Here is a 144,179-nt window from a genome sequence, read left to right as displayed (position 1 = left end):
ATAAGCATTGCTTATATTCACACCCCACATTTGAGTGAAATACAGATTAGTTACAAATGTCAAACTTAAAACACATTTCAGCAATGTCCAAATAAAACCAACTTCACATAGTCCCCCAGAAGAAAGGCACACGGACACCCACACTTCAGGTTGACTCGGTTTTTATCTGCAGTAAAATACATCAAACAGTGATGACAGGCATTGACAGGACGGTCACAGCCACACGTTCACTGCTCTCAGAATATCTCTCTCAGACTCAAACTACAAAGTGATTGTATAGTATACATGCGTTGTGTTTCGAAAATAACAAAAATACAGAAAAGCATACCTGCAGTAAAAGATATCAAACAGTGATGACAGGCATTGACAGGACAGTCACAGCCACACGTTCACTGGTTAGGTAGGACACAAGATATCTTTTGTTGAGATGGTAAGCAAGGCTGCTGGCAAACGTGTGGCAGGCTGGCATATGCCCCAACACTTTTGATTCAGTTTAAAAATAAATATTGACACAAAAGCTATTGTTTAGACTGATTTGCCTCATGGTTTGTTCACTCGTGCACAATTAATCTGTGCTTCAGTCTGATCAACTGTAGCCTACTGATAACAACCACAACTGCAGAAAGCCTAGAGAAGCCTATGCGCTCCAGCCAGGGGGGAGTAAAATGTGCAAGCAAATTTCAATTCTGCACGAATTTACGGGGAAAACTTGAAATGTCTTGTTCTTAACTCCTGTGGCTGGAAGCCGCTCGGGCCTGATGGATGTTTCCCCGCCTTGTCATCTGTCCCCATCCAAAAGGCCTGTGCTACCTGGAACTTGCGTGCCGAGGAAGTTGTCTCCATCTGCTGTCTTAGGTGTCTCACAGTACGGACATTACAGTACACACATTATTGGATTATGACTCTAACACATTTCATACAATTATATGGTTTCAGGGTGGAATACTTTAGTCATTATCTTAAACATACAAATTATTCTATCACTTAGGCGTCTCACAGTATGGATATTGCAATTTATTGCCCTGGTGACATCTGCAGTCCTCACGCTGCACTTGACACGTTTATGAAATTGCTTTTTCCAGTTGCTAATAAGCGTGCATCCATTAAGAAAATGACTGTAAAAACGGTTAAATCCCCTTGGATTGATGAAGAATTGAAAAATGTTATGGTTGAGAGGGATGAGGCAAAAGGAATGGCACATAAGTCTGGCTTCACAACCGACTGGCAAACGTATTGCATATTGAGAAATCATGTGACCAAACTTAATTAAAAGAATAAGAAACTACACTATGAAACAAAGATAAATTACATAAAGAATGATTTCAAGAATTATAGTAAAAAGCTTTGGAGCACCTTAAATGAAATTTTGGGCAAAAAGGCAAACTCAGTTCCATCATTCATTGAATCAGATGGCTCATTCATCACATAACCCACTGATATTGCCAATTACTTTAATTATATTTTAATTGGCAAGATTAGAAAACTTAGGCATGACATGCCAGTGTGAAAAAGTGAAAATGTAGAGTTTCCATCAACCTCGTGTGCAATGTAGATATCAAAGAATGCCGCAGTTCGCGGGTAGAGTAGTGGGTGAAACCATTCACTTCAGGAAAAGGGGTGATATAAATAAAGTTTCCTTTCATTATGTGTTGTTGAATTCACAAGAATATTTGCTGCCATTGTAGTAAGGTTGGCAATACGAGAGGTATTCAGACTATGTCCAGTTTCTGTGTTCTTTTGCCCATCTTAATCTTTTATTTTTTATTGGCCAGTCTGAGATATGGCTTTTTCTTTGCAACTCTGCCTAGAAGGTCAGCATCCCGGAGTCGCCTCTTCACTGTTGACATTGAGACTGGTGTTTTGTGGGTACTATTTAATGAAGCTGCCAGTTGAGGGCTTGTGAGGAGTCTGTTTCTCAAACTAGACACTAACGTACTTGTCCTCTTGTTCAGTTGTGCACCGGGGCCTCCCACTCTTCTGGAATGTATGCATTTTTTATAAATCAATAACATCAGTCAAAACATTCTGTCATCACCCTGAGCGAAACATATCCCTGTTTCTAATTACGTTAAAACATCAACAGATGTTGAACAAAATACAGGCACTACTGTTATTTAATTTCCTAAACTTTTAATTCAAATCAAACTTTATTTACACAAAACATTTTACTAAAGTAAATCCATCATGTATCTATTTATCTGAAATCCAGAGCAGGAATGATCCAGAGTAGCTTTGCTTTTCTAAGAATGTTGTTCACATCCTCCATTTTTATTCCCATCTCCTGACAGGAGATCTTTGTCCTAACGGTCTTTCTTCTTTGTATTTTCATCCTATTTTCTTTCTTTGTGGATACATCTCAAAGGGGTAAGCATGTTTACCTTCTGAATGAATCTTTTACCTCAGACTGAGCAGCCATATGATTACTCTCTTGTGTGAGTCAGTTTGTGAATGGTTAGGTTCTGCTTGAGACTAAAGCTTTTCCAGCAGTCACCACAGATAAATGATTACTCTCCTGTGTGAGTCCGTTTATGTGCAGTTAGGTGCTCTTTGCGAATGAAGCCTTTTCCGCAGTCACCACAGCTAAATGGTTTTTCTCCTGTGTGAGTCAGTATGTGCCTCCTTAGGTCCCCCTTCTGAATAAAGCTCTTCCCACAGTCACCACAGGTAAATGGTTTCTCTCCTGTGTGAATATTCATGTGCCTGGACAGATGTCCTTTTTGTTTGAAGGCCTTGCCACAAAAGGGGCAGGTGCAGGGTTTCCCATCGTGACAGAGTCGGACATGGGCCTTCAGTTTACAGGTGGAGTTGTACTGTTTTTTGCATAAGTGGCATTCGCTGAGTCTCTTCTTGGCAAAAGTCACATGTCTCTGCAGGTCAGCTTTCAGAGGAAACGTTTCACCACAGTCACGGCAGTGGTGAATTTTTATAGATGTGGTGCTGGGTTTGGAACAGTGTTCCTCCATTGGTGGGTTTGGATCCAATGTTGTGCTGATGTCAAATGGTGGGCTGCAGTCAGGTCCAACTGTGTCACTGCTTACAGCTGAACTGTGGCTGGAGGCATTGTTTTGATTATCTGGAGGGTCACAGGGAATGTAAAGACCCTTAATGTGGGTCACAGTGCCAAAAGGTGTGAAATCCACTCGTTTACAGTCACTCTCTCTGTTCTCCACAGTCTGGGTTTGGGGAAGAGTCAAGGACCAAACTGGGTCCTCCTGATCACATTCACTTTTCACAGAGGAAGGAGTGAATTTGAATTCTATGATATCAGGCTCCAGCCCTTGAAGCTGCTCTTCCTCCTGACTGCTCCTCAGTTCCTCCTGTTTCTCTTTAACCTGTATGGGCTCTGGGTCCTTCTGTCCCAGACTGGGGCTCCAAACCTGCTCACAGTGCTGCTGCTCAGGGGGAACCTCCTCTTCAGAGACAGAGAGCTGCAGGGAGTCTGGAAGGAAGGAGAGGATGAGCAGAGGTTACCTATACAGACTTTAGACAAGCCAACTAATCCAGACGAGCTTCAATGCCATACAACTCTCCTTCCGTGGCCTCCAACTGCTCTTAAATTGAAGTAAAACTAAATGCATGCTATTCAATCGATCACTGCCCGCACCTGCCCGCCCGTCCAGCATCACTACTCTGGACGGCTCTGACTTAGAATACGTGGACAACTACAAATACCTAGGTGTCTGGTTAGACTGTAAACTCTCCTTCTAGACTCACATTAAGCATCTCCAATCCAAAATTAAATCTAGAATCGGCTTCCTATTTCGCAACAAAGCATCCTTCACTCATGCTGCCAAACATACCCTTGTAAACTGACTATCCTACCAATCCTCGACTTTGGCGATGTCATCTATAAAATAGCCTCCAACACTCTACTCAACAAATTGGAAGCAGTCTATCACAGTGCCATCCGTTTTGTCACCAAAGCCCCATACACTACCCACCACTGCGACCTGTACGCTCTCGTTGGTTGGCCCTCGCTTCATACTCATCGCCAAACCCACTGGCTACAGGTTTTCTACAAGTCTCTGCTAGGTAAAGCCCCGCCTTATCTCAGCTCACTGGTCACCATAGCAGCACCCACTCGTAGCATGCGCTCCAGCAGGTATATCTCACTGGTCACCCCCAAAGCCAATTCCTCCTTTGGTCGCCTTTCCTTACAGTTCTCTGCTGGAACGAATTGCAAAAATCACTGAAGCTGGAGACTCATATCTCCCTCACCAGCTGTCAGAGCAGCTCACAGATCACTGCACCTTCGCATAGCCCATCTGTAAACAGCCCATCTATCTACCTCATCCCCATACTGTATTTATTTATTTATCTTGCTCCTTTGCACCCCAGTATCTCTACATGCATATTCCTCTACCATTCCAGTGTTTAATTGCTATATTGTAATTACTTCGACACCATGGCCTATTTATTGCCTTATCTCCCTTATCTTACCTCATTTGCACTCACTGTATATAGACGTTTTGTTTTCTTTTGTTCTACTGTATTATTGACTGTATGTTTTGTTTATTCCATGTGTAACTCTGTGTTGTTGTCTGTGTCGAATTGCTATGCTTTATTTTGGCCAGGTCGCAGTTCGTAAATGAGAACTTGTTCTCAACTAGCCTACCTGGTTAAATAAAGGTGAAATAAAAATAAAAAATAAAAAAGCTGAGAAAACTCAACTCCACCATATATACATCTCAATGGAGTTGTGATGAGAGCCGGCGGAGTGTACCTCTGGTTGCATCGAGTCCCTATCTGTCCAAACTGTAAAAATGTCCATTCTTTAATGCCTACCTTGTACCTGTGTTTGACCTGTGTAACTGTGTTATTTTCTTTGGGTGTTGCAATACGTCGTTTTTGATTTAAAAACAAACTTAATTCTATGTGAAGTCTGTCAAATTTGTAATTTAACAGACAATCTTATCCAGAGTGACTTACAGTGAGTGCACACTTTCTTACTGGTCCCCTGTGGGACCATGCTCTACCAACAGAACCACACGACTTTAAACATGCACTACACAACCAAATGTAGAAAAAGGGTGTGAATACTTTATGAAGCTAGCTACAGGGCCTTCAGAAAGTATCCACACCCTCTTATCCTTTTTTTTCCCCTCCACATTTTGTTGTGTTAGAGACTGAATTTAAAATGGATTAAATTTAGATTCACTGGCCTACACACAATACCCCATAATGTCAAGGTGGAATTATTCAACTCCTTTGCTGTGGCAAGCCTAAATAATTTCAGGAGTAAAAATGTGCTTAACTAGTCACATAATAAGTTGCATTCTGTCACCAACAATAATAGGAAAGGGAGATACCTTGTCAGTTGTACAACTGAATGCATTCAACTGAAATGTGTCCTCCGCATTTAACCCAACCCCTCTGAATCAGAGAGGTGCGGAGGGCTGCCTTAATCGACATTCACATCATTGGCGCGCGGGGAACAGTAGGTTAAAACCTCTTTGGGCTAGGCGGCAGTATTTTCACGTCTGGATGAAATGCATGCCCAAAGCAAACTGCCTGTCACTCAGGCCCAGAAGCTAGGATATGCATGGTAGTATTGGATAGAAAACTCTAACATTTCTAAAACTGTTAAAATAATGTCTGTGAGTATAACAGAACTGATTTGCCAGGCGAAACCCCGAGCACAATCCATCCAGGGAATTTTTTGTTGTTGAGGTCATTGTGTTTTCCAATGCTTTTCTATGGGAAACCTGATTGCAGTTCCTATGGCTTCCAATAGATGTCAACAGTCTTTAGAAATTGGTTGATGTTGTTCTTTTGAGAAATGAAGAAGTAGTCCTATTCTTTCCATGTGTCACTCAGATGGACTCAAGTCTTTTGGTGCGCGTGAACAGGAGCGCTCTCCTCGTTATTTTTCTCCGGTATTGGAAACAGTTTATTCCGTCTTAAATTGTATCGATTATTTACATTTTAGGGTACCGGAGGTTGGATTAGAAACGTTGTTTGAAAAGTTTGGACCAAGTTTACAGGTAACTTATTAGATACTTTGTAGTCATGTTGGAACAGGTGTATTTCTGAATCAAACGCGCCAAATAAATTGACATTTTGGGGAAATAAAGAAGGAATTTATCGAACAAACCGACCATTCATTGTGTCACTGAGACATTTGGGATTGCAAAAAGATGAAGATCTTTAAAGGTAAGGCATTTATTATATCGCTATTTCTGACTTTCGTGTCGCACCTGCCTGGTTGAAAAATGTTTTTCATGTTTTTGAATGCGGGGCGCTGTCCTCAGATAATCGCATGGTGTGCTTTCGCCGTAAAGCCTTTTTGAAATCTGACACAGCGGCTGGATTAACAAGAAGTTAAGTTTTATTTTGATGTATTTATATGAATGTTAAATATTTATATTTCTGTAGTTTGAATTTGGCGCTCTGCAATTTCACCGGATGTTGTCAAATCTATCCCGCTAACGGGATTCGAGCGTTAAGGGATCCCTAAGAGGGTTAAACCTCCTTGCTCTGGGGCAGAATGACAGATGTTTAACTTGTCAGCTCGGGGATTAGATCCAGCAACATTTCGGTTACTGATAACGCTCCTACCCACCAGGCTACCTGCCGCCCTCCTGTGCTTAACATGATTTTTGAACGACTTTCTCATCTCTGTATCACACAATTATCTATAAGGTCCCTCAGTCAAGCAGTGAATTTCAAACAGATTCAACCACAAAGACAAGGGAGGTTTTCCAATGCCTCGCAAAGAATTGCACCTATTGGTAGATGGGTAACAAAATAAAAAAGCAGACATGGAATATCTCTTTGAGCATGGTGCAGTTATTAATTACACTTTGGACGGTGTATCAATACACCCAGTCAATACAAAGATACAGGTTTCCTTCCTAACTCAGTTGCCGGAGGGGAAGGAAACCACTCAGGGATTTCACCATGAGGCCAATGGTGACTTTAAAACAGCTACAGAGATTAATGGCTGTGATAGGAGAAAACTGAGGCTGGATCAACAACCTTGTAGTTACTCACAATACTAACCTAAATTACAGAGTGAAAAGAAAGAAGCCTGTGCAGAATACAAATATTCCAAAACATGCATGCTCTTTACAATAAGGAACTAACTTAAAACTGCAACAACAAAAAATGTGTCAAAGAAATGAACTTCATGTCCTGAATACAAAGCATTATGTTTGGGGCAACTCCAACACAGCACATCTCCGAGTACCACTCTTCATATTTTCAAGCATGGTTGTGGCTGCATCATGTTATGGGTATGCTTGTCATTGGCAAAGGACTAGGGAGTTTTTTAGGATAAAAAGAAACGGAATAGAGCTAAGCACAGGCAAAATCCTAGAGGAAAACCTGTTTCAGTCTGCTTTCCAACAGATATTGGGAGACAAATTCACCATTCAGTAGAACAATAACCTAAAACAGAAGGCCAAATATACACTGGAGTTTCTTACCAATAAGACATTGAATGTTCCTGAGTTAGTTACAGTTTTGACTTAAATCTAGGGATGCACGATATGTCTAGTTTAACGCCGATGTTTAAAACCGATGTCAAAAACCGATGTCAAAGCTACCGTGCATACCTACATAACGTAGGCATACCTATATGACGCCACGTAAAATTTTGCTCTAAACGTGCAACACAGCATTCCTAACCTAGCCCACAATGTCTGCTGTGTGGATCGAGCAGTCAACAAGTGGAGCAGTCATTTGAAAGAGTAAGAACATTTTAGCGACACAACTCAAAGGCGAAATCCATGAAAGCCAAAATAATGGAATTCATTGCCCTTGACAATCAACCATTCTCTGTCGTGGGTGATGTTGGCTTTCGCCGACTGGTCGAGCACCGGTACACACTACCAAGTACGCAATTTTTCCGATGTTGCGCTACCGGAGTTACACAGTAATTGCATCACTGCTATTAGCTTCACGACATACATACTATGGAACGCTGATTGGGTCTTTGCGTGTCAAAAAAGATACAGTAGCTCTGTCAAAGCTGTACAAAAAAGTCTGCAAACAAGCAAACACTGGCCACGAACGATGTGTTTACAATACCGCGTTGGTAATAAAGCAAGTTCGACCGCAACTTCTGGGCTGGCTAGCTGTAGCTTGGTACCTAGCTAACACCAAAACAACCAGCCTGAAAACAATGACCAGTAGAAACTGCAGTCATTTTCATTATTCTTAGCAATGATTTAGGAATCCTAGTGAGTAAGTATTAGCTAGGTAGCCACTTGTTGTTCGCCTATTGAAATTGAACTTCAGTTTATTAAAATAAATAGCTAGCCAGCTACATAAACCTGTTGCCCAAATTATAAGCAGCCAGCTAGCTTCATCAAGTGGAATTTGAGGTTTGCCTTCAAAATAAAAGTATGTCATTGACAGTGATGCAAATAGTAGAATTATGCCATACTTTTATTTGAAGGCTAACCGCAAAGTCCACTATTGTGGCTAATCCTTATTGTAGCTAGCTTCACATAGATGGGTCCGACCACCATTAATCAAATAATAACTGTCTTATAAATAAGAGTTACACCTAGCTATATAGTTAGCTAGCTAGCTAACTATATAGCTACTGAAACAGATTGTCGTTTTGCTATGTTTTTGGGGAAGAACATTAATTGCATCCATGAGCTAGCTAGCTTTTTGTTGTTGTTGATGACCAGTATTGTAGGAGCGCGAGACAACTTTACCAGCATCATAGCATACGTATCGATGAATCGTGGTGACATATGAAAGACGAGTGATAGTTATTACACATGGATTACACTAAGTTAAAAAATTTATGAACGCATTCAATTATTATGTGACGTGCAGTCATATTCAGGTCCTGATTGGTCAAACAGTGTTATTTGACGTGTATCTTTTTTGATATGCAAAGACCCAAACGGCGTTCCATATAAATCCTGTCGTGGAAATATTCGGTCAATCATATTTCACAAATACCGGAGCCTGTGAGTTCAAATAGACTTTTATTACAACATAATAAAAGCCGAGCTGATTCATGAAAAACAACTAACTTCCAGTCTTGGCACAGACTACTTATTCATTTGTCCTCCTTACGTCATACTCATAGTAACTCCTCTTAATGGCTCATCCCTTCTAGCATTTAGCCACCGTTATCATATTTCCTTCATATTAAGGACATGCAACCTGTAGAGCCACAGAACTAGTTTCATGTATGTGGGACCATAGTAACAGACCATGGAACCCTACAGAAATAACCAATACATGTCATCTTGCTAACTCCGCTGAAAGGGACACCCCTGTTCTGGAAAATACCAAAGAGGTGTAACCATAGCAACAGTACATAGTTGGCCATAACACAGTTACAGGCGCAGTGGTCTAAGGCGCTGCATCGCAGTGCTAGCTGTGCCACCAGAGATTCTGAGTTCGAGTCCAGGCTCTGTCGCAGCCGGTCGCGAAAGGGAGGCCCATGGGGCGGCGCACAATTGGCCCAGCGTCATCTGGGTTAGGGGAGGGTTTGGCCGGCAGGGATATCCTTGTCTCATCGCGCACTAGCGACTCCTGTGGCGGACCGGGCGCAGTGCACGCTGACCAGGTCGCCAGGTGTACGGTGTTTCCTCCGACACATTGGTGCGGCTGGCTTCCGGGTTGGATGTGCATTGTGTCAAAAAGCAGTGCGGCTTGGTTGGGTTGTGTTTCGGAGGACGCATGGCTCTCGACCTTCGCCTCTCCAGAGTCCGTACGGGAGTTGCAGCGATGAGACCAGACTGTAACTACGAATTGGATAGCACGAAATTGGGGAGAATAAATGGTGTGGGAAAAAAAGACGAACATTCTTATTTACAATGATGGCCCGGACAACGCTGGGCCAATTGTGCACTATGGGACTCCCAATCACGTGATACAGCCTGGATTCGAACCAGGGCCTCTTGCACTGAGATGCAGTGCCTTAGACTGCTGCGTGTTAACTATTTAAATGTACTAGAATGCTTAAAATGCCGCTAAAATTTTAAGTATAGGGGTTTTTAGGCAAGGAAAATATTGGATATCAGTATCGGTGCATCACTAATTAAATCGTCTTGGAAATCTATGGCAACACTTGAAAATGTCTGTTTAGTAATGATCAACAACCAACTTGACAGAGCTTGAAGAATTTTTTAAATAATAATGTGCAAATATTGTACAATCCAGGTGTGCAAATCTCATAGAGATTTATGCAGAAAGCCTCACAGCTGTAATCGCTGCCAAAGGTGATTCTAACATTTATTGACTCAGGGGTGTTAATACTTACGAAAATGAGACCTGTATTTCACTTTCAATAAATTTGGAAACATTTCTAAAAACACATTTTCACTTTGTCATTATGGGGTATTGTGTGTTGATGGGAGGGACAAAAATAGATTTATAATTCCGGCTGTAACAACAAAATGTAGAATTAGTCAAGGTTAGTCAAAGTGTATGAATACTTTCTGAAGGCACAGTAGTTAAGTACCTATTTTACGTTGTGGTATCTCTGGTGTGATCCGCAGCAGTCTCCGTAGCCGATCATTCTCCTCCTGGTATTCTACTACCGTTTTCTCAAATGCACCGAAAATCTCCACAGCAGCCGCCGTTAAACGATCATTTAAAAACACACGCAACAACTGTAGTTTAGACATTTTCAGTCGAATGAGAGTTGGGTAGTCTATTTAGTAGAGTCAGTATGTATTTCTTTACCCCACACAAGGAATGCAAAATCAAAACAGAGTCGTTTCCAATCCTACTTCCGTGTTCTGGTCAAGGAATTTTAGAAAACTCCTTGATTTTAGTGGGTGGCAAACCCAGAAACGCACAGCAGCGCCGCTAACTGGATGGGAGTTTAACTACTGTGCAAGAAAGTTTACAGACCAGTAGTAAAGGGAAACCATAAATACATGTACACAAACAGTGGTTATCATAAGTATAGGATAATCTGGCATAATCAATTCTTCATCAGGAGTCGACTGTATATCAGTGTTAACTTTGGCAGCTATTTTAGATTTAGTTTTAGTCAGGGGTGAATGCAAGGCGGTATGGTCTGGTACGGCGTTCCAGACAAATAAATAGTGGGGGTAGCCCGTACTGGTAAAACATAAGCCTATCACAATAATTAAAACAAAATGTCAAGAAAACTGTAGGCTATTACACACGTATTTATCATTACGCATGTCAGAGGAATTAATAATTTGCTAATGGACTTGTGGTATTGCCTACAATCCAAAATTCGATGTGGTTCTATGATGACACTGAAATTTTGCCAAGGTAGAGATGAATGGCCGACACCGAGATGCGCGCGGGGACAATCGCCCAATGTCATTACACTTTTTGCTGTTTTGTGTAAAAGATGTCTCTTTCCATTCATCACTGTTTGGAGGCTGGAAATACAGTAGGGGAGAGCGAGGTATGTTGTTACACTTTTCACACTGTCTAACATTTACTAGGCACAATACATCACAATGGTATAAATGTCATACCAAATGAAAGAAGGAAGTCTTGGGCACATATGTATTATTCATTACATCTTCATATCTTATTTTTTATTTTTTGCCTGGCAGGGATGAAATGGTTCTGGGGCCTGGCAGGTTGGTGCTGGGAACTGGCAGGGCTGAAATGGTGCTGGGTCCTGGCAGGGCTGAAATGGTGCTGGGTCCTGGCAGGGCTGAAATGGTGCTGGGTCCTGGCAGGGCTGGAATGGAATGGTGCTGGGTCCTGGCAGGGCTGGAATGGTGCTGGGTCCTGGCAGGGCTGGAATGGTGCTGGGTCCTGGCAGGGCTGGAATGGTGCTGGGTCCTGGCAGGGCTGGAATGTTGATGGGGCCTTGCAGGGCTGAAATGGTGCAAACTCGGTTTCCAGAAATATATCCCTGTTGTAAGGTTGTACCCCAGCCACCCTAAAGCCAGCCTGAATGTTCAAGGGGGTTGCAGCCAAAGGATAGGCGACAATCCACAATCCCAGGAATGTCATATATTGACATTGTCTTCCAGGGATTGTTCCTCATCCAGGCATCACATGCGGTGTTGATGTGCCTCTTTAGCGGCCCGTAGACAAACCTGTCTAAGGGTTGAAGCCGATGAGAGCAATGGGGTGGGAATGACAGCATAATTATGCCATTTTCTTTGGCATAATTGAGTCCATCAATGGACAGATGAGACTTGTGGATTTGTCCAAAAGGAGTAAACTGAACTTCTCCTTTGAGCACTTGTATGCTCAACGAAATGTTTCAGGAAGTCAACAAAGTGCACATCTTTCATCCACCCAGAGGGATTTGCCCCTCCTTTGCTGCCAGGTGGCCCTTTGATCAGGAAATGATCGCAGAAGTTGACACAGGGGGAATATAAACTATGGAGGTTTACTATTCCCTGTGTCTGAGACAGCACAGGCCAGTGTGACGAGGGCTTACCCTTTCAGCGGAGGTCAGTGACCCTACTTGTTTGAATCCACGTCTGCCCACCACTTTGTCAGGTTTATGTACATTCCATATGTCTCCTGGTCCAAATTGATATCTCTGTAGCACTTCTGCTACACTGTCGTAGAAAGCATGAACTCTTTAATGTTTACATTTACATTTACGTCATTTAGCAGACGCTCTTATCCAGAGCGACTTACACATTTTAAGAACCCTGTAAACAACTCCAAGCTGGCCTTTTTCTTTTTCTGCCCCTATTTGCGTAAACTTCAGCTGGTGTGTCACAGCAAACTGGTAGGCAAGTCTTCTGACCCCACTTGGCGACAGACCAAAATAAATATCGACTGACCTGGTAATATACTGAACAGGCTGCATCTCCAAATCAGGTGAAAAAACCTGCCGTGGCTTTGTATAGACAACCACTGTTGTTGGCGTGGCTGTCTGACTTTCAACTTCTTCTCTGGTAACCTTTTGACAATACCGAGTCAGAGTACGGTAATTTATGTCAAAATACTTCGCTGTTCTCCTGATTGATTTGTTCTGCAACTTCACCTGCCTCACTGCCTTTAACATTATGCCAGGTGGTGTGCTGTCATTCTCTGTCTTTCTTTTATCATTTCTAACCATCTTTCGTTCCTTCCTTTCTTCCTTCCTTTCTTCCTTCCTTTCTTCTTTGCTTCAAAAACACATTTCCTCATTGCAATTAAACATTCATTACAGGCTTATTACGCCCACCTCCCTGTCTACTATCCTCGTTGCCACAATGCAATTCATAACACCACACTAAATTCACGACACTGTATGAAGTAATGTGTGTGTAGATATACTGTCGCATACAGTAGGCATGCAGTGTGTTAGTAGACACACACACACACACCAGAGCCTGTCCTGTGTAGTCCAGGGATATGTCTGCTGCTCTAAACTATACGTATATATAATAATCCATTTACAGTAACATTTAATACTATTATCAGAGCTGATTCTATGTGTCTATGTATACTGGGGCAAGTTGTCACTAGGTGAAGACTTGCCCCAAAGTCATTGAGACAACTTGCCCCAAACTGACATGTGTGCTAATGTTGGCTAAATCTCAAGGTCAGCTCATCATAGAACTGCAGCTAAAGTATCAAAGAGACACGTTATTGTCTCCTTTACTCAGTGCAAAATTATAATTTTTGAACATTCATACGTCACATAGATTTATTGCATAAAATGTAAAGTGGCACATTTTTTACTTTTGAAGGGGAAAAATAATACATTTGTGCTCCCCCTCAGATTAGAGGGACCTTGACCACATGTGAACAGGAAGTTGACCATAGAACATGTAGTCACACAGAGGAGCTGTTTGATTTTTGAGATAGCGCCTCTAGTGTTGGAGGTATGAACAGTTTGACAACTTACCCGTGTGACAACTTACCTCGCTCTCCCCTACGTTGCGAGTGGATGAACTTGCAAGGGTAGCCTAGTAAAGTAGGTCTTTGAAGTGATTGTTTGACAAATCAGATGAAAACATCATGACTGGTTGTGTTTGTGTGTTTATGCCACAATAAAAGGTAAAACATTTTAAAAGTGAAATGACAAATCTTTACGACTAGGCCCACAGAGATCCTATTGAATTAATAGGGGTTCTATATGGAATTCTATGACTAGAGTCATCATTTTTTTTTTATGTGACCTCAACCGTGGGCACACATACTGCTTTTATCCCTAGTTTTAATCTTAAAATATATATATAATATAATGCAGATTTTTTTGGGTTGCCCGCTCTGAAAACGTCTATATCAGTGCGCTAATACAGGACTAGTAAAGGCCAAGTGCACAACATTTGTGAGTAAAACATATACATCTTTTTTTTTTATTCAGATTTTTCAGGGGGTGCAGCACCCTCAGCACAACTACTTCCCACAGCTATGCCTCCTTCTCAACACTCATTGGAGGAGAATGTCAGAGAGGCTGGACCTCTGGCTTGCTCATCCGATAGGTTTTAAGGAGGATGGCGAAAAGAGACGTGAGAGGACGCAAGGAGTACGCAATTCAGATTCTCCCGGACAATGAAATAATATATATATTTTTTTAATACAATTAGATTTGCTAAACTCTTGCGTCCTCTCTCTTCAGTCCTCTCTCGCCTCCTTTTGAAAAAGGTCCAAGTTAATCGAGGAGAGTAAAAGTGGATGGAAATGCGCTTTCTTGAAATGAGACGGTCCTTCACTCTTGCATCATTAGGCAAATTACGTTTAGTAAATACTTTAACACTTTTTTTTCTTCTTAAAACTGCATTGTTGGTTAATTAAAGGCTTGTAAGTAAGAATTTCACTGTATGGTCTACACCTGTTGTATCCGTGCATGTGACAAATACAATTTGATTTGGATCCCAAACTAAATGTGTAAAGTGCTCAAAACAAATTAAGTTCGTTGTGTAAGCCATTTTATAGATAAAAACAATATGCTACTTATCGTTTTAAAAGTGTGCATGGTTTTCTACTCCGACAATACAACTGCTGATTTAAAGGGGGTGTGGAAGATAGCAAAACTCTTCCGTGTACTTCTTCGCCAAAAAAATAGGCTACCTAGGAGTGGAGGACACTCGACTGTACATCAATACTCCATAAAATATTAAATTAACATCATGAACGAGCAGCGGTAGGTCAACATTTCTGAGAAATACTCTTGGGACAAATTGGGGGAGATATTTCCCAGAAAGTAAACATGTTTTAATGTATCAATGACATCAGTCAGACCATTCTCTCATCACCTGAGAGATGTAACAGATGTTAATCGTACTCTCCTTGTGTTGTGTTTTGTTCAAATAAAATCGCCCCAGCAAGTGGTCCCAGTTGAGCATTATTTATTATCTGTTGTTAAAAAGGAAACAGCAACGTTAGTTGTGCTTAACGATGTTGATGGTTGTCGATGGTAAAATCTGTAGCATGAAAACTGTGTCCGTAGTGGGCATCAGTGCATGCTAGCTAACACACTTATATACAGTAATCATGTAGTAACCACAAAAAAAGTGTTAAAAACAAATCAAAATATATTTGAGATTCTTCAAAGTAGCCTCCCTTTGCCTTGATGACAGCTTTGCACACTCTTACAATGTAGAAAACAAAGATAAACCCTTGAATGAGTAGGTGTGTCCAAACTGTTGACTGATACTGTAGATGTTGCCACCTTAGGGTCACGCACTACTCATGAAGCGAAAGTAGAATTTTAACTATTCAAAAACATAAAATACCTTCAAGTACCATCCACAAAAAAAATATAGATATATACCAGCCCTACTTAAAAGTGTTGTCCACATCCTGCCTGTTATTCCCATCTTCTGACTGAACATCTTTGTCCTCATTTTCTTTCTTTCAGTTTTTGTCCTGCTTTCCTCATTTGTGGATGTTTTTGACATGCGTCAGCAGGTTAGTCTTTTGAGTAAAGCTTTTCCCGCAGTCACCACAGCTAAATGGTTTCTCTCCTGTGTGAGTAAGTTTATGCCTGGTTAAGTTCATATTGAGACTGAAGCTTCTCCCACAGTCTCCACAGCAAAATGGTTTCTCTCCTGTGTGAGTCAGTTTATGCTTTCTTAGGTTCCCCTTCAAATTGAAGCTTTTCCCACAGTCACCACAGCTAAATGGTTTCTCTCCTGTGTGAGTCCGTATATGATCTGTAAGGTGTCCCTTCTGATAGAAGCTTTTCCCACAGACACCACAGTTAAATGGTTTCTCTCCTGTGTGAATACCCATGTGCCTGGACAGATCTCCCTTGTGTTTGATGGTCTTGCCACAAACAGGGCATGTGCAGGATTTCTCCATCTGACAGAGTTGAGCCTTCAGTTTACAGGTGGAGTTGTACTGTTTATTGGAGAAGTGACATTCGCTGAGTCTCTTCTTGGTGAGAGTCACGTGCCTCTTCAGGTCAGCTTTCAGAGGAAACATTTCACCACAGTGGTGAGTTTTTCTAGACGTGGTGTTGGGTTTGGAACCGTGTTCCCCCATTGACGTGTTTGGATCTAATGGTGGGCTGATGTCAAGTCCTACTGGGTCGCTGCTTATGGCTGAACTGCGGCTGGAGGCATTGCTTTGATTATATGGTGATAAACAGGGAATGTGAATATCCTTAATATGGGTCACAGTGCCAAAAGGTTTGAGATCCACTGGTTTAGAGTCACTCTCTCTGTTCTCCACAGTCTTGGTTTGAGGAAGAGTCAAGGACCAAAGTGGGTCCTCCAGATCACATTCACTTTTCACACCTGAAGGAGTGAAAATGAACTCTATGATATCAGCCTCCAGCCCTGGAAGCTGGTCTTCCTCCTGATTGGTCCTAAATTCCTCTTGTTTCCCTTTAATCTGTGTGGGCTCTGGGTCCTCCTGCCCCAGACTGGGGCTCCAAACCTGCTCACAGTGCTGCTGCTTAGAAGGAACTTCCTCCTCAGAAACAGAGAGCTGCAGAGAGTCTGGAGGGAAGGAGAGGAGGAGCAGAGGTTACCTAGTCTTTAGATATCAGGGTTGGGGTCAATTTTAATTAGGTCAACTGTACTTCCAACTCAATAACTGGAGAACTAGAATCTATTTTCGACTATTTCTCAATAAATAAAGAGAATAATATTGATTTCTAAAGTTTTTCCTTTTTTTATTATACATCCAAATCACTTCCTGGTTTTTAATGGCACACCGTTTTTACCCATGCAAATTTAAAAACAACGTCTTAAAATTGATGTAATGATGATCACTGTTAGCCCAAACAGTTTATCAATAAGGTAGAAATAACTATAGCTAGCTATCAGTATAAACATACGAACCTATTCTACATAGAGGTATCTCTGGTGTGATCCGCAACAGTCTCCGTAGCCGATCATTCTCTTCCTGGTACTCTACTACCGTTTTCTCAACTGCCCCGAAAATCTCCACAGCAGCCGCCGTTAAACGCTCGTTTAGAAACACATGCAACAACTGTAGCTTAGACATTTTCAGTCGAATGAGAGTCGGGTATCCTATTCAGTTCAGTTAGTGGATATTTTGTTACTCCACGCAATGAATGCAAAATCCAATCCTACTTCCGTGTTCTAGTCAAGGAAATTTCAGAAAATACCTTTGTTCTAACTAGTTGGTGGCAAACCCGGAAACACAACAGCGCCGCCAGCTGGATGGGGGTTTAATACTGGGCACTGCAGCCTACATGCCAGTAGGAATGGGAAACGATAACTACATGTAGACAAACAGTGGTTATCATCAGTATAGGATGATCTGGGATGAACAACTATTAAGCAGGAGTCGATTGTATTGCATTACTTTATACAAGATTAATTCAATATCATGAGTGAGAAGCATTAGGTGAGAATTTGTATTTAACCTTTATTTTAACAGGGAGTCATACTGAGACTAAGCCCTGTAATTACAAAAATATAAATATATATTTTTCAATATGAAAAAGCAAAGCAGAGATACAAAACACAGACATAGAAAACGAACACATACTACAAAATGTCCTCAATCAGCGTCCGAAATGCCCTAGAGGTACCAAATCATCACCTTTGAGAGTTTGAGATTATTCCACAAGTAAGTTTCAAATAAAACTCAAAGCTGATTTACCAAACTGTAGAGAACGAAGGAATTTCCAGAGTTAGCCATCCGTGGTAACTTGTACGTCTTAAAAGTTATTCATGATGTTAGGTATAGCGGGAGTTTCTGTAAAAAAAAAAAAGCAATGCATCGATCTACGAGACTGCAAAGAGGGCCAACCTACTTTCTGATACAGAATGCAGTGATGTGAACTGAACCTGTCGCCCTTAATAAAGCATAAATTCACCTGTGATGAACTGCATCCAATGGTTTCAGTGTATTTGGGAGCTGCATTAATATTGATAATAGTCTATGACCGGTAGGAGCAGCGGTGATGATAAATACTGTTGGACAAATGCAAGGAGATGTTTTCTTGAAACCATATTTTAAATGTATCAATAACTTTCCATTTTATTACAGAGCAGGGATAATGGAAATGGATAAATACATGTGGGGAAACAGTTACAATACATTTTTTCTAAATTTAAGGACACAAAATTGTTGCGTTTCCCTGATTTGTTAGCCTGACTACCCCTGCGGCTAAATATGGAAGTCAGGTTCACAACAAATTCCTCTCTTCCAGCTATGCTTTTCTCCAAAGCAGATTGCCCAAAAATTCTTTCAGAATTCTAAACCAGATTAAACATGTTTATGAGGTGACAGATACCTCTGTATACACTCCCATATGTTTCAATCGTCATTTTGTTCCACCTCAGTCTGATAAGGTGTTTGTTGAATGGAGGGAGAAGGGGCTGGCCACAACTGAAAACCTATACATTGAGAAGCAGTTTGCATCATTTAACCAGTTAAAGAACACATTTGAACTCTCTAATTCCAAATGATTCTGTAATTTACAAGTCAGACACTATATCAAAGGGAAAACATTTAAAAAACGTTGAAACCCTCCCTGTGCAACATTCATTTTAATGACCTGTTACAGCGCCCTCCCAACTCAAAACACTTAGGGCTCTATTCAATCAGATCCGACATCCGCATAGGTGTTGTTTTGGCGGTGGTTGAGGTGCAACTGCTTTTAGCTTAAGGTGTTCGCATACTAGGTTCGGTTTGCTCCTAGCAGAACTCGACTAGGCGAAGCGAACATCTGTGTCTTGCATACTCCCTTAACACCTTCAGTTGAAAAACAAAAAGTAAAGCAGCACTATTACAATTTGTCCCTCTTGAGATGCCGTAGCAACAAATAGCCAATAGACTTCCTCAAAATAGATAAATCAAGAAATTTTCGCCAAGGTCTTAGTCGCGCAATTTTTACATCTTACTAAGATGTTTGGTTCTGTATTTCTCAGGTGAACAATTTGCATGACAACTTGTCTTTTCTCGTTGAATGACAAACACTTCATTCAAGAATCCCTACTGTTGACCAATCACTGACGAAGGGGCGTAGACTTCAGCTGCCAGACTATCAACTAACCTCAAGAAAAAAAAATTGTCCTCAAAACAGCCGAACACTAAAATGTCACAAAAACACAATATATGTGCAAACTGTTGACTGGGAAGCATACGGTAAGCTTTAACGGATATCGCTTCATTACAAATTATCAAGAGAAGATGATCCCTGCCCCAACGCAGTTACACCTTCGACACCACCAAAACTTCAGCTTTGCAGGTTTTACCTATCGCTGGTTAAAGCTTGATCTGATTGAATCTAGGCCTTAGTCTTTCAGTTTGCATCCTTTTTCTTTGTCCATACTAGTCTTCTCAAGGAGACCTAGGGTGAAGAGTTGAATAATGCGATCTTGGATTATATCTGGGGAGAAGCCCTGTCAGAATTCACTTTTGTGTGACAGGTGTAAACTATATAGAATCTACCTCCATGTTTCTCCAATGTGTGACAGGTGTAAACTATATAGAATCTACCTCCATGTTTCCCCAATGTGTGACAGGTATAAACTATATAGAATCTACCTCCATGTTTCTCCAATGTGTGACAGGTGTAAACTATATAGAATCTACCTCCATGTTTCTCCAATGTGTGACAGGTGTAAACTATATAGAATCTAGCTCCATGTTTCTCCAATGTGTGACAGGTGTAAACTATATAGAATCTAGCTCCATGTTTCTCCAATGTGTGACAGGTGTAAACTATATAGAATCTAGCTCCATGTTTCTCCAATGTGTGACAGGTGTAAACTACATGGAGGTAGATTCTATGTAGTTACACCTGTCACACATTGGAGAAACATGGAGGTAGATTCTATGTTTCTCCAATGTGTGACAGGTGTAAACTATATAGAATCTACCTCCATGTTTCCCCAATGTGTGACAGGTGTAAACTACATAGAATCTACCTCCAGGTTGAGAGGTGTAAATCTTCATCTTCTTTCTTTTTTTTCCCTTCTATGGTTTAATGGTGGTCTGCAAACAAACGTTCAAGGTGCATGCCACCATCTACTGTTCTGGAGTGTGTGATCAATCATGTTTGGCCTAATTCTGTACCACTGAAATAAATAAACAAATAAATCCCTACTAACAAACCCCATCCAACTCTATCATGCTGAGACAATCCATCTTTAGGATCATTCAACATTTCAAAAATCATGTTTGCCATATCCACAATAATCTTCGACCTGGCATTTCTGCTTTCCACAATCCGATTTGTGTTAATAACCTATCCAATGAAAGCTATGATAGTAGCTCCCGAGTGGCACAGCGCTCTAAGGCATTGCAGTGCTAGTTGTGTCACTACAGATCCTGGTTCGATTCCAGGCTGTGTCGCAGCCGGCTGCGACCGGGAGACCCATGAGGCGGCGCACAATTGGCCCAACGTCGTCCAGGTTAGACGAGGGTTTGGACCGCTGGGATGTCCTTGTACCATCGCGCTCTAGCAACTCCTGTGGCGGGCCGGGCGCATGCACGCTGACACGGTTGCCAGGTGTGCAGTGTTTCCTCTGACGCATTGGTGCGGCTGGCGGGGTCGTGTTTCAGAGGACGCACGACTTTCGATCCTTTCCAGGATGCTCAATTGAGACGGGACGCACCTGCACTCAAACTTTGAGTCTCATAGCAAAGGGTCTGAATAAATAAATAAGGTATTTCATATTTAAACAAAAACATTTTTTTTATAGATTTGCAAAAATTTCAAATAAACTGTTTTCGCTTTGTCATTATTGGGTATTGTGTGTAGATTGTTGAGGAAAGGCTGCATAGTAACAAAATGTGGATAAAGTCAAGCGGTCTGAATACTTTCCAAAGGCATTGTATATATCCTAACTGCACTCCAGTAGGGAGGCTCCATATCTGTCATGTATACTCCGGCGCTCGAGGTCGCCCGGCCGCTTATTTTTTACGCACACCTGTCACCATCGTTACGCTGTGGTGGAAATTCTACCTTTATTAATTAATAATGAGGAGAGGCAAAGTCAATAATCAATCAAGGTATTACTTTTATTAAAAAAAACATATTGCAATAAGGAAGCTGGTTGTACCACAAACAAAGTGAATGGAGTGAGAGCCCCCGCAAAAAGAGTACGAAAGTCTTATATAGACAAGCCATCTCGTACAAGCATCTGCAAAACACGTGACCTTATGTATATATGTGTGTGTGTGTGTGAGAGAGAGAGCGACACGAAACTCAGTTACAGGGTACAGACTATAATGGAGAGGTTGTCTCAGTCTGTCACAACTGAACGAGGACAATAGGTGCCCAAAGTGACAGGAAGTCCCTCCAGACATACTTCCTCTAACAGTAGCTCAACGGTTCCCCCAAGTTGGGCGAGCAAGCGCCTTTGACTGTCGGCCCAGATGATGTATGGTCCTATTGGTCACACACACACAAAACATGAATCTTTCGCCCGGAAACAGGCTCCAAACAGAACAACAGCTTTATCACTGGTGCACAAGATATAACCTTTACTATAACCTTTACTCTGTCTCCAGTTAAGCTAAGAGGAACCAGTCAGTTTCCCCAGACATCATGGGGTCATTCTACACACCCACAGAACAGTTAGAACAGGCCTCTGCTTATGCACACACACACACACACTTTACTATCTTATATCAGTTAGTTCCTTTAACAATCTCAAGCCCAATGCCTAGTCTTAAAGAACAATATTTTAGTACACAAGCATTAGTAAGGTTAAACAGAAAATGCCCTCACAGCCTACAGCATAAATAACTTGTAACATAGGTACTAACCATTTGGATGTCAGCGTGATACAGGTCATGGGACCAATATTAGCATTTTTCACACGTTTTCTAACATCTATAAGTGACTTTGTTGAGCTTCAAAATCAATTTTAGATACTTTCGGACGATTTGGACACGATGTGCAAAAAAAAAATGCCAATATCGGTCCCATGAATCGAATTGGGATTTGTGCCAAAAATGCTAAAACATTAGCATGTGGAAACGGTCCCAGGGAAAATAAACCAAAGCATGGATTGTTGTCAGACCCTTGTCCACAGACTAGTTACAGGGTAAGGAAACCAATTTCTTATTTTGTAATTTGGGTGAACTCTCCCTTCAACCACACTGCTAACCTTATGCCTAACCCTAAATTAAGACCAAAAAAGCTCATTTTGACTTTATACCTATAGAAGCTAGTGGAAAGAAAAACTAAGGTCGTCACTCATTAGTTACCCACAGCCACAAAGTCAAACCACACCTATTTCTACAATTTATCTTCTTAAAATCAGATTTTTAAACATAACCCTAGCCAGGGGATTTGAACTAGCAACCTTTCGGTTACCGGCCCAATGCTCTAACCACTAGGATATCTGCTCCCCCGTGAATCAAATCAAATTGTATTGGTCACATACACGTTTAGCAGGTGTTTTTGCGGGTGCAGCGAAATGCTTGCGTTTCTAGCTCCAACAGTGCAGTAATATCTAACAATTTCACAACAAAACACACATTTAAAAGGAATTAAGAATATATACAGTTGAAGTCAGAAGTTTACATACACAGGTTGGAGTCATTAAAACTCATTTTCAACCACTCCACAAATTTCTTGTTAAACTATAGTTTTGGCAAGTCGGTGAGGACATCTACCTTGTGCATGACACAAGTAATTTTTCCAACAATTGTTTACAGACAGATTATTTAATTTATAATTCACTGTATCACAATTCCAGTGGGTCAGAAGTTTACATACACTAAGTTGACTGTGCCTTTAAGCAGCTTGGAAAGTTCCAGAAAATGATGTCATGGCTTTAGAAGCTTCTGATAAATTATGTCAATTAGCCTAAGTCAATTGGAGGTGTACTTGTGGATGTATTTCAAGGCCTACCTTCAAACTCAGTGCCTCTTTGCTTGACATCATGGGAAAAATCAAAAGAAATCAGCCAAGACCTCAGAAAAAAAATTGTAGACCGCCACAAGTCTGGTTCATCCTTGGGAGCAATTTCCAAACGCCTGAAGGTACCACGTTCATCTGTACAAACGATAGTACGCAAGTGTAAACACCATGGGACCACGCAGCCGTCATACCGCTCAGGAAGCAGACACGTTCTGTCTCCTAGAGATGAACGTACTTTGGTGAGAAAAGTGCAAATCAATCCCAGAACAGCAAAGGACCTTGTGAAGATGCTGGAGGAAACAGGTACAAGCGTATCTATATCCACAGTAAAACGAGTCCTATATCGACATAACATGAAAGGCTGCTCAGCAAGGAAGAAGCCACTGCTCCAAAACCGCCATAAAAAAACCCAGACTATGGTTTGCCACTGCACATGGGGACAAAGATCATACTTTTTGGAGAAATGTCCTCTGGTCTGATGAAACAAAAATAGAACTGTTTGGCCATAATGACCATCGTTATGTTTGGAGGAAAAAGGGGGATGCTTACAAGCCAAAGAACACCATCCCAACCGTGAAGCACGGGGGTGGCAGCATCATGTTGTGGGGGTGCTTTGCTGCAGGAGGGACTGGTGCACTTCACAAAATAGATGGCATCATGAGGTAGGAAAATGTGGATATATTGAAGCAACATCTCAAGACATCAGTCAGGAAGTTAAAGCTTGGTTGCAAATGGGTCTTCCAAATGGACAATGACCCCAAGCATACTTCCAAAGTTGTGGCAAAATGGCTTAAGGACAACAAAGTCAAGGTATTGGAGTGGCCATCACAAAGCCCTGACCTCAATCCTATAGAAAATGTGTGGGCTGAACTGAAAAAGCGTGTACGAGCAAGGAGGCCTACAAACCTGACTCAGTTACACCAGCTCTGTCAGGAGGAATGGGCCAAAATTCACCCAACTTATTGTGGGAAGCTTGTGGAAGGCTACCCGAAATGTTTGACACAAGTTAAACAATTTAAAGGCAATGCTACCAAATACTAATTGAGTGTATGTAAACTTCTGACTCACTGGGAATGTGATGAAAGAAATAAAAGCTGAAATAAATCACTCGCTCTACTATTATTCTGACATTTCACATTCTTAAAATAAAGTGGTGATCCTAACTGACCTAAGACAGGGAATTTTTACTTGGATTAAATGTCAGGAATTGTGAAAACCTGAGTTTAAATGTATTTGCCTAAGGTGTATGTAAACATCCGACTTCAACTGTATATATTTGGATGAGCAATGATGGAGCCGCATAGAATATAATACAGTACATACAGCACCAGTCAAAGATTTTTCATTTATTTGTACTATTTTCTACATTGTAGAATAATAGTGAAGACAAACTATGAAATAACTCATATGGAATCATGTCGTAACCTAAAAAGTGTTAAATAAAATCAAAATATGTTTAATATTTGAGATTCTTCAAAGTAGCCACCCTTTCCTTTGATGAGAGCTTTGCACACTCACTCAGGCATTCACCTGTCATCACCCTGGGAGACATTCCAAAAACAAACGATCAGTAATTCCTGTTATAATGACGTGAAAATATCAACACTGAACAGCAGAGCTGTGACTTTCCTACAAAACTATGTAGTGTTTGATCATTACCTCATCATTCAAATCAAACTTAATTTCATAAAAATGTTTACATAACTTTCTCACATCCAATTATCTGAGACCAACAGGAAGTTGCTCTGCTCACATCCTGCTTTTTTATTCCCATCTTCTGACAGAAGATCTTAGTTGTAATGTAATTGTTTTCTTTCAGTTTTCATCCTGTTTTCTTCCTTTGTGGATGTTTTTCACATGCGTCAGCAGGTTAATCTTCTGAGTGAAGCTCTTCCCACAGACACCACAGATAAAAGGTTTCTCTCTTGTGTGAGTCAGTTTATGCATGGTTAGATGTTCCTTGCGATTGAAGCTCTTCCCACAGTCACCACAGCTAAATGGTTTCTCTCCTGTGTGAGTCAGTTTATGCCTGGTTAGATGCTCCTTGCGATTGAAGCTCTTCCCACAGTCACCACAAGGAAATGATTTCTCTCCTGTGTGAGTCAGTTTATGCATGGTTAGATGCTCCTTGCGATTGAAGCTCTTCCCACAGTGCACACATTTAAAGGATTTCTCTCCTGTGTGAATCCTCATGTGCTTGGACAGACCTCCTTTGAGTTTGAAGGTCTTGCCACAAACAGGGCAGGTGCAGGGTTTCCCACTGTGACAGAGTCGGACATGGGCCTTCAGTTTACAGGTGGAGTTGTAGCGTTTTTTGCAGAATCTACATTCACTGGGTCTCTTCTTGGTAAGAGTCACATGCCTCTGCAGGTCAGCTTTCAGAGCAAACGTTTCACCACAATCACGGCAGTGGTGAGTTCTTCTAGCTGTGGTGCTGGGTTTGGAACAGTGTTTCTCCAATAGCGGGCTGGGATCCAATGGTGGACTGATATCAAGTCCTACTGTGTCACTGCTTAAGGCTGAGCTGTGGCTGGAGGCATTGTTTTGATTATCTGGAGGGTCACAGGGAATGTAGAGACCCTTAATGTGGGCCACAGTGCCAAAATGTTTCAGATCCCAAAGTGGGTCCTCCAGATCACATTCACTTTTCACACAGGAAGGAGTTAATATGAAATCTATGATATCAGGCTCCACCCCTTGAAGCTGCTCTTTCTTCTGACTGGTCCTGAGTTCCTCCTGTTTCTCTTTACTCTGCGTGGGCTCTGGGTCCTCCTGCCCCAGACTGGGGCTCCACTCCTGCTCACAGTGCTGCTGCTCAGGGGGAACTTCCTCCCCAGAGCCAGAGAGCTGCATGGAGTCTGGAGGGAATGAGAGAAGGAAAAGAGGTTACCTATATAGAGACTTTAGATATCAGGGTTGTGGTCAACTTGAATTCATAAACCAGTAACTTCAAGACTAGGTAAACTATAATTCCAAATCAATACCTGAAAAATATAATATAGTTTCAATTACTTCTCAATAAATTGTAGAGAAGAAGCAATTTATTAATAACGTTTTTTATTTTTATTAAAACGTAACTTTCTTTTTTATTAAACAAATAACAAAAGACGAATAGTCATGCAAACAAGCATACATACAAACTATTTACATTGCCAGGAATCCTAAACAAACAATTCATATTCATTAACACAAGTTTTAAATGCATTTTTGTTTTTCATTTTAGTTAACCTCTCTTGGGCAGGTGGGACGCTACCGTCCCACTCGCCAACAGCCAGTGAAATAGCAGGGCGCCAAGTTCAAAACAACAAAAATCTCCTAATTCAAATTTCTCAAATATACAACTATTTTACACCATTTTAAAGATAAACTTCTTGTTAATCCAACCACATTGTCCGATTTCAAAAAGGCTTTACAGCGAAAGCATAGCATTAGATTATGTCAGGACAGCACCTAGACAAGAAAAACAACACAGCCATTTTCCAAGCAAGGAGAGGCGTCACAAAAACAAGAAATACAGCTAAAATTAATCACTAACCTTTGATGATCTTCATCAGATGGCACTCATAGGACTTCATGTTACACAATACATGTACGTTTTGCTCGATAAAGTTCATATTTATATTTTAAAAAAACATTTTACATTGGCATGTAATGTCCAGAAATGTTTTGCCTCCCAAAACTTCTGGTGAATGAGCACATCAATTTACAGAAATACTCATAAACGTTGATAAAATATACAACTGTTATTCAAAGAATTATAGATACACTTCTCCTTAATGCAACCGCTGTGTCAGATTTCAAAAAAGCTTTACAGCGAAAGCAAACTTTGCAATAATCTGAGTACAGCGCTCAGTCACGAAACCAAACCCGCCATTTTGTGGAGTCAACAAAACTCAGAAATAGCATTATAAATATTCACTTACCTTTGATGATCTTCATCGGAATGCACTCCCAGGAAACCCAGTTCCACAATAAATGTTCATTTGTTTCGATAAAGTCCATATATATGTCCAAATACCTCCTTTTTGTTTGCGCGTTCAGTTGAGTAATGCAAATGCACTGTGCTCACGCAGTAAGTTCAGACGAAAAGTCAAAAAAGTTATATTACAGTTCGTAGAAACATGTCAAACGATGTATAGAATCAATCTTTAGGATGTTATCATAAATCTTCCAACTGGATGATTTCTTTGTCTTCAAAAAAGAAAAGAAACACAGCTAACTCTCACGGGAGCGCGCGCCACTGAGCTCATGTCATTTTCTCAGTCATCTGATTCCAAGACCTCTTATTCTCTCCCCATTCACAGTAGAAGCATGAAACAACATTCTAAAGACTGTTGATAACTAGTGGAAGCCTTAGGAAGTGCAAAATGACCTCAAATACACTGTATACTGGATAGGCAATCACTTGAAAAACTACAAACCTCAGATTTCCACACTTCCTGGTTGGATTTCTCTCAGGTTTTTGCCTGCCATATGAGTTCTGTTATACTCACAGACATCATTCAAACAGTTTTAGAAACTTCAGAGTGTTTTCTATCTACTAATAATATGCATATCCTACCTTCTGGCCCCGAGTAGCAGGCAGTTTAATTTGGGCACGCTTTTCATCCAAAATTCCAAATGCTGCCCCCTACCCTAGTGAAGTTAAACTAGTGCCATATTGTTTAAATTTATAAAGTGAAAAAAGTTAGTTTTTGAATTAGACCATTTGCGAATATGAAATGTACCTAGTATTATTAGCAGTTGAATTAAATATACTACATCTTTATCTATGTCAGAATTTCAGAAATAAATCAGTATATCAAAACCATTAAATAGTACAACCGGTCCGATTCTTTTTGTAACAAAATTCTGTATGTCAATCCCAAAACATTCTACTATAAATACAGGCAAAAAACAAATGCAAAATGGTCTCCTTCTCCATTCCACAGAAATCACATTTATAGTCAATATTCAGCTTGAATCTTTCCAAAATATGTTTCACAGGATAAATTCTATTTAACATTTTAAATGAAACTTCCTTTACCTTGTTACTGATACAATATTTGTTAGCAATTTTCCATGCTTTCCCCCATTGTATATCACCATAGATATTTGACCAAAAGAATCTTGCTGAGGGAATTGTAGTATCACAAACAATATTCCTAATCTGTTTATTACTACATTTATCTTTGATGTTAATATTGCCAATGAATATATTTTCATGTAAATCTATGTTACTTACATCAACCACAGAGAAATTTAAAAGACATACAACCCACTTCGGAATCGCATCAAAAACAATTTCATATTCTTTCGGGAGTTATGGGAATTTTAAACTTATCAAGAAATTCCCCATATGAGAGTAGATATCCATCCTCATTCAGTAACTGACCAACCAAAATAATTTTATTCTCAAACCAGTTATGAAAAAAAAGACATGCGATTTAAAAAATATATTTTTTGTTCGATATAGCGTACCTGTGAGGGGAAAAAATTGTGTTTATACGCTAACATCCAAGCTAAAATTGCCTGCTTATGGAATTTGGCCAACTTTACTGGGATTTTATCAACATCAAAATTGCATCGAAGCAAAAATTCTAAACCGCCAACAGAGTCAAATAAATACGTAGGGAAGACATTCCAAACACTGTTCTGGTTCTTAACCTGTTTAGGATAGGGGGCAGTATTTTCACGTCCGGATAAAAAAACGTACCCGATTTAATCTGGTTATTACTCCTGCCCAGAAACTAGAATATGCATATAATTAGTAGATTTGGATAGAAAACACCCTAATGTTTCTAAAACTGTTTGAATGGTGTCTGTGAGTATAACAGAACTCATATGGCAGGCCAAAACCTGAGAAGATTCCATACAGGAAGTGCCCTGTCTGACCATTTCTTGTCCTTCTATAGCCTCGTTATGGAAAATAGAGGATCTCTGCTGTAACGTGACATTTTCTAAGGCTCCCATAGGCTCTCAGAAGGCGCCAGAACGGGGAATGATGACTCTGCAGTCCCTGGGCGAAAAACAGTAGGGCTTTTGGAAAGTGGTCGTTCTGAGAACAATGACACGGGTGCGCGCGTGCATATGAAGACTCCATTTTCTATTTTCAGTGTTTGAACGAAAACAAGGTTTCCCGGTCGGAATATTATCGCTATTTTACGAGAAAAAAATACCCCCAAAAAATAATAATAATAATAAAAAATAAAAAAAACGCACAAAAATGTATTTTAAACAGCGTTTGACATGCTTCAAAGTACGGTAATGGAATATTTAGAATTTTTTTGTCACGATACGCACCGGCGCGTCACCCTTCGGACAGTGTCTTGAACGCAAGAACAAAATGCAGCTATTTGGATATAACTATGGATTATTTGGAACCAAAACAACATTGGGTGTTGAAGTAGAAGTCCTGGGAGTGCATTCTGACGAAGAACAGCAAAGGTAATCCAATTTTTCTTATAGTAAATCTGACTTTGGTGAGGGCTAAACTTGGTGGGTGTCTAAATAGCTAGCCCTGTGATGCCGGGCTATCTACTTAGAATATTGCAAAATGTGCTTTCACCGAAAAGCTATTTTAAAATCGGAAACCGCGATTGCATAAAGGAGTTCTGTATCTATAATTTTTTTGTGAACGTTTATTGTGAGTAATTTAGTAAATTCACCGGAAGTGTTCGGTGGGTATGCTAGTTCTGAACGTCACATGCTAATGTAAAAAACTGTTTTTTTATATAAATATGAACTTGATTGAACAAAACATGCATGTATTGTATAACAATGTCCTGGGAGTGTCATCTGATGAAGATCAAAGGTTAGTGCTGCATTTAGCTGTGGTTTTGGTTTTTGTGACATTATATGCTAGCTTGAAAAATGGGTGTGTGATTATTTCTGGCTGGGTACTCTCCTGACATAATCTAATGTTTTGCTTTCGTTGTAAAGACTTTTTGAAATCGGACAATGTGGTTAGATAAAGGAGAGTCTTGTCTTTAAAATGCTGTAAAATAGTCATATGTTTGAAAAATTGAAGTTTTTGGATTTGAGGAGTTTGTAATTCGCGCCACGCTCTATCATTGGATATTGGCGACTAGATGTAAGAGGTTTTAACATACGTCAGAATCCAATTTATTTTAAAAGTATTATTTAGAGTATTGAAATCTAAAACCTCAAGACCTCCTTGTTCTTGGGCATTAGAGAGAATATCTTTCGTAAATAGTGAGGCTTGTTCCTCCTTGCATATAACAATTTCAAGATAAGGTTACTTATCTTTAATTGGGATACCATATACTTCCTGTAAAAAACACAACCCTTGATATTAATTTTCATTCTCGAAACTAAGGAAAAGTCTTCAATACAGGAAACTGCTTTAGAAACCTCATTCCTTTTTCAAAAAAATATGGTGTTATCAGCCAGTTGACATAGTTTAAATTCATTGCCAAGTGCTGAAACACCTTGAAAATTACCTTTCTTGATATGAAGAGCCATAATTTGAGTAACCAATAAAAATGGACTAGATGGGCAGCCCTGCCTAATGCCACGGCCAATATTACATCTTTGGGATGTCCCGTGAGCTAATTTTACAGAGCTAGTACAACCAATATATAAAGTTTGGACTGCAAAAAAAAAAAAAGTCACCAAACCAACCCCACAAAATCCCCACCCCATATTACGTTGGCCAATGGAAATTTAGACATTTTACTTATTTTCCTCTCAATGTCTCTAAATAAAAAAAATCAGTTACTTGACTTGTTATTGGAAGCATAAGTTTTTACAACAATGAATTGAATGAGGTTGACATCTACCAATAGCATAATTAATCTCCCTGTATTATCTGCTTCATGACTCAATACATGACCCTTAAAGTTGCCTATTAAAATAGCGACACCAGCTGACCGATTAGTACCAAATGAAAACCAAATATCATTCCCCCACTGACACTTCCAAAACGCAGTATCTGTGGAACAGGCATGAGTTTCTTGAATGAAATAAAAAAGTCGGCACTCTTACCCTTACAATACAAAAATAAAGATTTCCTTTTCAAAATATTACAGATTCCGCTGGCATTAATAGAAAAAAAAGAAATTGACATTTACCATCACAGTGACTATATGAAGAATATTAAACTTGTATACGTTCACATGAATCGGGTTCTCACAAAAAGAAAAGTTCTTACTAGTTGCAAATAAAAACAGTCCTTTGCACCACGCAAGTGGTTGACTTAAATTATATATTTTTATACAATTGCAAATAACATTGTACCATAGATTGGTAAAACAAATAGCCATCAAGCTAACATTAAGTGTCGGTGCGAATTTCCCTGCCATAAAAAAATGTATATAAAAAAAGTTTGGTTCACACAAACAATGCTCTTTCCTCAAGAAATATAAAGTTTTATCAGATGCAAATAATACTCAGTCCTGCACATCTCACTTGATAAATCAAGCAGTCAACAAGCTAGGCGTCAGCGTGAATTTCCCTTCCATTAACAAAAGCCTTTGCTCCCGCAAAGCATGCACTTTTCCCTTCCTTCCTTCCTTCCTTGCTCTCTCAATCATTGGCCACAGACGATTCCGAGCTTCCCTGTCAAACGCTGTCAGATCCTTCTTGTTCTTCTTGAACTAGTCATTGTGCTGTGCTGGAGATGAATCTCATGATCACTGGTCGTGGTGGCTGGTCGTTTTCCCCATCTCTCAGCCTACCCAGGCGGCGCACTACATCCAGAGAACCAACATTTCACTCCTCCTATTGCCCTGCAAATGTCCTTCACTTTTGCTTTGATGTTCTTGTCAGATTTTTCTGCTATTCCATAAATTCGAAGATTCCATCTCCGACTATACCGGTCATTCTCGTTTACCTTTGACTCCATTTCAGTGAGTTTCTTTCTCCTGCTTTGCAATCTGAACTTTCGCTGTTGCGTTCTACTGTTTGAGTTTTTACTTCCTCAGCATTGAAATCAATCAATTTCTTCAGGTTAAAGATACTGATAGTGTTCTTTTTCACTAAATCCATGATGTCATCTGCGCTCTCTTTGATGTTAGCCGTAAGGATGCAGGCGATGTTGTCCTGTAGTTGGCTCATTGATGGTTCACTTCTCAGCTTCTTTGGAAGTTGCTCCTTGGTTAGGGTATTCGGGTAGGAATCACATTCACCACCCCCCCCCCTTTTTTTTTTTTTTTACACTGCAAGCATATGAGTGAGTTTCAACAATGCCTCTCTTCTCCTTGGAAGTTTCAACATCCATTATCTCAGCAACAGTTTGGTCATGTCCTGATTCCATGCTACTAGCTATGAAGACGTTAGCAGGCTAAAATAACTACACACGTTGAAACTTTTCGATAGCTAGCTTGTTCGTTGGAAATCGTGAAAATATTTCAATGGTTTGATTAATTACAAAATTATTGAAAATAGCTACATTGTATGGTTAGATATTATTTTTGGTGAGAAAAAAAAAACACAAATTGCAACTGCAGTCTAAAACTATAAACTTTGTGAGAAAAGCCTAAAATTGTTCCTTAGCTAGAAATATTACACCGGCTCATGCCGCCATCTTGAGCCCTTTAAAAAGTTACAATCAAATAACTTCCTGGTTTTTATGACGCAAAGTTTTTATCCATGCGCGGTAAATATAAAAACAACTTCTTCAAATGGATCAAATGGTGATCAGTTAAATATATCAATAAGGTAGAACTATAGCTAGCTATCAGTAGCGCTACATACTAACCTATTCTACATAGTTGATTCTCCGGTGTCCTCCGCAGCAGTCTCCGTAGCCGATCATTCTCCTCCTGGTATTCTACTACCGTTTTCTCAACTGCCCCGAAAATCTCCACAGCAGCCGCCGTTAAACGGTCATTTAAAAACACACGCAACAACTGTAGTTTAGACATTTTCAGTCGAATGAAAGTTGGGTAGTCTGTTCCGTTCAGTCGGTATGTCTTTCTTTACTCCACGCAATGAATGCAAACTCTTTCCCAATCCTACTTCCGTGTATTAGTCAAGGAATATCTTAATTTTTATCCGTCGTTCTAGTTGTTGACGAACCCAGAAACACACAACAGCGCCACCAGCTGGATGGGGGTTTACTACTGTGCAAGGCAGCATACAGGCCAGTAGTGAAGGGAAACGATAACTACATGTTGACAAACAAAGGTTATCATAAGTAAAGGATGATCTGGGACAATCAACTGATTATCATTACTCTATACGAGATGAAAGCAATATCATGAATGAGCAGCATTAGGTCAGAATTGATGAGAAATACTCTTGGACAAATGAAAGGAGTCCTTTTCTGGATTTATATTTAATATAATGTATCAATAACATCAGCCCGACCATTATGTCATCACCTTAGAGACCATTACGTCATCACCTTAGAGACCATTACGTCATCACCTTAGAGACCATTACGTCTTCACCTTAGAGACCATTACGTCATCACCTTAGAGACCATTACGTCATCACCTTAGAGACCATTACGTCATCACCTTAGAGACCATTACGTCATCACCTTAGAGACCATTATGTCATCACCTTAGAGACCATTATGTCATCACCTTAGAGACCATTACGTCATCACCTTAGAGACCATTATGTCATCACCTTAAAGACCATTACGTCATCACCTTAGAGACCATTACGTCATCACCTTAGAGACCATTACGTCATCACCTTAAAGACCATTATGTCATCACCTTAAAGACCATTACATCATCACCTTAGAGACCATTATGTCATCACCTTAAAAGACCATTACGTCATCACCTTAAAGACCATTATGTCATCACCTTAAAGACAGTCCAAATCAAACGTCCAGATTTGACTGTTTCTAATGAAAATTGAGCAGACGTTGTACAGCAGACATGTGAATGTCCTACAATACTCTATACTGCTTAATCATTACCTCATCATTCAAATCAAACTTTATTTACATACAATGTTTTACGACATTAAATTCATTAAAGATCTATTTATCTGAGACCCACAGTATGAATGGTCTGGAGTTGCTTTCCTTTCCTAAGAGTGTTGTCCACATCCTGCCTTTTTATTCCCATCTTCTGAAAGAAGATTTTCTTTCTTTGTGGATATTATCCATATGCTTCAGCAGATTAGTCTTCCGAGCTAATATTTTACCACAGACTGAGCAGGTTCAGTTAGGTGCTCCTTGCGATTGAAGCTCTTCCCACAGTCACCACAGCTAAATGATGTGAAACCTCATGTGCATGGACAGATTTCCTTTTTGTTTGTAGAGAAGGTCTTGCCACAAAAGGGGCAGGTGCAGGTTCCCCGATTTGAGCATTCAAATCCAATGGTGGGTTGGGATCCAATGATTGGCTGCTGTCAAGTCCTTCTGGGTCGCTCCTTATGGCTGAGCTCTGGCTGTAGGCATTGTATTGATTATCTGGAAGGTCACAGGCAATGTCAAAACCCTTTAGGTTGGTCACAGTGCCAAAAGGATTAGGATTCACCGGTTTAGAGTAACTCTCCCAGTTCTCTACATTTTGGGTTTGGGGATGAGTGAAGGACTGAAGTGGGTCCTCCAGATCAAATTCACTTTTTACACAGGGAGGAGTGAATAGGAACTCTATATCAGGCTCCACCCCTTGAAGCTGCTCTTCCTCCTGACTGGTTCCTGAGTTCCTCCTCTTCCTCTTTAATCTGTGTGGGCTCTGAGTCCTCCTGCCCCAGATTGGGGCTCCACTCCTGCTCACAGTGCTGCTGCTCAGGGGGAACCTCCTCTTCAGAGACGGCGAGGGAGAGCTGCAAGGAGTCTGAAGGGAAGGAGAGGAGTTTAGAGGTTATACGGACTTTAGACTAGCTGAGAAAACTGAACTCCACCGTCTAGACAGTACCAGTCAAAAGTTTAGACACACCAACTCATTCAGGGGTTTTTGTTTATTTTTTACATTGTAGAATAATAGTGAAGATATCAAAACTATGAAATAATACATGGAATAACTACATGGAATCATGTAGTCACCAAAAAAGTGTTAAATAAATCAAAATATATTTTATATTCTTCAAAGTAGCCACCCTTTGCCTTGAGGACAGCTTTGCACACTCTTGGCATTCTCTCAAGCAGCTTCACCTGGAATGCTTTTCCAACAGTCTTGAAGGAATTCCCACATATGTTGAGCACGTGTTGGCTGCTTTTCCTTCACCCTGCGGTCCAACTTATCCCAAACCATCTCAATTTGATTGAGGTTGGGTGATTGTGGAGGCCAGGTCATCTGAAGCAACACTCCATCACTCTCCTTCTTGGTCAAATAGCCCCTACACAGCCTGGAGGTGTGTTGGGTCATTGTCCTGTTGAAAAATATAGGATAATCCCACTAAGTGCAAACCAGATGAGATGGCGTATTGCTGCAGAATGCTGTGGTAGCCATGCTGGTTAAGTGTGCCTTGAATTCTAAATAAATCACTGACAGTGTCACCAGCAAAGCACCCCCCACACTATCACACCTCCTCCTCCATGCTTCACGGTGGAAACCACACATGTGCAGATCATCCGTTCACCTACTCTGCGTCTCACAAAGACACAGCGATTGGAACCAAATTTGGACTCATCAGACCAAAGGACAGATTTTTACCAGTCTAATGTCCATTGCTTGTATTTCTTGGCCCAAGCAAGTATCTTCTTCTTCTTGGTATCCTTTAGTAGTGGTTTCTTTGCAGCAATTCGACCATGAAGGCCTGATTCACGCAGTCTCCTCTGAACAGTTGATGTTGAGATGTGTCTGCTACTTGAACTCTGTAAAGCATTTATTTGGGCTACAATTTCTGAGGCTGGTAACTCTAATTAACTTATACTCTGCAGCAGAGGTGACTCTGGGTCTTCCTTTCCTGTGGCGGTCCAAACGGGAGCCAGTTTCATCATAGTGCTTGATGGTTTTTAGGAGGACCCAGAGACCACACAGATTAAAGAGGAAGAGGAGGAAGTCAGGACCAGTCAGGAGGAAGAGCAGCTTCCAGGGCTGGAGGCTGATATCAGAGAGCTTATATTCACTCCTTCCTGTGTGAAAAGTGAATGTGATCTGGAGGACCCACTTTGGTCCTTGACTCTTCCCCAAAACCAGACTGTGGAGAACAGAGAGAGTGACTCTAAACCAGTGGATCTCAAACCTTTTGGCACTGTGACCCACCTAAGGGGTGTTGCAATTCCCTCTGACCCTCCAGACAATCAAAACAATGCCTACAGCCACAGCTCAGCCGTATAAGTAGTAACACAGTTGGACTTGACAGCTGCCCACCATTGGATTCAAACACACCAATGGGGGAACCCTGCACTTGCCCATTTTGTGACAAACAAAAAGGAAATCTGTCCATGCACATGAGGATTCACACAGGCGGGAACCTATTTAAATGTGGTGAATGTGAGAAACGCTTCAATCTCAAGGAACAACTAACCAGACATACTGCATATGCATTCACAGAGGACAGAAAACATTCAGCTGTAATTTTTGCTTTTAAAAGCTTCAAATCAGAAGGGGGACTTAAGGAGGTACATACTGACTCACACATGAGAGAAACCATTTAGCTGTGGTGACTGCGGTAAAGGCTTCATTTGCAAGGAGCACCTAATTGCACATATAAAGACTGACACAGGATAAGTTTCAGTCTCAAGCAGAATCTTACCATGCATAAACTGGTAAATAGATCTATGATGAATTTACTGTTTTAAAACATTGTATGTAAATAAAGTTTGATTTGAATGATGAGGTAATGATTAAGCAGTATAGAGTATTGTTGGAAATTCACAGGTAGGCTGTACAAAGTCTGTAGAATGTTCTATTAGAAACAGGAATATCTGGTCGTTTGATTTGGACTGTCTCTAAGGTGATGACGTAATGGTCTCTCGAGGTGATGACATAATGGTCAGGATGTTGTAATTTATACATTATATTAAATACAATTACAGAAAAGGACTCCTTTCATTTGTCAAAGAGCATTTCTCAACAATTCTGACATAATGCTGCTCATTCATGATTATTGATTTGATATTGTATAGAGTAATGATATACTGTCGACTCCTGATTAATAATTTATGATAACCACTGTTTGTCAACATGTAGTTATCGTTTCCCTTCACTACTGGCCTGTAGGCTGCCTTGCACAGTAGTAAACCCCCATCCAGCTGGTGGCGCTGTTGTGTGTTTCTGGGCTCGTCACCAACTTGAACAAAGGACTTTATCAAATTCCTTGACTAGAACATGGAAGTTGGATTAGATACGTGTTTGTTTTGATTTTGCATTCCTTATGTGGAGTTAACAAATACACACTAACTAATCTAAATAGGCTACCAAACTCTCATTCGACTGAAAATGTCTAAACAACAGTTGTTGCGTGAGTTTTTAAATGATCGTTTAATGGCGGCTGCTGTGGAGATTTTCGGGGAAGTTGAGAAAACGGTAGTAGAATACCAGGAGGAGAATGATCGGCTACGGAGACTGCTGCGGAGGACACCGGGGAATCAACTATGTAGAATAGGTTCGTATGTAGCGCTACTGATAGCTAGCTATAGCTATGTTTTATCAGTTGTGGAAAAAGTAGACAATTGTCATACTTGAGTAAAAGTAAAGATACCTAATAGAAAATGACTCAAATAAAAGTCACCCAGTAAAATACTACTTGAGTAAAAGTCTAAAAGTATTTGGTTTTAAATACACTTGTCTTAAGTATCACAAGGAAATGTAATTGCTAAAATATACTTACGTATCAAAAGTTTACGGATAGCCTGGGCCACACTCCCAACATAATTTACAAACAAAGCATTTGTGTTTAGTGAGTCCGCCAGATCAGATGCTGTTGTAATGACCAGGGATTTTCTCTTCTAGTGCATTGCACCATTTCCTGTAATTTTGGGTGTCAGGGAAAATGTTTGCAGTAGAAAGTACATTATTTTCTTTAGGGATGTAAAAAGTAAAAGTTGTCATAAATACTTAAGTAGTATTTTACAGTATTTTACTTAAGTACTTTACACCACTGTATTTTATTGATAAACTGTTACCTGATCACCATTTAATTAATTAAGTTGTTTTTAATCTTGAGAAAAACATTGTCATGAAAACCAAGAAGTGATTTCAATTTGTAATTCAAAAAAGGATTCTAAAAAAAATAAGTAGCTTATTCTCTAAAATGTATTGAGACATTTAAAAATAGATTCTAGTTTTCAAATATTGAATTAGAATTATAGTTCACGTAGTCCTGATTTAACTGGCTTAAAGGTTCAAATTGACTCTAAAGTCTGTATAGGCAGAGATATAGAGAATGGTGCAATTTGGGGCATTGCTGCATGTGGGCATTATATAGTGGTACATTTTTATTTTTTTTAAACTAAGACAGGCGGGGGCGCTCCAGTACAGTAGGAGGCGATAATGCATAAATAACGTTGTATGCAGATAAACCCCACAGAAGAAGAGGTGGGGCTGACACTGGTAGCTAGCTAGTACACCGGTAGACCTTCGCCCCGACTGTCGGACACTGTTTTCCCGTAGTCCTGTTAACGATGTCGAGGGAAGGTGTTCGGGAAGCGCGAGTGAAGGACACTGTGTGCTGGTAAGGAGGACTCCAGTAGGCGGGGCGACACTAACTAGAAAGCACACGGTGTCGCTAACTAACTAGCAAGCACACGGTGTCGCTAACTAACTAGCAAGCACACGGTGTCGCTAACTAACTAGCAAGCACACGGTGTCGCTAGCTAACTAGCAAGCACACGGTGTCGCTAACTAACTAGCAAGCACACGGTGTCGCTAGCTAACTAGCAAGCACACGGTGTCGCTAACTAACTAGCAAGCACACGGTGTCGCTAACTAACTAGCAAGCACACGGTGTCGCTAACTAGCAAGCACACGGTGTCGCTAACTAACTAGAAAGCACACGGTGTCGCTAACTAACTAGCAAGCACACGGTGTCGCTAACTAACTAGCAAGCACACGGTGTCGCTAACTAACTAGCAAGCTAACTAACCATCTTTTGGGCACTGTTTTCCCGTAATGTGGGCAGTTTTTCGGCAGTGGGAGTGAAGGACACTGTCTACTGGTGTCGCCCCTGCCTCCCGCTAGATGGTAAGGAGGACTCTGGTACACAGTAGGCGGGGGCAAAAAAACTCACATAATACTTCCGTTTCCCTTTTGACACACATTTAAAAGTGTCACACAAGCATGAAGATGTCATACTCAATCGGGGGCGTTCATGGAGAAACCAACGGGATGCTGGGGAGCGTTCATGAAGCAACCAACGGGATGCTGGGAAGGGGGGTTCATGAAGAAACCAACGGGATGCTGGGAGGTGTTCATGAAGCAACCAATGGGATGCTGGGTGGGGGCGTTCATGAAGAAACCAATGGGATGCTGGGGGGCGTTCATGAAGCAACCAACGGGATGCTGGGAAGGGGGGGGTTCATGAAGAAACCAACGGGATGCTGGGAGGTGTTCATGAAGCAACCAATGGGATGCTGGGTGGGGGCGTTCATGAAGAAACCAATGGGATGCTGGGGGCGTTCATGAAGCAACCAACGGGATGCTGGGAAGGGGGGGTTCATGAAGAAACCAACGGGATGCTGGGAGGTGTTCATGAAGCAACCAATGGGATGCTGGGTGGGGCGTTCATGAAGAAACCAATGGGATGCTGGGCGGGGGCGTTTATGAAGAAACCAATGGGATGCTGGGCGGGGGCGTTTATGAAGAAACCAGTGGGATGCTGGGTGGGGTCGTTCATGAAGAAACCAATGGGATGCTGGGTGGGGGCGTTCATGAAGAAACTAATGGGATGCTGGGTGGGGGCGTTCATGAAGAAACCAATGGGATGCTGGGTGGGGGCGTTCATGAGGAAACCAATGGGATGCTGGGTGGGGGCGTTCATGAAAAAACCAATGGGATGCTGGGGGGGGCGTTCATGAAGAAACCAATGGGATGCTGGGCGGGGGGGGGCGTTTATTAAGAAACCAACGGGATGCTCGAAGGGGGCCGCAATCACACACAATTGGAAATACTGGATATAATGAGATGTCTCCGCCTTAACAATGGGATTCACTGTCCACAGAGCGGAATGGTCAGGCTGTCTATTCCTCTCTTTGGATTGGTGGATACATCTCATTATTTGAATACTTTTTTGAATATTATAAAAATCAACCGCCTCTATTCAATGGAGAGTGAGATGCTGTGATCGCATAATGGTCACAGTATTCTAGATAACAGAACAGACTATAATAGCATAGTATAACATTACTTAAAGACTAAAACACCACCACATTCAATCGTGCATCACAATTCTTCCAAGTTTTACCTGTGAAACATCCCATGCAGCGTCATTCTGCATAGTAACCGTTTGATCTCGGTCAATTTCATGGGTATATGCGTTTTGGATCTTCCTGAGTTATGCAGTATTGTTTTTAAGTATCCTACAGTGTTGTGTTGAATGATGGAGTGAATACATTTTTAGGGCAGATTGTGTTTAAAAGCTGTAGCATATCCTACCTGTGTATTTTGCCTAGTGGTGCGCACTATTTAGCCTCAAGATTGTTTTTTATTTTAATAAATTGGGTTCTGTTATGTACAATGCTTTGATCTTGTTGACACCGATTTACCTGTATTAAACGAGCACCAGAACAGCCTGTTCTCTACATGTAGTAGAATAGACACATAGTGAATGGCAAAGAAGCTTCGGGAAGCTCCAGCTCTTTTAGTGAAGGGGACTAAAGATCTGGAAGAGATCCTGCAGCCACACAGTAATAATTAACGATCTGCTTAATGTAGAAAGATTTTGGGCAGAGTAAACCCTCTCGCTTCGCTTCTTCCTTTCTGGTATAGGTAACCTCTGCTCCTCCTCTCCTTCCCTCCAGACTCCCTGCAGCTCTCTGTCTCTGAAGAGGATGTTCCCCCTGAGCAGCAGCACTGTGAGCAGGAGTGGAGCCCCAGTCTGGGACAGGAGGACCCAGAGCCCACACAGATTAAAGAGGAACAGGAGGAACTCAGGAGCAGTCAGGAGGAAGAGCAGCTTCAAGGGGTGGAGCCTGATATCATAGATTTAGATTTCACTCCTCCCTGTGTGAAAAGTGAATGTGATCAGGAGGACCCACTTTGGTCCTTGACTCTTCGTCAAACCAAGACTGTGGAGAACAGAGAGCGTGAATCTGAACCAGTGGATCTGAAACCTTTTGGCACTGTGACCCACCTAAGGGGTCTGGACATTCCCTGTGACCCTCCAGATAATCAAAACAATGCCTCAGCCATAAGCAGCAACCCAGTAGGACTTGACAGCAGCCCACCATTGGATCCCAGCCCACCATTGGATCCCAGCCCACCATTGGAGGAACACTGTTCCAAACCCAGCATCACATCTAGAAAAACTCACCACTGCCGTGACTGTGGTAAAACATTTGCTCTGAAAGCTGATCTGCAGAGACATGTGACTCTCACCAAGAAGAGACTCGGTGAATGTAGATTCTGCAAAAAACGCTACAACTCTACCTGTAAACTGAAGGCCCATGTCCGACTCTGTCACAGTGGGAAACCTTGCACCTGCCCTGTTTGTGGCAAGACCTTCAAATACAAAGGAGTTCTGCCCAAGCACATGAGGATTCACCAAGGAGAGAAATCTTTAAGCCGTGCTGACAGTGAGAAAAGCTTCAGTCACAAGGGTGCCCTAAACTTGCATAAACTGACTCACACTGGAGAAAAAACATTTAGCTGTGGTGACTGTGAGAAAAGCTTCAATCTCAAGAATAACCTAACCAGGCATAAACTGATTCACACAGGAGAGAAATCATTTAGCTGTGGTGACTGTGGGAAAAGCTTCAGCCTCAAGAATAACCTAACCAGGCATAAACTGATTCACACAAGAGAGAAACCATTTAGCTGTGGTGTCTGTGGAAAAAGCTTTAGTCAGAAAGGGGACCTAGGGAGGCACAAACTGACTCACACAGATGATAAACCATTTAGCTGTGGTGACTGCGGGAAAAACTTCAGACAGAAAGGGGACCTAAGGAGACACATACTGATTCACACAGGAGAGAAACCATTTAGCTGTGGTGACTGTGGGAAAAGCTTCAATCAGAAGGGGGACCTAAGTAGGCATAGACAGACTCACACAGGAGAGAAACAACATGGCTGCTCAGTCTGTGGTAAAAGATTCATTCGTAAGGCTCATCTGCTGAAGCATGTGAATAACGTCCACAAAGAAAGAAAACAGGATGAAAACAAGAACAACGAAAATTAGGATTAAAATCTAGTTAGGACAAAGAGGATCTGCGGTTAGCAGATGGGAATTAAAAGGCAGGATGTGGACACTTAGAAAAACAAAGCAACTCTGGATTATTGACGCTGTGGTTTTTCAAATAAATGAATGTGTGATGGATTTACTTTTTGTAAAACGTTTTATACCAATAAAGTTTCATTTGAACAATGAGGTAATGTTCAAAGAGTAGCATCCCAGTATTATGGGAATTAGCCAGCTAGCCATGCCTTGAAATGGGCATGGTCTAATTGATTCAACAAACAAAAAAACATAAATTTAGATTTTTTTTTTTAAATGAACCAGAAAAGCAGTAGTTATTTCTGGTAGCTTATCAAAGATCAATAGCTAAATCCTTGATTCTGCTAGGTAGTAGACCCCTCTGCTATTACGTTAGTCATTTAGCAGACGCTCTTATGCAGAACGACTTAAAGGAGCAATTAGTGTTAAGTGTCTTGCTCAAAGGGTACATCAACAGATTTTTCACCAAGTCGGCTCTGGGATTTGAACCAGCGACCTTTCGGTTACTGGTCCAACCCCCTTAACAGCTAGGCTACCTGCCGATCCTGTCTGAAGTCTGTTGATGTTTTCACATCATAAAAAAAATAATATATTTTATCTGTTTGTTTTGGAATGTCTCTCGGGGCGATGAGAGAATAATCTAACTGATGTTATTGATACATAAAAATAAAAAAATTCTGTCTGAAAAAAAATCTTCATCCATTTGTCCAAGTGTATTTATAATTAATTTTGACCTAATGCATCTTATTAAATGGTATTGATTTAATCTCGTATATGGAGTAATGATATACAGTCGACTCCTGATGATCAATTGATTCTCCCAGATTATCCTATACTGATGAAAACCACTGTTCAGGGTTGGGTAGTAACGGATTACATGTAACAGGGATTAGTTCATCCAAATTACCCAAAAAATAAAGTAACTAATCAACCCGGATTACTTAAAAAAAGAAGACGTGTAATCGGGTTTACAATTACATTCTTAAAAACAGCTGATTTATATTTTGGATTACTTGTCTTCATCTAATATCAATAGGCAGTGGTGACTCAATGTGCCTTTTAAAGGAAATTCTGCTACTTTGTGCCAGAACGGTACCTGTTCCAGAATGTTCCTACCCCATTTATCTGCCATGACCTTCAACCGTCCAATCAACAGATCGGGCAGCCAAGGTTCTCCCTTACTGCTTTTGGCTCCCAATGTGAAACTCCACTATAAACTCACTCAGACACACAAAATAACATTGTTTAATTAGGAACGTCTTCATTTCTTAATTCAAAATATAGTTATTTTTTTTATATAAAGAGAAAAGGGGAAAAATAACAAATATATTCTTAATTATTATTATTATTATATGTCATTTACCCACATGGTAGTTTCTCCAATGCAAATTTCCGTGTAGGGTTTACATTTATAGCTTAATAATAATATATAATTAATAATTGATTAATTAATTTTCTTTTACAATGTTTTATTTTTTTAACCTGCAGGGATATTTTCTTTTTCCATTTCAGGATTGTGCCCTGGGATCACATAACTCGTAACCGTATGATATCATCCAATGTCCGCTTCAACAGAGAAACACAACCCCTGTCTCCGACCAGGATACTTCTGCTTAACAAAAAGATCCCAGTCGGAGGTCACCCTGCTCCAACAGGGTGTTTTGCCCTAGAATTTCTCCTTTAATTAAAGATATCCCTGTTTCAACAGAGTTCCTAATTAAAGATATCCCTGTTTCAACAGAGTTCCTAATTAAAGATATCCCTGTTTCAACAGAGTTCCTAATTAAAGATATCCCTGTTTCAACAGAGTTCCTAATTAAAGATATCCCTGTTTCAACAGAGTTCCTAATTAAAGATTCTGGAAATAACTGCTGCAGGAATGTTTATAACTAGGGGGAATCTTTTGCTCCAACAAAATACCTAATGTGCACAACCTGTTCCCAGAACAGGATATTCTATGATGTTTATAAGAAAAATCAGTCTCACCCTTAATTTATCTTGTTTGTTCGGAATGGCGTATCCACTCACTGACGGTCCCTGCCAGGCCCGAGGTGGGTCCCCTCTGCTCCGTTTTTATCAGAGTGTGGGGCTCCCTGCCATGTCGAACGCAGCCCCTGCGCGAAGTTAACCTCAGTCTCCCCGGGAACAATCAGCAAGCGGATTGAGTTAGGAAGGACACCTGTATCTGTGTAGTGACTGGGTGTATTGATACACCACCCAAAGTGTAATTAATAACTTTCACCATGCTCAAAGGGACTTTCATTGTCTGTTTAATTATTTGTATTTTTTTACCCATCTACCAATAGTTGCCCTTCTTTGCGAGGCATTGAAAAGAAAACCTTCCTGTTCTTTGTGGTCGAATGTGTGTTTGAAATTCACTGCTCGACTGAGGGACCTTACAGATAATTGTATGTGTGGGGTACAGAGATGAGGTAGTCATTCAAAAATCATGTTAAACACTATTATTGCACACAGACTGAGTCCATGCAACTTATTATGTAACTTGTTACGCACGTTTTTACTCCTGGTCTTACAGTATTTAGGTTGCCATAAAAAATATGTTGAATACTTATTGACTGAAGACATTTCAGTTTTTTTATTTAATTTATTACATTTTGAAAAACATAATTCCACTTTGACATTATGGGGTAGTGTGTGTAGGGAAAGAATTGAATCCATTTAAATTCAGGCTGTAACACAACTAAAGGTTAAAAAAAAAAGGTCATTGGGTGTGAATACTTTCTGAAGGCATTGTAGATTGAAAAAAATATATCATATAGCCTGACTCCGCAACAACATTTGGGGGAAACCAAATCATAGGCTTGTGCTACCAACTGAAAACGTGAGGAAGTAGCCTGTGTATGCTATCACACACAGAACATGTAAATTATATGATCTGTATTCTTTAACACTAGTCCCCAAATTGGAAATAGTCATGTTACTAAATGAAATAATTAGTTGCTTTTAATGCCTGGGTGTTAGAAGTGAAAGTAATTGGAATACATTACTCATTTTGAGTAAGCCAAAGGATTGTTACTGATTACTTTATTTTTCATACAACTGTAATCAACAACAGATTAAATTGTTAAAGTAATCCGCTCAACCCTGCCACTGTTTTCTCTACACACAGTCATCGTTTCCCCTTTACTACTGGTCTGTAGGCTGCCTTACGCAATAGAAACCCTCATCCAGCTGGTGGCGCTGTTGTGCGTTTCCGGGTTCAACACCCATTAGAAGCAGTTTAAAAGAATTATTTGACCAGAAGTAGGAAGTAGGATTGGAGAGGACTTTGATAGATTTTTACAGAAGAGTTTTAGGGCCAAGTGAAGAATTTTTTTTTAAACTGCAAGGGGTGGTGGTACTTGGATTATTATATTTTGCATGCTAGTATATAAAAAAAAGGGGCAATATTTCAAGAATAAAGTTGAAATAAAATTGTGAATTAAAGTGTCAATATTTGGAGAATAAAGGGGCAATATTTGGAGAATAAAGGGGCAATATTTGGAGAATAAAGGGGCAATATTCGGAGAATAAAGGGGCAATATTCGGAGAATGAAGGGGCAATATTTTGAGAAAGGTTGCAAAATTGCAAGGAAATAAAAGAGCAGTTAAATGCATGTCTGCCTGGCTCCCTGTGGCTGGGCACGCCACCGTTGAAATGCCTGAGTTACATGACTTGGTGAAACTATACTTTAGAATTGGCTTTAGTAACAAGGAAATCCTTGCTCTTTTAGCACATAATAACCATAGTATTATAAATATTAGGACCTGGAAAATGTGCCACAGATTATTTTCAGGAGGAACCGTGGTTACATGCATAGGTAGAGACGGGCGCGTTGGGTTTGTATGCGTGCAGGCGTGTGTGTGTGTGTGTGCACTCACGCGTATCAATCTAATGATCTGTTCAGTTGTAAATAAAGAGTAAAAACTCACGGATGATTATTACAACTCAAACCAAGTTTATTCACCCACTGGGTCACACAAGTACTGGTATTTAACCCTTTCTCCTCTGCTGAATCTCCTCCTTACACATCTGATGCTAGACATAACTTTAGTGATATCTGTTCTTCATCACTCCATCTGACCTCGGGCCCCAAATTTCTCACCCCTCCCCAACTCATGGCTGTCCTGTTGACTTGTACCAGACTGTGGCCCTTCTCCTTCCCACAGGATCCCTGATGTCTAACAATAACATATTCTGACAGAATGTAAACATTCTACATTCCCATCAGATCTAATAACTTGTAATTTCACACTCTTCTAACGGCCACGGTGCGTTATGAGCAGAATTTTATTTCTTTATTGGCGCTGTCACTGAACACGAAGAGAACTGAGGTTGAGTCCCATATACACGTGGTATATTGTCTGATATACCAAGGCTGTCAGCCAATCAGCATTCAAGGCTTGAACCACCCGGTTTATGTTAGACCATATATTGACCAAAAAAATAAACTTTTTACTGTTTTAATTATGTTGGTAACCAGTTTATAATAGCAATAAGGCGCCCCGGGGTTTGTGGTATATGGCCAATATACCACGGCTAAGTGGTGTATCCAGGCACTCCTTGTTACGTCATGCATAAGAACAGCCCTTAGCCGTGGTATATTGGCCGTATACCACACCTCCTAGGGCCTTATTGCTTAATCAGAACAGTCAGAGCAAGTTAAATCAACATCCATTGATGGAAAATGATCTGGCGAGTTTAATAAGGGCGATTTATTCTTTCTCTTACCGCATTCAAATTCCTTTATTACGTTATGACATAGCTCCCAATAATTATTTTGAGGAAAACTGAATTTTACATTTAACGTCGTTACTACGATTTTCCTTATTATTTGGCAACCCTGCCCTGAACTATGTTACTTTCTGAGCGAATGGGAAAAAAGGGAGGGAATTAAAACGTTGGTTCGAATCTTTTGTATTTATAAAGTTATTTTGGGATGATAATTAAGCTGAGTGTTGAGGTTTCCAAAACCGTATAGCCATCAAAGATAAATTGTTTTTAGATAGACCGTTTTTTACTTAGACAAAATTCCCTCAGCTAAACAAAAATAAGATTCAATGTCTCCAATGAAATGCATTGAAGTCAGAAGGGCAAAGGTTTTTGTGACAGACAACTTTTTAAACATATATGGTGAATTTACATTAAACTCTAATTTAAAAAATGGTGATCACTGTTTCCCTAAACAGTTTATTCAGTAGCGCTACATACTAACCTATTCTACATAGTTGATTCTCCGGTGTCCTCCGCAGCAGTCTCCGTAGCCGATCATTCTCCTCCTGGTATTCTACTACCGTTTTCTCAACTGCACCGAAAATCTCCACAGCAGCCGCCGTTAAACGCAAATTTAATAAACACACGCAACAATTGTAGGCTTAGACGTTTTTCGTCGAATGAGAGTTGGGTTGTCTACTCTGTTCAGTCACTGGGTCTTTATTTACTCAACACAAGCCTTGTTTTGGTCAAGGAATTTTAGAAAACTTCTTGGTTCAAGTCAGTTGGTGACGAGCCCAGAAACGCAAAATAGCGCCACCAGCTGGATGGGAGTTTACTGTGCAAGGCAGCCTACAGACCAGTAGTGAAGGGTAACGATGACTACATGTTGACAAACATTGGTTATCATAACTATAGGATGATCTGAGATAATGATTTATTTTATGAGTATTTCTTACAAATTCTTGGACAAATGGAATTTATTTAATTTAATGTATCAATTACATCAGCCCGACCATTCTCTCATCACCTTAGAGACCATTATGTCAACACCTTAGAGACCATTATGTCATCACCTTAGAGACCATTATGTCATCACCTTAAAGACCATTCTCTCATCACCTTAGAGACCATTATGTCATCACCTTAGAGACCATTATGTCATCACCTTAGAGACCATTATGTCATCACCTTAAAGACCATTCTCTCATCACCTTAGAGACCATTCTCTCATCACCTTAGAGACCATTATGTCATCACCTTAGAGACCATTATGTCATCACCTTAAAGACCATTATGTCATCACCTTAAAGACCATTCTCTCATCACCTTAGAGACCATTATGTCATCACCTTAGAGACCATTCTCTCATCACCTTAGAGACCATTATGTCATCACCTTAGAGACCATTACGTCATCACCTTAAAGACCATTCTCTCATCACCTTAGAGACCATTACGTCATCACCTTAGAGACCATTATGTCATCACCTTAAAGACCATTCTCTCATCACCTTAGAGACCATTATGTCATCACCTTAAAGACCATTATGTCATCACCTTAGAGACCATTATGTCATCACCTTAGAGACCATTCTCTCATCACCTTAGAGACCATTCTCTCATCACCTTAGAGACCATTATGTCATCACCTTAAAGACCATTCTCTCATCACCTTAGAGACCATTATGTCATCACCTTAAAGACCATTCTCTCATCACCTTAGAGACCATTATGTCATCACCTTAGAGACCATTATGTCATCACCTTAGAGACCATTCTCTCATCACCTTAGAGACCATTATGTCATCACCTTAGAGACCATTATGTCATCACCTTAGAGACCATTATGTCATCACCTTAGAGACCATTATGTCATCACCTTAAAGACCATTCTCTCATCACCTTAGAGACCATTATGTCATCACCTTAGAGACCATTATGTCATCACCTTAAAGACCATTATGTCATCACCTTAGAGACCATTCTCTCATCACCTTAGAGACCATTATGTCATCACCTTAGAGACCATTATGTCATCACCTTAGAGACCATTCTCTCATCACCTTAAAGACCATTATGTCATCACCTTAGAGACCATTCTCTCATCACCTTAGAGACCATTCTCTCATCACCTTAGAGACCATTCTCTCATCACCTTAGAGACCATTACGTCATCACCTTAGAGACCATTATGTCATCACCTTGAGAGACCATTATGTCATCACCTTAGAGACCATTATGTCATCACCTTAGAGACCATTATGTCATCACCTTAAAGACCATTATGTCATCACCTTAGAGACCATTATGTCATCACCTTAGAGACCATTATGTCATCACCCTAAAGACCATTATGTCATCACCTTAGAGACCATTATGTCATCACCTTAGAGACCATTCTCTCATCACCTTAGAGACCATTATGTCATCACCTTAGAGACCATTATGTCATCACCTTAGAGACCATTATGTCATCACCTTAGAGACCATTATGTCATCACCTTAGAGACCATTATGTCATCACCTTAGAGACCATTATGTCATCACCTTAGAGACCATTATGTCATCACCTTAGAGACCATTATGTCATCACCTTAGAGACCATTCTCTCATCACCTTGAGAGACCATTATGTCATCACCTTAGAGACCATTATGTCATCACCTTAGAGACCATTATGTCATCACCTTAGAGACCATTATGTCATCACCTTAGAGACCATTATGTCATCACCTTAGAGACCATTCTCTCATCACCTTACAAGACCATTATGTCATCACCTTAGAGACCATTATGTCATCACCTTAGAGATCATTCTCTCATCACCTTAGAGTCCATTCTCTCATCACCTTAGAGACCATTATGTCATCACCTTAGAGACCATTATGTCATCACCTTGAGAGACCATTATGTCATCACCTTGAGAGACCATTATGTCATCACCTTAGAGACCATTATGTCATCACCTTAGAGACCATTATGTCATCACCTTAAAGACCATTATGTCATCACCTTAGAGACCATTATGTCATCACCTTAGAGACCATTATGTCATCACCTTAGAGACCATTATGTCATCACCTTAGAGACCATTATGTCATCACCTTAGAGACCATTCTCTCATCACCTTGAGAGACCATTATGTCATCACCTTAGAGACCATTATGTCATCACCTTAGAGACCATTATGTCATCACCTTAGAGACCATTATGTCATCACCTTAGAGACCATTATGTCATCACCTTAGAGACCATTCTCTCATCACCTTAGAGACCATTATGTCATCACCTTAAAGACCATTATGTCATCACCTTAGAGACCATTATGTCATCACCTTAGAGATCATTATGCCATCACCTTAGAGTCCATTCTCTCATCACCTTAGAGACCATTATGTCATCACCTTAGAGACCATTATGTCATCACCTTGAGAGACCATTATGTCATCACCTTGAGAGACCATTATGTCATCACCTTGAGAGACCATTATGTCATCACCTTGAGAGACCATTATGTCATCACCTTGAGAGACCATTATGTCATCACCTTGAGAGACCATTATGTCATCACCTTGAGAGACAGTCCAAATCCAACAACCAGATATTAGTTTCTAATGAAGGGAAAAATTAAACACACTTTGTACAGCAGACGTGTGAATTTCCTACAATACTCTGTACTGTTTGATCTAGGGATGCACGATATATCGGTGAGCATATCGGAATCGGCCAATATTAGCTAAAAATGCCAACATCGGCCCGATGTCTAGTTTAACGCTGATGTGTAAAACCGATGTCAAAGCTGACGTGCATACCTAATATAACGTAGGTAGCTGATACGACACCACGAAAAGCACAGCGCTACACAGAACAAAAGCAGAAGAATACTAAGCGCACACTTCCAACAACTAAACAAGTTCAAGTCCAGCAGTCATTTGAAAGAGTAAGAACATTTCCGCGAGATAACTCAAAGGGCGAAATCCATTAACGCCAAGATAATGGAATTCATTGCCCTTGACAATCAACCGTCCTCTGTCGTGGATGATGTCGTGGATGACGTTGGCTTTCGCCGACTGGTCGAGCACCGGAACACACTATTTTTCAGATGTTGCCCTACCGGAGTTACACAGTATAGTGAAACGTACATCTATGAGCGTCACTGCTTTTAGCTTCACGACTGACATTTGGACCAGCGATGTCAGCCCCATGAGCATGCTGAGTCTGACAGCACAGTGGGTCCACGAGGATTTCCTACTGAGGAAAGCCGTATTGCATGCTCAAGAATGTGCTGGTTCTCATACATGTTTGAAACTTGGAAACATGAACACTCCTAGCACCATTTGAACAACTGACTGGAGAAATAAGCTCATCAACTGCGTCTACAGCAGACGTGATACCCTCTGTCATGGCATTGAAACACCTACTCAACAAAACTGCCCACACAGACCGTGGGGTTAAAACTAACAAAAGTACTCTACTAGAGGCTGTGAACAAGCGATTCGGTAGCATTCTCTCTGAGCCTCTTTACTGTGTCGCCACCACGCTTGATACTAGGTACAAGGACCGCTACTTCGATGCAGACAAGAAACAGGGTTTACGTGAAATGTTACAGACACAGCTGGACAAGACGGAAACGGACACAGTAACATTGCGCACCGAGGAACAGAGGCCACGGACAGACAGATGGGCGGGCAGGCGGACGGACGGGCAGGCGGACGGACAGCTGAAACTACACTTCAGTAGTTTCATTCTCATAATCATGTATACATGATAATACATGTATGATGAAATTCTGGTTGAGAATGAAACTACTGAACAAATGAACGAAACAGCACAGCAAGTAAGTGAAAGAAATAGGTTTTGATGATGTTTTACTGGTAATGGGGACATACGTAAATGCCAACAAAATAACTTTTTGGTCAATGTGGTGTGTGTTTGTGTTTAACCTTTATTTAACTAGGCAAGTCAGTTAAGAACAAATTCTTATTCACAATGACGGCCTACCCCGGCCAAACCAGGATGATGCTGGGCTAATTGTGCACCGCTCCATGGGACTCCTAATCACGGCCGGATGTGATACAACCTGGATTCGAACCGGGGACTGTTGTGACGCCTCTTGCACAGAGATGCAGTGTCTTAGACCACTGAGTCCATGTGTGTGTGTGTGTGATAAATCTTTAACTGTACTAGAATGCTTAAAAGTCTGCAGAAAATGGTAATATCAGTTATCGGTATTGTTTCTTTTTGGCAAGGAAAATATTGGATATCGGTATCGGCCAAAATTGTCATACCGGTGCACCCCTAGTTTGATCATTACCTCATCATTCAAATCAAACTTTATTTACATACAATGTTTTACGACAGTAAATCCATCAGAGATCTATTTACCAGTTTATGCATGGTTAGGCTCTGCTTGACACCGACACTTCTCCCGTGTGAGTCCGTATATGTGCAATTAGGTGTTCCTTGCGAATGAAGCCTTTACCACAGTCACCACAGCTAAATGGTTTCTCTCCTGTGTGAGTCAGTATGTGTCTCCTTAAGTCCCCTTTCTGATTGAAGCTTTTACAGCAAAAATGACAGCTGAATGGTTTCTCTCCTCTGTGAATGCGTATATGTCTGGTTAAGTGCTCCTTGCGATTGAAGCGTTTACCACAGTCACCACAGCTAAACGGTTTCTCTCCTGTGTGAATCTTCATGTGCATGGACAGATTTCCTTTTTGTTTGAAGGTCTTGCCACAAAAGGGGCAGATGCAGGGTTCCCCCATTGGTGCGTTGGGATCAAATGGTGGTCTGATGTCAAGCCCTACTGGGTCGCTGCTAACGGCTGAACTGTGGCTGGAGGCATTGTTATGATTATATGGAAGGTCACAGGGAATGTCGAGACCCTTTAACGTGGGTCACAGTGCCAAAAGGTTTGAGATCCACTGGTTTAGAGTGACTCTCTCTGTTCTCCACAGTCTGGGTTTGAGGAAGAGTCAAGGACCAAAGTGGGTCCTCCAGATCACATTCACTTTTCACACAGGAAGGAGTAAATATGAACTCTATATCAGTCTCCACCCCTTGAAGCTGCTCTTCCTCCTGACTGGTCCCGAGTTCCTCCTCTTCGTCTATAATCAGTGTGGGCTCTGGGTCCTCCTGCCCCAGACTGGGGCTCCACTCCTGCTCACAGTGCTGCTGCTCAGGGGGAACCTCCTCTTCAGAGACGGAGAGCTGCAGGGAGTCTGGAGGGAAGGAGAGGAGGAGCAGAGGTTATCAGAAGTGCCTTCAGAAAGTATTCACACCCCGTCATTTTTTCCAAAATTTGTTGTGTTACAGCCGGAATTTAAAATGGATTATATTGAGATTTTACCCCATAATGTCAAAGTGGATGTTTTTAAACAAATTAATTAGAATTGAAAAGCTGAAATATCTTGAGTTGATAAGTATTCAACCCCTTTGTTATGGCAAAACTAAATAGGTTCAGGAGTAAAGATGAGCTTCACAAGTCACAAAAGTTGCATGGACTCCCTTTGTGCAGTAATAGTGTTTAACATGATTTTGAATGACTACCTCATCTCTGTACCCCACACATATAATTATCTGTAAGGTTCCTCAGTCGAGCAGTGAATTTCAAACACTGATTCAACCACAAAGACCAGGGAGGTTTTTCACTGCATCACAAAGAAGGGCAACTGTTGGTAGATGGGTAAAACATTTTAAAAAGCAGATATTGAATATTCCTTTCAGCGTGGTGAATTTATTAATTACACTTTGGATGGTGTATCAATACACCCAGTCACTACAAAGATACAGGCGTCCTTCCTAACTCAGTTGCCGGAGAGGAAGGAAACCACTTAGGGATTTAACCATGAGGCCAATGGTGACTTTAAAACAGTTACAGATTTGAATGGCTGTGATAGGAGAAAACTGAGGATGGATCAACAACACTGTAGCTACTCCACAATACTAACATAATTGACAGAGTGAAAAGAAGAAAGCCTGTACAGAATACAACATATTCAGAAACATGCGTCCTGTTAGCAATATGGCACTAAAGTAAATCAGCAAAAAATTAGGCATAGAAATGAACGTTATGTCCTGAATACAAAAACGTTATGTTTGGAGCAAATCCAACACAACACATCACTCTTCATATTTTCAAGCATGGTGGTGGCGGCATCATGTTATGGGTATGCTTGTCATCAGCAAGGACTAGGGAGTTTTTTTAGGATAAAAATAAAGGCTATAGAGCTAAGCACAAGCAAAATCCTAGAGGAAAACCTGGTTCAGTCTGCTTTCCAACAGACACTGGGAGACAAATGCACCTTTCAGCAGGACAATAACCTAAAACACTTGAAAATCTGTGGCAAGACTTGAAAATGGCTGTCTAGCAACAATCAAATTGATAGAGCTTGAATACTTTTAAAAAAGAATAATGTTCAAATATTGTACAATCCAGGTGTGCAAAGCTCTTAGAGACTTACCCAGAAAGCCTCTCAGCTGTAATCGCCTCCAAAGGTGGTCCTAACATGTATTGACTCGGGTGTGAATACTTACGTAAATGAGATCTGTTTTCATTTTCAAAAAAATTGCAAACATTTCTAAAAACATGTTTTCATTGTGTGTAGATGGGTGAAGGCACTGTATTTACCACATAATTAAATAGAACAGTTGAATCATACATTTAAACTATACATTTCTAAGAGCTATACAGCCTAGCAGATAGACCGGACCAGCTTCTAGACAAAGACCTTATGTCTTTAGACGTGCCTTAGTGCAGATAGCTAGGGCCAGCTTCTAGACAAAGACCTTATGTCTTCAGACGTGCCTTAGTGCAGATAGCTAGGGCCAGCTTCTAGACAAAGACCTTATGTCTTTAGACGTGCCTTAGTGCAGATAGCTAGGGCCAGCTTCTAGACAGAGACTGTATCTCGGTCTAGCAGTATAGCACTAGCCCACTGTGGGACGTATTTACCATCCTGTATCTGTGTGGCAACCCTTTTTCCATGTTGGAGGGTACCGTAATTTCCGGACTATAAGCCGCAACTTTTTTCCCACGCTTTGAACCTCGCGGCTTAAACAATGACGCGGCTAATATATGGATTTTTCCCGCTTTCAATTTTTTTTTGAAAGGAGATGACTTCAGTGGTTTCAGTGCACAGGAGGAGGAAGATAGTGACCAATGACTTTCTTGGTAGGCTACTGTTTACTGCTAATTTTTTATTTTTTGTTACAAGTCGTGTTTCGTTAAAGCCTATTTATTTTTGTTACAAGCCGTGTTTCGTTAAAGCCTGTGTAAAGTTCATTTGTTTCAATGTACCGGTAGGCACCTGCGGCTTATAGACATGTGCGGCTTATTTATGTTCAAAATAATATATATTTTTTAATTCAGTGGGTGCGGCTTATATTCAGGTGCGCTCAATAGTCCGGAAATTACGGTATATCTGTGGTTGATGGACGGTTCTGATAAGGAAAGTGTAGTTTTAATTGCCGAGTGGTGCCCAGGAAATAATTAATTATTAGATGCTAACCCCTCTCCCCTCCTCCAAACCAAAACCAAACATGGATGTTAATGTTTGCACTAGGGTTGCAAAGGTTTGGAAACTTTCCGGGAAATTTCCAGAAATTTTCCATGGGGAGTTATGCCTGGGAATTTAGGGAATTTGGCTTAAATTCATCAAAAAGTTATCTTATAACAGTGAACCATTTTTTGTGGGATACACAAGGCAAATCTAGATCTTGTGGCATATTTTGGTTAAACTATCCCCAATTCAATGGAATCGTAACCCTCTGCATGCACATTGCATTCTTCCATCACATGTGCAGCTGATTCTCAAGATCTTGCACACTAATGAGATGCTATTGAGCCCACACTACTACACTGTCTGAGCCAAGGACTACATGCTTTCTGGTAAGTTTTGATTACAATACTGGGTGGGGTGAATATATTTTAAATGACATACATTATTTTTTTGTTAACTAGTAAATAGTAGCCTACAGCAAAGTGTGTTTAAGTCATTTCTAACTTGTTAACAATTTCTACTAGTTAGCTTTTGCTACCATGTGGGTTTTAGCTTGCTTGAGCCTGCTAACTGAGGAGTATTAATTCACCTGTTTCCATACATGTTTCATTTTAAAACAATTATCTGTATTTATCTATACATGGAATTTGTTTTACTCCTTTTTTCCTAATCTTTACAGGAAAATGCCACGGGAACTATCTGATGTTTGGAGACATTTCACTGCAGCTAAAGTAGAAGGAAAAGCTGTGTACGTTTGCAAATACTGTGCCAAATCATATGTGAAGAATGCAACAACAAAGATGTAGAATCATCTGGCCAAGTGCATAAAGTTCCCTCAGCGCTCACAACAAGCAACCTCTGGCAGAAGTCCCTCTACTTCTATTTGAGGTGAAAATGATGAATCAGACACCTTATCGATAGCAACAGATCATGGTCCTCCATGAGCCATCGAGTCCAAAAAGTTTGTTGACACAATGGAGGAACGTAGTCAGATAAATGCTGATGAATTTCTTGCTCGAGCTGTGTATGCAACTGGTTCACTTCCGATGCTCACAGGCAATGTGTATTGGAATAGATTTCTGAATGTTCTTCACCCAGCATACACCCCTCCAACCAGACATGCTTTATCTACTCATTTGCTGGATGCAGAGTTCAGAGTTCAAGTGAAGGTCAAGCAAATCATAGAGAAGGTAGACTGTATTGCAATCATCTCTCATGGGTGGTTGAATGTTCGTGGGCAAGGAATAATTAACTACATCATCTCCACCCCGCAACCAGTATTCTACAAGAGCACAGACACAAGGGACAACAGACACACCGGTCTCTACATTGCAGGTGAGCTGAAGGCAGTCATCAATGACCTTGGACCACAGAAGGTATTTGCACTGGTGACAGACAATGCTGCGAACATAAAGGCTGCTTGGTCTAAAGTGGAGGAGTCCTACTCTCACATCAAACTCATTGGCTGTGCTGCTCAAGCATTGAAGAGAGCCAAGGAAATGGTTTGGTATGTTGGATGAGTGTGTTTGGGGCAATCCCCCACAGGGACTTGTTACCCCTTTATGGTTATGAATGTGTTTCTACCTGTCATTTAGACAATGACCAGTGTATGCTAACTTGCTAGCTAGCAACTTCACTAGCAGTAAATGCTAGCCAGATAGTTAGTTAGCATAAGCTGCTAGGAGTGCTAGCTAGCAACCTTACTACCAGATCGTCTGAGGTAAAATACATTAAAAAGATAATGTAACTTAATTGCAGTTGTAAATGTTTCCACTAGCTAGCTATGTTTTTAAGAGAGAGCTTTTCAATTGGCACCTCTCCCTGTTTTCAGTCACATGTGGGGACTGGATTAGGTGTGAGCAGTGCAGGAGGTGGGCTCATGAGTCGTGCTCCAATTTGACTGGGGATAGCTTTATTTGTGACCATTTAAATGTGATATTTCAGTTTCTTATTTTTTGTAAAGCACCACTAATTTGAGGGGGGGGCGGGGTGTGTAACTAAAAAAGTGTAAACTGTAACTGTAGCCATTTATTTCCCTTAATAGTTTATTCGCCTAAGCGTGACCTTCATCCGCATACTACCCCCACAAACATTGCTTTTTTTGGGGGGGGGGCAATTTTAAAAAAATAAATAAATATTATTTTTTGTGTGTCAGCAATTAGACATTGTTCTTAGGGGGTCTAGTTACACCCTAGTACCCTACCATGCTGCCTCGTTGACAACATGACAGAATAGGGCAGATTACTGTTCGAATTTGAGGTCACTCCTCCCTCCCCGCTTTCGCACGATGACGTGACAGGCCATAGCCCAGTGTACCCCGGGCCAGATTAATCGAACCCCCTCTATATTAGCCCACACAGCTACAAGGGTCCACTTTCATGCCAGGTGTAAGACCTCATATTGAAACTCATAGAGACCCCAACTGATGCAATCTTACAATGATCAACTTCGGTTTAGAGACAAGCTTCATGAAACCTCTAAACAAGGGCTGCTCAATTTACCCCACTCTGCCTTAGGTGGTAATATCGCTCTAGGAGCTGATCCGTGTTCAGTATTGTGAAACAATTAAATATTAAAGTAAGATTTGAATAGAGAAAGCTGATCTGAGAGCAAGGCTGACTTTCTTTCGATCCTATATGTAGTCCTATCGACACGCACTCGTGAATGTTCTCTCTGCTTGGTGTTTTTGGAAGGTTGTCACAAGTTACCACATCCACAAAGTCATAAACCCCGCCCATTTCTTCAATTTCTCTTCTTAAAACGTTATTTTAAACCTAACCTTAACCACAGTGCTAACCTTATGCCTAACCTTAAATGAAGACCAAAAATCCAATGTTGGTTTTCATGAATTTTTACGATATAGCCAATTTTGACTTTGTGGCTGTGGTAACTAGTAGAAACCTTATAGGAACGATGCATCTTAAAAACACTCGTAAGCTTAAATTCCATCGCTATTTCAAAACCGGGCCTACAACTATAGCTAGCTATCAGTAGATCTACATACTAACCTATTCTACATAGTTTTATCTCCGGTGTGATTCGATTCCGCAGCAGTCTCCGTAGCCGATCATTCTCCTCCTGGTATTCTACTACCGTTTTCTCAACTGCACCGAAAATCTCCACAGCAGCCGCCGTTAAACGATCATTTAAAAACAAACGCAACAACTGTAGTTTAGACATATTTCAGTCGAATGAGAGTTGGGTAGTCTGTTCAGTCAGTATGTCTTATTTTTACTCCACTAAATGATTGCCAAAACAAACTCGTTTCTAATCTTACTTCCGTGTTCTAGTCAAGGAATCTTACAAAATCGTTTATTCTAGTGGCTGGCGAGCCCAGAAAAACACAACAGCGCCGCCAGCTTGATGGGAGTTGAATACTGTGCAAAGCAGTTTACAGACCAGTAGTAAAGGAAAACGACACAGTAGCGGTGCGTGGCTAAAATCACATGGGAAGCCAATCCAGGGGAGAAAAAAGCCATATTACAACCTATGTGTGGTGATAATTTAGTTGTTTGCTCTATAACCTTTTAGTTCATACACCTTGCGACCGTGATATACAGGTCTAAATAAAGGCCAAGACAATAAGAAGACACAGTGGAAGAATAAATTCAACCACACCTGTGTTTCATTTAAAAAAAACGAAGAGCAACCTCTGTCTGGTGAAGTCCTCAAAGAATATTGCATGTTACAAACAGTTACCTGACCTTCAGCATGGTCAAGCAAGTTCATGTTTGCGACATTTTCGGACCACTAAACAACTATTGATTTAGAACTACACAGCATTACTGCAAGTTGCAAAGAAAACAGGAACTGCCTGCACTATTCCAGCACCATTTCAACTACACTTACAGTGACAACTAAAATAAAACAAAAACGATTTAGTCCAATCAACATAAGCTAAATATGATGTGGCTGTCCATGATATTGATTTCTGTGTGTGTGTGTGTGTGTGTGTGCAAGTAGAAAAAACATGTTGACTCGCCCTACTTGCAGAGAAACGCCAATATCATCCTCCTCTTTCATGTTGCCTAATGCTCTAACACTGTCATGCAGTACACACTTTTAGGTTTTGTTGTCTTAGGCTACCTTAGTAAAATGCTAGCCTAACTTCCTTTCATGGGCAACAATGCACCAGGCCAGCTAGTTAACATTAGCACAATACATCTAGCTACATGTTGAACTTCCATCCTCTCAGCCCAGGGGCACAATGTATATATTTATGGTTGGATCAGAATCGCCGTTATAATCATTGGCCAGAACAAATAATTAAAGTTAAACAACAAGTCCAAATCCCTACCTCCTTCAATGGCTAATTTAGGAAAGGAACAAATTTAGCTTGCCAATAGAGGACAACAACACAAGGAGATGCAACAATTCAAGTTTTTTTCAGTCATTAATGACATTTGGCTTGTGATGCGATTGGTCTGAAGCCAAATCCAAACTGGCTTGCCTAAACACTTTTTTTGGTGCGCCAGGACCATTCAGAGCTGAGCTCACTCAGTTTAGCTCATCGCTGATTAGCTATTATTTTTCAGAAGGGAGGCCAAAAGCTTGCTGGCTTCCCTTGCATTCATTGCTACTGGCGGCAACGATGTCATACTCTTTCTGACCAGACAGCATCAGATAGATACGCTTCACATACTGAGAAAGAGGGGCGCTGTTTTGTTCGCTCGGATGCTTTCTCCAGTGAGACACATTAAGCTGCTTGCAAATCGAAGGAAATGTATTAAACACAGAGAGACGAAAGAAAAACAATATTTTGTATGTATTTTTTTCTCGGTCAATTTTTGGGGGAAGCCTGGCCTCTTTTAAGCACCCTCAGCACCCCTACTTCCCACGGATACGTCTGTGCCATTATTCATAATTGAAATTGTGTGCCCTCAATTTGCGTGGATGAAATTTGGACAGCCAAGCTATAGGCTTCTGTAGTTTCAAGTTTTAATATCACATGCACATGGTCCCATTCGCATAGAGTTAATCAGGCTGTTGATTGTCGGGAACTGGAACATGCAGTTGTACACGTCAATCCAGAGCATCCCAAACATGCTCAATGATAGACATGTCTGGTGAGTATGCTGGCCATGGAAGAACTGGGACATTTTCAGCTTCCAGGAATTGTGTAGAGATCCTTGCGACATGGGACCGTGAATTATCATGCTGAAACATGAGGTGATGGCGGCAGATGAGTGGTAATGGCTCTAAGGATCTAAGCACAGTATCTCTGTGCATTCAAATTGACATCGATAAAATGCAATTGTGTTCGTTGTCCGTAATTTATGCCTGCCCATACCACAAACCCACTGCCACCATGGTGCATTCTGTTCACAACATTGACATCAGCAAACCACTCGCCCACACAACGCCATACAGGTGGTCTGCAGTTGTGAGGCTGGTTGGACGTACTGCCAAACTCTCTAAAACTACGCTATTTATTTAGTTCAATAGAGATGAATTTGCTTACATATTTTTGTGTACACATATTACATAGGCTCAACCACTTGAGGCTAATCACCAAGTGGAAACTCAAAACCCATGAGCTAGATTGCTTTGTACTGCTAGTTAGCAGTGTAATGAATTAATCTAACAGTAAATGTAATGTCTTTAAAAACTTTGCAGCATACTACCCAATGATGTTGCCTCTATATACCCAATGATGTTGCCTCTATATACCCAATGATGTTGCCTCTATATACCCAATGATGTTGCCTCTATATACCCAATGATGTTGCCTCTATATACCCAATGATGTTGCCTCTATATACCCAATGATGTTGCCTCTATATACCCAATGATGTTGCCTCTATATACCCAATGACGTTGCCTCTATATAGCCAATGACGTTGCCTCAATATAGCCAATGACGTTGCCTCTATATAGCCAATGATGTAGCCTCTATATAGACCTATTGGCGTGTCCTGTGCTCCGTGGACTAGGCTATGGGTCTCTCAGAGTACTAGTGAAAAATGTATAAACTACGTACTAGGACTTCTCCGGTTCAAACAGTGCTAATTAGAGTTGGGAAATAAACGTAATACCTACAGAAAGCTAAGACCCTCATCTCTCCAGTAGGTTTCAAAACTTTCACTGCTATGCGGACGACACACAGCTGTACATTTCAATGAAACACGGTGAAGCCCCAAAATTGCCCTCGCTAGAAGCCTGTGTTTCAGACATAAAGAAGTGGATGGCTGCAAACTTTCTACTTTTAAACTCGGACAAAACAGAGATGCTTGTTCTAGGTCCCAAGAAACAAAGAGATCTTCTGTTGAATCTGACAATTAATCTGGATGGTTGTACAGTCGTCTCAAATAAAACTGTGAAGGACCTCGGCATTACTCTGGACCCTGATCTCTCTTTTGAAGAACATATCAAGACTGTTTCAAGGACAGCTTTTTTCCATCTACGTAACATTGCAAAAATCAGAAACTTTCTGTCCAAAAATGACGCAGAAAAATTAATCCATGCTTTTGTTACTTCTAGGCTGGACTACTGCAATGCTCTACTTTCCGGCTACCCGGATAAAGCACTAAACAAACTTCAGTTAGTGCTAAATACGGCTGCTAGAATCCTGACTAGAACCAAAAAATGTTATCATATTACTCCAGTGCTAGCCTCCCTACACTGGCTTCCTGTTAAGGCAAGGGCTGATTTCAAGGTTTTACTGCTAACCTACAAAGCATTACATGGGCTTGCTCCTACCTATCTTTCCGATTTGGTCCTGCCGTACATACCTACACGTACGCTACGGTCACAAGACGCAGGCCTCCTAATTGTCCCTAGAATTTCTGAGCAAACGGCTGGAGGTAGGGCTTTCTCCTATAGAGCTCCATTTTTATGGAATGGTCTGCCTACCAATGTGAGAGACGCAGACTCAGTCTCAACCTTTAAGTCTTTACTGAAGACTTATCTCTTCAGTAGGTCCTATGATTAAGTATAGTTTGGCCCAGGAGTGTGAAGGTGAACGGAATGGTTGGAGCAACGAACCGCCCTTGCTGTCTCTGCCTTGCCGGTTCCCCTCTCTCCACTGGGATTCTCTGCCTCTAACCCTATTACAGGGGCTGAGTCACTGGCTTACTGGTGTTCTTCCATGCCGTCCATGGGAGGGGTGCGTCACTTGAGTGGGTTGAGTCACTGACGTGGTCTTCCTGTCTGGGTTGGCGCCCCCCCCTTGGGTTGTGCCATGGCGGAGATCTTTGTGGGCTATACTCGGCCTTGTCTTAGGACGGTAAGTTGGTGGTTGGAGACATCCCTCTAGTGGTGTGGGGGCTGTGCTTTGGCAAAGTGGGTGGGGTTATATCCTGCCTGTTTGGCCCTGTCCGGGGTATCATCGGATGGGGCCACAGTGTCTTCTGATCCCTCCTGTCTCAGCCTCCAGTATTTATGCTGCAGTAGTTTATGTGTCGGGGGGCTAGGGTCAGTCTGTTACATCTGGAGTATTTCTCTTGTCTTATCCGGTGTCCTGTGTGAATTTAAATATGCTCTCTCTAATTCTCTCTTTCTCTCTTTCTTTCTTTCTCTCGGAGGACCTGAGCCCTAGGACCATGCCTCAGGACTACCTGGCATGATGACTCCTTGCTGTCCCCAGTCCACCTGGCCGTGCTGCTGCTCCAAATTCAACTGTTCTGCCTGCGGCTATGGAACCCTGACCTGTTCACCGGACGTGCTTGTTGCACCCTTGACAACTACTATGATTATTATTATTTGACCATGCTGGTCATTTATGAACATTTTAACATCTTGACCATGTTCTGTTATAATATCCACCCGGCACAGCCAGAAGAGGACTGGCCACCCCTCATAGCCTGGTTCCTCTCTAGGTTTCTTCCTAGGTTTTGGCCTTTCTAGGGAGTTTTTCCTAGGGAGTTTTTCCTAGCCACCGTGCTTCTTTCACATGCATTGCTTGCTGTTTGGGGTTTTAGGCTGGGTTTCTGTACAGCACTTTGAGATATCAGCTGATGTACAAAGGGCTATATAAATACATTTGATTTGATTTGATTTGGTTGGAAATGTTTGCCGCATATTTCAAAGCACATAACTAGGGCTGTGGTGGTCACGAAATTTTATCAGCCGGTGATTGTCAAGCAAATATGTCACGCCCTGATCTTAGAGATCCTTTTAATTCTCTATTTGGTTAGGTCAGGGTCAGGGTATTTCTTTGTTGGCCGGGTATGGTTCTCAATCAGAGGCAGCTGTCTATTGTCGTCTCTGATTGGGGATCATACTTAGGCAGCTTTTTCCCACCTGTAGTTTGTGGGATCTTGTTTTGGTACTGTGCTGTTTATCCCTACTAAACGTTACGTTTCGTTTGTATTTATTTATTTTTGGTGTTCGTTTAATAAAGTAAGATGTACGCATACCACGCTGCACCTTGGTCCACTCATTCAAACAATGATCGTGACAGAAGATCCCACCACAAACGGACCAAGCAGCGTGGCCAGGAGGAGCATACATCCTGGACATGGGAGGATATCTTGGACGGTAAGGGATCCTGGACGTGGGAGGATGTCCGGGCCGGAAAGGATCGCCTTCCATGGGAGCAGGCAGAGGCAGCGAGGGAGGAACAACGACAACACCGGGGTTCGCGACCACAAGGGAAGCCCGAGAGGCAGCCCCCCAATTGTTTTTTTGGGGGGGCACACGGGGTGGTTGGTGGAGCCAGGGTTTAAACCAGAGCCAACTCCCCGTACTCACCGTGGGGAGCGTGTGACCGGTCAGGCACCATGTTATGCGGTGATACGCACGGTGTCTCCAGTGCGCATCCACAGCCCGGTGCGTTCTGTGCCAGCTCCCCGCACTTGCCGTGCGAAGGTGGGCATCTGTCCAGGACGGGTGGTGCCGGCTCAGCGCGCCTGGTCTCCAGTGCGCCTCCTCGGTCCAGGATATCCTGCACCGGCTCTATGCACTGTATCCCCAGTGCGCCTTCACAGCCCAGTGTGTCCTGTGCCAGCTCCTCGCACTTGCCGTGCGAAGGTGGTCCTTTGTCCAGGATGCGTTGTGCCAGCTCTACACTCCAGGCCTCCAGTGATGATCCGTGGCCCGAAGCCTCCAGTGATGATCCGTGGCCCGAAGCCTCCAGTGATGATCTGCTGTCCAGAGCCTCCAGCGCCGGTTCCCGGTCCGGAGCCTTCTGCGACGATCTACGGTTCGGATTCCTCCGGCGATGATTCACAGTCTGGAGCTTCCGACAACGATCCCCGTACCAGAGGCGCCACCGAAGTTGGCGGAGCCAAGAGCGGAGCGGGGTCTGCGTCCCGCACCGGAGCCGCCACCGAGGGTAGATGCCCACCCGGACCCTCCCCTATAGGTTCAGGTTTGCAGCCGGAGTCCGCACCTTTGGGGGGGGGGGTACTGTCACGCCCTGACCTTAGAGATTCTTTTAATTCTCTATTTCGTTAGGTCAGGGTGTGACTACGGTGGGCAATCTATGTTTTCTATTTCCTTGTTGGCCGGGTATGGTTCCCAATCAGAGGCAGCTGTCTATCGTTGTCTCTGATTGGGGATCATACTTAGGCAGCTTTATCCCACCTGTACTTTGTGGGATCTTGTTTTGGTACTGTGCTGTTTATCCCTACTAAACGTTACATTTCGTTTGTTTTTTTTGGTGTTCATTTAATAAAGTAAGATGTACACGCTGCACCTTGGTCCACTCATTCAAACAACGATCGTGACAAAATAACTGTTGGTCTCACGGTAATTGACCGTTAACTAACATAAAAGTACAAATCAAAGCCTATAAACCATTTTAATAAATCCATGTAATATAGCCTACACCTTCACAATAAATCCATTATTTATTTTAGACAGGTCTGAAGAGGCATGATATGAAGAAAATGTCTGAGTTGTCTTTATGTTAGATCCTGATCTGGCGATGCCAAATGGCTGTGGGCTACACTAGTTCATTGAGCAGACAAGATTTCCTTATAGTATGAAGAATACAATTGAACAAAGCTGAATAAAATAGAAAGGATATGTTCTCCAAATGATTTGGGGGAGTGCGCACGTGGCTATTCTGTGTTGAGTGGTTAACAAAGAAATAGGTACACCTACAATTGAAGTCAGAAGTATACATACACCTTAGCCAAATACATTTAAAATTCCCTGTCTTAGGTCAATTAGGATCACCACTTTATTTTAAGAATGTGAAATGTCAGAATAATAGTAGAGAGAATGATTTATTTCAACTTTTATTTCTTTCATTACATTCCCAGTGGGTCAGAAGTTTACATACACTCAATTAGTATTTGGTAGCATTGCCTTTAAATTGTTTAACTTGGGTCAAACATTTCGGGTAGCCTTCCACAACCTTCCCACAATAAGTTGGGTGAATTTTGGCCCATTCCTCCTGACAGAGCTGTTGTAACTGAGTCAGGTTTGTAGGCCTCCTTGCTCGCACACACCTTTTCTGTTCTGAGGTCAGGGCTTTGTGATGGCCACTCCAATACCTTGACTTTGTTGTCCTTAAGCCATTTTGCCACAACTTTGGAAGTACGCTTGGGGCGGCAGTGTAGCCTAGTGGTTAGAGCGTTGGACTAGTAACCGAAAGGTTGCAAGATCAAATCCCCGAGCTGACAAGGTACAAATCTGTTGTTCTGCCCCTGAACAAGGCACTGTTCCTAGGCTGTCATTGAAAATAAGAATTTGTTTTTAACGGACTTGCCAAGTAAAATAAATAAATTGTCCATTTGGAAGACCCATTTGTGACCAAGCTTTAACTTCCTGACTGATGTCTTGAGATGTTGCTTCAATATATCCACGTAATTCTCCTGCCTCATGATGCCATCTACTTTGTGAAGTGCACCAGTCCCTCCTGTAGCAAAGCACCCCCACAACATGATGCTGCCACTCCTGTGCTTCACGGTTGGGATGGTGTTCTTCAGCTTGCAAGCCAACCCCTTTTTCCACCAAACATAACGATGGTCATTATGGCCAAACAGTTCTTTTTTGTTTCATCAGACCAGAGGACATTTCTCTAAAAAGTACGAACTTTGTCCCCATGTGCAGTTGCAAACCGTAGTCTGGCTTTTTTAATGGCGGTTTTGGAGCAGTGGCTTCTTCCTTGCTGAGCGGCCTTTCAGATTATGTCAATATAGGACTCGTTTTACTGTGGACATAGATAGTTTTGTACCTGTTTCCTCCAGCATCTTCACAAGGTCCTTTGCTGTTGTTCTGGGATTGATATGCACTTTTCGCACCAAAGTACGTTCAACTCTAGGAGACAGAATGCGTCTCCTTCTTGAGCGGTATGACGGCTGCGTGGTCCCATGGTGTTTACACTTGCGTACTATTGTTTGTACAGATGAACGTGGTACCTTCAGGCGTTTGGAAATTACTCCCAAGGATGAACCAGACTTGTGGAGGTCTACAATTATTTTCTGAGGTCTTGGCTGATTTCTTTTGATTTTCCCATGATGTCAACCAAAGAGGCACTGAGTTTGAAGGTAGGCCTTGAAATACATCCACAGGTACACCTCCAATTGACTCAAATGATGTCAATTAGCCTATCAGAAGCTTCTAAAGCCATGACATAATTTTCTGAAATTTTCCAAGGTGTTTAAAGGCACAGTCAACTTTGTGTATGTAAACTTCTGACCCACTGAAATTGTGATACAGCGAATAATAAGTGAAATAATCTGTCTGTAAACAATTGTTGGCAAAATGACTTGTGTCATGCACAAAGTAGATGTCCTAACCGACTTGCCAAAACTATAGTTTGTTAACAAGAAATGTGTGGAGTGGTTGAAAAACGAGTTTTAATGACTCCAACCTAAGTGTATGTAAACTTCCGACTTCAACTGTATATGCTTAATTTAGAGTTATTTATGTAACTTTAGTTGTTCTACAAACATTGGGCTATATGTTTAATGCATTTTAAGGCTGCAGGATGCGACTAATGATGATTTGAAAAAAAGTTGCTTGAAAAGGCATGAGCTCTGCTTTGTTTTTTGCGCGGACTGCAAACACTACATCAGTCTCTCGTTCACAATTGGTCAAGCGTTTGATAATGCCTCAAATTCCATAGCGGCATCCCCTTTGCGTGGCAGTAACGCACCGTAAAAAAATCCATGCCGTTTGCGGCTAGTGGCCATTGTGCCCTTCTCCCTGAGTGCTACTCGCTCTGAATCACTGCTCACATGGCTCTCCATCACGTGATCGGGTCTTTCTCACAGGCTACAAGTGAAGACAGACACATCGGGGACGCAACTGTGCGAGTCCTTTTCCAATTCCGAGGTGCATATTGAAAATAATGGAAGAACTGTCCACATTTACTTTTCGTCAGCCAACAAGATGAGTAGGCCTAACGAACAGCAAAAGCACTAGTCTATGTCAATCTACTACCCCCCATAGAACAAAGGTCGACCTATTCTATTCTGTGCGAGAGATAAATATTCCAAACATAGTCGGGGACAGTTGTGGGATGCGATACAAGCATCAAAAAACCTTTTTTAGGCAATGTGGCTGATCAGAACGTTTAGCTTAAAAATGTTGATAAAACTATTATGCTATTTATTCACATTATAAGTGCAGCAATACGCACATGGTAGTAGGCTATAAGTGTGAAGGTTCCATTAGTGGAAAACACCATTACCAAAAGTGACCGCAAATGCAATTATGCATGTACTACTTTTATTATAAAGGTGCGTTTTTAATGGTGAAAATGATTCCGCAAACTTGAAACTCACGCGCGGCTTATGTATGCCAGTTAGGCTTTACACCACTTCTAAAGTAGATTGTGCTTAATTTTAATTAGTTATTTGGCCACTTTAGTTATGATACAAACCTTATTACAACATATAGGCCTATGGGCTAGGCTACATGAGGTTATGTGACTATGATTGAACAAGTCGCAAAAGAAAGGCATTGTTTCTTATGCTGGGCATCATTCACAAGTGATATATAATTCACAAGTGATAGGCTAATATTGTCAGACTATTCTTGATTTGATCTTGTCTTTATATATACTAAATAATGTATGTGTGACATTTGTTTTGATTTAGAATGGACCATTAACATGCACCTGTATCGAAACAGGGGCAGCGGGAAAAATACATGTCCTCTATGCCCTTAAATAGCGAGGGGTTTATTTTTATGCCAGCCAGGTAGGCTATGCTCCTGTTATAAATATAAGCAATGTGGTTAATATTAGGAAAGTTTAAAAATAAATATAGTAGGCCTAGCCTATGGAAAGCTGATGGGATCCTCCTCTTTAGAAGAGGCAATCACTCCGTTTTCTCCCGCAATTGCTTAGCTTATTGACATATTGCGCAACATGGGCTCTCATGAAGTGTTTGATTCGATTTTCGAATACATTTGCATTGATGTGAGAGTGATTAGAGGGACAATAGAGTCCCGAGTACCAGTTAGCAAGTTTGGTAGGATACTAATGACCAGCAGCAGCATCAGAGCTTGGAGAAGCCTAATTACCTTGACTAAACGGTCAGGTGGAATTTGACTGCCTTCATGACTCGTGACTGCTGGTGTGGCGGTAATACGGTCACCATAACAACCCTACTACACGTAACCAGATATTCCTGTTTCTAATGATGTGAAAACATCAAGACTTTGAACAGCAGATCTGTGAGATTCCCATAATACAGGCAATACTGTTTGTTCATTATCAAATGTTTTAATTGACATCAAACTTTATTTACACAAAACATTTTACTAAAGTAAATCCATCATGTATCTATTTATCTGAAACCCACAGCAGGAATGATCCAGAGTAGCTTTACTTTTCTAAGAGTGTTGTTCACATCCTGCCTTTTAATTCCCATCTTCTGACAGGAGATCTTTGTCCTCATTTTCTTTCTCCTTTGCGTTTTCATTCTATGTTGTTTCTTTGTGGATGTTTTTCACATGCGCCAGCAGGTTTACCTTCTGAATGAATATTTTTACCACAGACCATGTGAGTAGCCATGTGATTACTCTCCAGTGTGAGTCCGTATATGTGCAGTTAGGTGCTCTTTGCGAATGAAGCCTTTACCACAGTAACCACAGCTAAATGGTTTCTTTCCTGTGTGAGTCAGTATGTGCCTCCTTAAGTCCCCCTTCTGAATAAAGCTCTTCCCACAGTAACCACAGGTAAATGGTTTCTCTCCTGTGTGGATTCTCATGTGAGTGGACAGATGTCCTTTTTGTTTGAAGGTCTTGCCACAAAAGGGGCAGGTGCAGGGTTTCCCACCGTGACAGAGTCGGACATGGGCCTTCAGTTTACAGGTGGAGTTGTAGCGTTTTTTGCAGAAGCTGCATTCGCAGGGTCTCTTCTTGGGGAGATTCACATGCCTCTGCAGATCAGCTTTCAGAGCAAACGTTTCACCACAGTCACGGCAGTGATGAGTTATTCTAGACATGGTGCTGAGTTTGGAACAGTTTTCCCCGAATGGTTGGTTGAGATCAAATGGTAGGCTGCTGTCAAGTCCTACTGGGTTGCTGCTTATGGCTGAGGCATTGTTCTGATTATCTGGAGGGTCACAGGGAATGTCCAGACCCCTTAGGTGGGTCACAGTGCCAAAAGGTTTCAGATCCACTGGTTCAGATTCACGCTCTCTGTTTTCCACAGTCTGGTTTTGGTGAAGAGTCAAGGACGGAAGTGGGTTCTCCTGATCACATTCATTTTTCAAACAGGAAGGAGTGAATATGGAGTATTTCGTATCAAAGAGCCCTTGAAGCTGCTCTTCCTCCTCACTGCTCCTCAGTTCCTCCTGTTCCTCTTTAATCTGTGTGGTCTCTGGGTCCTCCTGTCCCAGACTGGGGCTCCACTCCTGCTCACAGTGCTGCTGCTCAGGGGGAACGTCCTCTTCAGAGACAGAGACAGACAGCTGCACTGAGTCTAGAGGGAAGGGGAGGAGGAGCAGAGGTCATCTATACAGTAGCAACGGTAGTTAAAATTGATAAAAGGTCAAAAATTACACGTAAACAATTGAATAATAACAAAATTCATGGAATCCAGCCCTTTTTGTGGGACTTCATGCATTTAATTGAATGTCAAATATATAAATAATGTTTCATTCTTTGAAATGATACATTGCAAGATTTTTAAACCACACAATGGCCCTTTTATAAGTTTTAACTATATTTATTAGACATTTATTAACGTTTGAACTACGGATTAAAGCAGACAATGAAAAATAACACAGTTACAACACAGGTACAAGGTAGGCATTAAAGAATGGACATGTTTACAGTTTGGACTGATACAGTAAGTGACAACGTAATCGGAGTTAGACTCCGCCGGCACTCAACACAACTGATGTCTATATGGTGGACTCGAGTTCTCTCAGCTAGCCATTTCAAAACGCATGACACAGACCACAATTTAATCATACATATGAATTGTTTATTGGTTCATTTTTATCTTAAAGGCTACACAGCTTAAAGCTGAATTGCCGTATATATTATTTATAAAGATAAATAAATGGAGAGAGAAATTAGTTGTTTAGCTAGCTAGGTAGATAAATGAACGTTAGAAACATTAAAAAACAATGTCTTACATTTTTTTTGTTAAATGGTGATCTCTATTTGCCTAACCAGTTTACTAATTGAGCAGAATTATATACCTAACAGTAGATTTACATACTTTATTGTATTTAACCTTTATTTAACTAGGCAAGTCATTTAAGAACAAATTCTTATTTTACAAGGACCGCCTACCCCGGACAACGCTGAGCCAATTGTGCGCCGCCCTATGGGACTCCCAATCACGGCCGGGTTGTGATACAGCCTAGAATCGAACCAGGGTCTGTAGTGACGCCTCTAGCACTGAGATGCAGTGCCTTAGATCGCTGCGCCACTCGGGAGCCCATACAAACCTATTGTACCAGTGGACTCTCGTCAGAGGAGGAAGACCATCCTCCTCAGTGAATTTCATAAAAATAAAAATGGTGAATTTAAAAAAAAAAGTTTCAATTTTTATATAAAACTATACTAAATATATTCACATGCCCCCAAATAATTGATTTAAACACACTGTTTTGCAATGAAGGTCTACAGTAGCCTCAGCAGCACTCTGTTGGGTAGCACCATGGTGTAGCCGGAGGACAGCTAGCTTCCGTCCTCCTCTGGGTACATTGACTTCAATACAAAACCTAGGAGGCTCATGGTTCTCACCCCCTTCCATAGACTTACACAGTAATTATGACAACTTCCGGAGGACGTCCTCCATCCTATCAGAGTTCTGCAGCATGAATTGACATGTTGTCCACCCAATCAAAGGATAAGAGAAGGAATCTAGTACTGAAAGCATAAGCTACAACTAGCTAGCACTGCAGTGCATAAAATGTGGTGAATAGTTGACTCAAAGAGACAGAGACAGTAGTTGAACAAATTATTTTCTTAAAGTGGAGAAGCAAGAGAGAGAGCTAGCTATATTTCATTATTTATTTTTTTCACTTTCAGTTACTTAGCTTGCTAATGCAGCTAGCTAGTTTAGCCTACTCAAACACCTGGCTCAAACAGAGGGATGCTATGTTAGCTAGCTGTCTATCCAACACTGGAACTCTTCCAAGGGAAGGTAAGCTTTTGGTTTTACGAATGTATTGCCACCGGGGCCCATCGGAGTAACTGCAAAACTGCTTACTGACTGTACATTGTATTGCATGATGGTAGCAGGTTTACTAACGTGTTAGTTCTATTAGTAATGTTGACTATGACGTTATAATATGGTGACAACGATGAAGGCTGTGTGTAGCGGTAATGATATTAAGGTTTGGCTTGGAAAGGTTTTTTCACCAGGTCACAGACAGCTGATGTGTTGTGCATTGAAGTCCACAAGCGAAGGGAAAAGGTGAGAGGAGGAGAGCTCATAGCTGCGAGAAGGAATACAACGAGCTGTTTGTATGTGGCTGTTATGAAAGTAAACAGTGTTTGTGTGGCGATCAAGGGTGTATTCATTCCGCCGACTCCGTTGAAAAACGTTTCTTAAATGGAAACAAACGGAACAAGGATAAACTTACCTGAATTTGTCCAATAGAATCTCTCGTTTTCAACTGTTGGACTAATGATTACACCCTAGATAAGGTAGATGCAGGCAAGAGTGTGCAAAGTGGTATTTAATGTGTCACTGTCTGTCCATGTGTCGCCTCAAATTTTCTCTCTAGATCTGTGTGCACCTATTTTGTCAACTTTCATTCATTCATAGGCTAGATTGTAGCAACCTCATGATGGGTATAGGTGACATTAGAGTATAATGTAGTAGCCTAAACATATCGATGTTACACTGAGCTGGGCGAATGGAATATGAATGAGTCATCCAATATGCTGTAACAGAAATAAGCCAATGCGCATAAATCAAATAATCGTCCTCCTTTATCTTAAATGGCACCGACAGCCACTGAGTCTTACCTATTTTACATAGAGGTATCACCGGTGTCCTCTCCAGCAGTCTCCGTAGCCGATCATTCTCCTCCTGGTATTCTACTACCGTTTTCTCAACTGCACCGAAAATCTCCACAGCAGCCGCCGTTAAACGATCATTTAAAAACACACGAAACAACTGTAGTTCAGACATTGTCAGTCAAATGAGCTTTGTGTAGCCAATTCAGTTTAGTCAGTATGTCTTTCTATACTGGAAACAAGGAATGCGAAATATAAACTCGTTTCCAATCCTACTTCCGTGTTTAAGTCAAGGAATTTTTTAAAAACTCCTTCGCTCTAGTGGTTGGCAAACTTGGAAACGCACAATAGCGCCGCCAGCTGAATGGGAGTTTAATACTGTGCAAAACAGCCTACAGACCAGTGGTAAAGAGAAACGATAACTACATGTTGACAGACATTGGTGTTCATAAGTATAGGATGATCTCAATTCATCATGAGGAGTTGTCTGTATATCATTAGTATATACAGCATTACATCAATAATCATGAATGAGCACCATTATAGGTCATAATTTATGAGAAATAATCTCGGACAAAAATGCAAGGAGATGTTTTCTTGAAAGTATATTTGAAATGTATCAATATTATTTCTGTATACAACCACGGGTTTTACTTTGAGGTACAGACAAGTGATAATGGAAATAGATAACTACATGGGGGGGGGTAGTTAAAATATGTAGTAGGGTGATCTAAGATAATCATTTCTTGTATGAACTGAATTGAAAGACAACACATTGTAACACTCCTGACAACAGCACTTGCAGTTATCAAGAGGATATTATAAAGAATGATATTGAACTGGAAAAACACTGTCGTTCACTTAAACAGAGTTTGCATTTATAATTTAAAAAATGCACTCATCAGGATTCAAATGTATATCATTATTTCCCAAAATATTCAAACAATATCATGAATGAGCAGCATTAGGTGGAAATGGATGAGAAGACAGGTGGAAAGAAACATTTTCTATATATATATATATAAAATGTATGTAACATCAGTCAGAACATTCTGTCGTCACCCTGAGAGACTTCAAAAACAAACGACAAATTCCTGTTCCTAATGACGTGAAAACATCCACAGACTTTGAACAACAGACCTGTGAGCTTCCTACAATATTGTGCCACAGTGATGTTGTCATAAGCGGTCAAATCATACTCATACTGAAAATTAACTTTTTGTTATTGTTGATGTTGTTGACGTTATTCACATTTGTATTATGATACCCATTTTTTTTTTTTACTCATCTTATTTTATTCTATTGATTGAAAGTGGTCAAACACGGAAATGGTTCCAATCGTTTGTTCACCATTCATTTTTCCCATTGGGGAGTTTCAAGTGATTTAAACATGAAATGAGTTCGGAAAATCTGAAAGTGCGCATCATGGAAATAGTTTTCAGATATAAAGTCCCATTTAATACAACTGTCGCAGGTTCCGTCCCTCTAACCGCCTCGATTTAGAGCCGCACCTCATAGTCGTGTGATTCGCTCAGAATTTGAATTGATGAGCATGTCACTCAGTAAATCCACACACCCTAAATTCCAAACTGTCCCACAGTGTCACAAGGCTCATTACGCCAGCAATTCAAGGCTGGGGACGAGGTTATACATAACATGCCAAATAAACATCTGACTTAAAGTAAAAATGATATTATTTATTCATCAATGCCACAAACCTTGGACATGGAAGAGCACCATATCAACTATAATTACTATCTAAGAACACAAAGATTCTTCTTCTTTTTCATTATAGATATTACAGGTAACTGCTAAAATAAAGGAAACACCAACATAAAGTGTCTTAATAGGGCGTTGGGCCACCGAGAGCAAGAACAGCTTCAATGCGCCTTGGCAGAGATTCTACAAGTGTTTGGAACTCTCTTGGAGGGATTGTGGGGCAGCGAGTATCCTAGAGCGTTAGAGTGTTAGGCCAGTAACTGAAATGTTCGCTGATCAAATCCCCAAGCCGAACAAGGTAAAAACCTGTCCTTCTGCCCTGGTAGGCCGTCATTGTAAATAAGAGTTTGTTCTTAACTGACTTGCCTAGTTATAAATTAAATTATTATTCCACAAGAAATTCCATTATTTTGTGTTTTATTGATTGTCTCAGGTTCTGCTCCAGAATCTCCCAGAAGTGTTCAGTTGGTTTGAGATCTGGTTACTGAGACAGCCATGGCATATGATTAACATCAGCAGAGGCTCTCAGAGGAGAAAGGGGAGAACCATCCTCCTAGGTGAATTTCAGAAAAATGAAATTTGTGAAACATTAAAAAAGTTATCCTTTTTTAGATAAAACTATACTAAAAATATTAACGTCACCAAATAATTGATTAAAGCACACTGTTTTTCAATGAAGGTCTACAGTAGCCTCAACAGCACTCTGTAGGGTAGCACCATAGTGTAGCCACACACTGCACTCTACCCACACACTGCACTCTACCCACACACTGCACTCTACCCACACACTGCACTCTACCCACACACTGGACTCTACTCAGACACTTATATTGACGCCCCAACACACACACTTTCACACTCGCAACACACCCACATACGTTGCTGCTACTGTCTATTATCTATCCTGTTGCCTCTTCACTTTAACCCTTCCTATACTGTCTATTATCTATCCTGTTGCCTAGTCACTTTAACCCTTCCTATACTGTCTATTATCTATCCTGTTGCCTCTTCACTTTAACCCTTCCTATACTGTCTATTATCTATCCTGTTGCCTAGTCACTTTAACCCTTCCTATACTGTCTATTATCTATCCTGTTGCCTAGTCACTTTAACCCTTCCTATACTGTCTATTATCTATCCTGTTGCCTAGTGACTTTAACCCTTCCTATACTGTCTATTATCTATCCTGTTGCCTAGTCACTTTAACCCTTCCTATACTGTCTATTATCTATCCTGTTGCCTAGTCACTTTAACCCTTCCTATACTGTCTATTATCTATCCTGTTGCCTAGTCACTTTAACCCTTCCTATACTGTCTATTATCTATCCTGTTGCCTAGTCACTTTAACCCTTCCTATACTGTCTATTATCTATCCTGTTGCCTAGTCACTTTAACCCTTCCTATACTGTCTATTATCTATCCTGTTGCCTAGTCACTTTAACCCTTCCTATACTGTCTATTATCTATCCTGTTGCCTAGTCACTTTAACCCTTCCTATACTGTCTATTATCTATCCTGTTGCCTAGTGACTTTAACCCTTCCTATACTGTCTATTATCTATCCTGTTGCCTAGTCACTTTAACCCTTCCTATACTGTCTATTATCTATCCTGTTGCCTAGTCACTTTAACCCTTCCTATACTGTCTATTATCTATCCTGTTGCCTAGTCACTTTAACCCTTCCTATACTGTCTATTATCTATCCTGTTGCCTAGTGACTTTAACCCTTCCTATACTGTCTATTATCTATCCTGTTGCCTAGTGACTTTAACCCTTCCTATACTGTCTATTATCTATCCTGTTGCCTAGTCACTTTAACCCTTCCTATACTGTCTATTATCTATCCTGTTGCCTAGTCACTTTAACCCTTCCTATACTGTCTATTATCTATCCTGTTGCCTAGTCACTTTAACCCTTCCTATACTGTCTATTATCTATCCTGTTGCCTAGTGACTTTAACCCTTCCTATACTGTCTATTATCTATCCTGTTGCCTAGTCACTTTAACCCTTCCTATACTGTCTATTATCTATCCTGTTGCCTAGTGACTTTAACCCTTCCTATACTGTCTATTATCTATCCTGTTGCCTAGTGACTTTAACCCTTCCTATACTGTCTATTATCTATCCTGTTGCCTAGTCACTTTAACCCTTCCTATACTGTCTATTATCTATCCTGTTGCCTAGTGACTTTAACCCTTCCTATACTGTCTATTATCTATCCTGTTGCCTAGTCACTTTAACCCTTCCTATACTGTCTATTATCTATCCTGTTGCCTAGTGACTTTAACCCTTCCTATACTGTCTATTATCTATCCTGTTGCCTAGTCACTTTAACCCTTCCTATACTGTCTATTATCTATCCTGTTGCCTAGTCACTTTAACCCTTCCTATACTGTCTATTATCTATCCTGTTGCCTAGTGACTTTAACCCTTCCTATACTGTCTATTATCTATCCTGTTGCCTAGTCACTTTAACCCTTCCTATACTGTCTATTATCTATCCTGTTGCCTAGTGACTTTAACCCTTCCTATACTGTCTATTATCTATCCTGTTGCCTCTTCACTTTAACCCTTCCTATACTGTCTATTATCTATCCTGTTGCCTAGTCACTTTAACTCTACCTATATTTACATAGCTACCTCAATTACCTGGTACCCCTGCACATTGACTCGGTACTGGAACTCCCTGTATATAGCCATGTTATTGTTTCCTCTCTTTCAACGTTCTATGACTCTGTCATACAGTACATGCTTTTAGTTTTTGTTGTCCTAGGCAACCTGGCTAAAATGCTTGCTCGCTAGCCTAACTTCCTTTCATGGGCAACGATGAGCCAGCTAGTTAACATTAACCTTCTACATCTAGCTACATATTGAACTTCCATCCTCTCAGGCAAGAGGCACAATGTATGAATTTATGATTGGATCAGAATCACCATTATAGTCATTGGCCAGTAGGTAGAATTAAGTAAAACCACAAGTCCAAATCCCTATCTCCATCCATGGCTAATTTAGGAAAGGGACAATTTTAGCTAGCTAGCTAGCCAACTGAGGACAACAACCAAACGAGATGCAACAATTAAAGTTTTTCTGTCAATGACGTTTGACTTTTGATGGGATTGGTGTGAAGCCAAATCCAAACTGGCTTCCCTTGACACTTTTTTTTGGTGCGCCAGGACCATTCACAGTTGAGCTCACTCAGTTTAGCACAACACTGAACGCTCGCTGGCTTCCCTTGCCTTCAATGCTACGGGCGGCATCAATGTCATACTCTTTTTGACCAGACAGCATCTGATAGATGGGCTACACATAGAGAGTCAGAGGGGGCGCTGTTTCTCTCATAGGATGCTTTCTCCGGTGAGACACATTAAGCCCCTTGTGAATTGAAGGAAAATTAGGAATCACAGAGACGGAAGATAAATTACTTGATATGTTTTTTTTTTGGTCCATTTTTGGGGGGATGCCTGGCTTCTCTTGGCATCCATGAATACACGGCACTGTTCCAGACATTGGTACTTCTTGGCATAACTGGCATAACTGTGATTTGACAGAAAATATCAGCTAGGCTAGATAGGCTAGCCAGCTGAAGCTATCCCCAAGCTATGCTAGCTAGCTGTCACGTTGGCTAAACCAGGGGCGAAAATCTGATATCAACTTTGGAGGGGACAATTACATGAAATTTTCTCAAGAGCAATTCCTGAGGGGGACACCAAAAGTAGTGCTGTAACACATAGCCTACATTGTAATATGGTAAATGTATATTGAGGAATCAAAGAAATAAGGTGTTTGCCGTACTCCTAACTACCGGTACCCAAAACTACACAACTAATCACAACAGCAATACCGTTGCCTTTAACAAATCTTAGTTCAGTCACCAGTTTAAGTTGAGAGTGGGGGTATCCATGGCATTTTCCAATTATGTTCCTATTTTACAAGTTTAAAAAAAATTGAGAACCTTTCATACTGTTGCCAAACAAAGACTCAACAAACTTACCTGAGACTTACCTGTGTGCCATCTGATGCCTGCTCTGCCTAATGACATCATTGTGAAACATTTCCATTAGAATTTCATTTCTTTCTTATGAACATTTTATCAACTAGTCTTTGAGATATTAGGCTACTAGGGTTCTTACTTTGCGTTTTGGTGTACTGAAAAATACTCTGATGTCCGTCTTTTATTTTTCTGCCATTTTTCTACCTGGCTGGCTGGCTACACACACACACAGTGTGTAGGTTATTTACAGTAGGAGATGGGCTTCTATCATCTTATCTTTTATCATTCTATTTGGGCTTCGATCTAAAAGGTAGCTAGCAAATGTGAAACGGATTAAAATGACAAGAGTTGACAGCTGTATGAGTTCACCATTTACACAACATATGCTGCAACCTTTTGTAATTTTAATAGTTTGTTTCATATTGGCTGGCTTCCAACAATAGCTGAATTTGCAAAGCTAGCGAGCACCAATTCCGTTTCAGTGGTGTTTGCTATAATCTTTGCTACCCGGGTTAAATAAAGGTGAAATAAAATAAAGAAATAAAAGTTCCCTTGCGACAATTTAGCTTTTGCTACGAGACCATTAAATATATTTAAGACAATGGTAGAAGAGAGTGTAGTTCTGTTCAGTTTGGACTCCAGTTTATCGCTAACCTTATCACAGGGACTTTGAAGCACTAACTTACATCATCTGCATGCTGATCTTAGAATAAATTGACGATAGCAAAGATTCCATCTTTGACGAGGCCACATAAATGGAATAGGTACGAGCTAGCTTAATAGTTAATATTTGCGCGCTAGCTCTGCATATTCAGCTAGTGTGTGTGCGCGATTGACTGGATTAACCTCACGTCAGTTACGTTCATTGAGTGCCTTTCAGACAGTAGATACGAACCCTCTGTTAACTTGCCAACTAAGGAACTGGCAGTGGATCAAACCATTGTGAGGCAAAGGATGGGGGGGTCGCAATCTTTTGAAACTTAAGAACACGCTATTAAGTGTCTATAATCAGCACAATTGCTTTCATTGCGTATTATTAATATTATTGAAATTACATAGTTATGTTTCAGTGATATATTGGGGGGGACAAATCATATTTTTCCCAGGATGGGGGGGTCGTGTCCCCCCCGTCCCCCCCGGGATTTCCGCCCCTGGGCTAAACCAAGAGCAAAATGGTGGTGACGATATTGGTTGGGGATGAACAGTAGACAGGGGTTCCAAAGATGTTTTCTTTAACATTTTTAAAACGCATTTCTTGAAATTATACAGATTGACATGGCTTATTATGACTCTCTTGAAGGGATATGGAGGGCTATATAGAGGGGTATATAGAGGGGTATATGAATGGGTATATAGAGGGCTATATGAATGGCTATATAGAGGGCTATATAGAGGGGTATTTGGAGGGGTATATGGAGGGATATATGAAGGGGTATATAGAGGGCTATATGAATGGGTATATAAAGGGGTATACAGAGGGGTATATAGAGGGGTATATGAATGGGTATATAGAGGGGTATATAGAGGGCTATATGAATGGGTATATAGAGGGGTAAATGGAGGGGTATTTGAATTGTTATATAGAGGGGTATATGAATGGGTATATAGAGGGGTATATAGAGTGGTATAAAGGGGTATATAGAGGGGTATGTGGAGGGGTATATATGAGGGATATGTGGAGGGGTATATAGAGGGGTATGTGGAGGGATATATAGAGGGGCATATAGAGGAGCATGTGGAGGGATATATAGAGGGGATATATAGAGGGGTATATAGAGGGGTATGTGGAGGGCTATATGGAGGGGTATATAGAGGGGTATGTGGAGGGATATATAGAGGGGATATATAGAGGGGTATATAGAGGGGTATGTGGAGGGCTATATGGAGGGGTATATAGAGGGGATATATAGAGGGGTATATAGACAGGCTATGGATGGGTATATAGAGGGGTATGTGGAGGGGTATATAGAGGGGTATGTGGAGGGATATATAGAGGGGATATATAGAGGGGTATATAGAGGGGTATGTGGAGGGCTATATGGAGTGGTATATAGAGGGGATATATAGAGGGGTATATAGACAGGCTATGGATGGGTATATGGAGGGGTATATAGAGGGGTATGTGGAGGGGTATATTAAACTATTAATTATAGGTAATAATTCATAGACATTTGGAAACACTGGACAGTTACTTTAAATGTTGAAAAAAACACACAAAAACCACAAAAATAACGGCTTTCAAATGTATAACTGATCAGTGCCCCATCATACCGGGTCATTTAATGCTTAAAAACAACATTATGAACACGATATTTGGCTACAGAAATGCCCTTTCTCTTCAGCTTCCGTTCAAAAACAAATCCTGTGGAACAATGTCAACACATACTGGAGGAGTTACTGGCTAGCTACAAGTGGCTAGCTTAGCTAATGAACTAGCTACATCACATCAACACATACTGGAGGAGTTACTGACTAGCTACAAGTGGCTAGCTTAGCTAACGAACTAGCTACATCACATCAACACATACTGGAGGAGTTACTGGCTAGCTACAAGTGGCTAGCTTAGCTAACAAACTAGCTACCAGATTGACAAACAGATGAGTCACCAAAGGCACACCACATTTATATTTTAGAAATTGAGAAAGAGGATGAGATGGACCCTTTTCCGTGCTCAAAGTTGACCGTTAAAGCAAAGGGGGATCAAGCTGTTCTGAATATTGGGGGGGACATGTCCCACAATCCCGTGGCAATTTCACGTATGTTTATCTTTATTTAACTAGGCAGTCAATTAAGAACAAATTCTTATTTTCAATGAGAGCCTAGGAAGAGTGTGTTAACTGCCTTGCTCATGGGCAGAAAGACAGATTTTTACCTTTTCGGCTCAGGGATTCAATCTTGCAACCTTTCAGTTACTAGTCCAACACTCCAACCACTAGACTACCTGCCGACCCAAAAGTCTTAAGCACGAGGTCAGTGCAGACTTTAGACTACACATAGAACTGAATCAGCAGATCACATTGAGATGTCGAGTCAGTCAGTCAGGAAGTCCTTAACTTAAAAAACTTCTCTCCATAGCAAAACTAGCTTAGCTTCCCACGCTGTCGCTAAGTTACTCAGTACTGTCCTTATGGGTATTATGACTCACACTGTGGTACTTTATGGTTGTCACTATTTACCACAGCCACCTATTAATACAATTTATAATCTTCTTAACATCTGATTTTAACCATAACCACATTGCTAACCTTATGCCTAACCCTAAATAAAAAACAAAAATGTAATTTGTGTTTTCATGAATGTTTTTATTAAAAGCCTTTTTTTTTTGTGTGGCTGTGGTAACTAGTGACAACTGTACTCTGGGCAGCAGGTAGCCTAGCGGAGTATCGTTCCTCGCCCTGAAAGTATTCTATTGGCCAAGAGAAACTCTAATCCATGGTTCTGTTTTCTTTAAAAGTCACTGCAAACTTTGACTAATTTTAGCCACCACAAGCTAACAATTAATGGAAGTGATGGGGCCATGTGAGTGGCTCTCGAGTGGACCAGCAGTCTTAGGCACTGTATCTCAGTGCAAGAGGCATCACTCTAGTATCTGGTTCAAATCCAGGCTGTATCACATCTGGCTGTGATTGGGAGTCTCATAGGGTGGTGCACAATTGGCCCTGCCTCTTCTGGGTTTGGCCGGAAAAAGCCGTCATTGTAAATAAGATTTTGTTCTTAACTGACTTGCCTGGTTAAATAGTTACATTAAAACATAAACAAATGAAACACTCACATGTCCAAATTAAACATTTACATGTCAGAATGAAACACATTAAATATTTATATGTCAGAATGAAACACATTAAACATTTACATGTCCGAATGAAATGTCAGAATGAAACACATTAAATATTTACATGTCAGAATGAAACAAATTAAATATTTAAGTGTCCATATTAAATGTCAGAATTAAACCTTAACATGTCAGTGCATCAGTCTTAATAAGGATTGTCACTGCAGAGGGGATCCATTTTTTGGGGGAACGTTCTTTGATAGCGTGTTCCACCTGTCGTCTCCGACCTGACGGCAGCATTTGGAAGGATGCTTGCAGTTTTCCTTGTGATGCTTCGCGTGTATAATTCTTGGAGTTGTGGCCGTTTGCTGTGGACAGTTTTGCTGGCCTGGGACAACTTGTGCCAGTTAACTCCTGTTCCTCACTGAGAGGTGTAATGTTCATTGCTCTACCATAATGTCGTGTACGTCCAACCGACCTCACAACCGCAGACCACGTGTAACCACGCCAACACAGGACCTCCACATCCGGGTTCTTCACCTGCGGGATTGTTAAGAGTATTTCTGTCTATAATAAAGCCCTTTTGTTGGGGAAAAACTCATTCTGATTGGCTGGGCCTGGCACCCCAGTGGGTGAGCCTGGTTCCCAAGTGCCCCTGCCCAGTAATGAGAAATGTCCTCCTATAGCTACTCCCACCTACTCCCTCCTCTGCTATACAGACTTTAGACTTCAGGATTAGAGTACGTTTTTAAGCCAGCATAAATTCAAGGCTAGGTAAACTATAATTCCAATTCAATAATTGCAAACAAGAAAATATTTTCAATTACTTCTCATTAAATTGAAGAGAATAAGATATTTCTAAACGTACTCATTTTTTAAATTATAATTTCAAATCACTTCCTGGTTTTTATAATGTTTTTTTTTAATCCATTCACGTTAAGTTGAAAAACAACTTAACTGATAACCATTTGATACATTTTAACAGTTTATCAATTAAGTAGAACTGTAAGTAGATCTACATACGAACCTATTCTACATAGTGTCAGTAATAAGTAGTGTAAGTGAGTGTTTGTGTGCATAGATGGTGATAATGAGGGGTGTTGAGAGGTGCCAAAACAAACAAGCCACAAAATGCCACATCCAAAAATAACAGTGTGTCTGCATGGAGAGAGTCTCCTCAATGTATGGGGGAAATGAGTATTTATACAGCTGCACCATCGAGAGCATCCCGATCAGTTGCTTCACCTCCTGGTCTGGCAACTGCTCGGCATCTGACTGTAAGGCACTACAGAGGGTAGTGCGTACGGCCCAGTACATCACTGAGGCCAAGCTTCCTGCCATCCAGGACCTCTATACCAGGCGGTGTCAGAGGAAGGCCCCAAAATATTGTCCCCCAAGTCATACACTGTTCTCTCTGCTACCGCACGGCAAGCAGTACCGGAGCGCCAAGTCTACGTCCAAATGGCTCCTTAACAGCTTCTACCCCCAAGCTATAAGACTGCTGAACAATTAATCAAATTGCCACCCGGACTATTACCTACATGTACAAATTACCTCAACTAACCTGTACCCCCGCACATTGAGTCAGTACCGGTACCCACTGTATATCGCCTTTTTATTGTTATTTTATTGTAGTACTTTTCTCTCTGTGTGGATATTATCCATATGCTTCAACAGATAAGTCTTCCAAGTGAATCTTTTACCAGACTGCGCAGCCATGTTATTTCTCTCCTGTGTGAATCTATGTTTAGTTAGGTGCTCCTTGCGATTGCAGCCTTTCCCACAGTCACAACAACTAAATTATTTCTCCCATGTGAGTTTCTGAATGGTTAGGTTCTGCTTGAGACCGACACTTCTCCTGTGTGAGTCCGTATATGTGCAGTTAAGTGCTCCTTGCGAACGAAGCCTTTACCGCAGTCACCACAGCTAAATGGTTTCTCTCCTGTGTGAGTCAGGATATGCCTTCTTAGGTCCCCCTTCTGAATAAAGCTCTTACCACAGTCACCACAGGTAAAGAGTTTCTCTCCTGTGTGAATCCTCATGTGCATGGACAGATATCCATTTTGTTTGAATGTCTTGCCACAAAAGGGGCAGGTGCATGGTTTCCCCATTGGTGGGTTCAGATCCAATGGTGGGCTGCAGTCAGGTCCAACTGGGTTTCTGCATATGGCTGAGCTGTGGCTGTAGGCATTGTTTTGATTATCTGGAGGGTCACAGGGAATGTAAAAACACTTTAGGTGGGTCACAGTGCCGAAAGGTTCAGGATCCACTGGTTTAGAGTCACTCTCTCTCTTCTCCACAGTCCGGGTTTGGGGAAGAGTCAAGGACCAAAGTCAGTCCTGATCACATTCACTTTTCACACAGGAAGGAGTGAAATTGATGATGTCAGGCTCCAGCCCTTGAACTTGCCCTTCCTCCTGATTGGTCCTGAGTGCCTCTTCGTCCTTTTTAATCTGTGGGGGTCCTCCTGCCCCAGACTGGGGCTCCACTCCTGCTCACAGTGCTGCTGCTCAAGGGGAACCTCCTCTTCAGAGACAGAGAGCTGCAGGGAGTCTGGAGGGAAGGAGAGGAGATGAGCTTATCAATATATCACAGAATTAAATAGAACACTTGAATCATACATGTGAACTATAAAACTCCATGATTTGACATTTTAAATGACTTTATTGACATGGATGTCTATGATCTACACAGCTTTTAGACATGCCTGAGTTCAAACAGCTAGGGTCAGGTTCCAGACCTCGATTGTTTTTCAGTTTACCAGTATAACACTAGCCCACTGTGTGACTTATTTACCGACCTGTGACTGTGCCCATTAGGCAAAGTTATTCCCACGTTGGAGGGTATATCTGTGGACGGTGGAGGGTTCTGATAAGGAATGCGTAGTTTTATTCGCCAAGTGGGGGACAATCATTTTTTTCAATCAAATTATTAGATGTTACACCCCCAATTCACTCTCTTCGTTCTACTTCCTGTCCGAAGCAGCATGGTGCCCGTATTGCGAGGCTGGTTAGCTAGGGCTAAACAGCTGTGAAACACAGACAGGTGTGAAACACAGACAGGTGTGAAACACAGACAGGTGTGCGCGCAAACCGAGAACACAACATGGAATCCAGAAGGGGGGATGGTAGCATATAACAACAGGATTTCATTCTTTCCTGGTCACCAATCGGCGACGCGAACCACGCGTTATTATCACAACCATCCACCAACCATGGATACACCCTCCGACTGGGGGAAAAGCATTGCCAAACAGGCACAGACACAGGACAGCGAATACTTTCCACAGTGGGCTAGTGTTATAGTGCTAGACCGAGATACAGTCTCTGTCTAGAAGCTGGCCCTAGCTAAATGCTAGGCTGTTTAGAATACAGTCTCTGTCTAGAAGCTGGCCCTAGCTAAATGCTAGGCTGTATAGAATACAGTCTCTGTCTAGAAGCTGGCCCTAGCTAAATGCTAGGCTGTATAGAATACAGTCTCTGTCTAGAAGCTGGCCCTAGCTAAATGCTAGGCTGTATAGAATACAGTCTCTGTCTAGAAGCTGGCCCTAGCTAAATGCTAGGCTGTATAGAATACAGTCTCTGTCTAGAAGCTGGCCCTAGCTAAATGCTAGGCTGTATAGAATACAGTCTCTGTCTAGAAGCTGGCCCTAGCTAAATGCTAGGCTGTGTAGAATACAGTCTCTGTCTAGAAGCTGGCCCTAGCTAAATGCTAGGCTGTATAGAATACAGTCTCTGTCTAGAAGCTGGCCCTAGCTAAATGCTAGGCTGTGTAGAATACAGTCTCTGTCTAGAAGCTGGCCCTAGCTAAATGCTAGGCTGTATAGAATACAGTCTCTGTCTAGAAGCTGGCCCTAGCTAAATGCTAGGCTGTATAGAATACAGTCTCTGTCTAGAAGCTGGCCCTAGCTAAATGCTAGGCTGTATAGAATACAGTCTCTGTCTAGAAGCTGGCCCTAGCTAAATGCTAGGCTGTATAGAATACAGTCTGTCTAGAAGATGGCCCTAGCTAAATGCTAGGCTGTATAGAATACAGTCTGTCTAGAAGATGGCCCTATATCCAATTTCAATCAGCTTTTTGTGATAAAGACAACAAATCATGCACAGTCAAAGTGGTAGTACAGTAGATAGCTGTTATTATTATACTAATAATAATTAGTTACTTAGCAACAATAAAAAAAAAAAGGTATATTTGAATCCAGGTTTTTCCTGGAAACATTATATATCGCACAGCTGAGAGTCGCGTTGAGACGTATGGACTTGGTTCAGTTCGTTAAAAAACCTGTTAGGGACAGACGTTCCGTTAGCGGAACGCCTCACCAATATCCAATGGTATAGAGTGGCGCGAATTACAAATACCTAAAAAATGCAAAAACTTCAATTTCTCAAACATATGACTATTTCACACCATTTTAAAGATAAGACTCTCCTTTATCTAACCACATTGTCCGATTTCAAAAAGGCTTTACAGCGAAAGCAAAACATTAGATTATGTCAGGAGAGTACCCAGCCAGAAATAATCACACACCCATTTTTCAAGCTAGCATATATGTCACAAAAACCAAAACCACAGCTAAATGCAGCACTAACCTTTGATGATCTTCATCAGATGACACTCCTAGGACATTATGTTATACAATACATGCATGTTTTGTTCAATCAAGTTCATATTTATATCAAAAACCAGCTTTTTACATTAGCATGTTTTGTTCAGAACTAGCATACCCACCGAAAACTTCCGGTGAATTTACTAAATTACTCTCGATAAACGTTGACAAAAAACATAACAATTATTTTAAGAATTATAGATACAGAACTCCTTTATGGAATCGCGGTGTCCGATTTTTTTTAAATAGCTTTTCGGTGAAAGCACATTTTGCAATATTCTGAGTATATAGCCCGGCCATCCCGGCTAGCTATTTTGACACCCACCAAGTTTGGCACTCACCAAACTCAGATTTACTATAAGAAAAATTGGATTACCTTTGCTGTTCTTCGTCAGAATGCACTCCCAGGACTTATACTTCAACAACCAATGTTGTTTTGGTTCCAAATAATCCATAGTTATATCCAAATAGCTCCGTTTTGTTCGTGCGTTCAAATCACTATCTGAAGGTTGACGCGCCGGCGCATTTCGTGACAAAAAAATTCAAAATATTCCATTACCATACTTCGAAGCATGTCAAATAGCGATAATATTCCAACCGGGAGACGTTGTATCCGTTCAAACACTGAAAGAAGAAAATGGAGTCGTCACATGCACGCGCGCAACAGTGCCATTGTTCTCAGAAGTACCACTCTCCAAAACCCCTACTGTTTTTCGCCCAGAGACTGCAGAGTTATCATTCAACGTTCTGGTGCCTTCTGAGAGCCAATGAAAGCCTTAGAAAATGTCACGTTACAGCAGAGATCCTGTATTTTCTATAAAGAGGCTACAGAAGGCCAAGAAATGGTCAGACAGGGCACTTCCCATATGGAATCTTCTCAGGTTTTGGCCTGCCATATGAGTTCTGTTATACTCACAGACACCATTCAAACAGTTTTAGAAACTTTAGGGTGTTTTCTATCCAAATCTACTAATTATATGCATATTCTAGTTTCTGGGCAGGAGTAATAACCAGATTAAATCGGGTACATTTTTTTATCTGGCCGTGAAAATACTGCCCCCTATCCCTAACAGGTTAAAGCTTGTTGGTGAAACCTAGCCAATTTAGCAGGTAATCTTTCAGGAATATAATTACATTTCAGTAAAAATTGAAGGCCTCCCAACTTATTAAACACATTATTTGGAATGAAATACCATATTGAATCAGTATTGATCAAACATCTTTTCAACCAGTTGATCTTGAAAGTGTTATTTATGTCAACAAAATCCAACATTTCCAGACCTCCTTCAGCTCTTTTATTAGAGAGGACTGACTTCTTTAGTTTGTGAGACTTATTTGTCCAGATGAAGTCAAGAAAGGTCTTGTTGATCTCTTTACAAATTAGAGGGATTTACAAATATGAGGGGTACACAAAGCGAGACAGTCTCTCTGCCTTAGACAGAAGTATAGAAAGATCTCTTTGTAGCCAATTATTAAATAGATTTTCTTAATTTTAGGAGAGAAATTCATGTTGTCTGACTAAGTGTTTTTTTTGACAGATGTATTCCTAAATATTTAACACAGTACTTTAGAGGAATGTTTTTTATTACTTTATCATCAGAGTCATATAAACATAATATTTCACATTTAGAAACGTTCAGTTTTAAACCAGAGCCAATAGAGAATGCAGTGATAGCATTAAGGGCGACCTGGTCTTTGTCTCTTAAATAAAGAGTAGTATCATCAGCCAATTGGGATATTTTGATTTCTTTGTTAGAAATGGTTAAGCCATAAAAATGTGCATTATTCAGAATATCTAGAGGTAGAAGTTCCACAACCAAAATGAATAAAAATGGCGAAATTTGGCATCCCTGTCGTACACTTCTGTTGATACTGAATCTTTTGGATGTATTAAGTTTTAGTAACACAGAACTATTTATATCTTTGTAAAACATGCGAATGACTGATAAAATGTCAAACGAAACCAAAAAGTTTGTGACCTAAAGAGAAATTCATGTTCCATTGTGTCAAAGGATTTACAGAAGTCCAAAAATAAGACAACAGCATCTGAGTCAATTGCATCTGAATGTTCTAGAAGGTCCAAGACTAAAGGAATGTTAGAGCTGATATGTGACGGCCCTTCATGAATCCTGTTGGAGTCTCATTTATAATGGTATCTATTCCTTTCATTAATCTTTAAACCAGAGCAATCAATTTGTAATCAATATTTAATAAAGTAATTGGTCTCCAATTGTTAATGAGAGAAGAGTCTTTATCGGGCTTCAGAATCAGTGAAATAAGGCCCTGTTTCATAGTGGAGACCATTTCACTTTTTTCAATGCAATCTTGAAACATTCAAAATAGTGTGTTCTAGTAACTTCCAAAACTGTCTATAGAATTCAACTGACAGGCCATCAGGGACAGGAGATGTCCCATTCTTCATTGAATTCATAGCCTCTCTAATGTCTTCAATTGACAGAGGTGAATCGCAAACTGAGTGGAAATCATCCTCAATTACAGGGACATTAACTCTGAATGTGGCAAATGTCACAACCATCTTCCTGGAATTGTGAGTTGTAAAGGTTTTCATTAAAAGGAATTGACAAATGTTGATATTGTAATAGAATCTTTGCATAACACATCATTAACTTTAAGTGCAGTTATAGATTTTCTTTTGTAGTTTCTCTTTTCAAGTGCAAAAAAAGCCAACTAGTGTTTCCTTCCCCCTCTTCAATCCATTTTGCTCTTGATCTGACAAAGGCACCCTCTGCCAGGTCTGTGTACAGCTGTTCTAAAGATAAACATTTAGCAGAGGATGGTTTCGATCCATCGACCTCTGGGTTATGGGCCCAGCACGCTTCCGCTGCGCCACTCTGCTAGACAGACAAACACGACATGTGCAGCTTGAACTACTCCAGGACATGACGTTGCAGGCTAGCTCAGTGCTGCCCCCTTTCATTGAGTAATTCCAGTTGAAGGCCGACCGGGGTACTGCAGGCTGTCATTAGCACTACACAGAACAAAAATATAAAAGCAACATGCAACAATTTCTAAGATTATACTGAGATACAGTTCATAGAAGGAAATCAGTCAATTGAAATACATTCATTAGGCCCTAATCTATGGATTTCACATGACTGGGAATACAGATATGCATCTGTTGATCACAGCTATCTTAAAAAGAAAAAAATATATATATATAAAATGTAACCTTTATTTAACTAGGCAAGTCAGTTAAGAACAAATTCTTATTTACAATGACGGCCTACCCCGGCCAAACCAGGATGATGCTGGGCCAATTGTGCGCCGCCCTATGGGATGCAGCCTGGATTTGGTACCCTTCCCCTGATCTGTGCCTCGACACAATCCTGTCTCGGAGCTCTACAGACAATTCCTTTGACCTCATGGCTTGGTTTTTGCTCTGACATGCATTGTCAACTGTGCAACCTTATATAGACAGGTGTGTGCCTTTCAAAATCATGTCCAATCAATTGGTAGAAACAGGATGCACCTGAGCTTAATTTCGAGTCTCATAGCAAAGGGTCTGAATACTAATGTAAATATATATTTTTTTTACATTTTATATACATTTGCAAAAAATTCTAAAAACCAATTTTTGCTTTGTCATTATGGGGTATTGTGTGTTGATTGATGAGGATATTTTTTTGTTAATACATTTTATAATAAGGCTGTAACATCAAAATGCAATCTGTTCGCGAACTCACGCGACCTGTGTTGATTGACAGTTTGGTGGTCCAATCAGAGTGCCGAGTGTGCGTTTCACTAGCCAATCTGTTGCAGGTTATTTTGCAAGGGCGTGCTGCGGTCACTGATTCTGGCTGCGTGTGCAGTTATCCACATAGACTCTGTGCCTCAAAAATATGACAAAAACATGACAAAATCTGGCCAAATGCCAAATAATTTCAAGTCATCAGTCTCAAGTCAAAGTCAAAGTCTCGAGTCCAAGTCAAGTTATCAAATTTGTGACTCAAGTCAGACTCGAGTCCAAGTCATGAGTAAGAGGGTGATCTAGGATGATCATTTATAGAATGCACTGAATTGAAATACAACACATTGTCTGCGTTTACACAGGCAGCACAATTATTATACATTTTTAAACTAATTTCACTAACCCTATACTTATGATATCTATTGTTAGTCTACGTGTAGTTATCGTTTCCCTTTTGCACTGCGCCCGATTTCCCAAAAGCAGTTTAAGACTATTAAGACTAAATTCATCATTAGAACCTTTGTAGGTGCATCGTTAAATCTCCGAGCTGTTTCCAAAAAAATCATTGTGACTAAAGTTGCAATTGAAAACACTTAAACGACTGCCTCAGACCACTCGTTGAACAGCTAAGTACGTCGTTAGCTGCTTTTTTTGTGCCTTACATCGTTTTTTAAAATATCTTCACTAAAGACAGCATTAATATGTTTATCTGTCTCTGTGTGAAAACCGATAACTTCAGTTGACTACAAATACAAAGTTGCCAATGTCTTTGCAAATCTTACATGCGAAATAAGATGTTTAAAATGAAAACCTGAAATAAATGCATAGATACAGTACAGGCTACACATGCCTATACATTTCATGTTCATTCAATTGAGTTATATTTAGCTAATTGTAGGCTTCTGTCTGTTATTTCTTGCCTGAATATGTTTACTGATCAAATCAAATTTTATTGGTCCCATACACATGGTTAACAGATGTTATTGGTCACATGGTTAACAGATAATGGTCACATGGTTAACAGATGTTATTGGTCACATACACATGGTTAACAGATAATGGTCACATGGTTAACTGATGTTATTGGTCACATGGTTAACAGATGTTATTGGTCACATACACATGGTTAGCAGATGTTATTGGTCACATACACATGGTTAACAGATGTTATTGGTCACATGGTTAACAGATGTTATTGGTCACATGGTTAACAGATGTTATTGGTCACATGGTTAGCAGATGTTATTGGTCACATGGTTAACAGATGTTATTGGTACCATACACATGGTTAACAGATGTTATTGGTCACATGGTTAACAGATGTTATTGGTCACATGGTTAGCAGATGTTATTGGTACCATACCCACGGTTAGCAGATGTTATTGGTCACATGGTTAGCAGATGTTATTGGTACCATACACATGGTTAGCAGATGTTATTGGTACCATACCCATGGTTAACAGATGTTATTGGTCACATGGTTAGCAGATGTTATTGGTACCATACCCACGGTTAGCAGATGTTATTGGTACCATACCCACGGTTAGCAGATGTTATTGGTCACATGGTTAGCAGATGTTATTGGTCACATGGTTAACAGATGTTATTGGTACCATACACATGGTTAACAGATGTTATTGGTCACATGGTTAACAGATGTTATTGGTCACATGGTTAGCAGATGTTATTGGTACCATACCCATGGTTAGCAGATGTTATTGGTACCATACACATGGTTAGCAGATGTTATTGGTACCATACCCATGGTTAACAGATGTTATTGGTCACATGGTTAACAGATGTTATTGGTCACATGGTTAGCAGATGTTATTGGTACCATACACATGGTTAACATATAATGGTAGTGTTGTGAAATGCTTGTGCTTCTAGTTCCGACAGTGAAGTAATATCTAACAAGTAATCTAACAATTCCACAACAACATGGTGATGTAAAAACATGGTGACAAATCTTGATGTAGTGCATTATATAATAAGGTACACATTAATAAGATGCCTCAATATTCGCAGCCATAGGTGATAATATCTATATGGGAGCTGATCCGTGGTCAGTACTGTGGAATAATTCTAATAAGGTAATATTTGAACGGAGAAAGCTGCGCTGCGCTGCCTTTCGATTCTATCAGTATCGACAGGTGCTTCAACGACGCACTTAAAAGGCTCTACAAATACATGGTCAATCTGCATCTGCATTAGCCGCGCGGCATTTATGGTGATATGGCCTCTGCAAAAGTCAGGGAATTCATATTTCTTGCGCTTCGCTTCGCTGTTGTGAAGGAAGTTGTCAGATACGTTTGTTTGTGTTTATACAGGACCTCCCGCCCTCATCTACCATCTACCATCCATCTACCAATCACGTCAACGCGGAGCTCTATGGAGCGCTCATATTGTTACTAAAGTTGAGAGGCGCACAGCGATGCCGTAAAGAGCTCAATTTTGCCTGTGGAGGCACGCATTGCTTCAAACAGCATCGATATGGCGCTTCAGACCACGTTTCCAGATCGTGCATAAATTGGCTCTTAGTTAACGTTCTTTCTGTGTGGTATTTAGGTTGGTACAGCACTTTGTGACATCGGCTGATGTAAAAAGGGCTTCATAAATACATTTGGTTGACCTACCACCATAACCCGTTCAAAGACACTTGTCTCCTCCCCTTCCATCTACGCTGATTAAAGTTAATTTACCAAGTAATGTCAATAAGGGGCGGCAGGTAGCCTAGTGCGTTGGGCCAGTAACTGAAAGGTTGCTAGATCGAATCCCCGAGCTGACAAAGTAAAAATCTATCCTTCTGCCCCTGAAGAAGGCAGTTAACCCACTGTTCCTAGGCTGTCATTTAAAATAAAAGAAATTGTTCTTAACTGACTTGCCTAGTTAAATAAAGGTTTAAAAAAGGGGTCATGGAAAGAGCAGGTGTTCTTAATGTTTTGTATACTCATTACTCTATTGAAGATTAAACATCAAGGATCGGACACTCCCCCCCCATTTTCACCTAAAATGAAAAAAAACTGCCTGAAGAAAGGATATGAAAGGATATGCTGATTCTTGATACCATTTGAAAGGGAACACTTTTAATTTGAGGAAATGTGAAATGTAGGAGAATAACACATTACATCTGGTAAAACATAATACAATGAAAAAAACATGCATTTTCTTTTACATTTTTTTCTCCATCATCTTTGAAATGCAAAAGAAAGGCAATTATCTCACTTAGGAGTCTAGACGCAATTTAGATTTTGCCCACTAGATGGCAGCAGTGTATGTGCAAAGTTTTAGACAGATCCAATGAACCATTGCGTTACTGTTCAAAAGTCTGCCCAAATGTGCCGAATTGGTCAATTGATACATTTTCAAGTACATAACATACAACAATTATATGGTAATAAAAACTAAGTTTACACACTCCCATGAATGTCATAAATGGTGGATCATTAGCTGGACACCGATGAGCAGCATTAGGTCAAAATGGATGATAAATACTCTTGGACAAATTGAAGGTGATATTTTCTGTTAAGTAAAAACATGTTTTAATGTATCAATGACACCAGTCTGACCATCCTCATCACCTGAGAGACTAACAAAACAACCAGGAAGTCCTGTTTACATTTTAGTCATTTAGCAGACGCCCTTATGCAGAATGTCTCCTACTGGTCCCCCGTCAGCTTCGAACCCACAACCCTGGCGTTGCAAGCGCCATGCTCTACCAACTGAGTTACATATAATAACCTGAACACATCAGACTTTGGCAGTGTTTATTTACATGGGCAGCCCAATTCTTATCTATTCCTAGAACGAAATTGGGCCTTCATGTGCTGTTGGCTTTATTGGAGTTGGGAGTTCCAACTGGGAAGATTCACTTGAATGGCCCTCCCTCCAAGTCGTAATTACACGTGGGAAACTGAGATGACGCTGTTACCCATTGCCGAGTTTGTGACGCTTCCCCACTGACTTCTCAACTTTTCAATCAAAAGATGACGACAAATCTGTTTCTTGACAACTTGGTTTGTCCATTTCACTTCCTAGCCTTTGGTAACTGTTCCTCTGTGATGCGAATCTCTTTGATGTCTTAACTCTTGTCAAAGTGGATAATGTAGCTACATAATGAGGCTATCTTTACCATATTCGCAATGTTAAAGTGATGCTCCAGAGCTTTTGTATTTTTTCAGCCAGTAGTTTTGAAAGTAGTGATCACAAGCCAAAAAGGGGTCCCACGAAAATTGAGCACAATTGTGTACTACGTCATCCATTTCGTATGATATGAAACAAATTGTTTGCAATTTCTAGGATGTTAAAGAATTTGTACAATATGATTAAAAAAATGGAAATGCTTAAAGGGATATTTAAGGATTTTGGCAATGAAGCCCTTTATCTACTTCCCCTGAATCAGATGAACTCATGGATGCCATTTTTATGTCTCGGCATGTAGTTTGAAGGAAGTTGCTAACTAGTGTTACCGCAATGACTGGAAGTCTATGGCAACTGCTAGCATGCTAGTAGATACCATAGACTTCCAGGTATTGTGCTAACACTATTTAGCATTGGCTCGCAAAACTACCTCTAACCTCCTTCATACTGGATGCAGAGACATACAATTTGTAAAATAAAATCCTAAATCCTAAAAGGCCTAAATCCTAAAATTCTAAAGGCCTAAATCCTAAAGGCCTAAATCCCGAAGTATCCCTTTAAGATCCCAAACGGCACCTTCAAGCAAGTTAGCTAAATGTATTGTTAGCAACATTAGCTAGCTTATCTAACTTGCTAAAATCTTAAATGGTTGAAGAATTGTTCCGACTTCAAAAAGCACTTGAACACAATCATGTCAGACTTGCGACTTCCTTCCTTCCTTCCTTCCTTCTCTTTTTTCTTCTTCTTTAAAACACAATACAAAAGATACAAACAAAAAACATCACACAACATCACTCCTGCCCAGACCCACCTGCTCACACTCCCATCTCCAGCATCACTCTCCGTCATATGGCCTCAAACTGCACCATTTTGTTTCTCTCCATTGCCCACACTTTCAACATTTAGATAATAAAGCATTTGAATTGCAACTTCCTTATTGGGAAGTTTTCCACTTCTGATGTGCACATGAATGCCCCAATAGTTTTCTTTCTTTGTGGATGTTTTTAACATGCATAAACAGATTACTCTTCACACTGAATCTTTTCCCACAGTCACCACAACTAAATGGTTTCTCTCCTGTGTGAGTCAGTATATGATTGTTTAGGGTCTTCTTGTGTCTGAATCTTTTCCCACAGTCTCCACAACTAAATGGTTTCTCTCCTGTGTGAGTCCGTATATGTTCGGTTAGAGTGTGCTTGCGACTGAAACTTTTCCCACAGTCACCACAGCTAAACAATTTCTCTCCTGTGTGAGTCTGTATATGTTCTGTTAAGTTCCCCTTCTGAATGAAGCTTTTCCCACAGTCGCCACAGCTAAATCGTTTCTCTCCTGTGTGAGTCCATATATGTTCAATTAGGTTCCCCTTCTGACTGAAGCTTTTCCCACAGTCACCACAGCTAAATGGTTTCTCTCCTGTGTGAATCAGTTTATGCCTGGTTAGGTTCTTCTTGAGACTGAAGCCTTTCCCACAATCACCACAGCTAAAATATTTCTCTCCTGCGTGAGTCCTCATGTGCCTGGAAAGATCTTTTTTGAGTTTGAAGGTCTTGCCACAAACAGGGCAGGTGCAGGGTTTCCCATCGTGACAGAGTTGGACATGAGCCCCCAGTTTACAGGTGGAGTTGTAGCGTTTTTTGCAGAATCTACATTCACTGGGTCTCTTCCTGGTGAGAGTCACATGTCTCTGCAGGTCAGCTTTCAGAGGAAACGTTGTACCACAGTCACGGCAGTGGTGAGTTTTTCTAGACGTGGTGCTGGGTTTGGAACAGTGTTTCTCCAATAGTGGGCTGGGATCCAATAGTGGGCTGTTGTCAAGTCCTACTGTGTCACTGCTTACAGCTGAGCTGTGGCTGGAGGCATTGTTTTGATTATCTGGAGGGTCACAGGGAATGTAGAGACCCTTTAGGTTGGTCACAGTGACAAAAGGTTTGAGATCCACTGGTTTAGAGTCACTCTCTCTGCTCTTCACAGTCTTGGTTTGGGGAAGAGTCAAGGACCAAAGATGGTCCTCCTGATCACATTCCCTTTTCACACCTGAAGGAGTGAAATCGAACTCTATGATATCAGGCTCTAGACCTTGAAGCTGCTCTTCCTCCTGACTGGTCCTGACTTCCTCCTGTTCCTCTTTAATCTGTGTGGTCTCTGGGTCCTCCTGCCCCAGACTGGGACTCCACTCCTGCTCACAGTGCTGCTGCTCAGGGGGAACCTCCTCTTCAGAGACAGAGAACTGCAGGGAGTCTGGAGGGAAGGAGAGGATGTTATTTATATACCACATCATTAAATAGAACACTTTAATCATACAGGTGAATTATAGATATATGATTTTAAAATATCAAATGGCTTTATTGGCATGGATGTCTATGATCTACACAGCCTGTAGACATGCCTGAGTCCAGCTAGGTATATGCTCTTCTTAACACATCCCATATAAGACTTGGGTTCTCATTCCTACTATGGAACTCACTGTGGCTAATGTGTACAAAAGTCCTGACACTTTGTCTAACCCTTAATAATTGTTGTGTTCAATACGGTTTTGGAAACCTTACACTCAACTTTCATATCAACCCAAAATAATATTACACCTGTGCTGTTTAGTGTTGCACATTGACCTGAACTACAACACTCCCTGAGCGAATGGAAACAAGGGGTGGGATCAAAAACAAACGTGGGCTCGAATTGTAAAGTTATTTTTGGACGATTATGATGTTCAGTTTTTAGGTTTCCAAAAACCATATCACAATCAAGAATCAATTGTTTTTTTTAGATAGAGCTGAGACACAGAGTTTTATTTTTCAAATGTATGCCAAACAAAGACCATTAATTCCAAAGTTAAAAAGACTACTTTTAAAAATGTCCACTGAAAATTTTACAAAAACACATTTACTTGAAGAACAGCACAGATGTAAAGTTTGGTAACAGAATGACTGTAAAATCTTTTTTTTGTGTGACCCAAGTTTTCTAAAAACTGTAAAATATATATTCTGATTCAAGATTCAAAGATGTCTGCAGTAAGAATGGGATGTCAGCTATGATATTACACCTCGAGTTAAAAAAAACTACACTGAACAAAAATATAAACAACATGTAAGGTGTTGGTCCCATGTTTCATGAGCTGAAATAAAAGATTCCAGAAATGTTCCATAAGCACAAACAGTTTATTTCTCTCAAATTTTGCACACAAATTTGTTTACGTCCCTGTTAGTGAGCATTTCTCTTTTGCCACGGTGTGGCATATTAAGAAGCGGATTAAAAGGAATGATCATTACACAGGTGCACCTTCTGCTGGGATAATAAAAGGCCACTCTGAAATGTGCAGTTTTGTCACACAACACAATGCCAAAAATGTCTCAAGTTGAGGGAGCGTAGTGTGGGTGAGCGGTTTGCTGATGTCAACGTTGTGAACTGAGTACCCCATGGTAGTGGTGGGGTTATGGTATGGGCAGGCATAACAATAGGATTTTATTGATGGCAATTTGAATGCACAGAGATACTGTGACGAGATCCTGAGGCCCATTGTCGTGCCATTCATCCGGTGGGGTGAATGGTAGCACCATGTCTAGAAAAACTCACCACTGCCGTGACTGTGGTACAACGTTTCCTCTGAAAGCTGACCTGCAGAGACATGTGACTCTCACCAGGAAGAGACCCAGTGAATGTCGCTTCTGCCAAAAACGCTACAACTCCACCTGTAAACTGGGGGACACCGGACACCTCATGTTTCATGTTTCAGCATGATAATGCACAGCCCCATGTTGAAAGGATCTGTACATAATTCCTTGAAGCTGAAAATGTCCCAGTTCTTCCATGGTCTGCATACTCACCAGACATGTCACCTATCGAGCATGTTTGGGATGCTCTGGGTCGACGTGTACGACAGCGTGTTCCAGTTCCCACCAATACCCAGCAACTCCGCAAAGCCATTGAAGAGGAATGGGACAACATTCCATAGGCCACAATCAACAGCCTGATCAACTGTATGTGTCGCGCTGCATGAGGCAAATGGTGGTCACACCAGATACTGACTGTTTTTTTAATCCACACCCCTACTTTTGTTTAAGGTATCTGTGACCAACAGATGCATATCTCTGAAAATCCATAGATGAGGGCCTAATGAGTTTATTATATAATAATGAATTGGTAGGTCCAACTATACTTCTTACTTCTGTAAACCTTCATTATCCTTCCTCATGAGGGAGAGAAATTAGAAAACTATCTTAAAGATACAGCGAGCTCCAAAAGTATTGGGACACTGACAATGTTTTTTGTTTGTTTTGGCTCTGTACTCCAGCACTTGAAATGATACCATGACAATGAGGTTAAAGTGCAGACTGTTAACTTTAATTTATAATCGGGTGAACCGTTTTGAAATTACAACACGTTTTGTACAAAATCTCCACATTTTAGGGGACCAAAAGTATTGGGACAAATTCACTTCGATGTGTATTAATCAAATTCACTTATATGTGGTATTAATGTAGTCAAAACTGAGCCAAAACAACAAAACACGTGTTACTGTCCCAATACTATTGGAGCTAACTGTATGTGGAGTTTTTGTAACAATAACAAGACACTTTGTAATGCTCTTAAAATCTCACATTAGGCAAATCATTTCTGCAAAATGAAAAATAAATGTTATTAGTTGGCCTTCCTTAGTGGTCTTAACTTCAGTATTATTGTGTTTTGATGTATTTCTTATATTTGTCTGGTAGATGTTTAAGACCCCTTTTCCATTTTTTTAAAACCAGAAATCAAAACCTTTGCTTATTCCTAAAAAATGTTAAAACATGCATCTATGCCTTTATTAATATATTCATTTGACATGCTCCTATGAATTTCACATGTTGGTGCTCATGGGTCATTTTACTTGGAAATGGCCTCTGTCCATTTACCCTCAGCTGATCCAAAAGAAAGATATAAAATCTCTAAAGAAATGCATCGGCGTCAGAATGGCAAAGCTAGCCAGTTATGCTATTTCAATACGTTTTTCGTGACACACAACTTTTAAAATCATGCACGGGTGGATCTTACATTAAATAGCTTAGCAGTGATCACTTTAGCCAAACAGTTTATCAATAAGGTAGAACTATAGCTAGCTATCAGTAGCGCTACATACTAACCTATTCTACATAGTTGATTCCCCGGTGTCCTCCGCAGCAGTCTCCGTAGCCGATCATTCTCCTCCTGGTATTCTACTACCGTTTTCTCAACTGCACCGAAAATCTCCACAGCAGCCGCCGTTAAACGCTCATTTAAAAACAAACGCAACAACTGTAGTTTAGACATATTTCAGTCGAATGACATTTGGGTAACGTTACCCTACTTAGTTCAGTCAGTATGTCTTTCTTTCTTTGCTTCACACAAGGACTGCAAAATCAAAACAAAGTATTCTCTAATCCTACTTCCGTGTTCTAGTCAAATAATAATAATTAAAACAAATGTTTTCCTTGGTTGTAGTGGGTGGCGAACCCGGAAAAGAACAACAGCGCCGCCAGCTGGATTGGGGTTTACTACTCCACAAGGCAGCCTACAAACCAGTAGAAACTGGTTTAGGATCATCAGGGGTCGACTTTATAACATTATACAATATTAAATAAATATCATGAATGAGCAGCATTAGGTGAAATCTGATTAAACATACTCTAGGTCAAAAGAACAAGACCTTTTCTGGAATTTTATTTGATGTATCAATCACATCAGTCCAACCATTTTCTCATCAGCATGACAGAAATGACAACAACAAAAAAGATGAGGAAGTCATTTTCTAATGATGTGAGAACATCAACGGACTTTGAACAGCAGACCGGTGAGTTTCCTCCAATACTCTGTTCTGTTTATTCATTACGTCAGCCTTTCCTTCCAGTTCTCTGCTGCCAATGACTGGAACGAACTGCAAAAATGACTAATGCTGGAGACTCATATCTCCCTCACTAACTTTAATAAGCACCAGCTGTCAGAGCAGCTCACAGATCACTGCACTTGTACATAGCCCATCTGTAAATAGCCCATCCAACTACCTCATCCCCATACTGTATTTATTTATTTATTTATCTTGCTCCTTTGCACCCCAGTATCTCTACTTGCACATTCATCTTTTGTACATCTATCACTCCAGTGTTTAATTGCTATATTGTAATTACTTCGCCACCATGGCCTATTTATTGCCTTACCTCCCTTATCTTACCTCATCTGCACACACTGTATATATACTTTTCTACTGTATTATTGACTGTATGTTTGTTTATTCCATGTGTAACTCTGTGTTGTTGTATGTGTTGAACTGCTTTGCTTTATCTTGGCCAGGTCGCAGTTGTAAATGAGAACTTGTTCTCAACTAGCCTACCTGGTTAGATAAAGGTGAAATATATATATATTTTTTTGAATAAATCTTTATTTAGTTAGATTTAGCAGACAGTTTTATCCAAAGCGACTTACAGTAAGTTCATTCATTTAAAGATAGCTAGGTGAGACAACCACATATCAAATAAAATAAAATTGGATTTCTCACATGCGCTGAATACAACAAGTGTAGACAGGTTATTTAAATTACAGTGAAATGCTGAATAGAACAGGTGTAGACCTAACAGTGAAATGTTGACTTACAAGCCCTTAACCAACAATGCAGTTGAAGAAATAGAGTTAAAAAGTAACACAAAATGACATAACAATAACAAGGCTATATACAGGGGGTACTGGTACCGATTCAATGTGGGGGGGGGTACAGGTTAGTCGAGGTCATTTCTACATGTAGGTAGGGATAAAGTGACTATGCATAGGTAATAAACAGTGAGTAGCAGCAGTGTAAAAACAAATGTAAATAGTCCAGGTGGCCATTTGATTAATTGTTCAGCAGTCTTATGGCTTGGGGATAGAAGCTGTTAAGGAGCCTTTTGGATAATGACAAAGTTAAAACATGTTTGTAGAAATGTTAGCAAATTTATTGCAAATGAAATACAGAAATATCTTATTTACATAAGGGTAGAAGCTGTTAAGGAGCCTTTTATAATGACAAAGTTAAAACATGTTTGTAGAAATGTTAGCAAATTTATTGCAAATGAAATACAGAAATATCTTATTTACATAAGGGTAGAAACTGTTAAGGAACCTTTTGAACCCAGACTTGGTGCTTCGGTACTGCTTGCTGTGCGGTAGCAGAGAGAACAGTCTATGACTTGGGTGACTGGAGTCTTTGACAATTTTTTGGGTCTTCCTCTGACACCGCCTAGTATATAGGTCCTGGATGGCAGGAAGCTTGGCCCCAGTGATGTTTTGGGCCATGCGCACTACCTTCTGTAGTGCCTTACGGTCGGACGTTGAACAGTTGCCATAGCAGACGGTGATGCAACCGGTCAGGATGCTCTCGATGATGCAGATGTAGAACTTTTTGAGGATCTGGGAATCTTTTCAGGCTCCTGAAGGGGAATAGGTGTTGTCATGCCCTCTTCACAACTGTCTTGGTGTGTTTAGACCATGATAGTTTGTTGGTGATGTGGACACCAAGGAACTTGAAACTCTCGACCCGCTCCACTACAGCCGCGTTGATGTTAATGAGGCTTGTTCGGCCCTCCTTTCCTGTAGTCCATGATCATCTCCTATGTCTTGCTCACATTGAGGGAGGTAAGAGACTGCTATCGTTGTCTGTGATCAGGCCTACCACTGTTGTGTTGTCAGAAAACTTAATGATGCTGTTGGAGTGGTGGCTTGGCCATGCAGTCATGGGTGAACAGGGTGTACAGGAGGGGACTGAGCACGCACCCCTGAGGGGCCCCGGTGTTGAGGATCAGCGTGGCAGGTGTGTTGTTGCCTACCCTTACCACGTGGGGGTGGCCCGTCAGGAAGTCCAGGATCCAGTTGCAGAGGGAGGTGTTTAGTCCCAGGGTCCTTAGCTTAGTGATGAGCTTTGTGGGCACTATGGTGTTGAACGCTGAGCTGTAGTCAATGCACAGCATTCTCACATAGGTGTTCCTTTTGTCCAGGTGGGAAAAGGCAGTGTGGAGTGTGATTGAGATTGCGTCATCTGTGGATCTGTTGGGGCAGTATGCGAAATGGAGTGGGTCATTGGTTTCCACGATGATGGTGTTGATGTGAGCCACGACCAGCCTTTCAAAGCACTGTCATGGCTACCGACATGAGTGCTACGGTGTGGTAGTCATTTAGTCAAGTTACATTTGCATTCTTGGGCACAGGGACTACGCTGGTCTGCTTGAAACATGTAGTTAGACGGAAGAACGGTGGCTAACAATTATTCCCTCAAAAAGGCAGGAAGCTAGGAAGAAACCTAGAGAGGAATCAGGCTCTGAGGGGTGACCAGTTGCCTTCTGGCTGTGCTGGGTGGAGATTCAATATTAAGATCTTGGATGATATCTGGAGAGAAGCCCCATCTAGAATTCACTCTTGTTCCATCAATACCACCAGGTATCAATTGATACAATACAAAGTAATGCACATACTTCATTACTCCAAAACTAAACTATGTAGAATCTACCTCCATGTTTCCCCAATGTGTGACAGGTGTAAACTACATAGAATCTACCTCCATGTTTCTCCAATGTGTGACAGGTGTAAACTATATAGAATCTACCTCCATGTTTCTCCAATGTGTGACAGGTGTAAACTACATAGAATCTACCTCCATGTTTCTCCAATGTGTGACAGGTGTAAACTATATAGAATCTACCTCCATGTTTCCCCAATGTGTGACAGGTGTAAACTATATAGAATCTACCTCCATGTTTCCCCAATGTGTGACAGGTGTAAACTATATAGAATCTACCTCCATGTTTCCCCAATGTGTGACAGGTGTAAACTACATAGAATCTACCTCCATGTTTCCCCAATGTGTGACAGGTGTAAACTATATAGAATCTACCTCCATGTTTCCCCAATGTGTGACAGGTGTAAACTATATAGAATCTACCTCCATGTTTCTCCAATGTGTGACAGGTGTAAACTATATAGAATCTACCTCCATGTTTCCCCAATGTGTGACAGGTGTAAACTATATAGAATCTACCTCCATGTTTCTCCAATGTGTGACAGGTGTAAACTACATAGAATCTACCTCCATGTTTCTCCAATGTGTGACAGGTGTAAACTATATAGAATCTACCTCCATGTTTCTCCAATGTGTGACAGGTGTAAACTACATAGAATCTACCTCCATGTTTCCCCAATGTGTGACAGGTGTAAACTATATAGAATCTACCTCCATGTTTCCCCAATGTGTGACAGGTGTAAACTATATATAATCTACCTCCATGTTTCTCCAATGTGTGACAGGTGTAAACTATATAGAATCTACCTCCATGTTTCTCCAATGTGACAGGTGTAAACTATATAGAATCTACCTCCATGTTTCCTCCAATGTGTGACAGGTGTAAACTATATAGAATCTACCTCCATGTTTCTCCAATGTGTGACAGGTGTAAACTATATAGAATCTACCTCCATGTTTCTCCAATGTGACAGGTGTAAACTACATAGAATCTACCTCCATGTTTCCCCAATGTGTGACAGGTGTAAACTATATAGAATCTACCTCCATGTTTCTCCAATGTGTGACAGGTGTAAACTATATAGAATCTACCTCCATGTTTCTCCAATGTGTGACAGGTGTAAACTATATAGAATCTAGCTCCATGTTTCCCCAATGTGTGACAGGTGTAAACTATATAGAATCTACCTCCATGTTTCTCCAATGTGTGACAGGTGTAAACTATATAGAATCTACCTCCATGTTTCTCCAATGTGTGACAGGTGTAAACTATATAGAATCTACCTCCATGTTTCTCCAATGTGTGACAGGTGTAAACTATATAGAATCTAGCCTCCATGTTTCTCCAATGGTGACAGGTGTAAACTATATAGAATCTACCTCCATGTTTCTCCAATGTGTGACAGGTGTAAACTATATAGAATCTAGCTCCATGTTTCTCCAATGTGTGACAGGTGTAAACTATATAGAATCTACCTCCATGTTTCCCCAATGTGTGACAGGTGTAAACTATATAGAATCTACCTCCATGTTTCTCCAATGTGTGACAGGTGTAAACTATATAGAATCTACCTCCATGTTTCTCCAATGTGTGACAGGTGTAAACTATATAGAATCTACCTCCATGTTTCTCCAATGTGTGACAGGTGTAAACTATATAGAATCTACCTCCATGTTTCTCCAATGTGTGACAGGTGTAAACTATATAGAATCTACCTCCATGTTTCCCCAATGTGTGACAGGTGTAAACTATATAGAATCTACCTCCATGTTTCCCCAATGTGTGACAGGTGTAAACTATATAGAATCTACCTCCATGTTTCCCCAATGTGTGACAGGTGTAAACTATATAGAATCTACCTCCATGTTTCTCCAATGTGTGACAGGTGTAAACTATATAGAATCTACCTCCATGTTTCTCCAATGTGTGACAGGTGTAAACTATATAGAATCTACCTCCGTGTTTCTCCAATGTGTGACAGGTGTAAACTATATAGAATCTACCTCCATGTTTCCCCAATGTGTGACAGGTGTAAACTATATAGAATCTAGCTCCATGTTTCCCCAATGTGTGACAGGTGTAAACTATATAGAATCTAGCTCCATGTTTCTCCAATGTGTGACAGGTGTAAACTATATAGAATCTAGCTCCATGTTTCCCCAATGTGTGACAGGTGTAAACTATATAGAATCTACCTCCATGTTTCTCCAATGTGTGACAGGTGTAAACTATATAGAATCTAGCTCCATGTTTCTCCAATGTGTGACAGGTGTAAACTATATAGAATCTAGCTCCATGTTTCCCCAATGTGTGACAGGTGTAAACTATATAGAATCTACCTCCATGTTTCTCCAATGTGTGACAGGTGTAAACGATATAGAATCTACCTCCATGTTTCTCCAATGTGACAGGTGTAAACGATATAGAATATACCTCCATGTTTCTCCAATGTGACAGGTGTAAACGATATAGAATCTACCTCCATGTTTCTCCAATGTGTGACAGGTGTAAACTATATAGAATCTACCTCCATGTTTCTCCAATGTGTGACAGGTGTAAACTATATAGAATATACCTCCATGTTTCCCCAATGTGTGACAGGTGTAAACTATATAGAATCTACCTCCATGTTTCTCCAATGTGTGACAGGTGTAAACTATATAGAATCTACCTCCATGTTTCTCCAATGTGTGACAGGTGTAAACTATATAGAATCTACCTCCATGTTTCTCCAATGTGTGACAGGTGTAAACTATATAGAATCTACCTCCATGTTTCTCCAATGTGTGACAGGTGTAAACTACATAGAATCTACCTCCATGTTTCTCCAATGTGTGACAGGTGTAAACTATATAGAATCTACCTCCATGTTTCCCCAATGTGTGACAGGTGTAAACTATATAGAATCTACCTCCATGTTTCTCCAATGTGTGACAGGTGTAAACTATATAGAATCTACCTCCATGTTTCCCCAATGTGTGACAGGTGTAAACTATATAGAATCTAGCTCCATGTTTCTCCAATGTGTGACAGGTGTAAACTATATAGAATCTACCTCCATGTTTCTCCAATGTGTGACAGGTGTAAACTATATAGAATCTAGCTCCATGTTTCTCCAATGTGTGACAGGTGTAAACTATATAGAATCTAGCTCCATGTTTCTCCAATGTGTGACAGGTGTAAACTATATAGAATCTAGCTCCATGTTTCCCCAATGTGTGACAGGTGTAAACTATATAGAATCTAGCTCCATGTTTCTCCAATGTGTGACAGGTGTAAACTATATAGAATCTAGCTCCATGTTTCCCCAATGTGTGACAGGTGTAAACTATATAGAATCTACCTCCATGTTTCTCCAATGTGTGACAGGTGTAAACTATATAGAATCTAGCTCCATGTTTCTCCAATGTGTGACAGGTGTAAACTATATAGAATCTAGCTCCATGTTTCCCCAATGTGTGACAGGTGTAAACTATATAGAATCTACCTCCATGTTTCTCCAATGTGTGACAGGTGTAAACGATATAGAATCTACCTCCATGTTTCTCCAATGTGACAGGTGTAAACGATATAGAATATACCTCCATGTTTCTCCAATGTGACAGGTGTAAACGATATAGAATCTACCTCCATGTTTCTCCAATGTGTGACAGGTGTAAACTATATAGAATCTACCTCCATGTTTCTCCAATGTGTGACAGGTGTAAACTATATAGAATATACCTCCATGTTTCCCCAATGTGTGACAGGTGTAAACTATATAGAATCTACCTCCATGTTTCTCCAATGTGTGACAGGTGTAAACTATATAGAATCTACCTCCATGTTTCTCCAATGTGTGACAGGTGTAAACTATATAGAATCTACCTCCATGTTTCTCCAATGTGTGACAGGTGTAAACTATATAGAATCTACCTCCATGTTTCTCCAATGTGTGACAGGTGTAAACTACATAGAATCTACCTCCATGTTTCCCCAATGTGTGACAGGTGTAAACTATATAGAATCTACCTCCATGTTTCCCCAATGTGTGACAGGTGTAAACTATATAGAATCTACCTCCATGTTTCTCCAATGTGTGACAGGTGTAAACTATATAGAATCTACCTCCATGTTTCCCCAATGTGTGACAGGTGTAAACTATATAGAATCTACCTCCGTGTTTCCCCAATGTGTGACAGGTGTAAACTATATAGAATCTACCTCCGTGTTTCTCCAATGTGTGACAGGTGTAAACTATATAGAATCTACCTCCATGTTTCCCCAATGTGTGACAGGTGTAAACTATATAGAATCTAGCTCCATGTTTCCCCAATGTGTGACAGGTGTAAACTATATAGAATCTAGCTCCATGTTTCTCCAATGTGTGACAGGTGTAAACTATATAGAATCTAGCTCCATGTTTCCCCAATGTGTGACAGGTGTAAACTATATAGAATCTACCTCCATGTTTCTCCAATGTGTGACAGGTGTAAACTATATAGAATCTAGCTCCATGTTTCTCCAATGTGTGACAGGTGTAAACTATATAGAATCTAGCTCCATGTTTCCCCAATGTGTGACAGGTGTAAACTATATAGAATCTACCTCCATGTTTCTCCAATGTGTGACAGGTGTAAACGATATAGAATCTACCTCCATGTTTCTCCAATGTGACAGGTGTAAACGATATAGAATATACCTCCATGTTTCTCCAATGTGACAGGTGTAAACGATATAGAATCTACCTCCATGTTTCTCCAATGTGTGACAGGTGTAAACTATATAGAATCTACCTCCATGTTTCTCCAATGTGTGACAGGTGTAAACTATATAGAATATACCTCCATGTTTCCCCAATGTGTGACAGGTGTAAACTATATAGAATCTACCTCCATGTTTCTCCAATGTGTGACAGGTGTAAACTATATAGAATCTACCTCCATGTTTCTCCAATGTGTGACAGGTGTAAACTATATAGAATCTACCTCCATGTTTCTCCAATGTGTGACAGGTGTAAACTATATAGAATCTACCTCCATGTTTCTCCAATGTGTGACAGGTGTAAACTACATAGAATCTACCTCCATGTTTCCCCAATGTGTGACAGGTGTAAACTATATAGAATCTACCTCCATGTTTCCCCAATGTGTGACAGGTGTAAACTATATAGAATCTACCTCCATGTTTCTCCAATGTGTGACAGGTGTAAACTATATAGAATCTACCTCCGTGTTTCCCCAATGTGTGACAGGTGTAAACTATATAGAATCTACCTCCGTGTTTCTCCAATGTGTGACAGGTGTAAACTATATAGAATCTACCTCCATGTTTCCCCAATGTGTGACAGGTGTAAACTATATAGAATCTACCTCCGTGTTTCTCCAATGTGTGACAGGTGTAAACTATATAGAATCTACCTCCGTGTTTCTCCAATGTGTGACAGGTGTAAACTATATAGAATCTACCTCCATGTTTCTCCAATGTGTGACAGGTGTAAACTATATAGAATCTACCTCCATGTTTCCCCAATGTGTGACAGGTGTAAACTATATAGAATCTACCTCCATGTTTCTCCAATGTGTGACAGGTGTAAACTATATAGAATCTACCTCCATGTTTCTCCAATGTGTGACAGGTGTAAACTATATAGAATCTACCTCCATGTTTCTCCAATGTGTGACAGGTGTAAACTATATAGAATCTAGCTCCATGTTTCCCCAATGTGTGACAGGTGTAAACTATATAGAATCTAGCTCCATGTTTCTCCAATGTGTGACAGGTGTAAACTATATAGAATCTACCTCCATGTTTCTCCAATGTGTGACAGGTGTAAACTATATAGAATCTACCTCCATGTTTCTCCAATGTGTGACAGGTGTAAACTATATAGAATCTACCTCCATGTTTCCCCAATGTGTGACAGGTGTAAACTATATAGAATCTACCTCCATGTTTCCCCAATGTGTGACAGGTGTAAACTATATAGAATCTAGCTCCATGTTTCTCCAATGTGTGACAGGTGTAAACTATATAGAATCTAGCTCCATGTTTCTCCAATGTGTGACAGGTGTAAACTATATAGAATCTACCTCCATGTTTCCCCAATGTGTGACAGGTGTAAACTATATAGAATCTACCTCCATGTTTCTCCAATGTGTGACAGGTGTAAACTATATAGAATCTACCTCCATGTTTCTCCAATGTGTGACAGGTGTAAACTATATAGAATCTAGCTCCATGTTTCTCCAATGTGTGACAGGTGTAAACTATATAGAATCTAGCTCCATGTTTCCCCAATGTGTGACAGGTGTAAACTATATAGAATCTACCTCCATGTTTCTCCAATGTGTGACAGGTGTAAACTATATAGAATCTAGCTCATTACTTCCCAAAAGATTCAAAACAATACCATGAATAAGCAGCATTAGGTCAAAATGGATGAGTAACACTTTCGGCCAGACGGAAGGAAGATATTTTCTGGAAAGTATATATTTTTCCATAACCCCTCTCTCATCACCTGAGAGATACTCTAAAACAAAAGGCCCAGGAATTCCTGTTTTTAATAACGTGAAAACATCCGACAGAACAGCAGACCTGTGAGCTTCCTACAATACTATTTACTGTTTAATCATTACATCATCAATTTGAATCAAATCAAACTTTATTCACATAAAAATGTTGAAAAACATAACTTGCTTATATACCTTTATCTGAAACCCTCAGTGTGAATGATCCATAGCTGCTGTCCACATCCTGCACATTCCCCATCAGCTGACAGAACATGTCTTTGTTCCTAATTATTCATCCTGTTCCTAATTATTCATCCTGTTTTCTTTCTTTGTGGACGTTATTCACGTGCTTCAGCAGATGAGCCTTATGAATTTATGTTCTACCACAGACAGAGCATCCATGTTGTTTCTCTCCTGTGGTCCATGCATTCAGAAAGTATTCAGACCCTTTCACTTTTTCCACATTTTTGTTACATTACAGCCTTAATTCTAAAATGTATTAAAAATGTTTTTTTCCCCCCTCATCAAGCTACACACAATACCCAATAATGACAAAGCAAAACAGGTTTTTATAAATCTTTGCAAACATATATAAAAAAAAAAGAAATATCACACTTACATAAGTATTCAGACCCTTTACTCAGTACTTTGTTGAAGCACCTTTGGCCGCGATTACAGCCTTGAGTCTTCTTGGCCACTCCTGCATTGTCTTAGCTGTGTGCTTAGGGTTGTTGTCCTGTTGGAAGGTGAACCTTCACCCCAGTCTGAGATCCTGAGTGCTCTGGAGCAGGTTTTCATCAAGGACCTCTCTGCACTTTTCTCCATTCATCTTTCCCTTGATCCTGACTAGTCTCCCAGTTCCTACCGTTGAACATCCCCACAGCATTATGCTGCCACCACCATGCTTCACTGTAGGGATGGTGCCAGATTTCCTCCAGACATGACGCTTGGCATTCAGGCCAACGAGTTAAATCTTGGTTTCAATACACCAGAGAATTTTGTTTCTCATGGTCTGAGGTGCCTTATGGCAAACTCCATAAAGGCCTGATTGGTGGAACGCTGCAGAGATGGGAGAACCTTCCAGAAGGACAACCATCTCAACAAAGGAACTATAGAGCTCTGTCAGAGTGACCATCAGGTTCTTGGTCACCTCCTTGACCAAGGCCCTTCTCCCCCGATTGCTCAGTTTAGCCAGGCAGCCAGCTCTAGGAAGAGTCTTGGTGGTTCCAAACTTCTTCCATTTAAGAATGATGGAGGCCACTGTGATCTTGGGGACCTTCAATGCTGCAGAAATGTTTGGTACCCTTCCCCAGATCTGTTTCTCGACACAATCCTGTCTTGGAGCTCTAAGGACAATTCCTTTGACCTCATGGCTTGGTTTTTGCTCTGACATCCACTGTCGACTGTGTGACCTTATATAGACAGGTGTGTGCCTTTCCAAATCATGTCCAACCAATGGAATTTTCCAAAGGTGGACTCCAATGAAGTTGTAGAAACATCAAGGACGATCAATGGAAACAGGATGCACCTGAGCTCAATTTTATAATCACATAGCAAAGGGTCTGAATACTTTTGTAAATAAAGTTCTTTTTTCAAAATGTTAATGTGAAAAAAATGATAACAAACAGTTTTCAATGTCATTATGGGGTATTGTGTGTAGATTGATGAGGACATTTTCTTTATTTAATCAATTCTAGAATAAGTCTGTAACGTAACAAAATGTGGAAAAAAGTCAAGGGGTCTGAATACTTTCCAAATGTAAGTCAGTTTATGCCTCCTTAGGTCCATCTTCTGACTGAAGCCTTTCCCACAGTCACCACAGCTAAATGCTTTAGACAGTTTCTGCATGGTTAGGTTCCCCTTCTGACTGAAGCTTTTCCCACAGTCACCACAGCTAAATGCTTTAGACAGTTTCTGCATGGTTAGGTTCTGCTTGAGATCGAAACTTCTCCTGTGTGAGTCTGTAAATGTGCAGTTAGATGCTCCTTGCGAATGAAGCCTTTACCACAGTCACCACAACTAAATGGTTTCTCTCCTGTGTGAGTCAGTATATGCCTCATTAGGTCCCCTTTCTGGCTGAAACTTTTACAGCAAAAAAAACATCTAAATGGTTTCTCTCCTGTGTGAGTCAGTTTATGCATGGTTAGGGTCCCCTTCTGACTGAAGCTTTTCCCACAGTCACCACAACTAAATGGTTTCTCTCCTGTGTGAACCCTCATGTGCCTGGACAGATGTCCTTTTTGTTTAAAGGTCTTGCCACAAAAGGGCCAGGTGCAGGTTTCCCCCATTATTTGGTTCAGATCCAATGGTGGGCTGCTGTCAAGTCCTACTGGGTTTCTGCTTACGGCTGAGCTGCGGCTGGAGGCATTGTTTTGATTATCTGGAGGGTCACAGGGAATGTCGAGACCCTTTAGGTTGGTTACAGTGCCAAAAGGTTTGAGATCCACTGGTTTACAGTCACTCTCTCTGCTCTTCACAGTCTTGGTTTGGGGAAGAGTCAAGGACCAAAGATGGTCCTCCTGATCACATTCCCTTTTCACACCTGAAGGAGTGAAATCGAACTCTATGATATCAGGCTCCAGCCCTTGAAGCTGCTCTTCCTCCTGACTGCTCCTCAGTTCCTCCTGTTTCTCTTTAACCTGTATGGGCTCTGGGTCCTCCTGTCCCAGACTGGGGCTCCACTCCTGCTCACAGTGCTGCTGCTCAGGGGGAACCTCCTCTTCAGAGGCAGAGAGCTGCAAGGAGTCTGGAGGGAAGGAATGGAAGAGCAGAAATTTGAATCACACAGGTATATTGTAAATCTCTATGATTTATACAGCCTTTAGACATGCCTGAGTGCAGATAGCTAGGGCCAGCTTCTAGACAGAGACTACGTACCAGTTTATTTATCCAACATTCCACTCCCTGTACTCCATGTCATGTGCCAAAAAGACTGGCCTTTCTGCCATCTTCAAATATGAACATTCTATCATTAATGAGCTCGAGGAGAACCAAGTATTTAATCCTGATTAAACAACCCTCAGCAACCCTCCAATCACAACCATAATGCAAATATTGTAACTCACTTCCTTTTTTCTCTCCACAGAACATGCCAGTATCTGGTTGCTAAGCAACTTTTTTTTTTTGTCCAGACGAAACAGTCTTAAAGTTGTTAGCTTACATCTCAAACTAAATAAATACTGCAATTCCAACCACAAAACGTCTTAGCTTTGATTATAAGCCTCAAAATACAAAAAGATCATCAAGGACAACAACCACTCCAGCCACTGCCTGTTTACGGTGCATCAAAGCTGGGACCGAGAGACTGAAGAACAGCTTCTATCTCAAGGCCATCAGACTGTTAAACAGCCATCACTAACATTGAGTGGCTGCTGCCAACATACTGACTCAAATCTCTGGCCACTTTAATAAATGGATTTAAGAAAGGTATCACTAGTCACTTTAAACAATGCCACTTTATATAATGTTTACATACCCTACACTACTCATCTCATATGTATATACTGTACTCTATACCATCTACTGCATCTTGCCTATGCCGCACAGCCATCGCTAATCCATATATTTATATGTACATATTCTTATTCATTCCTTTACACTTGTGTGTATAAGGTAGTTGTTGTGAAATTGTTAGGTTATATGACTTGTTAGATATTACTGCACGGTCGGAACTAGAAGCACAAGCATTTCACTACACTCGCATTAACATCTGCTAACCACGTGTATGTGACAAATAAGATTTGATTTGCCTAGCTAACAGCTAAATGTTTGTTTTTGACTGTTATAAATTGCAATTCTATTTGAGGCTCCACATATTGTCATGTAAAATATGGTGTGTATTCCCCCAAAAAAGTGTTTTACTGTAGCATTCTACTGAAAATGTTATAAATACCAGAATTCCTATAATATCCTCCAATATTGTATGTGTGCAACGTTTTATGATATTGTGGGTGCTATACCATTTTGGTTTTAAGTGACTTGGACGTGCTTTTTTGAAGCATGTTGCCATAGCACCTACCAGTCCCATTGTTTCACTTACAGTAATGCTACATTTATTTTGATTTGGGGTTTTTCTGCATTTATCAAAATTCCCATCAGGCAGCCTGATTATCAGCAAAACTATTATATTAATCTGGCCCTAGTTATCTTGGCCAGGTCAAGATAAAGGCCAAAACAGCCAAACACTACATCTACACGTGAATCGATTCACAATTCCGGTACAGATCTAGAAACATAAATCCCACTCCTTTTATATCACATCGAAATAATTTCACAAATGCAAAACACACACACTTCCTCTACACTGTTTTAACAGTTTCAGTATTTTTTCAGTGGCATCCGTCTTCCATTTATATTTCATATTTTACACACAGGTGTTATGAGAAGCAGCTTATTAGCCCAGGTAATCAACTCTGGCTTGCAGTTCAAACTTATAAAAGACACACCCTCTTCCACTTACCCTCGCCTTATGCCCTTGGGGGAATCCCCATCGCCATCTTGGTGGGCGGTCTAAATCATGAGCCAAGCAAGGGACGTTTGCAACATAAGCCCCTCAGCTCTCGTTTTTAGTCAACTTTGCATGTGTACAATTATGTTCACTCTGGGGCCTGAAACTCCCCATAATTCAATTTGCGACGATTGTACATCCGCTAAGAAAAGTCCGCAAAAAATTAAAAAAGTTAACATACAAGTGTAAATAAAAATGAATGCAAATAAGTTTGAAATTGTGCTACTAATGCACATGACTGCACAAACACACCTCGTAAAAAGTCAATGTTTTGTTTGGTTATCTTTTGGAAATTGTAGAAATACACATTTTCCTTCAGAAGTTCCAGCTAGACAGGCTAACGTTAGTTAGCTAATGAATTTGCTATCATACAGTACGCGTATATTAATAATTCTATATTTAATAAGTAGACATTCACTCAATTGACTAGCGCACATAAAGCACCAACAAGCGACCGGTGGCTGAAAACACAATCACCGCGGGATGAACTAGTGACGAATTTCCAGCCAAGGGTGGTCCATTTAAAAAATCATTTCTCGGTGAGCCAACTTGTAAATGCAGAGGTTTTATTTACTTAGTTATAAGGAATTCTTATCACTTTACAAGGTCCCTGTAACACCTAAAGATTTTGCAATTGTTTTAGATGTCATTCCCTCGGGTGTTGCTTTATTATTCAGTAACCTGACCCTCGGAGCCGACCTTCCATTGACCCTGTTGACTCATCAGTAGGAAAGAATTGTTTCTCTTTAGGTCCATTGAACAACAGAGCGATATGAACCTTGTTTCAGCAGGAAGTTGTCATTGAACAACAGAGCGATATGAACCTTGTTTCAGCAGGAAGTTGTCATTGAACAACAGAGCGATATGAACCTTGTTTCAGCAGGAAGTTGTCATTGAACAACAGAGCGATATGAACCTTGTTTCAGCAGGAAGTTGTCATGCCTTATTGGAACAGATTTATTGATCATATCTGTTGGGGGGAAAAGTTTGGATGTTGCCACACACATACCTACATGTTAACAAAATTAAGGTAGTTTCCTTTCAAATTGTTCATAAATATTATCCTGCCAACCACTATATGAAGAAGTTTAAGAAAAACAAACTCAAATTGTACCTTTTGTAATGACCACCCAGAAACGGTGTATCTTTTTTGGCGTTGTATTTATGTAAGGAAACTGTGGCAAGACATCAGTAAATTTATAATTGAACACATTTATTAAGATTTTACACTATTGTGGAGAGATGTACTGCTTGGAGTCTTTACCTACGATAGAAATAAGATGAAACAACTTTATGTAATTCATTTCATTATTCTTTTGGCCAAATGTCATATTCACAAATGTAAATTTACAAACAAAACACTATTTTCTTACCTTACAAAATCAAATTGAACTATATTTTAAGACAATTAAATACTCTACTAACAAAAGAGCTGTTAGAATAATGACTGTATGTATGTATCTATGTGTAATGTGATATTGTATCCCCTAGTCCAATTGTCCTTTGTATATTATTGATATATATACTTGTGTTCCCACATGTACTTACTTCGTGTGTGTATGTATGTATGTATGTATGTATGTATGTATGTATGTATATATATATATTTTTTAAACAGCAAATCAATACAGGAAGTACATGTGGGAACACAAGTGTGTATATAGTTAGAAAATGAAAACATTTATTTAACGGAAAATATATGTTGTATGTTTCTGAACGATGCACCATCCATCCTACATTGTTGACAAAACGACCGAGCAGCGTCTTTGCCCGGTTCTACCAGGGCCGGTATAAAATAACTCCGTCATGGAGATATGCCTTTGTGAAAACATTAACCCTATAAAAAAAAAAGATATCAATTTAACATTGTGTATTTCTCTCGATGATATGAAAGATAAGGTCCTTATGCTAACAGAACCGTACCACAAGCGATGCGTGTTAATGTTCCTAAACTCCTCTTTACTGAGAGTCACGATCAAAGGCCACAGAAATAAGAATGATTCTTATCAAGTCAATGATGGTATAATATGTGGATGGCGGCCATTACGAGTGTACACAGGAGCAGAGCAGGAAGTGTATCCAGCAATCTGTGCTGTGATTTGTTGCATCAACTCAAATGACATTACAACAAATGCATCCCCATTGCATGAGCCGCATCAGTTCCAAGCCCGTCTTATTTATATGTTCATAGCTACGTACCTATTCTAGATAACGGTAGTGGCATCTCCGGTGTCCTCCGCAGCAGTCTCCGTAGCCGATCATTCTCCTCCTGGTATTCTACTACCGTTTTCTCAACCGCACCGAAAATCTCCACAGCAGCCGCCGTTAAACGATCATTTAAAAACACACGCAACAACTGTAGTTTAGACATTTTCAGTCGAATGAGAGTTGGGTAGTCTGTTTAGTAGTCAGTGGGTCTTTCTTTACTCCACACAGGGAACGTTGGAAATCAAAACAAGTCGTCTCCAATCCTACTTCCGTGTTCTAGTCAAGGAATTTTAGAAAATGCATTTTATTCTAGTTGGTGACGAGCCCAGAAATGCACAACAGCGCCACCAGCTGGATGGGAGTTTACTACTGTGGAAGGCATCCTACAGACCCGTGGTAAAGAGAAACGATAACTCCACTTGGACAAACAGTGGTTATCATACAGGTGCGGCCAAATATATTGGCACCTTTGCACTTTTCTTAAACAATTACCTATTTCTTCAAAAATAAATTGAAATGTAAAAAACCCCCTTGGTCTCCACACATTACTGTATTGTCAACATTGCAGAACCATTTTTTGGGGGGGGGGGGGGGTTGACCCTTAAGTGGGCACAACTTATTCAATCACCGAGCCAGAATCGATTGACTGGTCCTACTGCTTAATTCATAGTAAAAGCAGTTTCTGTGGCACATAGAGTATAAATTATTCTCTTTAAAGCTGGAATCCTTAATGGTGAAATTGCCACATCTGTTTGGGATATTATAACAACAAAGAAGTTACAGCAAACAACGAACACAGTTTTTTTTTCTCTCCCTCTGACATCACTGCACGCTTCGATAGAACAGAATAATATGTCCTGCACAGGAGGTTGGTGGCACCTTAATTGGGGAGGACGGACTCGTATAATGGCTGGAGCGGAATCAGTTCCAGCTATTATTATGAGCTGTCCTCCCCTCAGCAGCCTCCATTTGTTTTTACCACGCTGCTCATTTACATTTAGTCAACAAAACAAAAACGCTAACAATGGCGCTGGGGTGAACAGTGGCACTGTTTCCTCTAATGTGGATTCTATCTTTAATAAATCAGTGAGGTTGATGCCGTCAGAGACAGATTGAAACGGTTGATCATGGTGAAAAAAGTAGATCTCGTGGTGAGTTAGTAGACCGTGGTGTGATATAAAGAGACATGTTAGTCTTGCCTAACGACTCACCTTTCATTTAATTCCTCTGCTCTATCATTCGCTACATACATTGTCTGAAACTGTCGTTTGTGTGACTTCAAAATGATGGGCGTTGTACAAAAGAAATTAATCAGCGATTGGATCTTCTCTAACAAGTCTAACCAATCAGAGTACCAAAGTTCATGATGTCGTCATGTAGGACGGCTCTAGCCCAACCCTTCGGTTTCTGGGACCAATCAGAAGGGTCAGAATGTGTTCACGTTCTAGACATTGTTGGGGAGATTGGCAAATCCAGACTCAAGGTGGAGAAGAAACATCAGTTGGTCAGAGTGATGTGGATGGGCAGCCAGGCAAACACTTCCCATTGGGTTTAAAGCCTAATGAAGGTCCATCAGGACCCTTAGGCAGCTCAAGTTTCCAGGGTACAACACCTTTGTGTTCAGTCAATCAAACAGTCAAATCAAACCTGACTTTGAGACATATTAAATGTAAACCAGTACAGTTGAGAAAATACCAAAACAGCTCATAGCCTTTAGTAGTGTCCGATCTACCTGCCTAGTGGTTAGAGCGTTGGACTAGTAACCGCAAAGGTTGCAAGATCAAATCCCCGAGCTGACAAGGTAAAAAAATCTGTTGTTCTGCCCCTGAACAAGGCCGTCATTGATAATAATAATTTGTTCTTAACTGACCTACCTAGTTAAATAAAGATAAAATAAATAAATGGAGACCACAAACTGTCCCACATTTTAAAATAAGGGAGGGACATATAAAAGATTCAACTTTTGCGACAGAAAAGGAGAGAAAATACATTCTGATGACCAAAAATAATCTAGGCATGTATTCATTAGGTTTCAGAAGTGAAGCCAGGCTTCTTGTAAATTTCACTAACTAAGACCACATGTTCAGTATAAACCAAAGAGGCAGTAAACACCCCTTGTCATTATCCCAGATAAATTGAATGTAATGTAAGACTGCACACAATTTCAGAAGCACCAACTACCAACCAATCAGTGGCTAAACATAGTCCCTGTGTGTGTATACCCTTAAATATAGTTTTTATTATTATTTAACCTGGCAAGACAGTTAAGAACAAATTCTTATTTTCAATGATGGCCTAAGAACAGTGGGCTAACTGCCTTGTTCATAGACAGAACAACAGATTTTTACCTCGTCAGCTTGGGGATTTGATCATACAACCTTTCGGCTACTTAGTCCAACACTCTAACCACTAGACTACCTGCCTTGTGTCCCAGCTTAAATCAAATCAAATCAAAGGCACTCTGCTGAGACTGCCCTGTCACAACTGAACACAATCCACACCATTAAATATAAAAAAGGCAGAGAATAATAGGTAGCCTAGATGAAGCGTACTTTAAATCAGCTCTTAATGACATTTATCATCAAGGGTCCGAGGTTGCTAGTGGTTAGAGCTTTGGGCCTGTAACCGAAAGGTTGCTGAATCAAATCACCGAGCTGACAAGGTAAAAATCTGTTGTTCTGGGCAAGGCAGTTAACCTACTGTTCCCCGGGGGCCAAAGACGTGGATGTCGATTATGGCAGCCCCCAGCACCTCTCTGTTCTGACAGACTCACTAAACACAAACTCGTCTTTGTAAATAATGTCTGATGTTGGATTATGCCCCAGGCTATACGTAAATATATGTTTTAACAAGAATGGTGTCATCTGGTTATTATAAGGAATTTGAAATGATTTATAATTTTACGTTTGATACTTAAGTACATTTCAAACCAAATACTTTTTTACTTTTACTCAAGTTGTGTGTTACTGGACAACTTTCACATTTACTTTAGTTATCTTTACTTTTACTCCAGTATGACAATTTGTTCACTTTCCACCACTGCTTAGACTTATCTATAAATAAGTTAATAACTCACTAATTGGCAAAGAATATCAACAAATGTGCACACTCACGGCTCTGCGCTCGGATCTGAACTGATCTGAAATGCGCATTCACTCGCGGTTGATTGAAAGACCGCTCGTGAGTTAGAATTCTACTCGGTTGCGCTCAGACTCTGCACACCACAAAAATCACAGATTCAATCTTGCAAAGTTAGATTTGTTTTGGTTTGTTGAATTGAAAAGGTGATTATATAATGTTGCTTCGATCACAGAAAGAAACGTTGATCTATATCGTGCAAACTAATGGGGCGAACTCTGTGAAGTTCAATCTCTTGCGTCTCTAAGCGGATTGGCATTTGTTCAACGTGGCAGTCCTTGAGGGTGTTTAGAGGGAACATTGGCTCTGTGTGTGTGTGTGTGTGTGTGTGTGTGTGTGTGTGTGTGTGTGTGTGTGTGTGTGTGTGTGTGTGTGTGTGTGTGTGTGTGTGTGTGTGTGTGTGTGTGTGTGTGTGTGTGAGAGAGAGAGAGTAGAGTCCAGTGTGTGTGTGCATACTCAAAAAGAGTTAGTGCAAAAAGGGTCAACGCAGATAGTGTGGGTAGCTACAGTGCCTTCAGAAAGTATTCACACCACTTTACTGTTTCCACATTTTTGTTGTTGCTTCCTGAATTTAAAATGGATTAAACTGAGATTTTGTGTCACTGGCCTACACACAATACCCCATAATGTCAAACGTGGAATTGTGTTTTTAGAAATCTTTACAAATTAATTAAAAATGAAAAGCTGAAATGTCTTGAGTAGATAAGTATTCAACCCATTTGTTATGGCAAGTCTAAATAAGTTCAGGAGTAAACATGTGCTTAACAAGTCACATAATAAGTTGCATGGACTGGACTGTGTGCAATAATAGGGTTTATGTAGTCATTTAAAAAATCATGTTAATCTCTGTACCCTACGCATAAGATCCCTCTGTCGAGCAGTGAATTTCAAACAGAGATTCAACCACAAAGATCAGGGAGGCTTTCCCAATGCCTTGCAAAGAAGGGCACCTATTGGTAGATGGGTAAAAATGGAAAAAAAAGTAGACATTGAATATCCCTTTGAGCATGGTAAAGTTATTAATTACACTTTGGATTGTGTATCAATACACCCAGTCACTACAAAGATACAGGCGTTCTTTCTAACTCAGTTGCCGGAGAGGAAGGAAACCGCTCAGGGATTTCACCATGAGGCCAATGGTGACTTTAAAACAGTTACAGAGTTTAATGGTTGTGATAGGAAAAAACTGAGAATGGATCAACAACATTGTAGTTACTCCACAATACTAACCTAAATGACATACTTGAAAAGAAGTCAGTCTGTACAGAATAAAAATATTCCAAATCATGCATCCTGTTTGCAATAACTCACTAAAGTAAAAAATTGCTAAACATGTCCCGAATAGAAAACATTATGTTTAGAACTATGCACAGGGAAAATTCTAGAGGAAAACCTGTTTCAGCCTGCTTTCCAACAGACACTGGGAGACAAATTCACCTTTCAGCAGGACAATAACCTAAAACACAAGGCCAAATACGCACTGGAGTTGCTTACCAAGACAACATTGAATTTTCCTGAGTGGCCTAGTTACAGTTTTGACTTGAAATCTATGGCAAGACTTGAAAATGGCTGTCTAGCAATGACGAACAACCAACTTGACAGAGCTTGAAGAATTAAAAAAAATAACATGCAAATATTGTGTGCAAAGTTCTTAGACTTACCCAGAAAGCCTCACAGCTGTAATCACTGCCAAGGGTGATTCTAACATGTATTCACCCAGGGGTGTGAATACTTATGTAAATTATATATCTGTATTTCATTTTCATTTGGGTGGCTGGAGTCTTTGACAATTTATAGGGCCTTACTCTGACACCGCCTGGTATAGAGGTCCTGGATGGCAGAGAGTTCTTCCCCAGTGATGCACTGGGCCGTACGCATTACCCTCTGTTGCGCTTTGCGATCGGATGCCAAGCAGTTGCCATACCAAGTGGTGATGCAGCTAGTCAAGATGCTCTCAATGGTGCAGCTGTAGAACTTTGAGGATCTGAGGACCCATGCCAAATCTTTTCAACCTTCTGAGGGGGAAAGAGGCGTTGTCATGCCCTCTTCTTGTGTTTGGACCATGATAGGTGTTGACACAGAGAAACTTGAAACTCTCGACCCGTCGGTGTGAATGGGGGCCTGTTTGGCCCTCCTTGCCTGTAGTCCACGATCATCTCCTTTGTCTTGATCACGTTGAGGGAAAGATTGTTGTCCTGGCACCACACTGCCAGGTCTCTGACCTCCCTGTAAGCTGTCTCATCATCGCTGGTGTTCAGGCCCAGCTCTGTCGTGTCATCGGCAGACTTGATGATGGTGTTGGAGTCGTGAGCGGCTATGCAGTCGTGGGTGAACCGGGAGTACAGGAGGGGACGAACCCCTGAGGGGGCCCCATGTTGAGGGTCAGCGTGGCAGATTTGTTATTGCCCACCCTCACCTCCTGGGGCGGCCTTTCAGAATGTCCAGGATCCAGTTGCAGAAGGAGGGGTTCAGTCCAAGGGTCCTTAGTTTAGTGATGAGCTTGAAGGGCACTATGGTGTTGAACGCTGAGCTGTTGTCTATGTACAGCATTCTCACTTAGGTGTTCGTTTTGTCCAGGCAGGAAAGAGCACTGTGAATTGCAATACAGATTGCATCACCTGTGGATATGTTTGTGCAATATGCGAACTGGAGTGGATCTAGGGTGTCTGGGATGATGGTGTTGATGTGAATCATGATCAGCCTTTCAAAGCCTGTCTTTTCATTCCACAATGATTATTTAGTTGTGGACACGACATCACCGCACTTTGTAAGTCACCTTGATTTAGCACGTGTGAGTTTTCTAGGACTGCATAGGTTTTGAGCGATCTGTTATCCTTGTGGAGCCAGACTTTCACTACCTTTAGCATAACACGGCCAGAGTGATTTGATAGGTCCAGGTAGACTGTAGTTGGTGGTGAGCTGACCATCAGGACACTTATCCTCTTCTTTAGCGAGGTCGTGAAGGACAGTCAAGTGTTGCTCTTTGCAGACGTTGCACGCCTTTTTTTAGAGTGCAGGAATCTCGCTGGTGTCCTTGCCCACACCGCCTGCACCGGTCTTTATCCTTGACCCACCGAGCTATTTGGTCTTTGGAGAGCTTCTTAAAACTTCTCACAATAACTGAGGTAATGTTCTTGATTCTTGCATAAAGGGCATTACGGTTTAGGCTTCTCTTTGCCCTTGGATACCTTCCTTTCCTGTGGAGCTGAGGACTTCTTCTTGGACTTTGGTGAAGACTCTGAATGCTCAGTAGTCTGGTCTGGGTTGTAGAGGACTGTGGCAGACTTGTTCTTGTTGTGGGAAGACGGGCGCTGCTCTTTAGCTCCCTTTTCCTCTTTCTGGTACAACTCGACGGCCCGACTGGCAATCCACTTGGCCCGAGACTTGACTTGTAACCATGCAGTCAAGTAGGGTGTAGGTTCTGTCGACCCCTGTTTGTAGAATGCCTTTGGTAAGGCAATAGGTTTTTGGGCCTGGAGTCACAGGTGCTAGATGCACCCCAGGTGTTGGCTGCTGGCATGGATTGGGCCTTTGTGGTGGCGCCGCCCCGTGACCTTTATAGGATAAGAGCGGGTGTGGTGCTGGCATGGTCATAGAAGGGTAGAGTAACCATCACCCTCTCCAGTCATGTGAAATCCATAGATTAGGGCCCAGTTGAATTTATTTAAATTGGCTGATTTCCTTATATGAACTGTTACTCAGTAAACTCGTTGAAAATATTGCATGTTGCTTTTATATTTTTTGTTCAGTATAAGTAGAACAGACCAAGCTGCTATTGACCAGAACAGACCATTTTTTCCCCATGTTAAACCGCCTGAGTAAACCATCTTCATTTATCCACCATCTTTGTCTGTGCTAAAAAATAATATATATTTTTATAGCTCTGATAGTGACAACAAAGGCTGTGTTCATAACCAAGTGGGAAGGTGGTAATTACCTGTTGTAAATACCAGTTGGATTTATTCACAGTCTTTGAACTCATTGAGAAACACAGATTGGCTAAGGGGCCAACATGCTGCATCAACCATAAACTAAACATACAGCTATCATGCTTGTAAACAACTTACAGTGTTCAAAAAACACATTAATAAATTGTTTTTTATAAATAATGTTTTGTCGTTATCAAGGTCATTTCCTTAGTAGGTGATGTCAGAGGTCAGAATGTGGGTGAAGTTGGAGCTCAGGGATGATGGACGAGTTTCCCACTAGTAATTACCGGAGGGGCGTTCAATTGTATTTTTCCCAGTCCTATGTGGTAAAAACCACTTTCCTAATTGGTTATGAATGCAAAGACCGGAAGTACGAAGAAAAACACAACACGGAGGCGGGGATTAGAGGAAGGGAAATGGCGGCAAGTAGTGCAGAGGAAATGGAGAAAACGTTGGTGAAGCAACAGCTGTCCTGGAATGCGAACAAAAACGAATGGGGGCAATAAATGTGAATTGTTTCACTCTCAATAAAAGGGTGCCATTGAAAGGAGTGATTACTGGGGTAGCGGTAAATGTAAAAGTTGACCAACTGAAGGGGAAGATTCCCGGTGTTTGTGATGCTCGTTGTTTGGTGCCACGCAGACAGGGTGGCGTGACTCAGACAGGGTGGCGTGACGCAGACAGGGTGGCGTGACTCAGACAGGGTGGCGTGACGCAGACAGGGTGGCGTGACTCAGACAGGGTGGCGTGACGCAGACAGGGTGGCGTGACTCAGACAGGGTGGCGTGACTCAGACAGGGTGGCGTGACTCAGACAGGGTGGCGTGACTCAGACAGGGTGGCGTGACTCAGACAGGGTGGCGAGAGTGGTGAAACAGAAGAGTCATTGTCTGTTCTTTAGAGTTTTGATGTTGAGTCTTTGCACAACAAAGTGATGTTAGGATATATAAGTTGTCCTGTATGAGCTTTTGTGCCGAATACCTTACCTTGTTACAGGTGTCAAGCTTATGGGCATGTGGCAGCAGTGTGTAGGAGGGAGGTTCCTAGGTGTGAGAAGTGTGCAGAAGGGCATGAGACAAAGGAATGTGTAGCATTGGGGAAAGTAGTGGTATATGTTAATTGCAGGGGTACCCATGGGGGCTGGGGATCAGAAATGTCCCGTGTGAGAGAGAGGCACGTTGAGGTTTCCAGGGTTAGAGTAGTGCAGAAGTTGTCATATGCTGAGGCAGTGAAGAAAGTAGAGGAAGATGGGTCAAGGGGGAGGGATCCTGAGAGGAGTGGTGTGACTAGTAGATCTGTACCAGTACAAAGGGATAACCCAACAAGCGATATGTGCCTCAGTAAGATTGGATTTTTAGCATTTATAGTAATGGTTATCAACTGTACGGCAGGGATGGAACATAAGTCACAGAGAGGTATAAGTCACAGAGAGGTATTTGGGTGTGCGAGATTTGACATCAGAAGAGTTACAGGGTGTGTTAAGTGGTGATGTCCCATCCTTTCAGTTTTTTGGCCTGAGGTAGGACTAAATAGTGGAGTAGGGTGGTGTTGTTTTTATTTTATTCATTTTTAGAATTTTTTGTGAGTGTAGTGTAATTACTCACCCCTGTGTTAGATGGTAGGGTATCTGTGTTAGATGGTAGGGTATCTGTGTTAGATGGTAGGGTATCTGTGTTAGATGGTAGGGTATCTGTGTTAGATGGTAGGGTATTTGTATATTTTGTATATAATTTTTTTTAAAGCAAAGTATAAGGGAGTTCTACTCCGGTCTACTACGCTGTGGTAATGCAACATATTGGATGTCAACTGCCGTTAAACCTCAAAGAAGAAAAAAAAAAGAACAAGGAACGCGAACAATATGGGTGCTACTTCGAGAACACAAACTTTTGCATCTTTCACAGAGAAGGGCATCTCTGGTGTTTTTGCTGGACACAGAGGCTGTGTGGTTTAGGGATAACATTCCAGGCCCCTCATTTATCAATGTTGCGTAGAAAAGCTTCTAAATTAACTTGTACGAAGAGAATGTAGAATGTTACACACACCTGTAAATATTTTTGCCTTGATAAATCTGACACGTTCTAAAACACTGTGCTAGTGCACGTGAAGTCTCATTTACATAAAGAACCGCCCTAAATGTCCATTTATGGTCACATACCTTCCCTTTAATGCTGCCAGAAATGTCACTTGGGAGCAGGTTAGAGCGGTGGTAAATTCTACCTCATCTGAGTGCAGAACAGTTAATGGAATTAAAAATATTTGAAAACATATGCAAAATAATAATAATAATTTGATCCACAAAAGGGATATATGTGCAACAGGAGGAAGGTAGAGTGACTCTTCACTGTCTGCTATGGACCAGCGCACTGGCAGCATAATTGGAGAGACCTCAGTGTCTGGCATCATTTGTGATGGTGATACTGAGGACCCTCTCCCAGACCCTGAAGGAATACCAGACACTAACTGATGGTGGTACTGAGGACCCTCTCCCAGACCCTGAAGGAATACCAGACACTAACTGATGGTGGTACTGAGGACCCTCTCCCAGACCCTGAAGGAATACCAGACACTAACTGATGGTGGTACTGAGGACCCTCTCCCAGACCCTGAAGGAATACCAGACACACCAACTGATGGTACTGAGGACCCTCTCCCAGACCCTGAAGGAATACCAGACACACCAACTGATGGTACTGAGGACCCTCTCCCAGACCCTGAAGGAATACCAGACACACCAACTGATGGTACTGAGGACCCTCTCCCAGACCCTGAAGGAATACCAGACACACCAACTGATGGTACTGAGGACCCTCTCCCAGACCCTGAAGGAATACCAGACACACCAACTGATGGTACTGAGGACCCTCTCCCAGACCCTGAAGGAATACCAGACACACCAACTGATGGTACTGAGGACCCTCTCCCAGACCCTGAAGGAATACCAGACACACCAACTGGTGGTACTGAGGACCCTCTCCCAGACCCTGAAGGAATACCAGACACACCAACTGATGGTGGTACTGAGGACCCTCTCCCAGACCCTGAAGGAATACCAGACACTCCAACTGATGGTGGTACTGAGGACCCTCTCCCAGACCCTGAAGGAATACCAGACACTCAACTGATGGTGTACTGAGGACCCTCTCCCAGACCCTGAAGGAATACCAGACACTCCAACTGATGGTGGTACTGAGGACCCTCTCCCAGACCCTGAAGGAATACCAGACACTCAACTGATGGTGGTACTGAGGACCCTCTCCCAGACCCTGAAGGAATACCAGACACACCAACTGATGGTGGTACTGAGGACCCTCTCCCAGACCCTGAAGGAATACCAGACACTCCAACTGATGGTGGTACTGAGGACCCTCTCCCAGACCCTGAAGGAATACCAGACACACCAACTGATGGTACTGAGGACCCTCTCCCAGACCCTGAAGGAATACCAGACACACCAACTGATGGTACTGAGGACCCTCTCCCAGACCCTGAAGGAATACCAGACACACCAACTGATGGTACTGAGGACCCTCTCCCAGACCCTGAAGGAATACCAGACACACCAACTGATGGTAAGTCAAGCTTTATTTTCGCAACCATATTCAGACATGGACCCCATCTAAATATTTTTTCTTGACAATAAATATAACAAATATATATGACAAAATAAATGTAACAAAATACAAAACAAACATGAAATCTTGACAGATGTGGGTGATTTGCCTGACCCCTCATCCCCAGGCCGACCAGAAGGGTGTCCTCTTTGGTCGAGCGCTTCAGCTGCCCCGCATGTTTTGACTGACGCAGTCAGTCCTGAAACAACAACAACAGATCAACACATCAATTATTGGACTTAAACAGCAGCTGGAAGATGTACGCAACGGACTGAGAGAGAGAAATCAATCATTGAAAGAACTTGTTGATTGTGTCAAACATGTGAGACGATAAATTCTGGTGCAATGTAAATGTGTTTTCCTTGTCGATTTGATCACAATATTTGGAAAAACAGACAGCTAAAAGCATTATATGATACTGACTCTTGTCAGGACTATGGGTGGTGGGAAACACTCCCTGTCAGGCATGGGCTCATCGGGTCTGAGTGGATCATTCAGTGGAATGCCATGTTTGATTGCAATGTTGTGGAGCACACTGCCAGCCTTGACAATGTAGCAAACCTAAAAAGGAATTTACACATTGTATTACATTCACGTAATGGCATTTGAAGGAATGTCATTTCAGAGGCAAACCTTGCAAAGCTGGTATTGCAGTGTGCCTCCTGTCCCAGACAAGCAGAGCCAACACCCTTTCAGCAGGCCTATGGTGCGCTCCACTGTTGATCTTGTGCGTGCGTGGGCTTGGTTGTACCTTGCCTCTTATTGATTTGAGGGATTTGTGAGGAGAGTCATCAGCTATGTTTTTAACAGGTAGCCCCGGTCTCCTGCAGTTATGAACACAACATTCAGATATTGTTTCCCGGTAGAGGTCTAACATGGAAAATAAAACCTAAGTCACCTACCAATAAGCCATCCATCCTCAAAAGCTCCTTCCTGGAGGTTAAGGCCAATGAATGAATCATGTTTCCCACCTGGCCATTTGGCACCTACATTCAACAAAGCCAAATGCAAATCACAGATGACCTGCACATAGACAGAGTGGAAACCTTTTCTGTTGAAGTTGAATTTGTTCAATGATGGTGCTTTTACTACGATGTGGGTGCAGTCAATTGCTCCAATTACATTAGGAAATCCAGCGATGGTATGAAAATCCCTTTTCACTCTGGCCTGTTGCACAGCAGTGTATGGAACCTGTATGTATTGTGGGGTCAATGAAATAATACCATGAAGGACTGCAGGCAATATTCAGCTGATGGTTGGTTGTGAAATGCCAGACCGATCTTCAATCTCCCGTTGGAATGTTCCAACTGGCCAAAAATCCCAGGGTGGAGAGGACTTTGGTATGCACTGGGATGGCATTGGTGCGTTTCGTCTCCCTTTCTAATTCCGGAGAGAGTTGGTTGCAGAGATACAGTAAAATATGCCTTGGAAAACCAAATCTACTAATAAACCATGCGTCGCTCTCAGCAACAAAATCTGCACCCTAATTGAAAACACGCTCCCTGCGTAATGCAGCTTGTGCCAGATCCTCCAGCAATGCAAGATTTGCCATTTTGGACAATTCACAATGCCTCAATACCTCAATGCCTTTTATATTATTTAATGGTTTAACTAAATTGCCTCCAACCTTACATTCCACTCTCTTTCTAATTGACTTTATTATTCAATTAGGCTGAAATGGTTTCATGTTTATGATATCGATAGCACCCGGTCTTCATAGCTTATGATTTGGTCCAGTATGTCAATCCTTTCTCCATCTGAATTATGGGTATTTTATTAGCAGTTTGAATTTTCACCCACAAAGTGCTGTGCGTACGCATGGTGCTTAAATGCTTGTGTGCTTAAATTTACGCACATTCTCAAGTATAAATACAAATTCATAAATCCCACATTTTGCTTAGAAATGATCGCGTGCATGGTTTACGAACATTACGTAGCGTTGATAAATGAGGGCCCAGGACGCGGTAGACGCACGTCGATTGAATCGAATGATAGACGGAAGGAAGGAGCGAAACCTATCGGTTTTACTGTCGTTTGGTGAAGTGGTTCTCCCAATTTATGTAAAACTTGGGTATGTGAGATATGCGGTGAGACAGAAGTGTTACAATTGTAAAAAGTTAGGACACGTTGCAAGTGTTTGTAGAAGGAATACATGTGTAGTAGTTGAAAAGTCAGATGAAGCATGGTGTTGTGTAATTGTGATGGGAATCACGTTCCCGAGTTCCCGGAGTGCCCTGCATGGATAAAATAGGTTGCAGTAGCTAGGATCAGGGCCATCCAGCAGGTCTCCTATGTGGAGGCAGTGAAAATAGCTGATGGACTGAGTAGAGAGGAGATGGTAGTGGATGTCCCACAGTCTGCAGTGAATGCCATGCAGGAGAAGGATCCCGACATACGAATAGTGAAGAAAGTGGACTTTGTCGCGTTTATAACGAAAGTGATCAATTGCACGAGTCAAACCAATAAAAAATAAATCAAAGAAGCTAGACATCATTGTGAAAAGGTAAATATATTTCTGGATCTCCAGGACTTTACAGCTAAAATATTACATGGTGTACTGAATTAAGAAGTCCCCCCCCCTTCCAGGTGTAGGGATCTGAATAGTACAGTTTTTGTTTGACATTCAGGGTAGCGGCGTGAATTTGGTCCGTGTTTATTTATTTATTGTTGGTAATTTAGTATCATTTGTTCATCCACAATTTGTTTTGGGTGTATTTTTTTTATTACACCATACAGTAGGTGGCGGCAATACACCTTATGAGTGTAGTCCGCCAATAAACATCAGCAAAGAAGAAGGTTATAAACGCAGCACAACAAATTGTCAGCGGGTATGGTTTGTTTGTGACAGCCATTCTTTCTTCGTTAACGAAGCCATAGTAGCTGAATTCCCAACTCTCAGTCTACTGAAAATGTCTAAACTACAGTTGTTGCGTGTGTTTTTAAATGCGCGTTTAACGGCGGCTGCTGTGGAGATTTTCGGTGCAGTTGAGAAAACGGTAGTAGAATACCAGGAGGAGAATGATCGGCTACGGAGACTGCTGCGGAGGACACCGGAGAATCAACTATGTAGAATAGGTTAGTATGTAGCGCTACTGATAGCTAGCTATAGTTCTACCTAAATTAATACACTCCACACTGTTTAGGCTAACAGTGATCACCATTCCAACAATTGTACGTTTTTTTTTTACGTTTACCATACATGGGTAAAAACATGGTCTTTGTCACGAAAACCAGGAAGTTATTTGAATTTATAATTAATGAATTGACAAACTTTAGAAATAAATAGCTTTTTAATGTATTAAGAGCTCATTTAAAATATACATATTTTTGTTGTTATTGGATTGGAATTTGAGTTTACTTTATATTGCATTTACGGGCTTAAATTCAAATTGACCCCAACCCTCAAATCAAATGTTATGCCACATGTTTAGTAAACATTTAACATTTTAGTAATTTAGCAGACGCTCTTATCCAGAGCGACTTACAGTAGTGAATGCATACATTTTTTTTTTTTTTTTTTTCCCCCTCTGTGCTGGCCCCCCGTGGGAATCGAACCCACAACCCTGGCGTTGCAAACACCATGCTCTACCAACTGAGCTACAGGGAAGGCTCGGTAAACAACAGGTGTAGACTAACAGTGAAATGCTTACTTGTCTAACGGCTGTATAGGTAACCTCTGCTCTTCCTCTCCTTAATGATGTGGTATATAAATAACAGCCTCTCCTTCCCTCCAGACTCCCTGCAGCTCTCTGTCTCTGAAGAGGAGGTTCCCCCTGAGCAGCAGCACTGTGAGCAGGATTGGAGTCCCAGTCTGGGGCAGGAGGACCCAGAGACCATACAGATTAAAGAGGAACAGGAGGAAGTCAGGACCAGTCAGGAGGAAGAGCAGCTTCAAGGTCTCTTTCAAACCAAACACTCCATATTCCCTTCAACTTCTGTGAAAAGTGAATGTGATCAGGAGGACCATCTTTGGTTCTTGACTCTTCCCCAAACCCAGACTGTGGAGAACAGAGAGAGTGAACCTAAACCAATGTATCTCACATCTTTTGGCACTGTGGCCCACCTAAAGGGTCTCGACATTCACTGTGACTCCCCAGATAATCAAAACAATGCATCAAGCCACAGCTCAGCTGTAAGAATTGACCCAATAGGACTTTACAGCAGCCCACCATTGGATCCCAGCCCGCCTTTGGATCTCAATCGACCAATGGAGAAACACCGTTCCAAGCCCAGCATGATGTCCAGAAAAGCTCTGGAAGTTGACCTGCAGAGGCATGTGACTCTCACCAAGAAGAGCCTAAGTGAACGCTACAACTCCACCTGTAAACTGAAGGCCCATGTCCAACTCTGTCACGATGGGAAACCCTGCACCTGCCCCTTTTGTGGCAAGACCTTCAAACAAAAAGGACATCTGTCCAGGCACATGAATATTCACACAGGAGAGAAACCATTTTGCTGTGGTGACTGTGGAAAAACCTTCAATCGCAAGGAGCACCTAACTAAACATAGACAGACTCACACAGGAGAGAAACACTTTAGCTGTGGTGACTGTGGGAAAAGCTTCAATCGCAAGGAGCACCTAACTAAACATATACGCATTCATAGAGGAGAGAAACCATTTAGCTGTAGAGACTGTGGGAAAATGTTCAATCGGAAGGGAAACCTGAACTTGCACATTCTGACTCACACAGGAGAGAAACAACATGGCTGCTCAGTCTGTGGTAAAAGATTCACTCAGAAGACTCATCTGCTGAAGCATATGGATAATATCCACAAAGAGAGAGAAACAGACAGGAGAAAGAAAATCTTCAGTCAGAAGATGGGAATGAAAAGGCAGGATGTGGACAACACTCATAGGAAAGGAGAGCAACTCCAGACCATTCATACTGTGTCTCTCAGATGAATAGATCTATCATAAATTGTCATAAAACATTGTATGTAAATAAAGTTTGATTGGATTTGAATGATGAGTACAGAGTATTGCAGGAAATTCACAGGTCTGTTGAAATTTTACCTTCATTAGAAACAGTAATATCTGGTCGTTTTGATTTGAAATGTCTCTCAGGGTGATGACAGAATGGTCGGGCTTATTAATACATTTATATTAAATACAATTCCAGAAAAGGAGGGGAGCGGAAGAGGAGGGGGACCCATGTACCCTGCTTCAATCAAGCAGACTTCAGTCACCCACTTGGCTTCAGACACCCCCAAGATTGACGCTGGGAGACGAAACCATCTATGGCCTCCTCCTTGTCAGGCCTCTCACACTGCAGACAAGGGTCCTGGGGCGAGCCTGGCTGGATGAGGGGGCTTAGCCGCCTCAGTTCAAACTTTAGCTCCCTCAGTTGTAGTTTTATGTCCCTCTATAAAAATAGCAACAAAGTTTTAATGATTGAGTGACAGGTTGGCACATAAAAAAATCTTTCTCCTCTGCATTGTGTCAACACAACGGACAGGGCGCGCTGCGGTTTGTGTAGGTGGGCTATGGATAGCCACTAGGTGGTTAGGTATTTTCCTTTGGGGAAAAAACACTTCTCATCTCTGCAGTTGGCTAAGTGAATAACATGATACTCCTACGCCTGTAATATTTTATTTCGATTTATTAGGGCAGGGTCAAGTATACCGTTGAAGCTGCTTCACTCTTAGCTAGCTAATTTAGCTGTAAAAGGTGTTTGTGTTATTAGCCCTAGCCTATTTAGCTAGCTCAAACCACTTCATCTGCCACCGTGGATATCAGAAATGGGTTTCACCAAGAGGATTAGGAGAGCGATGAGCAGCAGCGTCAAAGCACAGACCGCCGCCAGGCCCAACCGTGAAGACGCTGCCGAGCTCCAGCTAGTCTACCCACCCTTCCAAAAGCGCAGCCAGGATCAAGGCACCACAGCCGCCTCCAACTCCGACTGTTCCCGATGATCTTGGAACAAAGGAGCCAGACCAGATTAGCCTAGAATCATACCCTAGCCACAGCTTTTCTGTACAAAAACTTTCATTTAATAGCAACTGGTTCATAAGAAAAGAGTGTCTGGAATACTCGGTTACTGCAGAGGCTGCATTTTGTTTCCCATGTCGAAAGTTGTGTGTTGGGTCCTAGGCTAATGCAGACAAGGCCTTCATCGAAGGTGTGAATTACGGGGAGCCCCTAAATGCAACAAAAAACAAACGTGGGGGGGTTCCTTTGTACTTATTAATTTTTGACATTTGTTTGCCATGCGTCCTTGTCCTTGATAGCCAATGCATTAGATTTATCAGCGTTTGCTTTTGTCAGTCAGCTGTTTAGAGCGCTCATTGCGTTGTTTTTCCAGGTGCGCGCGGGAACTGGTTTTCTCCGTGCCATCCATCGCCAGAAGTAGTAGACCGTTAGTTTAGATTTATTATTTTCTGTCAATATTAGTTTTCTTTCTTGGATCGGCTGATGATGGTGGACAATATCACTAGCCTACAGCTAGACACCAGTGCTCATCCAACAAGTAGACTATACTCTAATGACTGTAGGCTTATAAGTTTCCTATTTTGATTAGAAGAGGTTTTAGTGTTCGGTGAGAAGCATTCGGTTTTGCAATGGCACATGCCTACATTACTTTGGATTTGTGTGCCCATGAGAACTGTTTTCACGGTGAAACACGTAGGCATAGTAACACATACAGGACATTTTCCGAGAACGCCAAGATCCATAGTTTGTGCAGGGTTTAACTTCAATGTTCTAATTCAATTCTTACATTCTTAACAATGACACATAACACTGTCATAAATGTCATTAATGTAAAGAAAGAAAGGTAGTGTTTTATGTCACACGATCTGTGAAGACTCCAAGCATTAACTTATGAATTAGGGTGTAAAAAATACGCACGAAATCTGCTGAAATATATATATATATATACTGCTCAAAAAAATAAAGGGAACACTTAAACAACACAATGTAACTCCAAGTCAATCACACTTCTGTGAAATCAAACTGTCCACTTAGGAAGCAACACTGATTGACAATACATTTCACATGCTGTTGTGCAAATGGAATAGACAACAGGTGGAAATTATAGGCAATTAGCAAGACACCCCCAATAAAGGAGTGGTTCTGCAGTGGGGACCACAGACCACTTCTCAGTTCCTATGCTTCCTGGCTGATGTTTTGGTCACTTTTGAATGCTGGCGGTGCTTTCACTCTAGTGGTAGCATGAGACGGAGTCTACAACCCACACAAGTGGCTCAGGTAGCGCAGCTCATCCAGGATGGCACATCAATGCGAGCTGTGGCAAGAAGGTTTGCTGTGTCTGTCAGCGTAGTGTCCAGAGCATGGAGGCGCTACCAGGAGACAGGCCAATACATCAGGAGACGTGGAGGAGGCCGTAGGAGGGCAACAACCCAGCAGCAGGACCGCTACCTCCGCCTTTGTGCAAGGAGGAGCACTGCCAGAGCCCTGCAAAATGACCTCCAACAGGCCACAAATGTGCATGTGTCTGCTCAAACGGTCAGAAACAGACTCCATGAGGGCCCGACGTCCACAGGTGGGGGTTGTGCTTACAGCCCAACACCGTGCAGGACGTTTGGCATTTGCCAGAGAACACCAAGATTGGCAAATTCGCCACTGGCGCCCTGTGCTCTTCACAGATGAAAGCAGGTTCACACTGAGCACGAGACAGAGTCTGGAGACGCCGTGGAGAATGTTCTGCTGCCTGCAACATCCTCCAGCATGACCGGTTTGGCAGTGGGTCAGTCATGGTGTGGGGTGGCATTTCTTTGGGGGGCCGCACAGCCCTCCATGTGCTCGTGTAACAGATGTATAGCGTACTCTCCTTGCGTTGTGTTTTTTTTCCCTAATAAATCACATCAGCCAGCGGTCCCAGTTGAGCATCATTTATTCCTGTTGTTAAATGAGAAACAGCACGGTAGTTGTGCAGGGCTTAATGATACTGATGGCTGTCGATGACAAAAGCCCTTGCATCACATTTTCATACTGGGTCACAAAATACAAAAATACAATACAAAATATAACATGTGTAAATACCTGTTGTTAAATGAGAAACAGCACGGTAGTTGTGCAGGGCTTAATGGTACTGATGGCTGTCGATGACAAAAGCTGTAGCATGAAGACAACTGTGTTAGCAGTGGGCTTATGTGACCATTACAACGATGTATGCTAGCTAACACTTATCTACAGCAATCATATGCCAAAGCACATCCCAGAAAGCCCCTCAATCCCTAACAGGTACCATATACTCACACATGTATAAATCCGTAACGTACAGCAAACTTGAACACATTGTAAAATATAAAATATAAAACAGTATTCAGAACGTGACCTACCCCTTGCATCACATTTTCATACTGGGAAGACCTGACGTTCGCGATCTCCCCCTATCTGCAAGCGGGGCCAATCACAACACACCTTAGTGTCATCAGTTGAACCAACCAATACGAATGCTTGAACATTAAGTACACATTTCTTTAGAGGCAAGTGGAAACATAACCAACCCTGTTACATTCTCCCCTGCTGAATTACACTTGCACACTATAAAGAAACAAAATGAGGTATGCAATACCTTGCAATACATATGTCACCAAATATTCCAGTGCAAAGACTATTCTCCAAAGAGAATTAGGGGAATTCAAAGACCCCGTAGGAAAACATGCCTGTTACATGTTCAGCACACTCAGTGACAATAAGAACCTCACAGAAAGACCTTGGTCTACTTGACCTCTGACCCATGACCTCCATGGGGTCTCTTGAATGAGAATAAAAAAAAAAAAGGTCTACAGACTTGGATTCTAATCCTACACCCACACAGGTATTCTAATGAATTCTGTATGAAAAACCCTCTGTGTCTGCATAGTCTCTATGAGTCTCACCGGGCGTTTCTTAACCCGACCAGCCGCTGACCTGACAGGCCTAACAGAGATATTACGTTTAACCTGTTCACCTACAACCACCACTGGTGGGTCACTTTCCACAGTCGGTGGATAGTCAAGGTCAAGGGTTCTGTGACTGTTGCTGGAGCTTGTGCTACCAGCGGCATCTTCAGAATGCCTTTCTTCTTCAGAGGGTTCGGACATTTCTTCTCCAAAGGTTAGCTCTGACATGCTTGTGCCACCAGCGGTTCTGAGGGTCCCTCGCCAGTGGCCCATCTTCCAGCACATCTGGGGATTCTTTTTCAGAGTGCTCCGGCTGTGCTTCCCCCGAGGTCTGTTCTGATACCCACACACTAGTCCTCTCACTAATGTCTATTTCTGGTATATCGTTCACAGATGAGTCCTCCATCTCCTCACTCGGATCCTCACGGTCTCCCATATTAGGTGTCTCCAAGGCAGTGTCAGGTAGAGGCAAGAAGTTCACAGGCATTATCAGATTACGGTGGACCGTTTTCTCCTGGCCAGTCGACATGTTCTGTATATTGAAGATGTGGATGTCGCTATTCTTTTCCGTAACAATATAGAGGTTGTTCTCCCAACGATCCGCCAGCTTCCTCTTTCCACGTTCACCCTTATTCGCCAGCAGCACCCGATCACCGACCTCCACTGGAGCCCCTCTGATCTTCCTGTTGTAGAGGCCCGCATGCCTCTTCAGCTGTTTGGTTGCCGACACCTGTACCGTCTCCATGGCCTCCCTCAGGTCTCTCGTCAGGGACTTTATGTACTCGTCATAGTCTACAACCTCTGAGTCTCGCAGCACCGTACCAAACATCATGTCGACAGGCAGACGTGGGGTTCTCCCAAACATCAACTGGAAAGGGCCGTAGCCCGTGGTTTCATGGACCGTACAGTTGTAGGCGAAGGTCAACGACTTCAGCTTCTGGGGCCACCTGTGCTTCGCTCTTGTAGGTAAAGCCCTGATCATGTTTCCCAGCGTTCTATTGAACCTTTCGACTCCCCCGTTCCCCATCGGATGGTAGGGAGTTGTGTGCGACTTCTGGACTCCTGCAGCACTCAACAACTCAGCAATCAATTTACTTTCAAAGTTGGCCCCTTGGTCAGAGTGGATACGACGAGGAAAACCATACACACAGAAGATGTTGTTCCATAGCTGAAGGGCCACTGCTTTAGCTGATTGGTTCGGACACAAGAAGGCATGGGCCATCTTAGTAAAATGATCAGTGACGACCAGGACATCCAAGGACTTGTTGTTGGAGTCTTCAGCAGACCAGAAGTCCACGCACACCAACTCGAGGGGCTCAGTCGTGATGATGTTCTCCAGTGGAGCTCTGGCCTCTGGCTCGGGGCCTTACTGAACACACACCTCTTGCAGGTCTTGACATACTCTCTGACATCCGACTCCAGACCATGCCAGAAGAACCTCTGTCTCGTCAAGTACAACGTCCGCTGTTGCCCCTGATGACCGGCTTCATCGTGGACACCCTTCAAAACTGTCGCCCTCATTGAGGTGGGTACTACATACTGGTACGTCTTCTTCTTTGACAGCAAACTTTTGGTAACGCGATACAGTACACCCATTTTCAGAGTGAGCTTCTCCCAGGTCTTCAGAATCCGCAGAGCCTCGAGTGGTTCATGGCCATGTTCCCTCCTAGAAGGTCTACGGCCCCTGTCCACGTAGAAGACAACTCTGGCGAGAGCGTTATCCTGGCGCTGCTTTGATATCAGGTCGTCACGGGATAGCACTCTCACATCTGACATCTCAGACGGCACCAGTGACTGAGTGAGCTGAGGCAGTAGCAGCGCACAGTTCTGTAACCCAGCCTCCCCTTGCGACCTCAGGACTGCTGACACCGCTTCCTTTGACAGAGAACCAGGAGAAGGATAGGAGGTAGTCTGGCAGTCCATGACAATTTCACAGGCATCTGCCTCAATTGACGGTGAGCAGCTTTCAAGGTCGAATGGGTGGGTCGACCAGCGGAACACATCTTGCACCTTCTCAGCACGTACTCCCGCAGCTTCTTCCAGCAAGGCCTTGTATGGAACCCTTGTGATGCGGTGGAGAGCGCTCGGCTGCACAAATGGCTGTCTACTGAGTGCATCTGCAATGATATTTTTGGGACCGGGAATGTACTTGATGTCAAACTCGAATGGAGCAAGTTTAGCAACCCATCTCTGTTCACAGGCGTCCAATTTGGGCTTGGACAGGATGTACGTTAATGGGTTGTTGTCTGTCCATACAGTAAAAGGCTTGCCCCTTAGCCAATGACTAAATTTCTCACAGACAGCCCACCGTAAAGCAAAAAACTCTAACCTATGGGCAGGATACTTTGACTGTGCATAAGTAAGTGATTTGCTAGCGAATGCTACCGGTCTGGCTGCAGACCCATCCTCTGGCACCTGGGAAAGGACAGCACCTAATCCATTACTAGATGCGTCTACAGACAGCAAGAAAGGTCTACTAAAATCAGGGTGGGCTAGCATGACCTGATCGAGGAGAGCTTGTTTCAACTGACTAAAGGCCTGTTTGCACTCACCAGTCCAGTCTGCTGCTGTGAGTTTCCTATGTATTCCTCTTTTCCTCTTGCCTTTCCCGTGGCGTGGTGCCTTCGTCCCCGTTGTCAGCCCATGCAGCGGCTTAGCGATGGTGGAGCACCCCTCAATGAACTGCTGGTAATAGACTATCATTCCGAGAAAGGACCGAATCTTCCCCTGGGAAGGCACGTCCGTGTTATCCTCCATGAGATCCTTCTCTGTCATCCCTGTAATAGCCGTCACTTTTTCTGGGTCTGTGGCCACACCTCCTTCACTGATGACATGCCCCAAGAACCGCACTGACCTCTTCATGAAATGGCATTTCTTTGGAGACAATTTCAGATTATGGGCTTTGAGACGCTCAAAAACTGACTCCAAGCGTTGCAATCCAAGTTCTTCAGTCGGGGCAAAAACCAGCACATCGTCCAGGTAGCATAGGAGGCTAGAAAAATGTTGATCCCCAAAAATGCTCAACATCATCCTCATGAATGTAGCTGGGCTGTTACATAGTCCTTGTGGAAGACGGTTATATTCATATAACCCAAAAGGAGAAGTGAAGGCTGTAAACTTCTTGTCGTCTTCATGCACCTCCACATTGTAGTAGCCGGAGGTCAAATCCATTGTAGAGAAGAAAGCATTGCCACCCAGGGCCGCCAGAGCATCAGCTTGGTGAGGTAGAGGGTGAGCATCCTTTACGGTGCGAGCATTGAGCCATCGGAAGTCTGTACACAGTCTCAGATCACCAGACTTCTTCCAGACCAGGACGAGCGGGGAGGCATACTCACTGCTGGATTTCCTGATTATCTCCCGCTCTTCCATCTCATCCAAGGCCTGCCTGAGCTTGTCATAATGGTTAGGGGAGAGCCTACGGTAAGGTAGCCTAAAAGGCTTAGTGTCACTGAGTCTGATGCGATGGACATATCCCGTAGCCTTCCCGCAATCTAGTTTGTGCCGGGAGAAGATAGACTCGTAGCGGGCTATAAGCTGAACTAGCCTGGCCTTACACTGTTGCGACAACTGAGTGGACTCAATGTCAATGTCACCTAACCCTAACTCGTGCAACACCTCACTTGTCACTCTGTGCGGGTTGACGGTACTGTCAACAGTCAAGCTATCTCCACTACCATTGTCAAAGTCTGGATTGTCATCCATTTTGTGTACCTGCTGCACCAGGGGGACCGGTTTGACAGTGGGCCCATCCATATAGTCAGTGTCAAAGTCCTCTAATGCCATGCAAGGAAAAACATCCGCTATCTTGGCATTCCGTCTCACCGTTACTGGCTTTGGTGAGGGATTGATAACTTTGACAGGGACCCAGCCATCGCTCCACAATGTCGCTATTGTTCTCCCCACTAGAATGTTTTTTGGTCTTGAGCGTGCCCTCGTAGGCTCAATAACGACAGCACTGCCCGCGGATACATTTTGAGGCGTACACAGCCGGCCCCAGACTAAATGTTCCTGCATAGGCTCCAATGTGACCGCCCGCTTCAGCCTTACTGTGGCCCACTCTTTCTGGCACTTCGGTCCCTTTCCATCTCTCTACATTAGCCAGCAGACGGAACAGTTTGTCATCTCCATTGTGTTCAGATGATGACATCTTCTCCCAGAAGTCACCAGTCGTCTTCAGCTCCCTGATGAGGTGTTTAATCACGTTGCTGCCTAGGATAAGCTCATCACGTTGGCCATCCACTACTAGAACAGGGACAGAGACACTGCTGCCATACACAGACAGATTCAATTCACACACACCTACAGGCTTGGTCTTCAACCCCCCGCAGCCAACCAACACCACTTCAGTTGGACTGAGGGAGCCACTCTTGAGCACACCTGCTTTCTCAAGGCGTGGCACCACTGTTGAGCTCAATGTGCATGCCATAGAACCGCTGTCAATCATAGCGCTCACCTCTACAAGTAATAACCAGTACATTATATTTCCCCCCACTCACTCATGCTACCAGGAGCTCCCTGAGAATTCCACTTGTGCAGACTGCGAAACCTAGGCCTCTGGCGTGCATCAGCAACCGCAGTACTTCTTGAAGCCGGGTCTCGGATCCCTCCACGTGACGTCCGGCGAAGACAAGAAGACGAGTCACGCGTTGGTGGTATAGTGGTGAGCATAGCTGCCTTCCAAGCAGTTGATCCGGGTCACGGCACCAGTGTAACAGATGTATAGCGTACTCTCCTTGCGTTGTGTTTTTTTTCCCTAATAAATCACATCAGCCAGCGGTCCCAGTTGAGCATCATTTATTCCTGTTGTTAAATGAGAAACAGCACGGTAGTTGTGCAGGGCTTAATGGTACTGATGGCTGTCGATGACAAAAGCCCTTGCATCACATTTTCATACTGGGTCACAAAATACAAAAATACAATACAAAATATAACATGTGTAAATACCTGTTGTTAAATGAGAAACAGCACGGTAGTTGTGCAGGGCTTAATGGTACTGATGGCTGTCGATGACAAAAGCTGTAGCATGAAGACAACTGTGTTAGCAGTGGGCTTATGTGACCATTACAACGATGTATGCTAGCTAACACTTATCTACAGCAATCATATGCCAAAGCACATCCCAGAAAGCCCCTCAATCCCTAACAGGTACCATATACTCACACATGTATAAATCCGTAACGTACAGCAAACTTGAACACATTGTAAAATATAAAATATAAAACAGTATTCAGAACGTGACCTACCCCTTGCATCACATTTTCATACTGGGAAGACCTGACGTTCGCGATCTCCCCCTATCTGCAAGCGGGGCCAATCACAACACACCTTAGTGTCATCAGTTGAACCAACCAATACGAATGCTTGAACATTAAGTACACATTTCTTTAGAGGCAAGTGGAAACATAACCAACCCTGTTACACTCGCCAGAGGTAGCCTGACTGCCATTAGGTACCGAGATGAGATCCTCAGACCCCTTGTGAGACCATATGCTGGTGCGGTTGGCCCTGGGTTCCTCCTAATGCAAGACAATGCTAGACCTCATGTGGCTGGAGTATGTCAGCAGTTCCTGCAAAAGGAAGGCATTGATGCTATGGACTGGCCCGCCCGTTCCCCAGACCTGAATCCAATTGAGCACATCTGGGACATCATGTCTCGCTCCATCCACCAACGCCACGTTGCACCACAGACTGTCCAGCAGTTGGCGGATGCTTTAGTCCAGGTCTGGGAGGAGATCCCTCAGGAGACCATCCGTCACCTCATCAGGAGCATGCCCAGGCGTTGTAGGGAGGTCATACAGGCACGTGGAGGCCACACACACTACTGAGCCTCATTTTGACTTGTTTTAAGGACATTACATCAAAGTTGGATCAGCCTGTAGTGTAGTTTTCCACTTTAATTTTGAGTGTGACTCCAAATCCAGACATCCATGGGTTGATAAATTGGATTTCCATTGATTATTTTTGTGTGATTTTGTTGTCAGCACATTCAACTATGTAAAGAAAAAAGTATTTAATATGATTATTTCTTTCATTCAGATCTAGGATGTGTTGTTTAAGTGTTCCCTTTATTTTTTTGAGCAGTGTATATATATATATATGCACGAATTGAACGTAAGGTTGGGCTGACATAATTTACAAAGGAAGCATTTGTGTTTAGTGAGTCCGCCAGATCAGAAACAGTAGGGATGACCAGGGTTGTTCTCTGTTTAGTGAGTCCGCCAGATCAGAGGCAGTAGGGATGACCAGGGATGTTCTCTTAATAAGTGTGTGAACTGGACAATTTTTCTGTCCTGCTAAGCATTCGAAATGTAATTCGTAAGTGTGGGTGTCGGGAAAAAGTACATTAGGCATTTTTCGTTTCATTGTTCTTTAATTCTAAGCAAGTCACAGCCTATATGCGCAATTTGTAGACTATAATGATTTAATACAAAGAAATATTGTTTAAATACTGTTGTCGCACACGCTTCACAGTGTATTTCTTTGTAGGCTATAGCCTTGAAATAATATAAATACAATAGCCTAAATAATTCATTTTTGTTCCTTTTAGGCTTCCTGTCTGGCTCCTGACCTGTTTAGAGTGTTTATATGCTGTTTAATACGACATGTAGCATATTTGAAATGATGTTCACTTCTTACATTCACCTTTCCATATTTATTCAAATACTTTTCATTAAAATCAATATTGTTTGGTTTCAATACTTAAAAAACAATTGGTAGGTCCAGGTAGTCACAAAAATAGATGGGTGTTGGTTAAATTGTGATTTTAATGAATGGAGCGAATTTGGAGCGTCATTTTTTTTCCGGTGAGCATGAATCGTTTTTTAGCGGAGCTCAACTCATCCCACATACTCTGGTGGGAACCAATAGAGATCGAGAGCTTGTAGTCCTAAAACCCGGAAATTAGTTACCTCTGGTTCGTTCAGCCATCCCTGTTGGAAAAATAAAATGGGGTTTTTGAATAGGGTTTTGGGATAAATGCTGAAAATAAGGTCTGAGGTCAACACATGATTAAGATATCTTATACCTTTTCTCCTATGAGATAATATCAGTCAGTTATCATGACATTTAGTGGCGTGTTTTTGGTGAATCTTAGGTGGTGGGAAAGCAACAAATAGTCAATCTCTGATAAGGGAGGAGCTGGTTTTTACATATTGTGTATATTAATTTCTTCTGAATGCAGTTAGTCCGGGCCATAAGACTATTTAGCAGTCTTACGGCTTGGAGGTAGAAGCTGTTCAGGGTCCTGTTGGTTCCAGACTTGGTGTATCGGTACCGCTTGCCGCGCGGTAGCAGAGAGAACAGTCAATGACTTGGGTGGCTGGAGTCTTTGACAATTTTTAGGGTCTTCTTCTGACACCGCCTGGTATAGAGGTCCTGGACAGCAGGGACCTCAGCTCCAGTGATGTACTGGGCCGTACGCACTACCCTCTGTAGCGCCTTGCGGTCGGATGCCAAGCAGTTGCCATACCAACCGGTGATTCAGCCAGTCAAGATGCTCTCAATGGTGCAGCTGAACTTGAAGCTCTCGACCCGCTTCACTACAGCCCCGTCGAGGTGGATGGGGATGTGCTTGACCCTTCATTTCCTGTAGTCCACGATCAGCTCTTTTAACTTGCTGACGTTGAGGGAAAGGTTTTTGTCCTGGCACCACACTGCCAGGTCACTGATGTCCTCCCTATAGGCTGCCTCATCGTCGTTGGTGATTAGGCCTACCACCGTCGTGTTGTCAGCAAACTTAATGATGGTGTTGGAGTTGAGCATGGCCACGCAGTCGTGGGTCAACAGGGAGCACAGGAGGGGACGAAGCACGCACCCCTGAGGGGCCCCCACTTTGAGGGTCAGCGTGGTGGATGGGTTGTGGCCTATCCTCGCCACCTGGGAGCGGCCCGTCAGGAAGTCCAGGATCCAGTTGCAGTGACGTGTTAAGCATACCCTGACTACACCGCTTGCGTCGCGTGTGCGAGCGTTGCAAAATAAATGTAGAAATCTATATTATTAAATTATTGTACCCACACTGCTCACGCGTGACAACGAGCGTCTGCGTTGCCAAGGGATAAAATAGAAGTCAGTTCTATTTGT

At 41.5% G+C, this 144,179-nt stretch overlaps 7 protein-coding genes across 13 annotated transcripts; 2 read left to right on the top strand and 5 right to left on the bottom strand.

Annotated features, from left to right (window-relative positions):
• Positions 1-144: 144 nt before the first annotated feature.
• Positions 145-17,443, bottom strand: LOC106578065 (zinc finger protein 578-like). 3 transcript variants are annotated; one of them, XM_045700543.1, is made up of 2 exons: positions 17,157-17,418; positions 145-3,439 (listed from the first exon to the last, which is right to left on the bottom strand). In XM_045700543.1, the coding sequence occupies exons 1-2, from the start codon at positions 17,320-17,322 to the stop codon at positions 2,505-2,507; spliced, it is 1,101 nt and encodes a 366-aa protein (XP_045556499.1). In that variant the 5' UTR covers positions 17,323-17,418; the 3' UTR covers positions 145-2,504. The 3 variants fall into 3 exon arrangements, with proteins under 3 accessions (XP_045556499.1, XP_014012115.2, XP_014012110.2); XM_014156640.2 differs by lacking the exon at positions 17,157-17,418 and adding an exon at positions 10,436-10,711; XM_014156635.2 differs by lacking the exon at positions 145-3,439 and adding an exon at positions 15,199-16,811 and having other exon boundaries at positions 17,157-17,443.
• A 7,109-nt stretch (positions 17,444-24,552) lies between these two features.
• LOC123723680 (zinc finger protein 677-like) lies at positions 24,553-38,035 on the bottom strand. The gene is made up of 3 exons (XM_045700544.1): positions 37,859-38,035; positions 32,871-34,917; positions 24,553-26,028 (listed from the first exon to the last, which is right to left on the bottom strand). The coding sequence occupies exons 2-3, from the start codon at positions 33,034-33,036 to the stop codon at positions 24,986-24,988; spliced, it is 1,209 nt and encodes a 402-aa protein (XP_045556500.1). The 5' UTR covers positions 33,037-34,917; positions 37,859-38,035; the 3' UTR covers positions 24,553-24,985.
• On the top strand, positions 37,324-43,095 carry LOC106578064 (zinc finger protein OZF). 2 transcript variants are annotated; one of them, XM_014156633.2, is made up of 2 exons: positions 37,324-37,633; positions 40,986-43,095. In XM_014156633.2, the coding sequence occupies exons 1-2, from the start codon at positions 37,468-37,470 to the stop codon at positions 42,359-42,361; spliced, it is 1,542 nt and encodes a 513-aa protein (XP_014012108.2). In that variant the 5' UTR covers positions 37,324-37,467; the 3' UTR covers positions 42,362-43,095. The 2 variants fall into 2 exon arrangements, 1 of the variants encoding a protein (XP_014012108.2); XR_006760261.1 differs by lacking the exon at positions 37,324-37,633 and adding an exon at positions 38,541-38,701.
• A 9,619-nt stretch (positions 43,096-52,714) lies between these two features.
• Positions 52,715-100,465, bottom strand: LOC106578068 (zinc finger protein OZF). 4 transcript variants are annotated; one of them, XM_045700538.1, is made up of 2 exons: positions 99,996-100,299; positions 52,715-53,333 (listed from the first exon to the last, which is right to left on the bottom strand). In XM_045700538.1, exons 1-2 carry the CDS (start codon positions 100,159-100,161, stop codon positions 52,978-52,980), a joined length of 522 nt encoding a protein of 173 aa, XP_045556494.1. In that variant the 5' UTR covers positions 100,162-100,299; the 3' UTR covers positions 52,715-52,977. The 4 variants fall into 4 exon arrangements, 3 of the variants coding, with proteins under 3 accessions (XP_045556494.1, XP_014012121.2, XP_045556493.1); XM_014156646.2 differs by lacking the exon at positions 99,996-100,299 and adding an exon at positions 58,622-58,920; XR_006760262.1 differs by lacking the exon at positions 52,715-53,333 and adding an exon at positions 84,883-84,976 and having other exon boundaries at positions 99,996-100,465.
• LOC106578067 (zinc finger protein 252-like) lies at positions 69,218-73,218 on the bottom strand. The gene is made up of 2 exons (XM_014156645.2): positions 72,951-73,218; positions 69,218-70,440 (listed from the first exon to the last, which is right to left on the bottom strand). Exons 1-2 carry the CDS (start codon positions 73,114-73,116, stop codon positions 69,533-69,535), a joined length of 1,074 nt encoding a protein of 357 aa, XP_014012120.1. The 5' UTR covers positions 73,117-73,218; the 3' UTR covers positions 69,218-69,532.
• Positions 100,466-111,204: 10,739 nt separating the features above from the next.
• LOC106578069 (zinc finger protein 260-like) lies at positions 111,205-116,843 on the bottom strand. Its single transcript, XM_045700545.1, has 3 exons — positions 116,568-116,843; positions 112,013-112,607; positions 111,205-111,791 (listed from the first exon to the last, which is right to left on the bottom strand). The coding sequence occupies exons 1-3, from the start codon at positions 116,737-116,739 to the stop codon at positions 111,545-111,547; spliced, it is 1,014 nt and encodes a 337-aa protein (XP_045556501.1). The 5' UTR covers positions 116,740-116,843; the 3' UTR covers positions 111,205-111,544.
• A 13,051-nt stretch (positions 116,844-129,894) lies between these two features.
• Positions 129,895-132,217, top strand: LOC106578070 (zinc finger protein 888-like). Its single transcript, XM_014156648.2, has 2 exons — positions 129,895-130,328; positions 130,988-132,217. The coding sequence occupies exons 1-2, from the start codon at positions 130,163-130,165 to the stop codon at positions 132,154-132,156; spliced, it is 1,335 nt and encodes a 444-aa protein (XP_014012123.2). The 5' UTR covers positions 129,895-130,162; the 3' UTR covers positions 132,157-132,217.
• Positions 132,218-144,179: the final 11,962 nt, after the last annotated feature.

This window comes from Salmo salar, chromosome ssa18 (assembly GCF_905237065.1).
Source record: "Salmo salar chromosome ssa18, Ssal_v3.1, whole genome shotgun sequence".
NCBI classification, from domain to species: domain Eukaryota; kingdom Metazoa; phylum Chordata; class Actinopteri; order Salmoniformes; family Salmonidae; genus Salmo; species Salmo salar.
The sequence above is the reverse complement of the archived record's forward strand: the minus strand, read 5'-3'. Positions and strand labels throughout refer to the sequence as shown.

What these genes read in the sequence shown, in the direction of transcription:
- LOC106578065 (XM_014156635.2), bottom strand. Translation starts at nt 17,322, where the DNA reads ATGTCTAAGCTACAGTTGTTGCATGTGTTTCTAAACGAGCGTTTAACG. An exon ending in GATACCTCTATGTAGAATAG is followed by an intron (nt 16,812 to 17,156) that starts GTTCGTATGTTT and finishes CCTTCCCTCCAG; the next exon opens with ACTCTCTGCAGCTCTCTGTT.
- LOC123723680 (XM_045700544.1), bottom strand. Translation starts at nt 33,036, where the DNA reads ATGTCTAAACTACAGTTGTTGCGTGTGTTTTTAAATGACCGTTTAACG. An exon ending in GAATCAACTATGTAGAATAG is followed by an intron (nt 26,029 to 32,870) that starts GTTAGTATGTAG and finishes CATTCCCTCCAG; the next exon opens with ACTCCATGCAGCTCTCTGGC.
- LOC106578064 (XM_014156633.2), top strand. Translation starts at nt 37,468, where the DNA reads ATGTCTAAACAACAGTTGTTGCGTGAGTTTTTAAATGATCGTTTAATG. An exon ending in GAATCAACTATGTAGAATAG is followed by an intron (nt 37,634 to 40,985) that starts GTTCGTATGTAG and finishes CCTTCCCTCCAG; the next exon opens with ACTCCCTGCAGCTCTCTGTC.
- LOC106578067 (XM_014156645.2), bottom strand. Translation starts at nt 73,116, where the DNA reads ATGTCTGAACTACAGTTGTTTCGTGTGTTTTTAAATGATCGTTTAACG. An exon ending in GATACCTCTATGTAAAATAG is followed by an intron (nt 70,441 to 72,950) that starts GTAAGACTCAGT and finishes CCTTCCCTCTAG; the next exon opens with ACTCAGTGCAGCTGTCTGTC.
- LOC106578068 (XM_045700537.1), bottom strand. Translation starts at nt 100,161, where the DNA reads ATGTCTAAACTACAGTTGTTGCGTTTGTTTTTAAATGAGCGTTTAACG. An exon ending in GAATCAACTATGTAGAATAG is followed by an intron (nt 97,117 to 99,995) that starts GTTAGTATGTAG and finishes CCTTCCCTCCAG; the next exon opens with ACTCCCTGCAGTTCTCTGTC.
- LOC106578069 (XM_045700545.1), bottom strand. Translation starts at nt 116,739, where the DNA reads ATGTCTAAACTACAGTTGTTGCGTGTGTTTTTAAATGATCGTTTAACG. An exon ending in ACTACCGTTATCTAGAATAG is followed by an intron (nt 112,608 to 116,567) that starts GTACGTAGCTAT and finishes CCTTCCCTCCAG; the next exon opens with ACTCCTTGCAGCTCTCTGCC. An exon ending in AAAAGCTTCAGTCAGAAGGG is followed by an intron (nt 111,792 to 112,012) that starts GACCCTAACCAT and finishes CGATCTCAAGCA; the next exon opens with GAACCTAACCATGCAGAAAC.
- LOC106578070 (XM_014156648.2), top strand. Translation starts at nt 130,163, where the DNA reads ATGTCTAAACTACAGTTGTTGCGTGTGTTTTTAAATGCGCGTTTAACG. An exon ending in GAATCAACTATGTAGAATAG is followed by an intron (nt 130,329 to 130,987) that starts GTTAGTATGTAG and finishes CCTTCCCTCCAG; the next exon opens with ACTCCCTGCAGCTCTCTGTC.